The following is a 115,148-nucleotide window of genomic DNA, read 5'->3' as shown; positions in this document are numbered from 1 at the left end:
GACATGGCAGGTGGCCTATACAAAATTTCTTGATTGTGCAGCACAAGTTAATGCATCAGTGGTCTCCAATGTGTTAAAATCTGGTATGTGCCCATTTCAGTATGTCTGATCTTTTTCTTTCTGTAGCACCAATAGTATTTTTAAGAAAGTGAAAGTGACAAATGCACATGGTTTTTAAGAAATCAATTATTACAGGGGTCACTGTCCCCTTTCCAGCCATTGAATCAGCCAACCCTGAAACCCAATTCCTGTTTGGTGAGATATCTTTATTATTATTATTATTATTATTATTATTATTATTATTATTATTTTTGACTGTACCATGCAGCTTGGGGGATCTTTGTTCCCTGACCAGGGATAGAACACAGGCCCCAGCAGTGAAAGTGCTGAGTCCTAAGAAAGAGACCGCCAGGGAATTCCCTGCAAACATTTTCACTTTAGAGATATTATTTATATTACTGCATTAAGAAGCATGAGCTCCAGTGGACTTAGGCAGAAAAATGGGAATAACACCCCAAAGAAAGATTCAGAGTATGAGTAGAGCAAAACAGCAGGAGCAGCCGCTGAGAGGGATTTGAGTACATGCCCTTTATCCTTGTGGGGACTCCCAGCTACTCAGAAGCCACACATACATTTTAACATAACATTTGTGCTAATAAAATACCATTTTATCTATTTTGTATTGGATTTCCATGAAAGTTTCATTTGATGATGATTCTCTTGCTAAAATTTTGGCCACCACATTTTCATTTTCAAGAGCACGTCTCTGATTTTTTTTTCCCCTTTAAATAGCGTTCTGTTCTTGTTTCCTAGCTACAAGTTCTTCCATTTTTCTCTCTGAGGATAGTGTGGTTCTCTGCATTGAGCATTGTCTCTGTTTCCTTTGTTTTGGTCTCTGCCTTTTGTGTTAAAGGCTCTCCTTCATCTCCTTGGCTGTACAGACATACTAAGTGATAAGCCACTCTAAAGCTATTTGGAAGCTGGGGTGGGGGGAGCTATCTAATTGATAGAGCTCCACTGGAGCGTATTTGGGGCATGAGCTTGATTTCTCAAGGAGTGACTCCCAAATGTCAGGATTGAAAATAATAATTATAATCCTCAAGTCTCCTGCCTTGAGGGTTATAAACTGGGCTGCCTGCTTACTCAGAGCCAGATGAGTAAAAGCAAGCTGGTTAGGGGAGCGTGGGTCTCTGTTCCATATGCAGGCTTTTATTTAGTTTCCTCGTTTCCAGTCTGGCAACTCACTAACACCCACCCCAAGGCTGAAACTTTCTAATTCTATTCCTCCTGAAAATAAACCTCTAATATCCCATGAGAGTAAGGGGTGGGAAAGGTAGTTTCTTGGTGTGGGTAGGGTAGAGACTGGGGTGCAGTCAACTCTTCCTTATACAGCCTTCCATCAAAGTCCCCTGTTTTTAGCCCCACACCTAAACCCCACCTTTTGTGGTATGTGGTGCCTCTAATTCTTGTGATCTTCTAAGCGACCAGTTACCTACATCTAGAAGGCAGTCCCTTATGTGGGCATGGAAGTTTCTGCTTGCTCTTTATAGTAAGTTACTTAGCCTCCCGTGGTCCACCTTCCAAAAATTGTTTGACATCTCTCATCTACTGGTGCCTCCTTCCTCATTCTTTGTCCTTATCTATTTACAGCTTTCTTATTTCTTTACTGCTGTTTTAGTGAGATTTCAGGAGAGAATGAAAATAGTGCATGTGGTTAATTCAACGCACGTAACCCAAGAGTCCAGGCAGTGCTTTGACTTGCTGGCTTTGCTTTAGGGCAAACTTGCAGACAGCTGGTACTGGACTTAGGGTTTGTTCTGGTGGAGAACAGTACTCATTGTTATAGTTCTCCCCAGGCAGTCGAATCAATTTCTTTAGAGAAGAAACTTCCCCCTGCCCACACCTACTTTTTTTTTTTTCCCCTTGACCCTGGGGGCTGGAAGATGTAATCACATGGGTGTAATTGCCAGGCTGCCTGTCATTGTGCCTCTAGAGGTGGATGAGATGAGAAGGTTGACTGTTCAAGTTAAAGACCTACAGTTAAGGCCCTGGTGGGTGCCCCTCTCTCTCCCACCTCCTTTTTGGTTAGAGCCTCTGCTGTTCTGCTGGGCAGGGCCTCCTCCTCTGGCCCTCACATCAATATTCCAGGAAGCAACTCTTCTCTTTAGTCAGTATACATCTATCCACTCAAGGCTTTCCAGAAATTTCTTTAAATCTCTTGACCACTGATGGCCCCCTCCTATTCTCTTTGCTTTATTGGATTTTGCCTTTTCCCCCTCTCACTGTAATTTTAATGGTGTCCTTAGAAGGGAGAGGATATAAATGTGTGCTCAGTTTGCCATGTTGACCAAGAACTCTGCTTGCTGTCTTTTTAATAGTAGCTTTGTAGATAATTTTACATATATAATTATCTATGTGTGTATATATATATTTATGTTTATATTTAAATCAATCATTTGCTGAATCCCTGAAGCATCTCTATAGCGATGCTTGGGTTGGTCATGGTTTGAAAATCATTGGTAGAGAACAAGTAACATTTAATATTCACTTTACATCTGTATGTTTGCCATTATGTATGCTTGCTCATTAGTGTTAGAAAAACTAACACTATGTTTAGTGTTACTAATTAAAATACATCACCTACCACTGTTTCCTAAACTCCAGTCATTCATGTAAAACCGTCACAAATTTTTGCCCTATCTGGATGGGAACTACAGTATTATATATTAATTTTTTTTTACAATTGACTAAATTTCTAAACTTAAATTCCTTTAAAATGAAACTTCATGTAGAATATTTAGCTGGCGCATGGTTGATTATCCTGCTAAAAATTATATTTCCCAGAGTCCTTTGCAGCCGGTTGTGGATATGTGACTAAGTTGGGACCGATGGTATGTGAGCATAAATGATTTGTGCTACTTCTGAATGTGCTGTTAAAGGGTGGGTCCTACTTTTCCCTTCTCTTTCCCCTTCCCTGCTGGCTGGAATGAGAACGTGATGTTGTAGCTGGAGCAGCCATCTTGAGCCATGAGATAGGAGACTGTGTAAAGGGTGGCAGAGCCCAGGTAAAGAAGTCTGAGCCTCTGATGACTATGGAAGTGCTCTGCCAGCCCTGGACCACTGACCTGGACTTCCATATCTGAGAGAAATATGTTTCCCTTCTGTTTAAGACACTATCATTTTTGGTCTCTGTTAGAGCAGTCAAGTTTATATACTAACTAATGTAATTTGTAAGTCATGTTTATTCTAATGCCTTTAAAATAAATGCCTATTAAAATTAAGAAAAATGTATGTTCACCTAAAATAATCTGCCTTGTTACTAGTGGTGTATTGTAAAATGCAGATCTACAATGAGTGGTCTTTTGGACTATATTCAGGAAAAGGAAGGGAGGAAGACAGCAAGAGGTCACTGTATCCAGCTTATCCTCTGAAGTTTAAAGGTCCCTTGTAAGTATTATTTTGCAAGTCTGGCACTAATGATATACTCATGCCTGGGTTTTGGTCTAAAACTTTAATACAGTGTCAATGTATGAATAAACTAGATGGTAACATCTAGTTTGGGGCTGCAACTCTGGAAAGCTAGTTTGAGTCTGTCCTTTAGTGTGACCAACAAATATCTTTTTTTTTTTTTTAAGAAAATGACTGCATTTTAAAAAAACCTTCGGTGATTCCATTTATCATTTAAAAAAAATATTTATTTATTTGGCTGCGTTGGGTCTTAGTTGCAGCACACAGGATCTTCGTTGTGGTGTGCAGGCTTCTCTCTAGTTGTGGCGCACAGGCTCTAGAGCATGCGGGCTCAGTAGTTGCGGCACACGGGCTCTCTAGTTGTGGCGCAAGCTCAGTAGCTGCGGCGTGGACTTAGTTGCCCCATGGCATGTGGGATCTTAGTTCCCTGACCAGGGATCGAACCCACGTGTCCTGCCTTAGGAAGGCGGATTCTTAACCACTGGACCACCAGGGAAGTCCCCCATTTATCATTTTAACAATTCTAAAGTTTACACTTCAGTGGCATTAAGTACATTCACAATGTTGTGTAACCATTGGTGTCTCCATTTTGACAATTAAGAGAAGCCCAAACTCAGCCTGAAGTTCAAGGCTTTCTACAATCTGTCCTTAGTCTAAACTTCCAGTCTTCTCCAGCTATTCCTCTTCATGCTCCCTTCAACCCCAAACAAAAAGCAACTTGCTTTCCCTAGAACCAGTCTGAATTTTCCTGCAGGCATCTTTTTGCTCCCATTGCTTTTGCCACTGACGTGCTCATTTGACCCACTTTCCCTATCAAGATCATGTTTGTCTGTTAAGGCCCACTTCAAGTGCCCAAATAGCATTTTGTTTTTATCATTTATGGCTATTTTCATATTTGGTCAGTTATTTCTGCATGTGTCTTAGCTTCTCCACAAAATTGCTCTCATTCATCTGTGCCCTCCATTTCTTAGCACCTCACAGCATCTGCCTTATAGTGGGTACACAGACACCCAATTTGAAGTAGTTTAAATAGGATTACTCAAATGTGAGTACAAATGACCTTACATAGAAAACGAGACCTTAACTTCAATAGTTTGTCTTACTGAACCTCCCTGCTCTTCCCCATCCCTACCCCCTGCAGAACCTCAGACCCTTTTCTAGTAGTTGGGAGTCCCTGGGAGGGGGAAAGGCAAGTATTTACATCCTTCTCTGCTGCCGCTCATGCTGTTTTGCCCTATCCATCATCTGTTTCTTCCCTTGGGATGCTATCCCATCATTCTGCTTAAGGTCACAGGTGCCCACTCTTAATAATAATACCTCTGAAATTAGGATGCTTTCAACTTCAAGTAAGAAAAGCTCCTATTCAAATGGTTGTGACTGTGAGCAAGTTACTTAATCTTTTTAGCCTTCTGCCCTCCATCTGAAAATGGGATGGAACTTATCTCAAAGGCCTTACATGAGGAATAGATGAGAAAATCCATCTCAAGGGCTCAGTGTAGTGCCTGCCCTGTAAGGCTGTGTTAATTACTGTACTCTTAGTGATTCCAGAGCCTACACGTGGTTCTGGGTCAGTGGGCCTAACAGGAGTGCCCATCGCCTGCCGGCCACTGCCAGTAAGATCTCTGTGTAGACAGTGATTTCATGTAATCCGCATAACAGCTCTGAGTTAGAGATGAATTATCTCTACGGATGAGGAAAATAATGCAGAAAGTAATGCAGTCAGGACTTAAAGCTGGAAGTCTTAAGTGGAATAACACATGATTTCTGGAGAACATATTGTGGGAGAGAGATTTTACTTTTTTATATATTCCTTTGTATCTATTTGAATTTTTAAAAATGTCCATGTATTATTTTCAATTTTAATTACTAGTTAATAATCTCACATAAAGTACTAGCTAATAAAAATAGAAATCTTTTTTTTTTTTTTAACCACACCTGTGCAGCTTGTGGGCTCTCAGTTCCCCAACCAGGGATTGAACCTGGGCCACGGCAGCAAAATCCTGGAATCCTAACCACTAGGCCACCAGGGAACTCACCTAAAAATAGAAATCTTGTATCAGTTTTTAAAATACACATGGTCTTTAATTTTCTTAATAGGGGAGAACAAGGCTAACCATCTTCTTCCAACTTTTCACACAAAGGCCTCAAATAGCTGTAAGTTACCTGCCCAGTCACTGGGGGATTTTCCCCCATTACAAACAGCCAGTTTACATGGCTCTATGAACTGTCTTTTGTATTTTCTTCCACTTACCAGTTCTCCTACCTTCTAATCAGTACCTATATTTTACATGTTTACTTATCAATTTACTTATCAATCCTAGGCATTGAAGCATCCTGCAACTTAAAACCAGCGCCTAATTCTATCTGTTTTAGCAAGACATCTTCGGGTTATAATTCCTTTACTAGAATATAAGATTATTAAGCACAATACAAGAATATTTTCAAGCAGAAATGTAAAGCAAATTCTAATTAATAAGCTCATCTTCACTTCAAAGTCTTATGAGCAAGGGATCATCGTATGTTCAAATACTCTGGCATTTATCTCTTTTTGGTGTTTTGTTTCTTTCACTCTGGTCTGCAAACTTTTTCTTAAAGGACCAGATAGCAATTTATATAACCATTTAAGATGTAATCAATCATGTAAAAATGTAAAAGACATTCTTAGCTCACAGGTGGCTGGCCAGATTTGGCCAATGGGATTTAGTTTGCCGATACCTGGTCTATTTGCTAAATTCCCTCGCTTTCTTGCATCATTTGAAAGAACAATATAATTCCCCTTTCTCAAAAAAGTAAGGAGTGTTGTTTTCCTGTCTAATGTCATACTGTCATGACTTATTAGTTACTTGCACTAGACAAAAAATAACCCACACAGTGGCTTATGCAGAATATTTTATTTATGTATTTGATATCTGTATAGGTGTCTCTGTCCCCATCTGTCTCTGTATTCTTATTGAACCGCTAAATTCCTAAAGGATGAGACTTGTATCTGTTTAACTCAATTTGTACACTCTCAGCAGAGCACAAGCATCAAATGGACATCTGACATATTTCAGTAATGATAAACACAAGAGAAAATCAAATATAAGTCAAAGAGACATAAGAAAAAACGTAGTTGAAGACACAAAATTCCTTATTTTAGGATTATGCTATACATAACTTGTAAAATCTACTTCTATAAGTTTATATATGAGATTATATTGGTTTTATTACTTAAAGAAAAAGGGAGAAATCGCAATGAGTTACAGGAAGAAAATGCAAAGTAAAAGTAACAAATAGTGGACTAAAAAAACATAGTGATCGGTGAGGAAAAACAAGAAGTGGAATGAAATAGATTTTCATTTCACTACACTGATTTTCTCTTCATGCTAAAAAAAATATTGCCTTTTAGTCTTATTTGGATTGATTGGAAATGGGCAGTGATGATCTTTTTGGACTAGAAAACCAACAACACAGCTCATTAAAACAAAAGGAGCAAAAGAACAATAACCAAACCATACTTGTAGGGCTACTTCTAACACGGAAGCATAGGAAAAAAAAAGCTCAAAGGCCACATTCTGTCCATTGCATCCTCCTCAGTTCAGAGAGACAAGAAATGGCATGGAAAACATCTTACCCAATTAATCCAGAAACCTCTAAACTTCCATGACACTTTTGGAAAGGTTAACAGGTTTAGCCCAGTATTTAGCATAGCCATTTCATGGTTTAAAATACATACTTAATGACAAGTAGATAAACCAATGATCAGAAAAACTGAAGCGTGCCATTCCCATTACAATGTGATGTTAAAGTGCTGCCTAAAGACATTTTATAAAGTAAAAAGTGTTTGAAGTTTAATTTTACAAAACTTGACACCATTAAAACCAACACAGTTATTTGCTATGCATCCAATCACTGAGGTAACAATATTATAAAAATATGTAAAAAATATTCTAGTTTCATAATTACAGATATGCCAATTCCCATACAGCTAGTATAAATTTGATTATTAAAAAAATAGCTTTGTTTCCTTAAAAGCACTTGATTCATTTACCATTTAGTATCAGATAGATATTTGCTATCCTGAAGTACCAAAAAAATTACAAATAAAAATGGCAATGTCTATACTCTGGGTTTCTTGTTGGGTAGATCCTGAAGACTAAACTTTGGAATTTCACCAGAAGGAGCATATGGAATTCTCTTTGAAGACACCTTTTTGCCAATTGTTTCAATCTAGAGGGGAAAAAAAGATTTTAGAAAGAAAATTATTAACAATTACAATACCTAAATGTAAAAACTCTGTAATGTAGTATAATAAGGGCTAAAACCTAGATGCTTTTTTTCTTTTTCAAGGCAGAAAAAGTTTCTCAAGTCATCTGGGCTGCTATGAAAGATCTTTGGTTCCTTCCACACTGTTTATGTTTCTAGAGTCAGTCTGCACTCCCCTTTTCATATTCATAACAGGGCACACTGACTCCTGTCATTCTCGACACCAGACCCCCTCAAACAGAATAGGGAACCACCTGCCACGATTGTTTCAGTAGCACATGTGAAAGCAATAAACAGACCGGATTCCAGTTAATTCACATTCTTTCAAACTCTATTCTAATGTCTGTTTCCCTCATTCTAAAAAGCCTGCATAAGCTATAACAGCATAGCTTTTTAGAAGTTCAGGTTTCAGAGCCTGAAAGGCTCCAGCTGGAATCCCCTCTATCCAAAATAATCAATCTTATCTTTAAAGACACTGCTTCTTTAATAGTCATAAGTTTATCTCCTCTCTACACAGCACAGATAAATATACTAAACAATCTTCATGTCTTTTTAATTAAAAATTAATATTTAATGCTGACTCATACCACAAAGGGCTTCTGCTTTATATTCATCAATTGTCTTATTTAGTGGCTTATAAATTCCCTTTATTTAGTAATTCCAGTCTAATTGTTTTTCCTTACTTGGAAAAGTTAATTTTATAAGAACTCAAACTTATTTTAAATATATACACCTCTACATATCTTCTCCTTTAGATGAGTAAAACAGGAATGAGAGAAAATGTGTCTGTGCCTGCAAATAATCTTTAAAAAATAACATTGCTGAGTTTAAGTCATGACTGTGAAAAACAATCACATTACTCACTAAGGTGGGATAGGATAAAAGGGTCCCCAGGGGGACTTCCCTGGTGGCAGAGTGGTTAAGAATCCGCCTGCCAATGTAGGGAACACGGGTTCGATCCCTGGTCCAGGAAGATCCCACATGCCGTGGAGCAACTAAGCCCAAGCGCCACAGCTACTGAGCCCGCGTGCCACAACTACTGAAGCCCGGATGCCTAGAGCCCGTGCTCTGCAACAAGAGAAGCCACCCCAATGAGAAGCCTGCATACCGCAACGAAGAGTAGCCCCCGCTCGCCGCAACTAGAGAAAGCCCACGTGCAGCCATGAAGACCCAATGCAGCCATAAATAAATAAATTTATTAAAAAAAAAAAAAAAGGGTCCCCAGGGTCTTTGATGGAGTGTGAACAGACAAGGATGTCATCTGATTTTTCTTGCAAGTTAATCTCTCATGAATGAGAAATGGGCACTGAATTCTAAATAAGAAGGATCTTCAACAAGTCAGTGACAGGTTAAGAGAACCAGATGAGATATTTTGAACAGTGGATGAAGCCTCATCAGTACCTCTCCAAGACAGCTGGTGCTGAGCAGACACACACAGCCAGCTCTAAGCACTGCTGCACTCTGCCCTGCTTCGGGACTATGCTGGCAGCAATCTCCCGGCAGATTTCTTTATCCTCCCAACCTCCCCCCAAGACTCCCACTCCATTTCTGCTCTGAGGAAATGGAAAGTAGCTCCCTCTTATTAATACTTTTGGGGCCCCTGGTAGAATTGAAATGGATGCAACATAAAATGTACTGTGCAGGTTTGTGTCAGCTCTCTAAACGTTCCATAATTAACTGACAAACTCTGAACTAAAAGAGGGCCAGCACCACTGCAGCTCCCATACTTTTCATTCAGACCTCTCACAGCACCAGCACAGTGCTGAGCACCCAGAGGCATAGGATCCCATACCAACATGTGACAACTATATTGCATACTGCAGTTTTCAAAACATTCATATAGGAATAAGTGACCTGGCCTCAGAGCGGGTCAGTGTGATGCAGACAGTGCAGCAGACTAGCTTTGGAGGCTCCAGGAAAAAAAAAAATTTTTTTATGTGTATATTTTCTTACTTGATGTTTATATGAGGTAAGGCAAGGCATATCTTGGCCCCATATGATAGGCAACTGATATTATGTAAGAAAGACCAACACTGAATGACGTGTAGATCACAATTTTAAGGAGGGAGTGGAGTACTTCACAAATACCACAGAACTTCCCAGAGAATGGACTGACATGTTGCCCCAGAGTTATGCTATTGCTAAATGAAAAAATATTAAAATTCTAAAACTCAAAGCCTTTAAAAAGGAAATGACCAAACAAATGAAACAAAACCAATCCAGGATCATGCTTACCTGGAAGCCAATGGTTTGTAGTTCATTGTGGAGCCCATCCAGGACACGTCGTCCATCAAAGATAAAGGCTGGCTTCAGCATTTTTTTATGAATGCGTTCATAGTCCAGTTCCTGTAAAGACAGAACCAAAGAAACAAGTAGAGCATATATGGGAACACATACTCAACCCCAAATGGTACTAGAACACCTCTAAAATTTTCCTTAATCTCATTACTGTCACCTCACCTTAAACATGTCCCATTCAGTGCAAATCACAACAGCATGGGCACCATCACATGCTTCATAAGGGTCCTTGGAAATGGTCACGAGCCGGGCCACTATAACAACCCAACAGAAAGTTGGAATAAGAAAGGAGTGATTTGAAATTATGCATTTTAACACTAAGATTGCTGGAGGAGTTGAGGGTCTGACAGAAGTGGAATGGTCTGGTTAAAGTGTGAGTAGGGGTAACGGTGGGGGGCCTGGAGTACTCCCAATTTTGCCCCAGAAGCACTCCTTGGAATCTCCAGGACTTTTTAGAATATGTTGGAAAAATCACTAGACTAACCCACAGCTGATTACTTCAAATCAAATTTGATGAAGCAATGTCTGAGAGTTTAATTTTAGAGAAATAAGGTTGAAAAGAGGGGCCTACCAATGATATAAATGATAAATACTGAACAACCAAAGGTTTCTAGAGAACAAAGTCTGGGGGCCCAAACTCAAAGTGACACATGAGACTCAAAGCCTACTTACCTTTGTCATCCTCTGAAACTCCTGGATGAGAAAGATCCACAACTATTTGTTCCCTTGGTACTTTTGGATCATATATATGGAGGTGTGCGCCTTCATCCATCAAATATTTGCTAATATATATACTAGACGACTCTCTGAAGGAAAAAAATCAGTATTGCTGCACTTTTAAATGGCATATATTCTAAATTTTTTTTTTAATTATTTTTTTTTGGGCCATGCCGCATGGCAGGTGGGATCCTAGTTCCCCGACCAGGGATCAAACCCACAACCCCTGCATTGGCAGCACAGAATCTTAACCACTGGACCGCCAGGGAAGTCCCATAAATGGCATATATTCTAATACCTAAGGGGTTTAATATACAGGTGAGATTCTATTTCTTGTGAGGATATTGATGTCCACTTTATTTTTATTCTTTATACTATATACATACATGTATTTCACATACACAACCACTATCAAAAAATCAGGATAAGGCCTTTCTCGCCTTCTGAGATGGCCCACACTCTGTCTGTGGAGTGTTTTTCTCTCTAAATAAATCCACTTCTTACCTAAAAAAAAAAAATCTGGATAAGATGAGGAGTTAACATTCTCAAAAAGGTTGAAATATTTCAAAGAACTGGTACCTCGTATCACCGGTGTCCTTTTTGAATGCAAACCCCAAAATAGCTATCTTCTTATCAGTCACTGTATTAAACAGACTGTCTATAATCCGGGAAGCAAACCTCCTTCTCTGGTAGTCATTCATGTCTATGACCTGAAATGACAAGGACAATTATGCAAGGATCAGTTAGAAGAGGTGCAACCTGTACCATACACTGCTCACAGCTTTATGGGTGAGTACTCTTGTATGAATACAAGCCTTATAAATTAACAGGAGGCAAAGATTAACAACCTCTTTAGTATCTACAGACTGAAAAAAATAAAGAAAGAATTACCCACCCCCCACTCCTTACAGCCAGCCTGAAAATTTTCATTTTCATTTGGCTTAACTTTCCATGCATCGGGCTGGGATGGATGTTAAGGTGGGGAGCACAGCTAAATTTCAACCCCATTTGAGGTCCAGCCATGAGGCCAACCTAAAAAAGGCACATAGCCAACTTCTCCAAACCCTGTTGAAGCAATTAAACCCCAAAGTACTCCTTCATATGCTTACCCCTGACCCCTCACCAAAACTGAGTGTGAGTAGAAAGTGGACAGAGAACAGTCAAACTATGTACAGAGTTATAGCTGCCTCTGGATGAACCATAACAGCACGAACATCTGGCAAAATTTTTAACTAAATGTTACGAGTAAAAGTCTCTGATCACCTAATCTGTTACTCTCCTAAGAATTTACAAACAAGACATCATACTTGTGACCATATGGATATAAGGAAAGACTTTTTTTTAAGGCTCTAAGCTTCTAGAAGCCGTCTCAGAGCCTGAGAGCTTGGGAAATGAGCTGAAAGTTTTGGAAAATCAAGCCTTTATCTGCATTTTCCCCACAATGGACAGTAAGATAAAGCCATCATACTGGATTGAGTGAAATGAACCTAAAAGTGTACATTTCCCTAAAAACGTTAATTTCCTTCCATTCCTACTGGCTGCTGAAATCTGAAAAGCTGTAAACTTGGGGAAAAAATATTTGGGAAAGGTACATACACTGGCTGGTATCTTGAACAAATTACTTAACATTGCTAAGCCTCAGCTTCCTCATCTATATATGGGGGGATAATATTAACGATGAGGACTAAGATACTACATGTAAAGTGCTTAAAAGAGTGCCTGGCACAGAGTAAGCATGCAATAAATGTTAACTCTATTTCCAGTTTGAGAAGGGTCTCTAATTTTAGCTCTGTGAATCTCAAAGGGACAAAACAAATATCAACATATGCAAACCACTTGGAAGCATGACAATAGAGGTTCTTTTGCCTTTACTTTTATCTTACGCCTTTCAAGATAGAGAAGAATTATAATTAAAAGTAATATTTCTTGCTTTACTCAGGGAGCAAATTTAGTTATTAAAATTAGAAGGAATACTGGTTTATCATAAACTTCCATCATAGATGATTACCAAAAAAGACAAATTATAAACACAGAAGCCCAACAAATAAACCTAAAATGAACAAATTGAATATAATAATAACTGAGTTCCTGGGAAAAATTAATCCTATCAAAAACATTTGACAGAAAAGGGTGACATGTTTTAATTAGAAGTTAATCATAACCTGTTGACTATAAAGATTAATACCTGCTGCCAATAACGAGCTACTTCGGGCAAATTTAGAGCCTCACAGAGATAAACCAAATTCAGAACATCCTTTTGAAAGCAACTCCCACCAAAACCTGAAGAAAGAAAGAAAAAAAAAAAGATAATATTTTCATTTAGGAACCAAACAACTAAATCATATTACAACTTTCTTTGTCATACTAATCAGAGGGCTTATGCCTGGATTTTTAATAATAAAATTTGAATGTTGGAAAATTAATGGGTTTATAACTTGTGTGAAATTTGCAAGCAACTAATCAACTCTATAAATAATTTCCTAATAATTATAAATAATCTTAAATAATTACAAATAATTATAAATCACTTTCTAGCTTAAGTTTTATTGTGGCTATATTTTCTATTTTTTCCCCTCATTCAGCTGGTATCACTGCCCTGCATCTCTAACTCTAACATAGAGCTGGCAAACTTTTACAGGCCAGGTAAAAAATATTTTAGCATTTGTGGGCCATACAGTCTCTGGCACAACTATTCAACTCTGCCTTTGTAGCTCAAAAGCACTCATAGACAATATGTAATCAAATGGGCATAGTTATTTTCCAATAAAACTTATTTACGAAAACAAGCTGTGGGCCGCATTTTGGCCTGGGGGCTGTAGTTTGCCCACCCCTGTTCTAGTGCAATGCAGTATACAATGAGGGTTGGCGTGGGCTTTGGAGTCAGAAACACCTAGCTACTCATTAGTTTTATGACTTTGAGCAAGTTACAAAAATTCCCCCGATCCTTAATCATCTCTAGAAATACCAACACCTTTGTAAAAGGTTATCAGGATTTTTTTTTTTTTTAATTATTTTTGGCTGTGTTGGGTCTTCGTTGCTGCGCGCAGGCTTTCCCTAGTTGCGGCAAGCAGGGGCTACTCTTCGTTGCAGTGCGCGGGCTTCTTATTGCAGTGGCTTCTCTTGTTGCTGAGCACAGCGGCGCTCAGGCGTGCGGGCTTCAGTAGTTGCAGCATGCGGGTTCAGTAGTTGCGGCATGCAGGCCCTAGAGGGCGCAGGCTCAGTAGTCCTGGCGCGCAGGCACTAGCGCGTGTAGGCTTCAGTAGTTGTGGCTCACAGGCTTAGCTGCTCCATGGTGTGTGGGATCTTCCCGGACCAGGGATCGAACTCATGTCCCCTGCACTGGCAGGCGGATTCTTTTTTTTTTTTTTTTAAACATCTTTATTGGAGTATAATTGCTTTACAATGTTGTGTTAGTTTCTGCTGTATAACAAAGGCAGGTGGATTCTTAACCACTGCACCACCAGGGAAGTCCCGGTTATAAGGATTAATAATTAAGATATATCAAGTTCAGAACTTGGTGCATAATACGCCTTCAGTAAATAGGAGCTATTTTTATTAAATGGCCACTAGGAGAAAATATCAAAAAGATAGAAAAGGCCAGGGAAATCAGTACTGAGAAATGGCATAAAGCCCCAGAAATACAGGAAAGGCTGTCTATGGCCCAATCTGTAAAAGACTCTATTTACCTTTACATCAATCTTATTAACTTATATGCAAAAAAAATATTGTCAGTTCTTGTTAAACTCAGTAATTACGTTCTACAGATTTGCCACAAACGCTGAATTAGCAAATACTGAAGCACTGCTCCTAGGCGAAATACAGCATTAGGTTCCTGTGAGCTTCTGGTCACATTTTTGCCAACTGATCAACATAATCTTGTTTTATGTGTATTTCTGTTTAAAGATACCTTATTTAAAAATATTGTTGATTCATTAACATTGAACTCACAGCCAATAATAGCACTATAACTCATGCCTGAATGAATGAAGCTTATCAAACCACATGTATTTTCTCTGTAAGGCACATCATAGCTTGCTGATGCTTTGGAACACTAGACAAAACTTCAGCAATATGCTTGGGGGCCATATTTAAACAGTGAAATCACAGGGAAAAAAGCACAAAAATGCAGCACTAAATAGACCACAAAAAGAGCACATATTTGCAGTACGAGAGCTAAAACAAGAAGGTATGAGTATTGCCTTATTCAACTTCAGCTGGGAATATATGTGTTGGGTGACTCAAATTTTTTGCTGCTCTGTTCATGTCTGCAAATGACCACCTGAGTATTGATGTTGGGTTACAAATACATTTTATCAAGTAGGCTAATTCACAAATATGGAATCCACAAATAATGAGGATTGACTGTAGTTCACCAAGGTCACATTTCCATAACTGTATTAGTAGGAAAAGCAAATGATAAGGAATTTTTTTCCTATTTGCTTCAATAAGGTGTTACATGATTTCCTATGTGGTCTCCCAAACTTATTCTACCTAAATGTTCTAACAAAATACTAATATACTCCTCCTAAAACACTGAACTATGTTTATCTACCAATCAGGCAGTAATTATTAAACAATATAAGTAACAGTTGCCTCACTTAGAAAGTCCCTGATAGGCTGAAGCCTACATGTATAATGGAATCATTATTTTAAGGGCATTTAAGTTAAGCAAAGCCTTCCATAAAGTTAAAGACCTAGCTAAATGAACCTACTTTATGTACAGAAAAATTTCAACTTACCAACACTGGCTTTCAGAAACTTATTTCCAATTCTCTGGTCCATTCCAATGGCTGTTGCCACCTCTTCTATATCAGCTCCTGTTGCTTCACAGAGGGCACTTATAGAGTTAATGCTGCTGATTCTCTGGGCTAGAAAAGCATTTGCTGCCTTAAAAGAGAAAAAAAGGAAGAATACGATGAGCTCAAATAAAAATTTTATATATCGGTATTATATTTCATTGAGTTGATCCCAATTACTGAGGGAGATATAAAAGTTACTGATGGGCTCAATTTGCGGAGGCAATGGGTGGGTTGGTAAGGGAAAATGTTTTAAATTAGAGACGAAAGATGATGAAGAAAAGGGTAAAAGAAGGGAAAGAGTGATTTTTTAAATTACTATTTTAATTAATTACATTAATAGTAATGTAATTACTATTTTCTTTTACATATTCCAGAATATTTTATACCCAAATATTTGATCCCCTTGTGAATATTATTTCATAATATACAAGAATATTATCTTCAAAAGCATATCTTTTTATTAATATTAAGAAAGTACCTGTGTAGCTTATCAGGGTTAAGAGAAATAAGTCCTTGGCTTTAAATTTAATAGAGAGTTGAGTGCTGTGTACCAACCAGTTTGGAAAGTTCTGAAGACCAAGTATTAGTGGTGAGGATCTTTTCTCTGGGAACCCAGTGCTCATACACAGCACACAGTGCCTGCACAGCTCTCTGACCCTCTGGGGTTTCATCCCCTCCAATCAGTACTCTGTCTGGGTTCTTCAGGTCCTTGATGGCCGTTCCTTCTGCCAAGAACTCAGGGTTGGACAGCACCTAGACTCCCAACGCAAAGGAAAGTTTTAAGCTAGAATTAATTACGGACAACTTTAAAGCATCGATATTTACATAAGAAGAGCCAGATTCTAATGCTTCCTTTTTTTATACCTGTAAATTCAAGTTGGGTTTTGTGTTTGCATCAAATATTCGACGAATACTCTCTGCTGCCCGCACTGGGACTGTGCTTTTCTCAGTCACAATTTTGTACCCATATGAGTTTTGCACAATGCGTCTAGCACAAGCTTCAATGTACTTCAGATCTGCTGCGCGGCCTTTCCCCATTCCATAGGTTTTGGTTGGAGTGTTCACCTGACGAAAGTATACGGGATTCAGAACAGAATATGAGATATTCACTGATTTCAAGATATGTCCTGGACCATCAACTGACTAGTCAACTGGGAAGTTAACATCATTAGGAGCCCTGGTTTCACCCTCTATTAGTTCCATGGAAATAATATTTTATGAGAACTCATTCAGTACATTTCTGTTGAGGAGCTACTATATATGTGTCAGAATCAGGGCAGGCAGGTTCCAAGCTAAGCCTGCAGATATAAAGATGAAAGAGACTCCAAAAGGAGTTCACAGTCTGAAATGAAATGTAAGTTTTCTCTTTCTTCCTCTCTTGATGGTATGTAATATATTATCCTGGTCTTTAAAACTAAACTTTAAACTCCTTTTTATTCTCCTTTTTTATAGACCTATATCAATAGGTTTTTTTAAATGTCTGCAGTATCATTCACAAATGCTTTCTTGGCTCATTAGAGCTAGAAATTATCTAGCGTCTTCAGGATACAGAATACTATGTAGACAAAGACTATCATATAGAAAGAAAAATAAATCATGAGTCCAGAGTCTAGGCATTTAGTTTTGGCTTAGCTGTATCATGTAAACTTGGAGAAGTGTGGCTGCCTTTGTCTCAATGACCTCATTGGAAAATGAGAAAAACACACTCTCTAAAATCTAACACACAAGTTTTATAACACTCTCGTAAAAATGAAAGTACTCTGAAAAGTCTAAAATTCTATGTAGGAATAATTTTTGAACCAGTAAGTAGCACCAACTGTCTTCTCTTGACAAGCTTATAACTTAATGGGAGACTAAATAAAGGAATCAAGCCAAAATAAATCAAAACGTGAAGATTGGGTTGAGGTGTAAAAAGCAGGAGGAAAAAGTTGTTTATATGCATGGAACAACTTAGGAAAAGAGTTAGACGTGGAAGTAAGGGTGCAGTGGAACACAGAAGGGCAAAGATGGTTAATGGGATAATGTGAAACATGCCAGAGATGGGGATGATCAGATGGCTTCCCTGGGAAAGGAGCTCTGAAGATAACAACTGAAAACTGATTCAATAGTATAAAACTATTTCTACCTGGAATTTGCCTAAAAATAATTTGGGTAATCTGGGGTGGGAGGAAAGGGACAGAAGTAGTAAATAAATCAAGATCAGCCATGAAAACTGTTGACAATGGGGTTCACTATATTGTTGGTTTCATTTTTTGTATAAGTTTGGTGTTTTCCCCAATGAAAAGTATACCACAAGCACATTTAACAAAAAAGAAAAAACTGATGCAGAGAATAATGGGAACTAGGTAGGAGTTATACTACAATAAATTACCCTAACAGGCACACAAAGTAATAGCTTGGAAAGATTTAAGGCAGCTCAGGCTAGATCGGCAGAGAAGCAAGCGTAAAATCAGCTATCTGTGCCAGACCACACTAAGGTGAACTCTATTGCCTTAAGAATAGATACTTAAAAAAATTTTTTTTCGTATAGAAAAGTCCCCTATTCCTATTCCAGGCTATGGTTATCCAAATGTTGGACTAAGGTAACTTCTTGATTTTCTCCAAGCACCTAGCTACTCCAAAATAATTTCTCCTTTTCTATGCCTCTACCCTAACCTCCTGCAAGCTTAAGTAGAAGACTGGGTAGGTGAGTCATAGAAGTGGCACCAATTTCTCTGAAGTAATTTTTAAAAAGAGAGACTGAATTCATAACAGTTTTACCAAGGGTTTCATTACTACTTTCTTCTGGAGTTCCCATTTCTTCACAGTACTGATTTTGTCTCAATACACAATCAATTCAACATCATCTCTGCTCTATGGACCCCATGGTGTTCACCTCATGGAACCCAGTCAAAGCTCACACCACTGGCTTTCCCTTTATTCCTTAAGGCTGTACAGGTCTTGAGTCATATAACACCTTAGCTCAGCCACCAACTGGTGATAACTACACCATCACACACAGAATATTTGAGTAGATGTTTACCAGGACAGCAAGAAAAAAGTTACCTTGGTTCAAATATTGAATTATCAGAGTGTATTCCCAAGCATTCATTCTACTTTTTTCATTACAAAGGTACAACAGTTAAGCCATATTATGAGTTGAAGGTGTCTGTGGACTAGCCTAATAACCTAACAAACATATGCCAAGTTCTAAACAATTAATTTAAAATGACTTTTGGAACATAAACTCATCTAAATAGGAGATGCCTGTAAGTTTGCAGCAAACTTTACCTGATTCTTTTTATCTCACTTCCACCACGCGGTGGAAACAAGAAATGATGAAATACATATACTATCACCATATGTGCTCACACATGCTCACATGTTACCAGCACTTCCTAATTCTAGATCTCATATTAGAAACTTTCTCTGAACTTATTTGTTCAATGATCTGAAATGATCAGATGATTACAGAGTTTGGTGAAGTGTTGGATAAAGTTAGTGGTAATCAAAATTCAATTGGACAACTCTATACTAAGTAATGCTGTGGCTTAATACCAATGGCTTTACTATTAAAATACAATGAAACTTCTATATAGACAAGAATACATTAAAACTCACACAGCAAAGGAAAATACTTACAGAAATAAATACAAGATCAGCTTCTTTAATGGCATCATCAATATTGGTAGAAAAAAATAGATTTTTTCCTCGACAGGATTCTACCACTTCTTTTAGTCCTGGCTAAAAAGAAAAAAGAAAAGAAGTTGTACATACATTTTACCAGTCATATGAGATAACCCAATAGTATAGAATTACATTCATTAAGGGGAAGGTCATGTGTAATTTAAAGGTCTAGATTTGCTCTCAAATAACACCTCTGTAGAAAAATCAAAGATTATACTGGTACTGAAGGCCATCAGGTGTACATTATATAACAAATAAAGCAAACCTGAACTTGCCACAATTAAAGCAGCAGATTAATTTAATGCATGTCATTCTTTACCATGTTCCGGACTACTCCATAAGAGTTAACAATTAACTCCAAGTATCAACACAATCATCAGAAAAGTCAAAAGTCTTTGTGGTTTCAAGCAAACATTTGATTTTGCATTGTCACTAGAATACAGGTTTTTACTCCCAAGAATTCAGGCCATAGAATACAGGCCATTCAGAGTGGTTGTGAAACAGTCTTTACTCTACACATACATAAATATATATTTTTTCTAAGTCCCATTATAAGAAACACTTCTATTAAAAAATTTGTTACTTTTCCCATACAATTTAACAGGAGATATAATTAAGAATTTTGAGCTGTACAACACCACCTAACAAGTATTCTTGCCTCCACCCCCCAAAAAAATCAGGTCTAAATCTGATCAGACCAGTCCAATCAGCAAAATCTGTTTATCTACAGGATAAACAACCTGGTTTCTTCAATAAACAAACTGAAGAGAAAAACAAAGAGAGAAAAAGAGAGATTAAAATACTGTGGTCTTGGGACTTCCCTGGTGGCACAGTGGATAAGACTCCACGCTCTCAATGCAGGGGGCCTGGGTTCAAACCCCGGTCAGGGAACTAGATCCCACATGCATGCCATAACTAAAAGTTTGCATGCCGCAACTAAGGCGCCAGCGAGACACAACTAAGGAGCCCTGGAGCCACAACTAAGGAGCCGTGGAGCCACAACTATGGAGCCCACGTGCTGCAACTAAGACCCGGCACGACCAAATAAATAAATTAAACAAAAAAAAATATTGTGGTCTTAGGGAATTCCCTGGCGGTCCAGTGGATAGGACTCTGTGCTTCCACTGCAGGGGGCACAGGTTTGACCCCTGGTCGGGGAACTAAGATCCCACATGTTGTGCAGTGAGGCCAAAAAAAAAAAAAAATATATATATATATATATATGTTATATATATATAATATATATAATATATATATGTATATAGTGACCTTAAAAGACACTTAAGTGATACAGATCTATTGCAATATATGGCTCTTACTTGGATTCTGATTCAAATAAACCATGGAGGGGAAGGACATGTTTAAGAATTCTTAAAAACCAAAGCAAAACAGACCTTCTTCTCTCCTGGGAGAGAAGGTTCAAATAATATCCAAAATATTATGGATGTACAGAAAACTATATAGCAAAGTAAAAAGTCAATTCAGGGGCATAGGTCTAGAATTATATCCAGAGGTAATTCACTTTTCTTCATGGTTCTGTGGACTTTTAACATAAGCAATCAGAGAAAGTGTAAAATGTAAATTCAAAATTTCTATTAGTTTGGATAAAATGTATAACAGGACCAGCAAAATATATGAACCACTGCACCATGAATATAGCGTCACTAATTATGGCAACTGGTTCCTTAGTTATTTTGACTAGGTTCTAGAAAATAAGAGTAAAAGGTTATGGAGTTGGAATTTTACAGAGAAGATTTAATTCAATCCTATATAATCTCCTAACATTTAAATTAAAGTAACCTAAAATCAGAGCAACGCAGAATTTATACTAAGTCTTGATAAGACCTCAAAATGAACAACTACATTATTCCGTTAAAATCAATGGGATATTTGTAGATATCCAAAATGGATGCAGAAGCAGTTGATAATACAGGTTCTACCTCTTATTAGATTCATTATGTAATTTTCATAACTAGTATTTAGAATTTATATGGCACTTTTTATGGAAGAAAAATCCTTTCACAGGATAAAATTAGCTTTCATTTTACTCAGAAAAAGCAAAGCAAATTATCCATTTTGGCTTTTTAGAAGTAGTTATTACATTGTTTTTTTAATGAACAAAGTTAACAAAAAAGCAATGACTATTCAATATGGCAACACAAAACAGAATGTTTTCATTGGTTTTTTTGTTTGTTTGGTTTTTTTTGGCCACACTGTGCAGCTTGTGGGACCTTAGTTCCCCAACCAGGGATTGAACCCGTGCCCTTGGCAGTGAAAGTGCGGAGTCCTAACCACTGGACCACCAGGGAATTCCCTTCATTGTTAAATATTAAGAGTTTCTATTATGCTGTTCCCTGAGTAAAAATTTGAATATCTTATTACCATATTTCATCTGATAGTCATTACTATTTACTTCTCAGGTGGTAAAAATGACTACTTTTTTATTAACATAGTTTTGACCCATAAAATATAAGCCTATAAGACTAGAAAGAACCACAATGAACACATAAATTCATGGACCCTAAGTACATTTATCTGGGTTTTTTAAATGTAGCCTGGTAATCTTTTTACTTGTCCTCTCATTCTGAGATTACTGCTCCAACCTCCACTACATCTTCTTCAGAGTAGCTGGCCTCCCACTTTCAGACAATTGAGATGACCAACGTTTCAGTCACTTTTATTTCCTGTTCCCACCAACAAAACAGTATCTTCATCCACCCTTGTTTACTTCCCTCCAGTCTCTGAGAAAGAGGCTTTCAAGGCCAATTCCTCTTCTTGTGTTTTTGATCCCATCATCTTTGCTATTTTTCTAGACTTTATTCCATCAATTAGCCCCTTTCTTCTTATACTTTTGACCTTTCCTTCTCTATGTGATTTGTCTACCTTAGTTTATTAACATGCTTGATTCTTTATCAACCATAGGAAAAAATATAATTTTTAAAAATCACTGCTTTTGCGCTTCTCTGGTGGCGCAGTGGTTAACAATCCGCCTGCCAAAGCAGGGGACACAGGTTCGAGCCCTGGTCCGGGAAGATCCCACATGCCATGGAGCCACTATGCCCATGTGCCACAACTACTGAGCCTGCGCTCTAGAGCCACGAGCCACAACTACTGAGACTGTGCGCCTAGAGCGTGTGCTCCACAACAAGAGAAGCCACCGCAATGAGAAGCCGGCGCACCGCAACGAAGACCCAACACAACCAAAAATAAATTTTAAAAAAAAGTCACTGCTTTTACCCTGTGTCCCTCTCCGGTGACCACCCCCTTTATTTCCTTCTAATTAAACGTTTTAAAAGAAGAGTCTTACTCCTTTTCTACACTCTCTCACTTCTTCAATCTCCTACCTTTTGTAATTGTTCTTGTAAAAGTTACAATGGCCCCCATAATACCGAATTTCATGAGTATGTCTCTGTTCTTATTTCTCCTGTGTTTGGCAGAATTGACAGCTTACTCATTCATTCAGCAAATATTGATATTTGTTGAGCACTTACTAAGTACTGGTCACTGTGTTCGTCACTCATAATCAAGACATACACATCTTTATGGAGCTTGCGCTACTAAAACTCTTCTGGTTTTTGGTTCACCTTCTCTAAACTACTCTTCAGTGCTTCTCTAAGGCACTTCTTCCTCCACCCCTAATCAAACATCAGCATTTTGACCCCATGCGCTGTTCTCTCTACAGGCTCTTCTTGGGAGAGCTCAACTACTCTGATTTTAACTACTGCCTGCATAATTTATTTTTTTAACTTCCTGCATAATCTTAAGTTTACATCTTCAACCCTGAATTTCTTTTTTTTTGGCCATGCTGCACGGCTTGTGGGATCTTAGTTCCCTGACCAGGGTCTGAACCCAGGCCATGGCAGTGAAGGTGCTAAGTCATAACCACTGGACCGCCAGGGAATTCCCCAGCCCTGAATTCTTGAATATCATTCTAGATTCCTTCCTCTACTTCATCCTTCTTGAATCAACAATCAAGTCTGATCATTTTTCCTTCTAAATATTTCTCTTGGGAATTTCTTGGTCATATACCAGAAGCCGCAGGGTAAGGCCAAAAAAAAAACTTCTCCAATTAGTCTAGTGAGTTTCGGAGTGAATGGAGTGAGGGTGGAACAACTATCAAGGAGGCTGTGTACTCAAAAGAGTTCATTAAATATTATAATTACATATTAGTTATCTTTTCTTTACCAGTGACCAGGAGTTAAACATTAGTCGCCAAAAGAGACTCTCTGATATGAAAAATTGGTATTTACAATGAAAAATCAATGCCATAGATTTTTATAATATCATTGAAAACAAATATCTGCTTGGTTGTGTATTTTTTTTTAATTTTATTTATGTACGTATGTATGTATTTATTTGGCTGCATTGGGTCTTCATTGCTGCTTGCTGGCTTTCTCTAGTTGCGGCGAGCGGGGGCTACTCTTTGTTGCGGTGCTCAGGCTTCTCACTGCAGTGGCTTCTCTTGTTGTGGAGCACGGGCTCTAGGCGCACGGGCTTTAGTAGTTGTGGCGCACGGCCTTCAGTAGTTGTGGCTCACGGGCTCCACAGGCTCAGTAGTTGTGGCGCACGGGCTTAGCTGCTCCCCGGCATGTGGGATCTTCCCAGACCAGGGCTCGAACCCATGTCCCCTGCATTGGCAGGCGGATTCTTAACCACTGCGCCACCAGGGAAGTCCCTTGTTTGTGTGTTTTTTAATGCATAATAGAATACAAATTTAAGGAGAAGGTTGACTGCAAAGGTATCTAAGATTTCTCTGGAAATAAAAATATTTCTTTGCCTTGTCCAAGGTAGATCAGTATAAAATCACAAGTAGTAACAATATCTATAAGCTACTCAATAAAGGAATTCAGAAAGCAGCATGAATTCTGGTTAAACCTGCCATTTGTTTTTCTTCTTTTATAGTTCTTCCTGTTTGACACTTCACATAACATTTTACATCTCCTATATGGCCAAGGAAATGTGCAGGAATAGTTAGTTTTACAACATAAAATAAACAAAACATGGAACAAAGGCCTAACATATCTTTGAAAATGGATAATAGGGACACACAGTTCATTTCCACAAGTTTTGTTTTGTTTTGTTTTGTCTTTTTAAATACACGCTACAGAAATCATTTATTTTCTTCTGATTTATAAATTTCTTAAGCAGGTGTCTTTTAACAACTGATGTGTAAGAAAGACATATGAAAATTATAAGCCTAAAGTCATTTACTTGCCAAGAGGAAAATCATTCTACTTGTTAAGAAGATTCCTTCTAGAATTTTAAAGTAGCAGTGCCATGTTTTTAACCTCCAAAGTCAGCTGGGTTGTTTTTTTTTTTAAAGATTCCATTTCCTTTGCAGGCTACAACTAAATAGTGCAGAACTAAAATAGCTGCTTCGGTTGTCATCATCTAATTTTGTGGAGTAGACAGATTAAAAATGAGATAAAAATAAGACTTTAAAGACCAAATAATTACAACCATTAAATAAAGCCAATACAATTATGGGACATTAGAGTTCTGAGAACTCAGACGTTGCTTCTAATGAGCACAGTGCTAGCTAGACTTTCAAATCTTTTATATTCTATTTAAAGAGATTTAAAGAAGAAAAAATTTATTCATGAAATAAAACTGTGAAAGAACAAGAAATACTTTTCTTTGTTTATAAAAGCTAGGTTATTGAGAAAAAACAAGTAAGATGTGGAAAAAAATCATCTTAGATCTTAACTCTTTTAATCTAACTATATATCCCAATTGGATTCAATATCAATGTAGAACACACTATTTTTTTTTTTGGAGGAATTTAACTTTTAATTTTTAAAAAAGTAACAAGAGTATAACATGGCAAATTCAGATCATCCTCTCACTTCTTTTGTGGCTTACTGTTGTTTTTATTTGGGGTTTTTTGGTTGTTATTTATTTATTTTTATTGAAGTATAGTTGATTTACAATGTTGTGTTAGTTTCAGGTCTATAGCATAGTGACTCAGTATTTTTGCAGACTGTACTCCATTATAGGTTATTACAAGATGATGGGTAAAATTCCCTGTGCTATACAGTATATCCTTGTTGCTTATCTGTTTTATATACAGTAGTTTGTACCTGTTAACCCCTAACCCCTAATTTGTCCCTCCTCCCTTCCCTCTCCCCTTTAGTAACCACAGGTTTGTTTTCTATATCTGTAGAACACACTATTTTTATTTTTTTTTCCATTTATTTATTTATTTATGGCTGCGTTGGGTCTTTGCTGCTGCGTGCAGGCTTTCTCTAATTTCCTTGAGCGGGGGCTACTCTTCGCTGCAGTGCACGGGCTTCTTATTGTGGTGGCTTCTCTTGTTGCGGAGCGTGGGCTCTAGGCTCATGGGATTCAGTAGTTGTGGCACATGGGCTCAGTAGTTGTGGCATGCGAGCTTCAGTAGTTGTGGCTCACAGGCTCTAGAGTGCAGGCTCAGTAGTTGTGGCGCACGGGCTTAGTTGCTCCGCAGCATGTGGGATCTTCCCGGATCAGGGCTCAAACCCATGTCCCCTGCAGTGGAAGGCAGATCCTTAACCACTGTGCCACCAGGGAAGTCCAAACACACTATTTTTAATTTAAAGCACTGAAGTCTTAGGAAAAAGAGTTTCAGATTTCAAATAATAGAAATAGTACTAATAATAAGAATCTGGCCAGGGAATGTGCCTGGCCAACTAATTTTTTTGTTTTCTCCAAGAAAAACATCTAAATCCAATATATTATAGATAGTTTATACTTTTTTCTAGCTCAAGATAACCTTTTTATTTTGTTTTTATGTAAAATTTTTATTGAAGTAAAACAAAAATACAGAAAAGTGTATATATTTTAGTATAGAAAAGTGTGTATCTCTATTTTCACATGTGAATACACTTGTGTAACCATTATCCATACAAGAATTAAAAGAACATTAACAGGGAGTTCCCTGCTGGCTAGTGGTTAAAATTCTGGGCTTTCACTGCCAAGGCCTGGATTCAATCCCTGGTTGGGGAACTGAGATCCCACAAACTGCGCAGCATGGCCAAAAAAACCCCAAAAAAACATAAACAGTAAATCAGAGTCTGCAGTATGCCCTCTCCTAGTCTCTACAACCCCTCAAACTACCATCATGCTGAATACTATCACCAGAAATTAGTTTGCCTATGTTTGAACTTTATGCAAATGGGATTATACAGCATGGACTACTTTGTGTCTGAGAACACATTACTTTTGTGAGAATTTAAACATATGCTTGCATGCAGGAGTAGTTTCATGGATTTTAAATAGAGTATAGTATTTTACTGCAGGATTACACTACAATTTATGTATCCATTCTATTGCTAATTAACATCTAGGTTGTTTCTCACCTGGGGTCATTATGAATTGCACTGTTAATACCTGTCTTTTGGCACATAAATGTATGCCTCTCTGTTGGATATACACCTACAGGTGGAATTTCTGGGTCAGATATGCATATTTTCAGCTTTAGTAAATACTGCTGCACAGTTTTGCAAAATGGCTGTACCAATTTACGTTCTGACCAGCAGTGTATAAAATTCCAGTTGCCCTAAATCCTTGTCAGCACTTGGTATTATCAGTAGTGATAATTTTAGCCATTCTGGTACATTTTGTGTTTGAAAAGTAGAGTATACTGCTGGCATAATTAATTACTGAATGACTGGATATAAATATGGCTCACAAGGTTTCAGATGACTTGCAGCCCTTTTATGGATATCAGAATTATAAAACTCTTAATCAAGTTATCTTTCCAAAATGTTTTTAAAAATTCCCCAAGACCTAATATAGTAGTAATGTTATATTTATATAACAGGAAAAGAAATGCTATAACACTGAGGTATTTAAATAACTATTATGGGAAGTTAATCTGGTAGAGGAAGAAAGGGTAAAGCACAAACAGAAGCTACCACACACACAGAGGGCTTTTTTTTTTTTTTAATTCTAAGTCTGATTCAGATATTGGTAAATCTGTGATGTTTAGTGGCTACTAATCTATGGGTACTTTTTCATGGATTTCTATTCATAGGCCTATAAATAGCAGGCAGATTTATCTTACAGAGACTTCCCCTTCTAAAGATCACTTAAAGACTATGGTTGATAAGAGTCTTATAAATAATAAAACTTTTCAGAAAAAAAAAAGAAAAGAATATATTAATGTTGGAGAGAAAATGCTACCCTCAAATTTTCAAGTGCTTCTCTGTATGTCAAAAGCATAATATCATGAACTCATTTTACAGTGAAAATTTTTAAAAATGGAACCCTGCTTAATAAAATAGAGGCATATTTTCCTAACTATGAGTTCTCTAAATTCACAGAAATTTTGAAATTCCAATTTAAACAAATCTGTGATACTAAACACTGAATATGAAAGACACCATTTATTCATCCAAGGTTTACCTGATATAAATACAATCACCCAAAAATATACTACTTACATGAATTAATATTATAAACATCTACAGTTTTTAAATTTTTACAGATGTCACTTTTTAATTGTACTATTACCATATGGTAACCATACTAACAAACAAAATTAGAAAGTAGAGAAGATAAGAAAATTACCCATAATCTCACTCCACTAATATAACCATTATTAATATTCAATATACTTTTTCTATGCATTTTCCCTGGGCATATTTGACATAATTATAATTGTAATGTTCATAACATTGTGTATTTATGTTTTTTCATTTAATTTCTTATCAGTTGAAGTCATAGAATTTTATAGTAAAAGTAAATTACTTAGCAAAAAGAGTAAGAAAACAAAGAGCATAAGAACAAAGCATTGTTTAATATGGTTTACCTCATAAATAGGAAGTGTAGGAGAGTTCCATGCATTGATTCTTGATTCATTGACATCAACAACCGTTACCCTGATTTCAGGGCACATATGAGCAATGACACTACATGTGGGTCCTCCAACATAGCCTGCACCGATGCAGCAGATCTTCTTAATTTCAAACATGATTGTACTAGAAGGGAAACAGTAAGACCGTCCAACTATTGAGAACAGAAAATTTAAAGAAATCACACTGCACATTCATCACCCTTTATAAAAACTGTCAAGGTGACAGATACTGGAAAGATTTCCTACATTCACACTCATTAAGAATTATGAAAACAATGATAATAAAAAAATAACGTTCCAATTGGATGACCTAGCCTGTTCTCAGCTGTACCAGCATGAAACATGGAAAAAATTATAGTAACTGATATTACTAAAGAAGTGTCACAAAGATTATAATGACCTAATATAGAAAGTCAAGAAGTAAAATAAAACCTTACTTAATCTTCTGACACTCTAGGGTAACTTTGATTGCTGAGGGAAAATTCAAGGGCGAACACACCAGTGCAATTCTTGCTTAACTAAATGCTGGTGTACAAAGGTCAGCTTTACAACAGGTTTAGACTAAAATGACAGATATTAAGATTAGTTCCTGGGGCTTCCCTGGTGGCGCAGTGGTTGAGAATCTGCCTGCCAATGCAGGGTTCGAGCCCTGGTCTGGGAAGATCCCACATGCCGCAGAGCAGCTGGGCCCGTGAGCCACAACTACTGAGCCTGCGCGTCTGCAGCCTGTGCTCCGCAACGGGAGAGGCCGCGACAGTGAGAGGCCCGCGCACCGCGATGAAGAGTGGCCCCTGCTCGTCGCAACTAGAGAAAGCTCTCGCACAGAAACGAAGACCCAACAAAGCCTAAATAAATAAATAAATAAATAAATAAATAAATAAATAAATAAATAAATAAATAAATAAAAAAGATTAGTTCCTAAGTCCAGAATTGGCCTCTGAGATTATATTCCCTGCACAATTTGGTTTCAGCGATTCATTTTTAGGTACTGGACAATGATCTTAAACTCTATTTCAACTTTAATCAGAAACCAGGAGATGGTTAAAAGAAAGTAATTTCTGTAGTTAGCACAGCTGTTACACAGATTTTGATGGGTTTTTCAAAAACCAGTGAATTGATTCACTCGAATCAAAATGACAAGGGACTGAGTTATATGTAAGAATCTCAGTTTATTCAGTAATGATAACGAGAACTGTCAAACTGATAAGATTCTTAGAATTTTTGTCCTAGAGAGTTTAAGAATTTGTTAGTATATTCCTGCATGGATCAGAGAAGGTACTCTGGAAGGCTGATCTAATTACAATGCCCGGCAAGTACATCCCTATTATGAAAAAAGATACACAAAGCATGTAATTAAGATGATCCAATTCCCTTTGGTCTGAATCTGTATTAATCAAACAATGCTCTAATCTTCATTGGTTCTCTGGGTAGACTTCCCAACTGGAAGAGAATGAGCTGACAACCCATACAAGTATCCTGGTCTGTGTTAATAAGCAAGTAATCCGGCTTATAAATTGATCTTTAGTAGTTATGATTAGCAGATATCAACTCATAGAGTCTGATCTCTAATGACTTTTTTTTTTTTTTGGCCGCATGGCTTGTGGGATCCTAGGTCCCCGACCAGGGATCGAGATAGGAGTCGAAAACCAGCCCCTCCTCCCCACCCCACCCCCATGGGCAGCGCAATAGCGGAGTCTGAATCACTGGACCGCCAGGGAATTCCCTCTAATGACTTTTTAATAACCTAAAAGAAATGGAATTTTAGTAAACCAGTAAATATGAACAGAATTTGGAATCTAATGATTCCCCAAAAGAAAGAAATAGTCTTAGCAATATACATACAAAGAAATATTTTAAATGTATTCTTATTTTGAATAGGTAATAATTCATATGACTCAAACATTAAATCTGGGGAACTCCTTGGCGGTCCAGTGGTTAAGACTCAGCGCTTTCACTGCCATGGGCCCGGGTTCGATACCTGGTCAAGGAACTAAGATCCCACAAGCCAGGCAGTGAGGCCAAAAAAAAAAAAAAAAAAAAAAAACATTAAATCTCTATAACAAGGTAAACACTCAGAAGCCACACACCTACTCCATCCACATCTACTTTGCTACCCTCTACTTTGCTTCTACAAGCAACCTCTTTATTAGTATTCCAAGATTCACCTTAGCAAAAACACTGAGCCTAGAAAAATTTACGTTTAGCAACCATATATCTTTCTTCACCCTTCTTCTGCTTTTCAATTCTGCCCTTCACACTCTCCAGGCCTCAAGTGCCCTATACATGAGGAGAATGCATGGGGAGATAGACTGCACTGGGATTGCTAAGTGGCTAAGACTGAGCCGGATGTTCTGAAAAGCTCCCACCTGTGGGAGGGACAGCTGGCCTGGAGCAGGCTTACCAAAGATGTGTCTCCAGCATTCACTGCTGCTGTCCCCACCTCTACAGCGGACAAGTCTTGGCATCTGGTTTCAGAAAAACTGCTTCAGCTTGCTTCAGGCTTATTCCCTTCTTCTCACTCATGAAAAATTAATATTCCCAATTTAAGGATTTACTGTGTGGGCACAGCAGAGAATTTGGCCATAGAATAATATAGGTCCTGACACTCAAGTACTTAACAATTTATTCAGAGAATAATTCAATTGAAAAATGTTTATTAAAGACCCCACTATGTAACAGCCACTATTGTTCTATGTACTATAGATACAACAGTGAACATGACAGATACATCTCCTACCTTTACATTTATATTCTAGTAGGAAAGCACACAAACAAAATAATGGCAGTTGTGGTAAATTCCACATAAAGGAAATAAACATGTAGCTAAAAGAGAAAGATTTTATGTGGGGAAAGGACTATTTTAGTTAGGGTAGTTAAAGAAGGACTCTCTGAGAAGGTGACTTTTAAACTGACTTAAAAGATAAAATGGAGTTAGTTGCATCCAGGTTAACATGGTTAAATTACACAAGGCAGTATAATCAATTAAATGACAAAATGAGGGGTAAAGTCCAGAGGGGGGAAAAATCAAAATAAGAAAGTATCTATATCAAGGCAAATGTAAAATCTAAGCTTGGCCTAAAGAATGAGTAGGATTTAAAAGGAAAGATAAGTGGGGAGGGCATTCCAGTTGACAGGAAGGAAATAAATAAGGACTTATATACAGAAATGAGTCCAGGGCTTCCCTGGTGGCGCAGTGGTTAAGAATCCGCCTGCCAATGCAGGGGACACGGGTTCAAGCCCTGGTCCGGGAAGATCCCACATGCTGCAGAGCAACTAAGCCCGTGCACCACAACTACTGAGCCTGCGCTCTAGAGCCCGTGAGCCACAACTATTGAGCCCACGCGCCACAACTACTGACGCCCGCGCGCCTAGAGCCCATGCTTCGCAACAAGAGAAGCCACTGCAATGAGAAGCCTGCACGCCGCAACTAGAGAAAAGCCCGCATACAGCAACGAAGACCCAACACAGCCAAAAATAAAATAAATTAAAAAAAAAAAAAAAGAAATGAGTCCAAAGAAGTGAGATCTGCCTAGTTGCACAAAAACGTGGGTGTTAAGAAGTAGTGAGAGGTAATAATTGTCTCAGGGTGGAAATGAATTGGAAGTGGATCTTGAATGCCCCTTTCAGGAAAGCAGACCATAAAAATCCATGAGGCTATAATTTAATAACTTCAGGTAACACAGCTGAAAGTAACCATAACTATCAAGGCATTAATGTATTAGCTAAAATCTAATAAACTCCACTGAAGAAAAAAAAGGGGGAGGGGGCAAAGGGAATGATCAGCTTGGAGCCTGGAAAAGGGGCATTAAGAATAAGAATGATGGAAAAAGTCTTAAAAAAAAAAAAAAAAAAAGAATAAGAATGATGGGCTTCCCTGGTGGCGCAGTGGTTAAGAATCCACCAGCCAATGCAGGAGACACAGGTTTGAGCCCTGGTCCGGGAAGATCCCACATGCCGCGGAGCAACTAAGCCCGTGCGCCACAACTACTGAGCCTGCCTGCGCTCTAGATCCCGTGAGCCACAACTACTGAGCCCCCATGCCACAACTACTGAAGCCCACGAGCCTAGAGCCCATGATCCGCAACAAGAGAAGACACCGCAATGAGAAGCCTGCACACCGCAATGAAAGAGGAGCCCTTGCTCGCCGCAACTAGAGAAAGCCCATGCACAGCAACAAAGACCCAACGCAGCCAAAATAATTAATTAAAAAAAAAAAAAGAATATGAATAAGAATGACACAGTGTTTATTTCAGCGCTTCTAAAGAGTGACACAGAATCTGGAAGTCAGAAGTTTTCTGGTTTCAGAGAGGTGGGGCAAGAAAAAAGCTTTCGCAATGCTTGGATGGCATATTCCCCCCAAATTCTTTGTTCTGATTCCACTATGCCTTATGAGTTCAGATTGCCAGGAATCATAATACTAGAAAGGGATGGCCTGGATTTGAGACATAAGTATTCCAGACACTGGAATAAAGTTTCCCTACTGTAATAGCAAGTTTCCATTCTAGAGTATCCATCAGTCTCTTATGAGCTTAGTCATCATAAGTTACCTAAAGCCTCATTAACCCTTAGGTTTGCGGGAGGAAAAAACAAAAATCAACCTTCCAGATCTGCAAGGCTGAAGATCAAGTCCTGAACTGATGAACCTGGACTACCACTCACAGTAACCCCTTACTGGATAGGTGGCCTCTCTAATCAAAACCAGTATACCTGGAATACCTAAAAAGTGAAATCTCAAAGGATTTTTGGACCAGAGGATCTTGTGGTGTTACCACTTAATCCATAGCCAAGAGGTTATAAGGGCAGCCTACGCCCTCAGTCTCAACCAGAACATGGGTGAACCAGAACATGGGTTGAGCCCATGATGAACTCTTGGGCTCAAGAGTTTTATAAGGTACTCACAGGCTAACACTTCTCTGCTGCTGTTCACCTCAGCACCTAGAACGGTAGGCTCTCAATAAATATTAATTGAATGAGTAACTCAATAAGGGCCTATCTTTTTGAGATGAAGACTGGTATTTGAATATCTTTATCTCAGATGCTCGATCAGAGTATTTTTGCAGACTGTCCACAATCCTATCAATCTTTCTTCTTTAGGTAGAACTTCAGCACGTCTTCTCAGAGTTACTTCTTATCTACCTTGGTTGCCACGCCATATTCAGCTTGCCTTTCAGACGGCAGCTGGGGTAAACTATTGATGGCAGGTGGGTCTGTAGTATAGAACTGCATGTGTTTTAGGGTACCCCTGCGTTGCTCTTTCATATGAGGTATGAAGTATGGCTCGCAAATGACAATGGGAAAATTACTGAAGAAGCTAGATGTACAATCTGTGCAAGTCCAAATAAATTACCATTTGGAAGTTTCAACAAGATCTTCAATAAGCTTTAATATGGAGCTTGGTACAGTGTTAGTGATATACTTTGCCTGACACAGATATCTTCTGATTCTATTTTCTATTTCTACTTTATTTACCTTCTGACCCTCTACTGTGTTGTCAGGGAAATGGGAATGTTTGCTTACTGAATGAGTCAGTTTGAAATGAGTTTTTACCTCTGTATTTTGGGAAAGTCACAGCAAACCAGGCCATTCCAAAACTACTTTTCATCTAAAATTTTACAAATTCAGATCAATATTTCAACCTAAAAGATGCGGCTAACAAAGAGCGAAGCTCCTATTACAATCTAAACTGAATATAATCCCTCCACCTCCACCCCTCTTCAGTATACTCTGTATAATTACCCAGTATCTAAGGCAATGGACGTTATAGCTGGATACATCAACTTCACACATCATCTTAGACATTTCCAAAATTAAATACTAACAGATGCCTGACCCGGGAAAAATACTTAATCAGTGAGAAAGACTGTTAACCGCATATCTAAAGGGTATCATGTAAAGCTGTGGAAATAGCAAGAGAGAAGATGGATTATGCTTATTGGTTACAGGTTTTATGTTGGAGAAAGGAGTAGTACAGCAATAGAAGAAATGAGATCCTTTCAATCAGGGTTGTCTATCCCTTACCTTAAACCAGATGCTCGGCACTAACAAGCACATATCAGAGCAGACAGTAACCTCTTTCATTTCCAGAATCACCCCCCGCTCCCCGCATCTCCCAAGAAACAGACCAGACTACTGTTGTCCATTTCACAGGGGATTTGAAGAAACTCAAAGACTCACTGTGTCTTTGAGGGCAGGCAGTCAATGAACAGCTATTCCTCTGTATATCCCTGAAAAGTTCCCTACCAGTGAATCCCTCTTTTCTATATATCAGAATTCTCGACCTTACTCAATTATTTTCCTATATATAAAGAGGCATAATTTTTCAAGGTCTCACACAAACGCAATCTCCTGAAGCACCCAAGAAAGGCCTTCCCTAACATGAAATAAAGCCATTATATAGTGTGACGGCCAACAATGGATTCCAGGACAGCCCATACAGATGTTACGACAGAATGAATGTCTTAGGATTTCGCCTTCAGAAGGGCTCTCTGGTTCCTTTGCTCTTTAGTTTCTTAAGAAGGGAGACCAGCGACGTGAGGAAAGCAGCAGCCCTCCATGTGAGCAGATTCTAAACACAAACAAAAGACTATGATTTTGAGACCAAAACGGGGTCCCTGACCAGAGGACCACTTCCTCTGGTGGACGTTCGGCTTTCAGAGGCGCCAGGGAAATCTCATTTAAGTCGGAAAGTGAGGAAAAGCAGAAGCAGAAAGAAAAGCGGTTGGAAGACTCGCGAGTCTTGAATTAAAAGCCCAAGCTCTCCCTCTTCCAGGGCAGCAGATCCAAAAGACTATTCCCTCCCAGAGCCCAAAAGAGGAGACGGGGGGTCGTGACACTGGGAGCCTGGGACCGAGCGCAGGGAGCGACTGGAAGCAGCGCGCACACCCCGCCCGGCTCCTTCCACATCCCGCCGGGACCCGGGAGCATCCCCACGGGGTGGCGGAGCCAGCCCGGGAAAGGCGCTTACCCACTTCCAGGCACAGACAGCGGTAACCGCTCCAATCCCGACCGCTCGGACAGCTCCTCGCTCTGGGCCGCGCAGCCGCAGCTTCAGCACTCGCGCCCTGCTCCGTGTGCTCTCCCCTCAGCGCACACCCCTCTCGGGCTGCCAAGCACCTCACCGCGAGGCCCGGGCCCGAGCCCGTATTTAAAGGTTTCCACCCGAGAAGGCGGAGGCTTCATTCCCCGGCAGCCAAGCCCTCCCGGCCTGTGCCCTCCGCTGCATCCCTACTCCCCCTCCCGCCACTGTAGGCCGGGGCCCGCCCCTATTTCCTGCCGGGCCCAGGGGCGGTGGATGCGGGGGCGTGACTAGTCGTCGCTGGGAGGGGCGGGCCCCACCCCCCCGGCCGAGCCTGGGCGAATCCGCTCAGGCCAGCTCAGCGGCCCCGCCCCTGCCGCGAGCGGCGCTGGGCAGAGCTGCGTGCGCCGCGGGTCGGCTGAGGACTGAGGGCTAGGCGCCTGCTTACGCCTAGGTCAGGTTGTAGTTTCCCGGTAGTCCAAAGCCCGCTCTTGCCTTCTGGCCCTCGCTTCCCTCTCTGTGTCCCCATCCTGCCTCACAGCGCTGAGGTGGTGCCGCGTGCGCGCCAGGTCAGCCATACTCTGGGGCTGCGGCCCAGGGGGACCGGAAGGTCCAGGCCCCCTTTCCGGTCTCCCCAGCAGCTTAGAGGGCCTGCCTCGTCTTTCGGCCCCCTAGACCCTGTGGATCAGACGTGGCCAGCGGCTTACTCCACTCCCACGCCTTCCGGGCCCATGGGTCCGCCGCACCCTCCGGGCCCGCGGCCCAGGGTTTAGTCAGATTACCTCCGACTCGCCGCCTCTGGGAAGGAGGCGCCTTAACGTCAAAAGGATGCTGAGTCCCGTCATGAATGGACCAGTTAGTGATCCCCGTCCTGATCCCTGGGTAGAGAAGTGGGACAGCCCTCCAGGCACATTTTCCAAATACTCCTGCCAAATTCGGGATCTGAGATGTCTGTGCATGATATATAGCAGAGAGCATGCAAGATGTAAGTGCCGCCTAAGAGGAAGTGAAATTAACGTATGGAGTCTCCCACTTTTAGTGAGAGCAGTTCTGTTCCTGTTTCCCCACTCCAAGGTCATCTTAAACGTCACATTTAAAGAAAGCATAGTTATGACTTTTTATTTCCTCTCCTTAGATTAAGAATTACATCATCTAGATGGACTTACAGATTACCATGCCAAGTAAATCAGACAAATATATGATATTGCTTATATGTGGAATCTAAAACAAAAATGATACAAATGAACTTATTTACAAAACAGAAGTAGACTCACAGACATAGAAAACAAACTTACGGTTAACAAAGGGGAAAGGGGAGGGAGGGATAAATTAGGAGTTTGGGATTAACATATACACACAACTGTATATAACGTAAATAACCAACAAGGACCTACTGTATAGCACAGGGAACTATACTCAAGATCTTGTAATAACCTATAATGGAAAAGAATCTGAAAAATTATATATATATATATATATATATATGAATAACTGAATCACTTTGCTATACACCTGAAACTAACACAACATTGTAAATCAACTATACTTCAATAAAAATTTTTTTTTAAAAAAGAATTACAGGGACTTCCCTGGTGGCGCAATGGTTAAGAATCCGCCTGCCAATGCAGGGGACACAGGTTCCAGCCCTGGTCCGGGAAGATGCCACATGCCGCAGAGCAACTAAGCCCGTGCGCCACAACTACTGAGCCTGTGCTCTAGAGCCTGCGAGCCACAACTACTGAGCCCGCGTGCCACAACTACTGAATAGAGCCGGCGCTCCGCACCAAGAGAGGCCACCACAGTGAGAAGCCCGCGCACCACAACGAAGAGTAGCCCCCACTCGCCACAACTAGAGAAAGCCCGTGAGCAGCAACGAAGACCCAATGCAGACAAAAATAAATTAATTAAATAAATAAATTTAAAAAAATAAAATAATGATACATTCTGGGATTTGCCTGGTGATGCAATGGTTAAGAACCCGCCTGCCAATCCAGGGGACACGGGTTTGAGCCCTGGTCCGGGAAGATCCCACATGCCGTGGAGCAACTAAGCCCTTGCACTACAACTACTGAGCCTGAGCTCTAGAGCCCACGAGCCAAAACTACTGAAGCCCGCGCGCCTAGAGCCCGTGCTCCACAACAAGAGATGCCACCGCAATGAGAAGCCTCTGCACCGCAACAAAGAGTAGCCCCCACTCACCACAACTAGAGAAAGCCCGTGAGCAGCAATGAAGACCCAACACAGCCATAAATAAATAAATAAATAAATAAATAAATAAATAAATAATTTTTTTTTTAAAAAGGGAAAAGCTTTAAAAAAAAAGAAAAGAATGATACATTCCCTGCCTTCGTAAATTTTACTCTCTATGGGGAACATCAATCACACAGATACATGTAAAATTATAACTTTATTAAGGAGAGACACATAGTCTTGTGGGAATACACAACAAGTATCCAACATAGTAGGTCAGGGATGCTTCTTCAAGTTTTGATAATTAAGCTCCTAAAGGAAACATAGGTATTAACTAGAGGAAACAAAGAGGGTGGTTAGAGGAATAAAAAGGATGAATGTAGGGAGAGCAATTCAGAGCTAATTATAGTCATCAAGAATTAGAAGCAGCATGTCCAGGGTAGTAGTCATGGAGATTTAGAGCAAAGAACAGACTCAAGAGATGATCAGGGAATAAAAGTTATACCCCTCACCCATCCCCCCCATCTCACACCAAGGGTGACACTATCTTGGCTTGACAGTAAAGGTTAGTTTTGCCTTGCACAGATATATTTAAGGGAATCAATTTCTAGCTCAACTTCCACAGGTATTCTTTCCCAAAATTGATCTGCCCAAGAACAGTCCATTTTACAAAAGAAAGACTTTTACATTCTACTCAAACAAAACCTTAACTATGATTCATTATCCGGGGTAAATTCTGGGTGCCAAACAAAGGGATGAAGTGAATTCTGATTTGGGGGAAGTCTCTTATAGTGATTAATCAAGACACTTCAAATCTCTTTCCTCATTTTATATTTATTTTTGTTAAGGCTGAAGTTCAGAGTTAGAAACAGGACACTTTGGGCATTTTCTGAATTCCAAACAGCAGGTGCCATATAAATTTGTGACCTTGATTATTTTAAAAACAATTTAAGTATTTTGCAGGACTACGAAAATTTTCAAGAGATACTGGATAAAATTGACATGGATAAAATTTACAGGATTTATTCAGTAAAGTAGTTCAACTTAGCTATATCAAATCTTAAAATACTTTTTCCACTTGTAGGTTTCATCGTATATAATGTTTAATATTTTTATTAACAAAATTATACCCACTTATATATAAAAACATATTAAATGTCAACTTAAAATATGCTAAGCATTGACCAAAATCAGAGCCATTCTCCATAATTTCGAAGGTGTTTAATCACACTGGTTCTGGCACTAAGGACAGCAGCTGGAATTGTAGTTTTCTTAACCCTTTGAAGCTATCCATTTTTGTCTGCAAGTCTTAAAAAATCTCTTGTAGTTTTTGCATTATAATCTTGCTGTTACTAGTGGCTTTATCCAACAAGTGTATTAAAATAAATGAAGATAGTTTTGAATCTGGAGTAGAGATTCTGTTTGGTTTGCTCACAGATGGAACCAAGTAAGTTTAGGTGAAAAGGTACAAATCAAGGCTTAGACCCCCTTCTGCCTCTGTGTGTATTTTGGCCAAATAGAGAAAAAAGAATTAAATGCCATCAACAGTATGGTTATTGAAGTGGGAGGGACACATATGAACCTATGTTAAGGGAGAGCATCAAGATTGCTTTTCATTGCACTTCTAAAAGGAAAAAAAGTTTAAGATAGTATGCCATTTTTCAAAATTCTCTTAGGAATATAAAAGCAATAAAGTTAGAAATTATAGGTCTAGGATTTGCCAATGGGAGTGGATGGCTCTAGTTGTGTGGAAAACAAGATTACTAGAGGAGACATTATGGGACTGAGTATTGGAAGGGTTGTTTACTTGGATATTGATATCGGAATCACCATAGGAAGAGTGTCAAAAAGACAAGCAGAAAGTCCAGTGCTAAAATCTTCAAGGAATGAGGAGTAATCCAGAGGTCTATAAATGACTATGAAAGATAGGTTATCAAGTGGAATACTCTGACAACATGAGCTTCAAAAGAGTTGGTGAGTTTTAGGGAGGGGAGAGCGATAACCTGTCAGCCAAAACGAGGAACTGGGAAGAAGTGCACTCTACATCTACATTCTTTGGTTATATAGTCTGGAAAAGAAAATAGTTCCCATTTGAGAGGGCAATGGGAGAGTCAATGCCCTTAGGAGATGCCATGTTTTGGTGAAGGGAATGTTCAGAGAAAAGGTTGAAGATATGGAGCTTTTGCTGATGATGACCCTTGAGTTTAGGAGTTTTGGGGCATGAGGAAGGGTATGAGATTGAATCAGCTGAGGGGGAATGGCTGAGTGACGGCCTGGGAGTCTTGGACTTATGGATGCCAATACAAACAGGGGTATAGGACATGATAGGATTAATCAAGATGGTCTCTAAGGCAGATTATCACAGCCAGGCCATGAGTACAGGGAGAGAGTAGGAAGGTAAGCTTGAGGGAGCCTTGGCAAAAACATGTAGATCTCAGTGGGTCTTCCTGTCAGACATGATGATATTGGTGCTGAGGCCAATAAAGGGGTGATATCACTGTGGAGGGGGCTCTGTGGGTATTCCCTGACAACTCTGCTTACACTCTTATCTTCCATCTTAAAACAACAATAAAAACCTCTCCCTCTCTCCCTAGACCCTTACCCCATTCAAGTCACTACCGCATTTCTCTGTTCCCATTCATTGTAAACCCCCTCCAAAGAGTTGCTTATACTTTGTCTCTCCTTCTTTACTCCCATTTCTTTCCTCAACTACTCCAGCTGGGTTTCCATCATCATCACTCCAACAAAACATCTTTTATCAAGTTCACCATGAATCCTTTCTGTCAAAATGTTCAATTCTCCATCCCATGCTTTTTCTCAGTAGAATTTGACACCATTGAGCCCTCCACCCTCTAGAAATTTACTTTCTTTTCAGGCTTCCAAGACATTACACTCACAGGGTTTTCTTCTTCTTTCACTGGGTGCTCCTTCTCAGTCTACTTTGCCAGATCCTCTTTCTCGACCAGAGCTCTAAATATTGCAGTACCACAAGTCCCAGTCCTGGGATTTCTTCTCTTCTCTTTCCTTTTTTCTTTTTTAATTGAAATATAGTTGACATAAAACATGATGTTAGTTTCAGGTGTACTACGTAATGATTTGACGTTTACATACATTATGAAATGATCACACGTCTAGTAACCATCTGTTCCCATACAAAGTTATTACAATACTATTGACCATAGTCCTTATGCTGTATATTACGTCCCTGTGGCTTATTTATAACTGGAGATCTGTGCCTCTTAATCTCCTTCACTTATTTTGCTCCCCCTGCTTCCCCTCCCTGCTCCCACCCTGCTCCCTCCTTTCTGGCAACCACCCATTTGTTCTGTGTATCTGTAAGTCTATTTTCATTTTGTTTTGTTTTGTTATTTATATTTCACATATCAGTGAGGTCATAGGTATTTGTCTCTCTGACTCATTCATTTCACTTAGCATAATATCCTCTAGATTCATCCATGTCACAAATGGCAAGATTCCCTTTTGTTTCTTTTAATGACTGAGTAAAATTCTGTTGTATGTATACTACGTCTTCTTTATCCATTCATCTATCAATGGACACTTAGGTTGCTTGCATATCTTGACTACTGAAAATAATGCTACAATGAACATTAGTGTGCGTATATCTTTTCAAATTAGTGTTTTGTTTTCTTCGGGTAAATACCTAGAAGTGAAATTGCTAGATCATATGGCAGTTCTAATTTTTTTGAGGAACCTCCATACTGTTTTCCATAGTGGCTGCACCAATCTACAATCCCACCAACAGTGCATGAGGATTCCCTTTTCTCCACATCCTTGCCAACACTTGTTATTTCTTGCCTTTTGGTGATAGTAATTCTGACGGGTATGAGGTGGTATCTCATTGTGGTTTTGAATTGCACTTCCCTGATGTCTAGTAATACTGAGCATCTTCATGTGCCTGTTGGCCATCTGTATGTCTTTGGAAAAATATCTATTCGGGTCCTCTGTCCATTTTTTAATCGGGTTGTTCGTTTTTTTGATATTGACTTGTATGAATTCTTTGTATAATTTGGATATTAATCCCTTATCATATATATATTTTGCAAATACCTTCTCCCATTCAGCAGGCTGCCCTTTTGGTAGTTTCCTAATTTTCCAAAAGCTTGGAAAATTTGATGTAGTCCAATTTATTCTTGCTTTTGTTTCCCTTGTCTGAGGAAACAGATCCAAAAAAATTTTGCTAAGACCAGTGTCGAAGATCATACTGCCTATGTTTTCTCCTAGGAGTTTTATAGTTTCAGATCTTACATTTAAGTCTTTAATCCATTTTGAGTTAATTTTTGTATATGGTGTGAGAAAGAAATTCAGTTTGATTCTTTTGCATTTAGCTATCCAGTTTTCCCAACACCATTTTTTGAAGAGGTTTTTCACCATTGCGTATTCTTGCCTCCTTTGCTGTAGATTAATTGACCATATAAGCATGGGTTTATTTCTGGCCTTTCTACCCTGTTCCATTGATCCATTTTTCTCGTCTCTTGTCTTTATTGTCTCTTTACGTGATTTTATCCAGTCCCAAAGACTCAAATACTATCTGTATATCGTTGGCTTTTAATGTATCTCCCTTTATCATGGAACCTTAGCTCCACACATCTCTATCCAACTACCTACTCAAGATCTCCACTTGAATGTCTAGCACTCAAAATCGTCATAGCCAACATTGAAGCATTGTTTTTCCTCTGTGGCAGTGACTGCCATCTGACCCCAATAGCCACACTTTTCTTATTTAGTAATAGAATTCCCAAATTTTAGCTAGGCAGTTATTTCCCATAATGAAGACTACGTTGTCTAGCCTGTTTTGGGTATGGTCATATGATGAAGTTCTGGCTAAGGGGATATGAGCAGAAGGGATATGTACAACTTTCAGGACAAACCCTAAAATAGGCAGGCCCTCCATATTTCCTCCCCCTCCTTCCCTCTGGCTGGAGCACTGACCCGATGGTTGTTGTTGTGGAACTATCTTCGACCATGCAGAGAAGGACAACATTGGGTGGACTACAGACCAGGAGTTTGAGAAGCTCCACTGCTCTAGAGGTCAGTGGACCAACAAGATAGAGTCTGAGTTCTGAATACCTGAAGCAAATACATCAGCCCTACACTGCTTATATCTTTGAGCTGTTACATGAAAGGCAACTTAAGTCTATCTGGTTTAAGCCACTGGAGTCTCTTTATTCCAGCAAGTTAACCTGTATCCAAACTAATATTTGCTTCCAATCTGTTCCTTCTCACCCTTCATTTCCCTTACCATAAACCTTTCTCATCTCAATCTGTTAACATCAATCACCGAGTTGCTCAAGCCCCCAAACTAGATGCCATTCTTGTTTTCTCTCTTCCCTCCCATTCCTTGCTGGCCATCACTGTGACCTACGGGCTCTGCCTCCAAAATATATCCCAGATCTGATCTTTTCTTATAATCGCACTGCCACACCCTTACTCAAAGCCACTAGCATCTCTTATCTGGACTCCAGTGGCTTCCTGCCTCATTCTTGATGCACAGTTCATCTTCCACACAGCAGCCAGAGTGAGATTATAAGTCATAAATCATATCATTTATCCCCCACCCCCTGCCCTAATGGCTTTTATACTCATAATAAAATCCAAAGTCTTCAGTTTGTTTTGGGTTTTTTTTTTTTGGGCCGCATCACACGGCTTGTGCAATCCCAGTTCCTCACTCAGGGACTGTACCCAGCCCCCGGTAGTGAAAGCATGGAGTCCTAACCACTGGACTGCCAGGGAATTCCCCGAAGTTTTGGATTCCAAGATCCTAGAAGATGTAGACCTTACTTCTGATCTCATGCTGTACCAGTCATTTGACCTTATTCTGGTCCCTTGAAAATGTCACGTCTGTTTCAGTCTCAGGGCCTTTGTATTTGTTGTTTCTCTTGGAAGACTGCCCAGATCTTTGCATAGCTGCATCATTCAGTTCTCAACTCAAATATCATCTCTTCAGAAAGCTCTTTTACCTTGATTGTATTTTAACTTCTCTTTAGCAATTAGCAGTCCTTGAAATAATATTGTTAGCTTTTGTATTTGTCTGCCCCCTATAAATAGAGTATAAACTTCTTGATGACAGGGACTAAAAACAAATGATCTTACCACCATGAGAATTCGTTTTTTCTGAAGATCATAAATTCTAGTTATGTGAAGAATGAATTATTTACCCTATTAACATAATTTTGACCCAACTCCTTACAAAGTAATAATCTTACCTTTATTCCTTTTTATGACAGTGGTGTTTTTGTTTCATGGCTTTTTTAAAACAAAAAAACACAGAATCTTCACATTAACTGAACAGGCCTCTGTTACAGCCATCCCTGAAGGATGACATCTCCCTTCCTCACACCCATGAAAAAAAATATTGGCAAAATAAAAAAGCGTTATTTTTAGGCATCAGGAAAAACTGTTAAATATCACTATAAAATACAATTCTACTGCAGTGGAATTCAAGGTTTCAGTGAATTCCCTGCCCATACATAGAAATCAATTAGAATGAAGGAAATTATCAATTTTCACTTTTGTTTCTATTTTGTTTTTCATCTCTAGAACTAAGCACAAGGTTTAACATTCTTTATGGTCAGTGGTTGTCACCCTTAGCTGCCATTGGAATCACCTGTAGATGCTTAGGCCAAACTTCATACCAATTAACCCCATTCTAGAATCTCTGAGGTCAAGGCGTCAGTGGTTTTTAACGCTCTCTAGGTGAATGCAGTGTGCAGCCAAAGTTGAGAACCACTGCTCTAATAGTTTGCTCTTCAGCTTTTCTTGCAATGGATTTGTTCACTTATTAGTCAAAATTTGCTTTCCAGTTTACCTTCCAAGGATTTAAAACTATTGATTGGAAACTGTGATATTATATTTAATATTTACTGTTTTTCACATTCCATATTCCTAAAGGTGCCATTGTTTAGTCCTAGTAGGGTGAATTCCTTCCAATGGAAATTCAGTGGAAGTGTCTGAAATCCATAGTTTCCATACAAATGTTTTGAAAAGGAAGAGTTGTGTGTATGTGTGTGTGTTGGGATGGTGAAGGCCCTTACATAACAATATTTAAGGCTTTACAAAGCATTTTTACACACATTTCATTTCTCACTTCACTTTGGTGTAAAGTAGTATTATATCTGATAAATAAATGAGGAAAGTGATGTTCCAAATTAAGTAGGCTGCCCAAGGGTCACATAGCTTGTATTCCTTAGTCAAGGCGTAGGCTGCTTAAAATGCCATTAGTCTTTTAGTTACTGAAAGCTAACATATATAGTTTCATAAGAAGGGAACTTATTGCAACAGATTGAATGCAGAAGTAGAAATGATAACCCAGCTTTCTTCTATTAAGCCAGCCATTAAAGAGATTTGCAAAATTGTAAAACAGTGCCACTCTTTTCATTAAATTTTCATTGTAGAAAATGGTTATTTTCATTGACAATATTTTAACATGTATTGGGTGTATTGTTGCTTTAAAATACTTAATACTTTTAAGTGTTCTCCGTTTTAATTATAGACATAGTATGTATTGACAGATATAACCCATATAAACAAAACCTCCTTGGGGTCCCCAAACCAGAAAGTTTGAGAATCTCTACAAGCTATCACTATATACTTTGGCTTCTGGCATATTTTTTTTTAGTTGTGAGAAAAACTAAAAGTCTGAATAAATTGTTTACCATGCCCGGTTCACACAAAGCTATCTTATTTAGCATTTTTCCCCAAGTCTAAACACTATCAACAATACTATTTTTATTGTACATGAGAAGATTGCTACAATGAAAATAGAAGTTTGAGAACTGGATGCAAACGTGATAAAGATGATCAGTGTAGGACTTCCCTGGTGGCACAGTGGTTAAGAATCCGCCTGCCAATGCAGAGGACGCGGGTTCAATCCCTGGTCCGAGAAGATCCCACATGCCGCAGAGCAACTAAGCCCGTGCGCCACAATTACTGAGCCTGTGCTCTAGAGCCCGTTCTCCGCAACAAGAGAAGCCACTGCAATGAGAAGCCCGCGCACTGCAACGAAGAGTATCTTAGCCCCCGCTCGCCGCAACTAGAGAAAGCCTGAGCTTAGCAATGAAGACCCAACGCAACCAACGATAAATAAATAAATAAAATTGATTCTTCAAAAACAAAAAGAAAGAAAGAAGATCAAAGTCAGGTATCTTTCTTCAACAGAAATACGCTTTGAATATCTTTGATGCTTTCAGAGATTGGCATCAGGAACTATTAATACAAGAGGGCACAAGTTATTCAAACTTAGTTGTTGCCAATTTACGTCCATCTATGTGACTCTGAGTTCTGAAACTATTGTGACACAATGAAAAAATTCCTTAGATGTTGTGGTGGGAGAAAATTATAAGCCCCATTCATCCTTTACTGGAGAAACTATAATTTTCAATATTACTTTATTTAGCCCAAGATTTCCTTAAGCCTTCTATTTTCTGATTTAGTTCTGGTTAGCAGAATCATGTTTGAAGCCTGACACTGCCAACTTTCAACAGGCATTTGTTAGTGAAATTCTGGGAAGGTAAGAGGATGTTGTCAAAGCAGCAGTGTGAGATAAAACAGGGTGAAATCTAGTCTTTAAAAAAGGTTGTTGGATAAACATGAAGGCTAAGAACATTTGGAAGGATAGAAATCTTAATCCATTTGTTAGGGTGGCTCTGGTGTCCTGGTGTCAAGATTCACATCTGTTCTGCATGGTTTTTTCGGTTTTCTTTTTTTTAAGATTTTTTGATGTGGACCATTTTTTAAAAGTCTTTATTGAATTTGTTACATTGCTTCTGTTTTATGTTTTGGTTTTTTGGCCCCCAAGGCATGTGGGACCCTAGCTCCCCAACCAGGGATAGAACCCACACCCCCTGCATTGGAAGGCGAAGTCTTAACCACTGGACCACCAGAGAAGTCCCCATCCTGTATGTTTTAACCACAAAATTGTACTTGCTGGATTGTAAGGAATCCCCTTTATGATATCCAGACTTCCAAAGTTTAATGTTTACATACTAATTAGTTGTCAGGGAAAGCTGCATTCAGTCTAGGGTAATGCCTTTTGTATGTATTATAAAAGCATCTCTTCCTTTGGCACTGAATTAATGAGTGACTATATAACAGATACACTTCTTTAAACACAACACAGATTTTTCCACAATGCTGAATCTGCTATGTGGTACTTATGTTCTTTAATTCTGCTCAGTTTTTCAAAGTGAATAGAAACAATGCAATTTAAATCCTTTCATTATCAAGACATAGCCTGAGTTTAGCTTATGAGCAGTGTAGGGTGTAGGACCATATATTTAAGAGGTCAGACCTCTGGCATCACAAGGATTGTAAATAACTTTTTTCTCTTTCCTAAATTTTCTAGAAATAAGCAGAGTTTTGTATAAGGGAATAATAAGTCTTACTTGATATGAAAGTTGCTTGATTCTTAAAACTACACGTATTGTTCTGCACCCCTACATTTTCCCTGCGTCCAGACATCTCCCTCCTCCCTATCAACAGACATCTCAATTTAGCGTCTGACGGCTTAAAATGGTTTCTATAATCTAGGCCTGAATAATACCCATTTTAAAGCATAAACAGTTAAGCAATAAACACTTGTTGAAATGTTTATTGAACAAACGTAATCAATTTGTTTGAGAAAAGATATGCAGGGTTAAGTTCCTTGTGAGGAAAAATCACATTGATAACTCCAGTTTTTAAAGAACCTAAACATGGGAGATAATCATGCTTGGTGTTTACAGAACATTTTGGGGGGTGGGGGAGAACCAATTTTATAAATTGAGATTCTGAGTCGAGAAAACTATCAGATGAAATGGCAGGGATCAAAAACTTATTTTATTAGAATTCCATTTTCTGGGTGGAAAACTAGTATTGCAGAGCCATTTAATGAAAACAGTTTTGCTGGGGATTCAGATATGCACTGACATACAGTGACAAAGTTTAGATTGAAACTTTGTCACTATCTCCAGAAAGTTATATATTTCACAAATTTTGCTATTTTAACACTTAAGTATCATACCAGAAAAACTATACTATTTTTATGTGTATGGGTATTAATGATCTTTTTTTTTTAATATTTATTTCTTTATTTATTTTGGCTGCGCTGGGTCTTAGTTGCGGCATGTGGGATCTTCGTTGCGGCATGTTTAGTTGTGGCATGTGGGTTCTTTGGTTGCGGCATGAGTGTGGGATCTAGTTCCCCGACCAGGGATAGAACCCGGGCCCCCTGCACTGGGAGTGCAGAGTCTCACCCACTGGACTACCAGGTAAGTCCCTGATCTTTAGTATCTAGATGCATTCCAGGTCATAGAGCAAATGCAAACTTTCAGTTTTGTGTGTTTTCAGTACAGTTACATGTCTAGCTCCTTTTGAGTAACATATGTCCACTCAAATAATTAACACGATTGGATATTATACCCTCAAAGCAAATGTCTATTGAACCTGTATTCTAGGAAGAAATAAAAAATAACAAAAGAAATGTAATTGCAACCTAATTTCCTAGAGATTCTTAGAATCCTTACTTCTGAATACTGGCCCCATACTGTTATTACATAAATATTCTTCTTGTAACTCAAAGTTCATCTTAGGAATTTTTAGTTAGGGGTAAAAAATCTTACAAAGAAACTGTTTAATAATGGATGTTAACATGTTACTAAGCAAGAGATGCTCACTTCTCTTCCCACAAAAGCCAAACAGAAAACAGTGGGTGTTACTAATGTTTTCTATTTATTCATTAATAAAAAGTGCATAGTACAAGCCCTTTATCCCAATCCAAGTACTCAGTAAAAGATTACAATAAACCCTGGATGGCACAGACATGATTTGTTTGGCATGATTTAAACATTTAAAAAACAGCAATTAACATTTGGTACATCACATGACCACCTTTGCTTTTAACAAAGTAATCATCAGACATGGTAACAAATACATGTGACTTTTCATTTAGAAATATTATAATGTTAAGACTAAACCTACTATTGCAACAACAAAAATTTAACCCATTAACTTAAACTCTCTCCATTTCTCCTTCAAGTTGCTGTTCTGTGTCTTAAGCTGAGCTGGTCAAATTTTAGCACGTATTCATTTAGAGTGACAGACTTTGATTCAGGGTGAGAGACTTCTGAGGTTCCTTTGAAGATGTAAGATATAGATAATTCTATAAACACTGTAATATCGCATACCACAAAGACACTAAAAGTAACCATGGAAGAGCTGTATTTAATAGTTACTTCTGAAACTTTCTCCAAGTAGTTTAAAATATGACCTGCTGACCATGGGATAGTGTTTGGATAAATACATGATAAAATCTTTTACTATACACAGTTCCAATGTTAACTTTTTCCACGTGGAAAGCAAAAAAACATTATTTTGCATAAAAGAACATTAAATAACCTAAAACAAAATAAACTCTTAATGGCATTTGTGGAATGTTTAAGAGCCAAAAGTGATTAAAATGTGAAGCTTTATCTTTCTTTTTTCCAGATTATTTAAAAATGACTGTAGCCACAGTGCAGGTGAATGTTTACAAGCCAAGTAATGAATAAGAGTGCTCAATAAAAAGGCCACATGTAGAAGCTTTAGGAATTAAAGAGAATAATATGAATTACTAGTTAGGTTAATAGAAATACTTTATGTGCTATTGCACACTGTCTTTGTCAGGAGTGCAGAGAAATTTTACAAGCAAAAAAACCAAGACTAAATACTTCACTAAAAAACTTTCGTTACTAATTAAATAGATGGTCCATATAGGAAAAGGTTAATATTCTAATGTAATGTCAATTAAGTATATGTGACAGAAATGAAGAACTAGGAACAAGAACCCAGATTTCCAGGTCTCTAGCTAACACTAGACATTCTGTTTCCATGTCATAGCCACTTCTTCAACCAAAGTCAATTCTTAATTATTTGTGAGCCACAGATTCAGTGAACACATCAGTATCTCATCCAGAGACTAGCCTTCTAGCAGCTTAGAGAGCAGATTGTTAGGAGATATGTGCTAGCCTTCAAAGTTCAGGGGCAAGGACAGAAAAAGGAATGCTTATAGGGATTTAGCTCCATCTTAAGCCATTCCTGCCTCTCTGCTTTAAATGCTTTAAGAGCTGTAGAGCTGGGAAGGCTTCCAATAGGCCATATTGAGAGAAAAAAACCTTAAGTCTATGGTGTTCATTTATCCAGGATTTGACTTACCTGTGTTACAATACCCCTCAATTAACACAAGTAATTAAGAGTAGGTTATATCATTTCAAGAAGTTGAGGACAAAGCCAAGATGCACAGGAGGAATGCAAGCAGTCAGTAATGGATTATATAATGAAATGAAGCCCTTACAGTGTTTATAGCCTAGAATATAATCATAATAAAGGGGAAAAATACCCTATGAGCATCACATAATTGTATCAGAGACTCTATTAAACAGTACAATGATATAGAGAAGTTTATTCAATTCATACAAGTAATTTCTCAGATCTATACAGTGAAAAGCTAAACTGACCTAGTGGGGGAAAATCCTTACATTGATAGCAAAATATCTTTTAGCCCCCATAAATCATCTGCAATCACTTGCTAGGAAAAAATTCCATAACCACACAGGTCATGCAGAATTTTTTTATGCCCTTTGTATTCATTTTCTATCAAACTGAAAAAAAAAAAATGCAACCTTTTACATTTTTACACATTTCAAATTTTTACTTATATTAATGCTCCTCCCCACCCCAATCCATCCTATTACCAAACAAGAATGAGACAGAGGTTGAGAAAAAAAAAGATCCTTGATTGTTTCTCATTTTCCTCCTTTTCCCTTGGAGTAAACCAAGAATTCATTAAATATTGTTTAAAGTCAGAAAGATAACAAGATTCAAAATTTTTTCTTCAAAGAAAACAATAGAGTAAATAAGTAAAAAACAGCATTCAAATATCAGTAACCAAACAGGCCCCCAATACAGCTTTAAGATAGTTTCATTTAACAGGGAAGTTTTACAACAGAAAAGCAGCTTCCTGAGAGGCACCCACTTCAAAAATAAATTATAGCTTAAATTATTACTGTATAGATTACACCTGGCAAATGCAGAAAGAATTAAATTTTTTCCTCCTTTCATGAACTGTGTAAGGCTAGTATACAGTGGCTTACAAATTTCATATAATGGACTGTAAATCATCCACCATATTTAAATCATGTTTAAGTTTTCTTATATTAGACATTTTTATGGGAATAAAAACTTAGTAAACAATTACTTCATTTCTTCTTTCCTCCTTTGCTTTGCCACGTAAGCCAGTTGTAGTGGATGATATAGATTTCAGCTGTAACTTGTAAAATATTCCAACGGCTGTCACAGTCCCAAGAACTAGAGAAAACTGCCATCCACAAATAAACTACCAAGGTTAAGTGTAAATACAATGTGGTTCTAATTTTCTTTCATACAATCTCAGATAACCCCAAATAACTTTATAAATACCTTATTAAAAAAAATCTTTAAACCCATCAAAACTATTTAAAATATTTAAATGTAGAGATCTCAAATTTCCTTCAATCAGGCCAGAAATTATCACAAAAATTATGATCACAGTTACAAACAGAATGAATGGAATGTTTAAGTTTAGGATAACCAAAAAAGCCCCATGTAACTTTTTAATGTATCATTTACTCAAATACAGGAAAGGTGATAACACAGGAAGCAAAAATAAGCTTGCAAGTGAAATTTCTAGAAGCTCATGAAAACAATACCATCCCATATGGCAGATGCAAAAGAAAAAACAGTTCTAATGGGGTTAAGAGTACTCTGGTCATCTTCGTTCATTTGGTCGTGCAAGGTGTTAACTATTTTTACTTCCCATATCCACAAAGTTAGTCCACAGGAGGGGCTGGGGGATCCTGTCCCTGGCATTAAAGAGAGAGAAATTATGAAATTGACTTCTTAAATCTCCCAGTGCAACCAGTCTAACATTAACATATACAGTAAGAATTGAGCAGCAATGCCCCTCACCTTCCCATCCCAAATCATATACTTATTTGGACCTCTTGTACGTTTTTGCACAAGCGAGCACTAGATTAACACTGTGATTCACCGATGTTTGTCTCTTTCTTCCTTGTAGCATGGAAGAAAGGAAAATTTTGTAACAGTGATATTGACTTAGGTAAAAGTGCTCTCCCTGACAGCTCCAGAGGTGATATGTAAACCAATCAAGGTAGTCTCATCCCTCTTGCTAAGGTGACTGAGTACAGTACAATCAAAGTGAAGCTAAAGACTTGTATTTCTCACTACAGAATGTCAGTCAGTGAGGAAGTATGTGGCACCAGTTGCAACTGGCAGCCGCCCTATAGGGACCAGAAAGGGAGCCCACCTTGGAATAAAGCTAATGGTCTGAGGAAAGAACCCAGGTCTCTGATGACGCTGTTAAACTTTCTAAACAGTAATCCTACCTCTGGATTTTTTAATGTGTAAACCAATGAAGCCAATTACTTAAACCAGGCTGAACAGATTTTTGTTACTTGTTATAGAAAGCTTCTGAACTGTAAAGGAAAGAGCAGACCTTTTAGGAATCTTCAGGAAGATCCCATTTATTTACTCTGACATGCTATATGAGGCCCTAGTTGAGGATAATGAATTTTTCTACTTGCAATTAGTCAATATGTTCTCTTGCTTATTCCTAGAGCTGTGGGACTATTATTTTTAGAACTGCTGGTCTACAATGAACTAATAAGGTTCAGGGGACTGTCACTTTTGAATGGCTTCTAATTGAGTTGGGTTTCTTTAGTTCCAAACATTAAGGATGCTGCTCTTTGATATGAAAGTATTAAAACTGCGCACAGAAAGTAAGAAAAACGGCTTAGGAGAAAGCACTTTATCAAGACAATATACAAGCTGTTTTATGGATACCCTCCTCTCCAAGAAAATCCTAAAATAAATTTAAGGCATTTTACATAGTGTTAATGATGCCTTCTTTCTTAACTAAAGTCAGCATGCTACATATATAAATGTTTTAATCCTAAAAAAACCCAAAGCACTGACCAGTTAATACTGCACATTTGCTTTCTCCTGTATAAGCAATTGGTCTAACCAAACTTCTTTTTAATAGTAACAACGAAGGACTGGGGAAAAGAAGCAATTATTTTAGGTTGGAGAAGGGAATTAGTGGGATAATTTGGTGTTCAACAAGTGAATCCATCATGGAAATACTTTTAGAGGTAATATCCAAATCAAATGGGAAAGAAAAAAATATAAACACTGGTTCTGAAAATGATTAAAGGAATCCTTTAATGGAGGCTCTGTCAAAAACTCCTTGTTGGGTCACTGTATCATACTTTCAGTTAGGTTCTAAAAATGGCTGTAATCATGACTATCAAGATTTATCAACATGAATGATTCCTACCTCTCCTTTTCCCAGCTCAGTTGACCTATTGTGATGCAGAACTGGAAGAATGAAGTTGAGAGAAATAGGATGGGAAAACAGGTTTAGCCAGATAGGCTCAGTGTCTCTGTTGTATTTAATAGTGAGGACAGAAGGGGAGAAAATGAAGAATGTGTGTGTAGAAACATTTGAACTGTAGCTAGTAAGAGAATTTGGGGAGCTGGAAGCATACGAGGCAAGGGATCAACTGTGAGGTGGATAGAACTGGGTAGTGGAAGACTGAGATTTGAGAAGTACTGCTGTGGATTATTACGAACTGGATCATTTTTTAGGTTTCTCACGTGAGTAAAGATTGGAATTCATCTTAAAATGATTTGGGGGCTACTGGTCTGTACTTCTCTCTAAGTGCGACTCCACGAAGACTAAGCCATTTGGGGTTTCAAGATTTACTAGGACTACATAGGAAGAACTTACTCCGTGAGCTAAATCTTCCTCTTGCTAATTCAGATATTTCCGTCAAAACAAACTCCTCCCCTTTCCCAGGCCACACCCATCCCCCCACCCCAAAACATTTCTAATCCACAACACTTACATTATGAGGACTGGTTGGTTTTCCAGTTAGGTTGGATCCTCTTAGATTAGGAGGTCTCAGTAGAAACAAGATCACTGCAATAACCATCCAGGCCATCAAGATCATGGTAATACTGATGCCATTATCACTAGGGGGTCCTGGTACTAAAGACAAACAGAAAATGTATTTGCAACAAAAACTGTAGAAAAATTATAATATTGTTAGATAAATGTAAAAACAAATCCTAATGTTTAAATAGCAACTTCAAAAATTATATTATTTAAAAAAATGCATTAGTAATTTTAAGAATTATTAAATATTACAGCTTCAATTTCCCTTTCCTCCTGTGAGAAAATCTAAATGGTAAATGGTGTAAAATACTCATAAGCCAGAGACTATTAAATAAAGATTTTTAATAGTATAATAGTTCTTAGTATTTTGGGGCAATAGAATCCTTTGAGAATTTGATAAAAAAGGACTCTCTTTCCACTATAAGAATCCATGTATACACATTCAACAATTTTGCATATAATTGCAGAAGATTCATGGACCCACAAAGCCACCAATCCATAGATATACTGAGATCTACAGAACTCAGGTTAAGACCACATGATACACAGTTAAGACACTCTAGGGGTGAGGGGACTATGCATTTTAATTACAGAAGTAGCATGAAAAAATAAGAGCTTAAGGAAAAGGGGACATCTACGTTGTATAATACATGAATTAATATCCCTTTATGACATGCTCAAACAAATAGATATTAATTTGGCATTCTTTTTTGCAAAAAGAATTTGGATTCAGATCTAGATATTATAGTCTATGCCTTTATCAAGAGAAAAAAGTCAGGTTTCTGTGCAGGTATCAGTCTTTCCAGCTCCTTAAAGCAGCCATATCTTAAATATTTATTTCTGAATAACAAGTACCTAGCACAGTGCCTAGTTCATGGTATGAACTTAACAAATTTCTAATAAATGAAATGTATATTAGAGAACTCAAAGTATCAAAAATGAAAATTCTAGAAGATTAGATTTAAATAGCCTGTCAAGACTATGTATAAATGTTTGGTTTTGGTCTCACTGCCTCAGGAAAAAGTAAAAGAAATCCAGACAAGATTCTGAAACTAAGCAGATGCATTATGCATTACATTGAGGTCCACGGGCCCAGGGCCGAGGTGGCACTGCTGAGGCCAAAGGGGACAAAGTCAAGCAAAGAGCTGAGCTATTCCAAGAGCAGACTGGAGAGGAACCTAGTCTCTGTTCCAACCCAATCACTTCTCCAGAAACAAGTAACACAGTACTCAGGGGTCATCAATTTGCAATGCTTATCACACAATGAATCAGCATGTCCCTCCTCTATATCCATATTCATTCCTTTCCTTGTTCCCTCCTATTATATGTGCCTCCCTTCATAACTAAAAACCAATTTCTCCACTTAAGTTTTGGATCCCATCACTCTTGCAGAAATTTATCCATTATCCTCTGTCTTGTGAATTCAACACCCTCTTCTCCATTGCAGCCACCCCATAATCACCTAAACATGATAAAGTTTCTCCCATATTTAAAAAATATATATATCTCTCCCTCAACCTCCTCTGTCCAGCTATCAAAGCTAACCTCTCGAGAGTGGTCTATATTTACATCTCACTTCACTACCTCCCACTCACTCCTTAGGTTGGCATCTACCTCCATCAATGTTCAAACAACTCTTTGAAAGGTCACCTATGACACCTGCAGGCTGCTAAGCCTAATGGGTAGTTTCAGTCCTCATTTTCCATGACCATGCTCTCCTTAAAACACTTTCTTCCTTTGTATTCTGTGCCATTACCATTGCCAGATTTTCTTTCTAACACTTAGCCACTCCTTTACATGCTCATTTCCCTCTTCCTGGCTTTTACATTTTGGAATTCCTCATGGTCAGTTTTAGGTTCCCTTGTCTTCTTTCTCTGCATACTATCATCCTCACCTGTGGCTTCACTTACCTTCTGTATGCAGACCACACCTAAATTTATATTCAGCCCCAACTTCCCTGAACTTCAAACCCAGTATCCAATTATCTATCTACATCAGTAGTTCTCTATTTTTTTTTTTAAATCTTCATATAAACAGTTCCTAAACTGTGGTGTACTGTAGAGCCAATGCTTCTTAAAAATGTACCTGAATCCCACCTCGCACTTAACATACTCAATATCCCAAACTAAAATCACGAGCATCTCCCCTGCCCCATCCTCCATGCCCTACCAAATTGGATTTCTATCCAGCCAACTGCCTAGGCCAGAAACCTATGAAAACACCTTTTATTCCCTCAGTGACCCTCTATTTAACCCATCATGAAGTTTCTGTCGAGTGATATTTAGGAAGTAAATATTTACTTCCTAAATATCACTCAAGTCTGTCCACTTTTAGCTCCGTGCCCACACTTGCTCAAGCTACCATCACTTCTTGTCCGGTCTCTTAACTGATCTCCCCATACTTACTCTTGCCTCCTCTAATTCTGTCCTTTAAGCTGCTCCAAGAATGGTATTTTTAAAAAAATCAAATACTATTATTTTTATTACTAAATAATAGCTAAAAGTTGAGTGGTTACTTTGATCCAGGCATTCTCTCTTAATCCCTTTTAACAATTTTTATTTTTTTGCCACGCCTGGAGGCTTGCGGGATCTTAGTTCCCTAACCAGGGATTGAACCCCAGACACTGCAGTGAAAGCGCCGAGTCCTAACCACTGGACCGCCAGGGAGTTCCTCAACAATCTTACTTTATGGTCGGTACTATCATATCTTCATTTTATAAATGAGGAAAGTGAGGAATAGTGGGAGTTAAATCCCAATGTCATACAGTTGGCATGTCACAAAGCTGGGATTTAAATACAGTGGTCTCATTCCATAGACTGTGCTCTTAACCTCTTTGCTATGTCATAATCTCTGACAGTATCACATTAGAAGACAGATCCCTGAAAATTACTACTCCTATGGGTAGTAAAAATGGAAAATACAGGGACTTCCCTGGTGGCACAGTGGTTAAGAATCCGTCTGCCAATGCAGGGGACAAGGGTTCGAACCCTGGTCCGGGAAGATCCCACATGCCGCGGAGCAACTAAGCCCATGCACCACAACTGCTGAGCTTGCGCTCTAGAGCCCGTGAGCCACAACTACTGAGCCCGAGTGCCACAACTACTGAAGCCCACATGCTCTAGGGCTCACGTGCCACAACTACTGAGCCCATGCACCTAGAGCCCGTGCTCCGCAACAAGAGAAGCCACTGCAATGAGAAGCCCACGCACCGCAACTAGAGAAAGCCCACGAGCAGCAACGAAGACCCAACGCAGCCAAAAACTAAAATTAAATTAAAAAAATAAAAATTGGAAAATACAGATTTTAAAAGGATTTTGATAAATAAACTTATAACTAGCTGTTAGGTAAAACTAGATTATTTAAAGGTAGTCAAAGAAAGATAACTGTGCCTTCTATACATGATCACTTCTTATAGTGTCCTTTCAGAAGTAAAATGCTAGATTAATTGTACAGACCAGAAGTGTAAGCCCAACGCCAATTCTTATGTTATTCAATTTGGAAAATGGGTCCCTTACTTTTTGATACTCTTCAGAGGTAAAAGATTGTGAAACTTCAGAGAGTTAAATCTCAGATCACAAATTTACTAATGCCTACTTCTAGACAAAGCAACCCTGACAAAATGCCCACGCCATTTTAAGACTCTCATAGTGATAATACGACTCCTAGTTCCCCATAACTGTCTCCTAGCTTGGTTCCTATTGCAGCCTTTCCTTCCTGCATACTGCTGCCAAAAAAGTCTGCTCAAAAAACACTGCTCTTAACACATCTCTGCCGGCTAATCCAGTGACTCACGTCCCACTGCTACTGCTTCAACTCCGAACTCTTCAGCCTGGCCTTTCCTCATCAGATGTGGCCCTACTCATCAATATTACCTCTTACCATTTCTCAGAAAAAGCATTCCCTGCTCTAATCAACCCCATTCCTTCTTCCTTCTTTAGCCAGTGGTTCCCTGGCCTGCCTGCCCATCAGAATAGCCTGTGATGATACCAATGCCACAGTTTCCAAGGCCCTGCCTCACATCATCTAATTCAGGAGCAGCTCAGGGGTGGGGTCAGGAATCAACAATATTTTTAAAGCTTTCCAAACAAATCTGATGCAATAGTTCAATGCTAGTTTGGCTAACAGCACTTGCCAACTTTGCAAACTCAGTCCTTCTGGGGACTGATTATTTTTCCCCATCTGGCATGATATTACAACTAATCTCATTTAACTACAACCCTCTCTCGTCTGTAAAAAAATCTCCATTTTCTCTGCCCACCCTTTCCTTTCTTCTCTAGACTAGTGTAGCACTTCTAGTTTGAAGGAATGGTTTCCCACTTCTCCTAATTAGGTCATTAACTTTTTAAGAACTGAGACCATCTCATAGCTGTTTGACTCCACCACCTCTTAGATACATAATCTCTGTGCCTCGATTTCCTTATCTGTGAAATGGAAATATTACAATCGCCTCATAGGGTAGTTAGAAAGATAGAAGAGAAATGGTCAGTACATGGAAAGCAGCACAGTGCCTGGTACACAGTAGGTATTCAATAAACATCAGCCATTATCAATCTGTGCTCTAGTTAAAATCAGTATTAGGATCAACTAGAGCACAGAAAAGACTGAGTGCAGAAAATTCCTTGTGTGAATAGCTAGGCTGGATAAGATGGTGAAGTGAGAATGAAAAAGGGTCAGACACAAATGGTAACAGGATGAAAGAAGCACAACACTTGGCGACTGCCTGGACTGGTTACGGTAGGAGGAGGAAGAAAAAGTAAGGGTGCCTCTAAAATTTCTGCAGGGCGGTAGCATGCAGAAGAACTCTCCACTTAAAAGGCCAAATGGATGCAGGTTTGACCTGACCTCCCAGGTTTGACCTGACCTCCCAGGTTTGATAAGAGCATTTCTCTTATTCTCTAATAACTTAAGGCCCGTCTCAGAATAAAGGACAATAGCTGAACCAATTACAGTTGAACCTCTTGATCACAGTCAATGTTTTTCTGTTTACAGTAGTAGCACAAACTTAAGATTGGCTCTAGAATGTACTTTCACACGGACATACTGTGCAAGGTTATTAACAAAAAACTGGAAACAGATCTAAACGTCTGCCAAGAGTATCTGATTAAGAAATTATGGTATATCTCTCTCCTGTGTTTTCTCATCCTGAGTCTCCTCAGGGTGCACTATGGGGGGGCTGGTGGTGGCTGCAGTGTCTGATGGCAGGCATCCTATTTCTATGCTGAGTTCCCTCAGTGCTCACCCTCAGGCAGCTGTAATGTGATGGCTTGATGGCTGCAACATCCTTTGTTTACTGAATTGGCAGGCAACATTTTTTTTCATTCATAAGGTACGTATGTATTCAAGGAATGATTTAAATGAACTGAGACTCTTGCATCTTCCCGTACAAAGAAAAGCGCTGACTTCATTAACTTGAGATGTCTGTTTTTCTTTTTTTTTCTTTCTTTCTTTCTTTTTTTTTTTTTTTGCTGCGCCACACAGCATGCGGGATCTTGGTTCCCCAACCATGGATTGAACCCACACCCCCTGCAGTGGAAGCCTGGAGTCTTCACCACTGGACCACCAGGGAAGTCCCTGTTTTTCTTTAATTAACAATAATCTTTTGATGTTCCTACTACCTGGTTTCTTACAAAAACTCCTATATATCCTGGCTCCTCCCTTACCTCTTCAGAGCAGTCCCTCAGAGTCATCTGAGAGGCTGTCTTCCAGGCTTAAGTCCTCAGCAAGTCTATCAAATAAAACGTAATTCTCAAAAAAAAAAAAAAATATGGTATATTTGTCAAATGGAATACTATGAAGCTATAAAACAATGTTGAGGGAAGTCTCCATGAGATATGCTATTTTTTGACAGAGGAAAAAAAGCAGGTGAAAAACAGTGTGTACTAAGAAAGGGGGGCAAATAATATATATTTTGCCTGTACATGCATAAAGAAATTCTGGAAAGCTACATAGAAGGCCAATAATACCTAGAGATAGGACGTGGTTAGATGGGAGAATATGAGTAGGAAGACACCTTTTCACTATACACTAATTAACTTCTTGATTTTTGAACCATATATAAAAACATTAAATTGAATGAAGCAAAAACAGTAAACCTAAAATGTCTTGGGATTGGAGACACTGAGTAGCTGAACTGACTTAGACTTCTTGAAATATCCAGGAATAGAGATGAATGGAGTCACTATAGGCTTTCTGTGATTATATGCAGTCCCTGATGACAAGATCTGCTTCTTCGTGAAGTCTCAGAACAGGCATGCTACTCAAACTCCCCGACACAGCATGCGGCTAATACAAACAAATATCAGGAGCAGCTATTTTAAAGTCAACACAGAGAGCTGAAAGGGCCTTTGAGTGAGCTGGCCACTATGGTTTTTATTGTGACAACTGTTTGGCACTAAATATTCTAAATGTTAATATAGTGCCAAGTAATCTAGATATTAAGAAGCACAATCACATGCGGGATATAAAGTCTGTTCCCCTCACTGCCTAGGAATTAATTGCCTTAAGAGGGTAAATACTTTTTACTCTATGGTCTAGAAAAATGTCAAATCATAAAAATGTAAAAGGACTTTGTACACCAAAATACAGGGTTCCATTTTGCTCAAGGGTTAAGTCTTTGGTTACAAGAAAAATTATTACAAATAAGATGTCAAATGGAATATTCACAATGAAGCTATTAACTTAGCTGGACACCAGGAAGATGAAAGAGAGGGAGGCTCTAAGAGCTGGCAGATCCTGAGGGATTATTTCTATAAACGTATATAGGTCTCCAGTGGGAAAAGCAGAAACAGAACAGCAGTGAAAGTGGACAGTGCACCAGCAGGCTTTAACCCTGTGATTTTGGAGTTGTATACAGTAATTACAATATCCTCAGAACATCTACCCATCTTTTGATTTACTCCAAAATTAAATTAGCAATAGAGCTGGTTTCCATACAACTCTTTATCTGAAAGACAGTCTTTCAGAAGAGTGGGCAGACTCATTCTATGCAGCTCTAGAGAACAAAACCGTGGGTAAATATCACGATGAAGTGGAACGTAGCTCAACATAAAGAATCATGCAGCAACTAGATATGCTCACAGATGGCAACTAGATTCTGCTACCACATGAAGTAATGAACTTCATATTCTATTAAATCATCTCAAATACATGCAGCACATCATGGTAGGCACAATGGATACTGTGATATCATGATATAATAAGAAATACATATTTGGTCTTCATTCTGGTTCCTGTCAGAAAGCTGCTAAAATCCTTGGAATTTCCTGAGTGATACGGGTGAGAGGAACGTCTTTTCTTATTCATAATAAACCCCTTTCAACCATACCTGAGTTGACATTAATGAGGTGACTCTTAGTGGGCCCCCAGAAAGCTTCAGGATGGGGACTCACTGGGAGTCTGACCAAGTGATTAGAGGGTTGGAACTTCCAGCTTCCGAGTTATTCACCAATGGCCAATGATTTACTCATTCATGCCTATGGAATGGAACCTCCATAAAAACCCTAAACAACGGGGTTCACAGAGCTTCCCGGTTGGTGAACACATGGAGGAGCTGGGAGGGTGGTGCACCCAGAGAAGACAGGGAAGCTCTGTACCCCTTCTCCTCATACCTTGCCCAAGGCATCTCTTCCATTTGGCTGTTCCCGAGTTGCATCCTTTGTAATAAACTGGTAATAGTAATTAAACTGTTTTCCTGCCTTCTGTAAGCCATTCTCACAAATTATTGAAACAGAAGAAGGGGTTAATTGGACAGGTACATGTAAAAGTATGAAATTAGAACACTCCCTGACACCATACACAAAAATAAACTCAAAATGGATTAAAGACCTAAGTGTAAGGCCAGACACTATCAAACTCTTAGAGGAAAACACAGGCAGAACACTCTATGACATAAATCACAGCAAGATCCTTTCTGACCCAGCTCCTAGAGAAATGGAAATAAAAACAAAAATAAACAAATGGGACCTAATGAAACTTAAAAGCTTTTGCACGGCAAAGGAAACCATAAACAAGACCAAAAGACAACCCTCAGAATGGGAGAAAATATTTGCAAATGAAGCAACTGACAAAGGATTAATCTCCAAGATTTACAAGCAGCTCATGCAGCTCAATAACAAAAAAACAAACAACCCAATCCAAAAATGGGCAGAAGACCTAAACAGACATTTCTCCAAAGAAGATACACAGACTGCCAACAGACACATGAAAGAATGCTCAACATCATTAATCATTAGAGAAATGCAAATCAAAACTACAATGAGATATCATCTCACACCGGTCAGAATGGCCATCATCAAAAAATCTAGAAACAATAAATGCTGGAGAGGGTGTGGAGAAAAGGGAACACTCCCTGCACTGTTGGTGGGAATGTAAATTGATACAGCCACTATGGAGAACAGTATGGAGGTTCCTTAAAAAACTAAAAATAGAACTACCATATGACCCAGCAATCCCACTACTGGGCATACACCCTGAGAAAACCATAATTCAAAAAGAGTCATGTACCAAAATGTTCATTGCAGCTCTATTTACAATAGCCAGGACATGGAAGCAACCTAAGTGTCCATCATCGGATGAATGGATAAAGAAGATGTGGCACATATATACAATGGAATATTACTCAGCCATAAAAAGAAATGAAATGGAGGTATTTGTAGTGAGGTGGATGGAGTTAGAGTCTGTCATACAGAGTGAAGTAAGTCAGAAAGAGAAAAACAAATACCATATGCTAACACATATATATGGAATCTAAGGGGAAAAAAAAGGTCATGAAGAACCTAGTGGCAAGACGGGAATAAAGACACAGACCTACTAGAGAATGGACTTGAGGATATGGGGAGGGGGAGGGGTAAGATGTGACAGGGTGAGAGAGTGGCATGGACAAATATACACTACCAAATGTAAAATAGATAGCTAGTGGGAAGCAGCCGCATAGCACAGGGAGATCAGCTCAGTGCTTTGTGACCACCTAGAGGGGTGGGATAGGGAGGGTGGGAGGGAGGGAGATGCAAGAGGGAAGAGATATGGGAACATATGTATATGTATAACTGATTCACTTTGTTATAAAGCAGAAATTAACACACCATTGTAAAGCAATTATACTCCAATAAAGATGTTTAAAAAAAAAAAAAAAGAAGAAGGGGTTGCGGGGACCCCTTAATATATTGCGGGGACCCCTTATATATCCGATTAATATATATTTTACGAAAACAGCATAAGCTCATTCGTGAAAATTTAGAATACACAGAAAAGTAAATATATCGCTCAGAGGAAACAACTGCTTAAACCATTTAAAGACATGGCTGTTAGAAAGGATTTCCACCAAATGCTAAAAGAACTGGGGCGGGGTGGAACAACTGGCAAAGATAACTGAATTAATACTCTAGCTCTAGAGTTGTGCCTTTATACTTGGATTAAAGAAGTGAAATTTCACCCACAGAAATAAGAGTATACTTGGTTTACAGGTGGGACTGGCTCAAGGGTCACAAATACCACAAATATAATAAACACTTGTTTTCCCATAAGGAGTTCAATAAGATTATTTTCAACTAGAAGAACACGTTTTAGCTTTACTGCTGAGGCAAAAATTTATGATGCTTATCAGAGGGCACACTGCAGATTAATGAACACTACTGAAGAGACAACATAAAGAAATCTGGAGTTGGGGAACCACCACCCATCATCCCCAAAACCTAAGGCAAGTCTGCCCATTACTTTCTTGCCCAGAGGTATATAATTATTACCCTGCTGCACCAAAGGACTACATTCTGACAAAGTTTCTACTTTGGGCCAGGCACTTTACTAGCTCCTGTTTCTCTAAGTTGTTACATTTACAGAATTTGATGGGATATCCAGTTCACACAGTAATACCAGTAATTAATAATGTACTAACAAGTTCCTTTATAATGATATCTTACTGTGTTTTGTTTTAGTTTCACATACATAATTAAAGTGGGGCTCAGCTTCAGAGATGTGAAGTATAAGCAACTAGCCTATTAATAAATGCAATTTGGCAATATGTCAAAAGCCTTAAAATGTGCAAAAGGATGTTTGTTCAAGCATTATTTATAACAGCAAAAATATATTAGCAACCTAAGATTCCAACAAAAGGGAATTATTTGTTCACACTGGTGCATCCCCATAATGAATTATTATTTAGTCAGTAAATATTTTTAAGGTAAATACATGCTGATATACTCACAATACAGTAGTGAAAAACAACACATACAAATTGATCCCATATTTCTAAGTATATATGAAATCGAATTGTGCCAGGCTTCACCATCCTGTAAACATCATACTTCCATTCTTACAGTCAAATTATTATGGTGTAAGACTGGATTGGCTATTATTTCCCCTCAAAGTATCCCTCAAATTACTTCTGTCCTGAAAAAAAGATGCCTCATATTATAAGTCTGTCAGCTACATTCACCATGCGGGATCCATCTTCCTGCACTGATTCTCACGCTACCATCACCACTGCCCATAAAGCCATGGAGAAACCTCCCTACTGCCCTTACCGTCTTGAGAATGCTAATGTCAGAGCCAAAGGAATGACTCCAATGTCTCCCAAAGCTTCCAAACCTTGGGAAAAAATGGTCTCCCCTTCCTTCACTCACAAATTCTCAAAGTGAGGGGTTTGTGCTAGCAGCCTCGGTGTTCAGTTCAACGAGCCAGAAGTGCCCTGTTCCACGTGTATTTGCCCAAAAGAAGGGTCTTGGAAGAGTTTACACCAACTTGTTAACAGTGGTCATCTTTTATTATTATGGAAGTTTTTCCTTCTCTTTTTTTTCTTATCTGTGATTTTATAATTTTATTCAACGAACAGGTTTTGTTTTTGTGGCAGGACCAAAAAACACAATTTTTTAAGTTAAAAAATTAAATATTTAAGTAGGAAATACATTACTAAGAACCATTTCCTTAAACGGCAAACTGCAAGAATAATTTCTGGCAAAAAATTCAGTCTTATTCTGGTCTCTAATTCTGCCCCCAATGCCAAGCCTCCTCCTGTCCCATCATTACTTACATTCCTGAAGACATTCTGTGTCTGTGCAGTAGGACTGGGACTGCCTCAACTACAATGAATAAGAAGAAAGGAAAGTTAGCCACTGGACTTAACCAAAAATGGATACTATTTATTAGAAAGATCATGTTTTGCTTTTTAATGAATGCTACTACAGTATATATCATACCTTCAAAATCAGATAAAAACATAGAATATATTGAGGGGCTGTTCAGTTCGGGGGGATTTTTTTCTCCTCAACATAATATTCAAATATACTGTGATCTAGTGCAATTCACCTATTTAAATTAGGAATTTTTAAAAGTCACCTGTGGATGGGTGGTGGTGGTGGGATGAATTGGGAGATTGGGATTGACATATATACACTAATATGTATAAAATAGATAACTAATAAGAACCTGCTGTATAAAAAATAAATAAATAAAATTTAAAATTCAGGAAAAAAAATAAAAAGTCACCTGTGACAGAAACTCCTGCTGCCGTATGTTATTAGACTTCCCAAAGGAAAAGCACTTAACCGTAGAGGAGAGCTACTAGAAAAAGAGTAAACTTCGTTAATAAGGTTTTTTTCTCCCTGAAAATGAGAAGCCTCTGCTTCTAATAGAAAAAATAGGTTCTCTTTGTAGAAAATGCACCTCTGAAAGGAAGGAATTTTTTTTTTTTTCCTTTTTGCTTACATCTGCATAAACAGTGGTTAGACAAGGAAGAAACTAATAAAAATGATATACCACAGGAGTTGGGGGTGGGATGGAGGAATGGAGTAGGCTCTGATGAGATGGGATCTGAAGTTTTCAATGTCCACCTTTACATCTAATTTAATTTTGGAACCATATGATTATGAATTTTAAAAAGATAAGTGAAAAGTAGAAACCCATCTATCAATAAACATATGTCATCCTTTTATGAACGTTCACCCTATGCTGAGGGCTTTTAGGATGTTTAGAAATGATAATCTCATAAATCTTAAAAGAGATGATACACAGTAAACTGAATGAACATGCAACTTTTCAGTTCAGCCTCATTACTTTATAATGACACCCCCTCTCCATTAAAGCAGTTAACACATAGCCTGCAATTGTTTGGGGAAGCAACTACAGAGCAGTCGTGCTTAGCTGGTTAAGCATGGGCTCTGCAAAAAGGCAGATCTTGATTTAAAGTCAGGCTCCGCAACTTTCTAGAGTTTCAAGACCTTGGGTGAATTCTTTAACACCTCTAAGCTATAGTTTCCTCATCTGGGAAAATGGGGATGATATTACCTATATCTGAGTACAAGTGAGAATTAAAATACACAGTGCATATGAAATGTCGTAACAACCCAAGAAAGAAGAAACGTTAGCAATTATTATTACTGTGCCAAACAAATTATGACCTCATCTAAAACAACTACTGGAATTAACAGAACAAATCATCTTGTAAGTTGTTCGCTAAGATGATCAGCCTTGCTTTGGTGTATACCACTAAAAGTGTTCTATTTGTTTTTTGGTTTTTGTTTTTTAAATATTTATTTATTTATTTGGCTGTGCCAGGTCTTAGTTGTGGCATGCAAGGTCTTTAGTTGCGGCATGCAAACTCTTAGTTGCAGCACGTGGGATCTAGTTCCCTGACCAGGGATCGAACCCGGGCCCCCTGCATTGGAAGCGTGGAATCTTGGCCACTGGACTACCAGGGAAGTCCCCAAAGTAGTTCTATTTGAATTAGAATGGGAAAACAGATCTTAATTAATGTAAAAATATGCTGGGTACCTTAAACCTTCCTAAATATGAAAAGAATCAATCCAAAACCTCTTTAAAAATTTATGCATTCTATGGCTATTATCAAAAAGACAATAAATAACAAGTGTTGGTAAGGACGTGGGAAAAAGGGAACCTTTGTGCACTGTTGGTGGGAATACAAATTGGTCGCAGCCACTATGGAAAACAGTATGGAGGTTCCTCAAAAGATTAAAAATAGCGTTACCATATGATCCAGCAATTCCACTTCTGGGTATTTATCCAAAGAAAAGAAAAACACTAATTCGAAAAGATAAATGCAGCCCCATGTTTTCTGTAGCATTATTTACAATAGCCAAGACATGGAAATAACCTAAGTGTCCACTGATGGATGAATGGATAAACACATACACAAACACACACACACACACAGAGAGGAGCATTATTCAGCCATAAAAAAGAATGAAATCTTGCCATCTGCGACAACATGGATGGACCCCAAGGGCATTATGCTAAGTGAAACAAGTCAGACAGAAAAAGATAAATACTGTATGATCCACTTATATGTGGAATCTAAAAACAAAGATCTCATGGATATAGAGAAGAGATTGGTGGTAGCCTGAGGCAGGGGGAGGAGGGTGGGCAAAATGGGTGAAGGGGGGTCAAAAGGTACAAATTTCCAGTTAAAAAATGAATAAGTTATAAGAATGTAATGTACAGCATGGTGACTACAGCTAATAATATTGTAAAAAATTACACATTCTAAAGAAATTGAAAAAAAGATTACTAGACCCTTGGGTCACAAATCAGACCTAATGAACTTCCTACTTTACATATACTTTAAGTTTTACTAATTTTTTCCCAATAAGTAATACGTATACACAGTACAAAACTCAAAAGTACAAAAGGATACTCTATGCAAGGTAAATCTCTTGCTCTCTTCTGTCTTTCAGCCTCCACAGCACCCAGGTTTTTTTGTGAATCTCTCCAGAGATGTCCCTACATTTTTATAAGCATATATATCTTTTCCCATTACTCCTCCACCTCTAAGTAGCACTGTAGCGAATGTAAAACAAAAAGAGATCTATTAGGTCCTTGGATTGAACAAGTACTATCTAATTACTTAAGATATCAAATAAGGAGTAAAAATAACTTTCTTGGGTTTAGTATTTAGCAATCACATAGCATATCCCAAAATCTACAGCTGTGATCGAAATGACCAATGAATTATCAGTTCATTGTACATTATGTAACTCAAGTGCCAGCCCTGGCTTTTGGCTATACCTCTACTTGAACTGATGCCTTTGTCTTCAGGTCTGACTTGCTGGCTGTCTGTAGCTCAATGATATCTACAAATGACATGATTTCCATGTGAAAAGCCTCCAAGTCTTTATATATCCATTTCCTCACAAATCTACTTCCACGGAGGGGCACACCACCAGCTCTAGGCTTCTTCTTCATGCTTCCATCAGTCTCATCCTCCTTTTTCAATGTGGGTCTACCAGATAAGATGCTCACTGTGTTCGTCTTTGACCTCCCTGCGACGCTGGCAGGTCTGGGTTTCACCCCACGCCCTGGCAGTGGGTTTGTAGTCTATAGCCAGGGTCACCAAACTAAAACCTGTAGGCTGGAGGCCTATTTTTATAAATAGTTTTACTGAAACATACCCACACCCATTTGTTTACATATTGTCTATGGCTGCTTTCACTACTACAGCTGAGTTTAGTAGTTGCCATAGAGACTCCAAGCCTAAAATACTTACTATCTGGCCCTTAAATTACTCAACACTACGGATAATGACAACCAGCTAAAGACACCTAGGAAATACCCATGAAATACAAGAAAAAACAAGTATTTTTGTGTAGCTATATAAAAATGTTCATTTAGAAATGTGAGGTGCTCATTAATTATGTCTAGTTATAATGCAACAATCATTTATTTACTTATTCATTCAAAATGTTTACTGAATGCCTACTACATGCCAAGTACAGTTCCAGGTACTGAGGATATGGTGTGAAAAGGACAAAGTTTCTAGTCTTATGGATCATACAGTCTTGTGGGGGAAATCAGACAATTAACAAGTATATTATAAAAATGTCAGAGAGCCACACAGAGAATGAAAGTAGGATGGCATACAGTGGCAGTCCAGGAGCCACTTTAAATTAGGCAGACAGAGGCAGTAACACTTAAGGGACTATCTACACAATAATAGCAGTAAAATATCAAGGAGATGAGCATTCAGGAATTCCAGGCAGAGTAAACAACTAGGAAAGGCCCCTAGATGAAAAGGTGCCTGCGCGCTGGTGTTGAGGAACCACAAGGCCACTGTGGCTGGGGCATGTAAGCAGTATTACTTAGCTGCTGTATTTAGTCAACCTCAGAACCAAATGCTCTCTAGATATGCACAAATCAGCACACTTTTCTGTTAATGGCATTAGTCTGACTGCCTCCAATTCTAAGACATATAACAGATACCTATATGTTTTATCAATGTGGAATAGGGGTACCTTCTTATTATCACATTAGAAATACATTTAAATACAATTATATTTTAATGATAAATTTATAAATTATATTACTTTAAATTATAATTTAAATAATTTATTATTTATATTACATTGTAATAAAAATAACATTACAGAATACTTAGAAATTAATGTGGATTAATTCACTTAGTACAATTATCATTATTATGTTTTCTAGCATTAAAATATGCACACTTTCATATAATTACAATCATTATAATAACAAATATTTACTGGGAACTTTTATGTGGTAGGGACTATACTAAGAACTTTAGGGCTTCCCTGGTGGCGCAGTGGTTGGGAGTCTGCCTGCCAATGCAGGGGACACGGGTTCGATCCCTGGTCTGGGAAGATCCCACATGCTGCGGAGCAGCTGGGCCCGTGAGCCACAATTACTGAGCCCGTGCATCTGGAGCCTGTGCTCCGCAACAAGAGAGGCCGCGATAGTGAGAGGCCCGCGCACCGCAATGAAGAGTGGCCCCCGCTTGCCACAACTGGAGAAAGCCCTAGCACAGAAACGAAGACCCAACACAGCCATAAATAAATAAATAAATAAATTTTAAAAAAAAAGAACTTTAATTTATTTAATCCTCACATTCAATGGCAGGAGGCAGGTGCTGTAACTCCTACTTTATGGATGAAGAAACGTGTTTGGGAGAGGTTGGCTAACATATCCAGTACTAACTCCAGAGTCTAAATTTTTTTTTTTTAATTAATTAATTTATTTATTTACTTATTTTTGGCTGTGTTGGGTCTTCGTTTCTGTGCGAGGGCTTTCTCTAGTTGCGGCAAGTGGGGGCCACTCTTCACCACGGTGCGCGGGCCTCTCACTATCGCGGCCTCTCTTGTTGTGGAGCTCAGGCTCCAGACGCGCAGGCTCAGTAGTTGTGGCTCACGGGCCTAGTTGCTCCGCGGCATGTGGGATCTTCCCAGACCAGGGCTCGAACCCGTGTCCCCTGCACTGGCAGGCAGATTCTCAACCACTACGCCACCAGGGAAGCCCCAGAGTCTAAATTTTTAATCTCAATTCCGTTCGACTTTACAACATACAAAATTTTGTATCATAATTTTAGTTAACATATCATTAGCATGAAACATTGTGTAACCAACCACAATTTTGAATGGTTACAGAATACTCCAGTGAGTTGATATACAACTGATATAAAACTGAACTGAAGCAAATTCAGAGTAAAGTGAAAATGACCATAGATGTAATTACCTAACAGCCTCTAAGATTAACACAGCCAATGTTTTCTTTCAGCACTAAAAGAGATCTCTTTTCCTTTAGGTGTCACCAGAAGGAATAGGCTTCCCTTTGGGACTATGATAAAAAACGGTAATGTACAATTTGTCCTGCTATACAAGTTTCTAGAAAACTAATTCACTCACATACAATTGGTAAATATAGAAATGATGTCAGCTTTATGTGGTAGCTGTGTTGGTTCATAAATGATTTTTTCTAGGCAAGGGGAACCACAGAGTGGGAGGTCAAATTATGACTTTCAGCAGGTCAAATCATAACTCATGCCATGCAGGCAGAAGCCCTTTCAGCTTTAAAATTTTTAAAAAAGTGCCTTCACACATGCATACACACACATGCATACGCACACACACACAAGACCAAGAATGAGAAGAAATTATTCACTGGGAGCCTGGCTGACTGAAGCACTCCATCTCTAGCCCAAGCTGCAGTGAATCTTTGGGACATTCCACCAAGAGCTGGAGTTGGATCCTGCTCTTCTGGCTGATCTCCTATGGGTTCCTGGCTACACTCTACATGTTCACAAGCAGATGATGCTGCAGGCTCTGAATAATGAGGTGCCAAAGTATCATGACCACATTTCTAGTCCAGGACTTAGTGTTTTTCCCAAACCAGCATGTTGGAATATATATTCAGTATGTCAGATTCAAACACTTATGATGGGTAAATTATAGTCTTTAAAGAATTGAAAAAACACATTTAGTAAAACGAGAGAATCTTTTGATGGAACTCTTTAAACACAGAGACCTAACTTACAGTGCATCTCAGTTTTCTCTTGACTTATTTGAAGAATACAGTGCGACTATTGATGCTGATTTTGGCTACTCCAAAAGGAAACCATTTATGAAAGCAAACATAACCGAAAGAAAACCAATAAACAAGGTCCTACTATTTTCAAAATCCTGTAATCAACCATAATGGAAAAGAACATGAAAAAGAATGTGTGTGTGTGTGTGTGTGTGTATATATATATGTATATATATGTATATACATATATATATATATATATATAACTGAATCACTCTGCTATACAGCAGAAATTAACAGTACACTGTAAATTAACTATACTTCAATTAAAAAAAAAAAAAGAAAACCAAGGATAATAAATGAAGGAAACAGGCATGGCAGTATCTACAGGATGGAGCCATAAACTTCAAGTATTTTCCGTATTACAGTGGAGTGGCGGGAACCACATGTGGACTATCTACAGCCAATGGTTGCTGCCTAGGTAAACCTTCATGCTAACACTGATCCCAGGATCCCAGGGAAGATCTGGGAACTTCCACACCTAGCCAGGAAGGCCATGTAAAGTTCCTTAGATGAGCTAGCTTCAAAATCAAAGAGACAACATAGCTATGATTAGAAGAAATGTTTTTCTTCCTTGGGGAAAAAGGCAGAAAACAGAGATTTAAAGAATACAAGAGTCTTGGCACAGAGATTTCCTGTTAGGGAAAATGTAGAACCTAAAATAGTCTCTTAGGATATCCAGGAAGCCTCATATAGAACCGTGGCTGTCAGAGGCTGATGGAAAAAACATAGATCAAAAAGAAGATTCTAATGACAAAAAGCAGATAAATGGAACTTCTATGAGGAATCTTACCTTGGAGAAATTCTTTGAAGAAAATTACAAAAAACAGAAAGTCTCTCTTTGGAGTTATCAAAAGGTACCCGCTATGGATGTTCACATTTCCCCCACCACTCCAATTTCATATGTTGAAGCCCTAATCCCCAAAGTGATGGAATTTGGGGGTGGGGGCCTTTGGGAGGTGATTAGGTTTAGATGAGGTCATGAGAGTGGAGCCACCATGATGGAATTAGTGCCCATATAGGAAGAGGGTGAGACCAGAGCTGTCATTCTCTCTGTGCCATGTGAGGGTACAGCAAGGTAGCTGTCTGAAAACCAAGAAAAGAGCCAAATCACCCTGGCAAATCTGGCAGCATCTTGATCTTGGACTTCCCAGTGCCTCCAGAACTGTGCGAAATAATTATTTGTTGTCTAAGCTGCCCAGTCTGTGGAATTTTTCCAGAGCAGCCCAAGCGAACTAAGACAGTACCTAAACAAGAACTTATCTGCTGTTTTTCTATGTCTGCTCAAGAACCTCATGTATATTGGAGGTGCTCTTCTTTCCCATGCACCGGGTCTACCTGTGGACTGGTAAACAGTGTGGTACAGAACAGTGGTTCAAAAGGGAAGCTTTAAAGTCAGTGGTATCTGGTTTCAAATTTTGTGTCTGTTACTTTCTTAGGCAGAGTTTCAAACTATAGAAGAGATAAATACAATCTGTTATCAACCCTAATGTCATTGTGAGGATTAAATGACATAATTAAATATTATATAAAATTAAATATAAAATGTATATAAAAACTCAGGTCATGGCCCACAGAATGCTTTTGGATTATAACAATATGCAGGAAAGGGCTGCCTGTTTGTACAAATAAGCCTACTCATATTTATCACTACTATTTTTTCAAAAAGTGAAACTCCAAAACCAACAACAAAAAAGTACTTTCAAATCAGGGGTTAAACAGTTGGTCAATGTCCTCTGACCAGACCTCACACAGCTTACAGTAACAGGTTAGCCTGAAATAACCTTAGACTGCCAAACCCAGCTCCCCCTAATTTTTAATACTGCACAGCATTCCATTAAATTGCATCATTTCCAAATTTGTATATGAAAAACAATGTTGTGGTGAATGTTCGTATAAATACATTCTTACACACTTGATAAATCTCTTTAGAATATGGAGTAGAGTTGATATAATGAAGGTATGTACACTTTAAGTTTTGATATACATTGCCAAATTACAGGAGGGGAATTTTAAAGAAATGACAAAATACAAAGTACATTCAATTCAATTATTCCTGCATAATCACACCACTGAGGAAGCCCAGTGTTTCAACTGGGAGACAGCTAAAACCTAACTATATCTGATCACATTTAGTTCTTTTTTTTTAAATTTATGTTACTGAAGTATAGCTGATTTACAATGTTGTGTTAATTTCTACTGTACAGCAAAGTGATTCAGTTATACATATATATATATATACATTCTTTTCCACATTCTTTTCCATTATGGTTTATCACAGGATATTGAATATAGTTCCCTGTGCTATACAGTAGGACCTTGTTGTTTATCCATTCAATACACAATAGTTTGCATCTGCTAATCCCAAACTCCCAATCCTTTCTTCCCCTATCCCTTCCTCCCCCTTGGCAACCACAGGTCTGTTCTCTATGCCTGTGAGCCTGTTTCTGTTTCGTAGGTAAGTTCATTTGTGTCATATTTTAGATTCCACATATAAGTGGTATCATATGGTATCCTTCTCTTTCTGACTTACTTCACTTAGTATGATAATCTCTAGATCCATCCATGCTGCTGCAAATGGCAGTATTTCATTCTTTTTATGGTTGGATAGTATTCCATTGTATATATGTACCACATCTTCTTCATCCATTCATCTGTCGATGGACATTTAGGTTGTTTCCATGTCTTGGCTATTGTAAACAGTGCTGCAATGAACACTGGGGTGCATGTATCTTTTCCAATTATAGTTTTGTCTGGATATATGCCCAGGAGTGGGATTGTAAGATCATATGGCAACTCTATTTTTAGTTTTTTTGAGGAACCTCCATACTGTGTGTTTTCCATAGTGGCTGCACCAATTTACATTCCTACCAACAGTGTAGGAGGGTTCCCTTTTCTCCAACCCCTCCCCCAGCATTTGTTATTTGAAGGCTTTTTATTTTTTCTTCTTATTTATTTATTTATTTGGCCATGCCACGTGGCTTGTGGGATCTTAGTTCCCCAACCTGGGATCGAACCCAGGCCCTCTGTGAAAGCTCGGAGTCTCAAACACTGAACCACCAGGGAATTCCCTGAAGGCTTTTTAATGATGGCCATTCTGACCGGTGTGAGGTGGTACCTCATTGTAGTTTTGATTTGCATTTCTCTAATAATTAGCAATGTTGAGCATCTTTTCATGTGCCTTTTGGCCATCTGTGTGTCTTCTTTGGAGAAATGTCTATTTAGGTCTTCTGCCCATTTTTCGATTGGGTTGTTTGATCACATTTAGTTCTTAATGACTAAGTAGCATCTCTACATATTTTCCTACAATATTAACAAAAATATTCAATAAGTTGGAAGGACCACAATAATCCATGTACATTTAAGCCTGAAGACTTCAAATAATCAGGTTAAAGGCAAGTCTGAGTATTCTGAAAATAGTTTTTGAATGTCTAACACTAATAGGTTGCCCAAATGATATGCATATACTTTCCCAAATCCTACAAAAATACCTTCTAAATTTTAGTTTAATTAATTTATTGAACCAAAAGTCATCACGTAATTTATGGCCACTGATAAGACAACAACATAACTTTTATGCTATACCTTTATGGTACAGTCTATTTTGATTATATATAAAGATATAGATATAGATACATGACTGTCCACAAACTCAATGCAACCTCTGGCCAAGAGAGCAATAAATGTCATGAAATGGGATACGTGAGTGGGGGGCAAGAGGAAGGGGGACTCTGACATTTTGCTCTGTATTTCTACATTATTTCAAGTGCCCGTAATTTAGATATTCACATATTACAAGTATATTAAAAGGAAAGACAAAATTCCAATACCATGATACTTGAAAACGAGGACGACTCTGATTTGCTGTTATGGACTGAATGTTTGAGTCTCCTCAAAATTCATATTTTGAAATCCTAATCCCCAATGTGATGGTATTAGGAGGTGGGGCCTTTCAGAGGTGATTAGGTTACGAGGGTGGAGCCCACATGAGTGGGATTAGTGTTCTGATAAAAGAGACCCCAGAATGCTTTCTTGCCCTCTCTTCACCATATAAGGATACAAGATCTGCAACCTGGATGACGGGCTCTCACCAGAACCCAACCATGCTAGCACCCTAATCTTGGACGTCCAGCTTCCAGAACTGTGAGAAATAAATTTCTGTTGTTTATAAGCCACCCAGTCTACAGTATTCTGTAACAGAAACCCAAACTAAGAAATTTGCTAATATGAAAAGATAAATGAAGTGAAAAAAAAACAAGTTGCAGAAACGTAAATATACTATGATTCCTTCTATGTGAAAACAAATTTCTAAAAAGAGATATATAGCAGACTGTATTTTCTAAAAACGGTCATAGCAGTATTTCTAACCACACATGCTCTTCCAGAATCTTGCCACTCCCCATCAAGAGGTGGAGTCTCCTAACTCAAAACTGGCTTAAAATTAACTCAAAATATATTAAAGACCTGAATGTAACACCTGAAACCATAAAAATCCCAGAAGAAAACATAGGTGGTAAGCTCCCTGACATCAGTCTTGGTGATAAGTTTTTGGATCTGACTCCAAAAGCAAAGGAAACAAATGCTAAAACAAATAAGTGAGACTACGTCAAACTAAAAAGCTGTTGCATAGCAAAGGAAACCATCATCAAAATGAAAAGGCAACTTATTGAATGGGAGGAGATATTTGCACACCATGTATCAGATAAGGGGTTAAATATCCAAAATATATAAAGAACTCATATAATTCAATAGCCAAATAAACAAACAATCTGATTAAAAAATAGGCAGAGGATCTCAATAGACATTTTCCCAAAAAAAGACATAAAGTTGGCCAACAGGTACATGAAGAGATGCTCAATATCACTAATCATCAGGGAAATGCAAATCAAAACCACAATGCGGTATCACCTCACATATATCCATCATGTATATATATCAATATAATGGAATTATTATTCAGCCTTAAAAAGGAACAAAATCTTGCCTTTTGCGACGACATGGATGGACCTTGAGGGAATTATGCTAAGTGAAATAAGTCAGAGAAAGACAAATACCATATGATCTCACTTATATGAGGAATTTAAAACAACAACAAAAGATCAAGCTCAAAGATATAGAGAACAGATTGGCGGTTGCCAGAGGTGGGGGGGTTGGGAGGTGAGTGAAATAGGTGAAGGGGGTCAAAACGTACAAACTTCCAGTAACAAAATAATTTAAGTTATGGGGATGTAATGTACAGCATAGTGACTATAGTTGGTAATACCATATTGCATATTTGAAAGTTGCTAAGAGAGTAGATCCTAATAGTTCTCATCACAAGAAAAAAAATTGTAACCGTGTATGGTAACAAGTGTTAACTAGACTTACTGCGACAATCATTTCCTAATATATACAAGTTGCACACCTGAAACTAACGTTATTTGTCAGTTATACCTCAATTAAAAAAGAGGTAAAGTCTATTCCCCCTCCTCTTGAAGCTGAGCAGGCTCAGGACTGCTACAACCAGAAGTATAGTAGAAGTGTTGTATGTGACTTCTTAGGCTAGGTTATAAAAAGTATCCAGGCTGCATGGTTCTTTCCCTCCCCCATCCTCTCGTGGGATGGATGCTTGCCCTTGGAACCAAGCCACTGTGCTGTGAGGAAGCCAAGCAGCCACATGAAAAGGCCGTATGTAGGTGTTCTGGCTGACAGTACTAGGTAGGGTTTCAGCCACCAGCCAGCATCAACTGCCAGACAGTGAGTGAGCAAGCCTCCAGATGCTCTTCCTGCTCCCAGCCTCTCAGTCGTCCAGCTAAGAACCCAGACATTATGCAGCAGACAAGCCGTCTCCACTGTGCTCTGTATGAACTCCAGACACACAGTTTGTTAATTAAAAGGTTTTTCTTATGCCAGAGTTTTAGGGTAATTTGTTATACAGCCATAATAACGGGAATATAAGAGAAACTGTAAATAGCTTAAAATCAGTAAAGTGGCAATGAGAGGCTGGGGAACATAGGGAGATTTTTACTTGTCCATTTCTACACTTAGTACTGCTTGAATTTTGTGCCATGAGGACATGCACTAGCTATTTTATCTTTTAAATAAAACATAACCTCACTTCTGTGAAGGAGGCCAGAAGGGGGTCCCCTCACACAGTACAACCTGATGTCAATTACAAGAAGAATTGCCAATTACAGACCTCAACAGAAGATCATCAATCACAGGCCCCAACAGGAAAAGATGTACACTGCATCTCCTACAAGAAACTGACTACCCCAGCAACTCAGCCAATGAGAAGCCATCATCACCCTGAGCTCTCACTTTTCTCCAATGGGCTTTAGTTCAAAACAACCCCTCCCAACTTACTCCTTTTTCTCTATAAAATAATGTCCCTCTCCTCTGTTCCTTGGACTTGCTAAATAATATTAAATTGGGGATAAAATATATATACCATAGTATCTAAATGTTTATTTGTGAGAAAGATCCGGGAAGGTGCATATCAAATTCATCTAGGGAAGTAGGAACATGCCAGATATAGAGAAGTGAGTGAGAAGTTTGGTCTTACTTTTAATGTATTGATTTTGTGAAAGAACATTAGTATATTATTCATATTAAAAAACATTTTACAAAAATATAAATTAATAGGAAAAGATACTAGCAGTAGATATATTTGCTGGGTAGAGAAGTTTCTCAAGAAACTTTTCAGGCATACATCTTCCAGGAAAAGGCCAATGATAGGTCTTACTCAACGTGACTTATTTAAGTACAGTGGACATGAGTCACAATTTACAAGGCCTTCAGGCTTGTAAGGGGAATCTGACCAATGATCTCCCAGATCACATGCTTACAGTACTTTAATACGGAAACAAATGTAAGTAAATTAAGAGATGCAGAAGTTTCAGTTACACGGTTTAGATCAGAGCTGAAATACAGAGCTCAACAAACAAACAAAAGGGGGATTATCTGCATTCCAAACCTTAGGTTACAACAGAAAGGAGGAAAAACACAAAGCATAACCTAAATTCACATTTCTAAATCCATCTGTTCTCTTTCTGGAACGCCTATCATGAATAGAAGCAACTGTATACCAAGAGACAGCCAGTCAAGGAGAACAGGAGAAGGAGGTGGCAAGAGAGCAGAAGAGGATAGAAACAGAATAATTCTGCAAATGGGGAACTGAAAAAGTCTCTCGCCAGGCCATCTTTATGATTGTAAGGAAATATAAGTGATTTTTAAAAAACCCAAACAACTAGATATATCAGTTATAAGGAAATACCTCCTTAAAAACAAAACTAACCTCAGAGGAGACACACACCAAAAAACCTACAACTTAAAAGAATGATTTATAATTAGACTATGATTTTGTGTTGGCATCTTTCTACATATCCAGTAGTATTCTACTACTACATCAATAAAAACCCGTATTTATCAATAGGCATATTCCCATGTTAACAAGTAATGAAACACAGAACTGTATGTAACATGATAAAGATATCTGATTTTAATTGAAAGGGACTCACTCTATATTCTTATCCACCTCTTTAAGTCTACTTAGCCAGTATTTAATGAGTAAAACATTAAAGTTCTAATTAGAGTATTAGATTAGGATAGAAAAATGCCTGTAATGTCAGATAATGCCTCCATTTTTTAATGTTTCTGAACATTCCTGAGACAAACAGAACCTGGCAAACAAATCCTGGCAAAACACTTACCTGGCAAAATACAACTACATTAAAAACAGTCTAATACCTGTGTAACCCAAGGGTGTAATTAAATCATAGGAAGGAAACATGCCAATAGAATAAGTAAAGCTTTACTTGTCATGAGCACCCCAAAATGGGCATTCTTTGTACTGCAGTCTTACCAACCTTAACTGAAACACTGTTTATAATGTATCATTTAAAACACTCCTGTAAGAATACAGTGATACAGTCATTTGCTTTAAAAGTCCATATTGCAGCTATATTGGGTTGGCCAAAAACTTCGTTCGTTCTTTTCCGTTAAGGTGGCTCTAGTAGCACTTAGTTGTCTTTAACTTCATTCGAAACAATTTTTTTAGATTGTATGTGACAGCTCTCATATCAGCGTGCATTTAAAAAAAGACTTACCAAAACTGGTGAACTTCTGTGTAGCCATTTTAATATTGAAGATGGAAGAAAAAAGCAACATTTTCGGCATATTATGCTTTATTATTTCAAGAAAGGTAAAAACGACTGAAATGCAAAAAAAGATTTTGTGCAGTGTATGGAGAAGGTGCTGTGACTGATCAAACATGTCAAAAGTGGTTTGTGAAGTTTTTCGTGCTGGAGATTTCTCACTGGACGATGCTCCACGGTCGGGTAGACCAGTTGAAGTTGACAGCGATCAAATCGAGACATTCATTGAGAACAGTCAACGTTATACCACGCGGGAGATAGCCAACATACTCAAAATATCCAAATCAAGCACTGAAAATCATCTGCACCAGCTTGGTTATGTTAATCGCTTTGATGTTTGGGTTCCACATAAATCAAGCAGAAAAAAACCTTCTTGACCGTATTTTTGCATTTGGAACGTAATGAAAACGTTCTGTTTTTAAAACAAATTGTGACGGGTGAGGAAAAGTGGATAATGTACAATAATGTGAAACGGAAGAGATGGTGGGGCAAGTGAAATGGACCACCACCAACCACACCAAAGGCCGGTTATCATCCAAAGAAGGTCGGATTGTGTATATGGTGGGATTGCAAGGGAGTCCTCTATTATAAGCTCCTTCCGGAAAACCAAACAATTAATTCCAACAACTACTGCTCCAAATTAGACCAACTGAAAGCAGCACTTGATGAAAAGCATCCAGAATTAGTCAACAGAAAATGCATAATATTCTATCAGGATAACACAAGACCACGTTTCTTTGATGACCAGGCAAAAATTGTTACAGCTTGGCTGGGAAGTTCTGATTAATCTGCCGTATTCACCAGACATTGAACTTTCGAATTTCCATTTATTTCAGTCTTTACAAAATTCTCTTAATAGAAAAAAATTTCCATTCCCTGGAAGACCATAAAAGGCACCTGGAACAGTTCTTTGCTCAAAAAGATAACAAGTTTTGGGAAGGACTTCCCTGGTGGCGCAGTAGTTAAGAATCCGCCTGCCAATGCAGGGGACGTGGGTTCGAGCCCTGGTCCAGGAAGATTCCACGTGCCACAGAGCAACTAAGCCTGTGAGCCACAACTACTGAGCCCAAGCGCCACAGAGACTGAAACCCACACACCTAGAGCCCGTGCTCCGCAACAGGAGAAGCCACCGCAATGAGAAGCCTGTGCACTGCAATGAAGAGTAACCCCCACTCGCTGTAACTAGAGAAAGCCTGCGCACAGCAATGAAGACCCAACGCAGCCAAAAATAAATAAATAAATAAATAAATAAATAAATCTATTTTTTAAAAAAAGTTTTTGGAAGATGGAAGTATGAAGTTGCCTGAAAAATGACAGAAGGTAGTGGAACAAAAGGGTGAATACATTGTTCAATAAAGTTCTTGGTGAAAATGAAAAACGTGTCTCTTATTTTTACTTAAAAACCAAAGGCACTTTTTGGTCAACCCAATATAATAAAATGCATGAAAATCAGATTTATATTCTTTGTACTGGTACAGCTTAGCAGTTAAATAATCAAAACGTACATGGAACTGGTGAGGCAATAGTAAAGTGTTTGAATTGCTGTTTATGTCCATTTAGCCTTAGAAGACATACAAGTTTTTTCTATTTTTATATATATTTTTAACATGAGAAAAAATTGTACCAATTCAGAAATCAACAAAGGTAAGATGAGAATACAGTCTTATTAAAATTATTAAAAAGCTAAACATGGTAGAATATATTTTCTTTGCAAATCACATTAACAGTGCATTCAAAAATTTTATTCTTCAGTGGAAAAAGTCTGTGATTACTAGTTTTTCTATAGAACTGTCCTGCTTATAATACCTCTGAAGATGCTTACAAAGTTTTATTTTTAAGTTAATATTTGAATAGGTAATGTACTCTCATAGTTTTAAAAGGTAAAAATACAGTGAAGAGTCTCTCTTCCACAGTTTTCTCCTATTCCTCTACCGCCTCCTTGACTGCAAATATAGTGCGTTTCTTTAAGGTACCTGAAGGAAACCGACAGGAAGCAGAGCAGATCATCGTACCAAAGAAACAGCACAGGGCCTGGAGCTAATGCCAAGCTCGAATGTGCCTCTGCCACTCTCTGGTCGGCTCCAATACTTGGGAAAACCTCAGGGTCCTCATTTGAAAAGGGAGGATCAACATCAGAGGATTTCTGTGGGTTTAAAATAGTGCCTACATTCCCTTCAAACTCTCCCCAATATAACCATCGTTATGAATCTGAGATATATTCCTTGGAACCTCTTCTATGCATTTACAAACATTAACCTGACCTACACATACTCTCATACTCTAACCTTAACCTGCAAAGGCATCTCTATGGCTTTCACTAACATTTCTCAGATACTTCTAAAATATGTTTCTTCTTTTATTTCTAATTGTTTTTGCATTCTCTGTTGTTTGGGACATAAACAGCTTGTCCCAGACGTGATGGATTCTCTCTTTTGTCAGTATTACTCCTGTGTTCAACTGTTTTGGCTTTGAATTAATTTTGTCTGAGATTAAGAGTATCACATTCTTTTGGGACAGCTTCCCCTACACCCCCGCTCCTTTCATCACTTATCTATGAGATTTTGTTTTCAGTGTCTGTCTCCCTTGATAAACAACAGCATTTAAAAACTCCAACCTGTCTCTATTAATAAGTATAATCCACTCACACATAACATTTTACTTTATGCTTTCTATTAACTATGCTTCTCTTGTTTCTTCCTGCCTGCCTTCAGCTTACTTGGGTTTGCTTTTTCCTTTTTTTTTTTTTTTTTGTTTTAAATAAACCCTAATTCTCCCCCCTATTCAAAGTTCTCAAATGTGTCAGTACTAGGGCATCCGGATATCTGAGAGGCAGTTCTTTGGTTGTTGTGACTGGCTTGCATCCCCCCTAACTTTCAAAGGTCCTGCCACACATTCACTAAGTGAAAACTTGAGCCTATAATATAATCTAAGTCCATTTCAAAGAAAAACACGAAGTACTTTTTGGATGGTTATACTCGACACAGAATTATCAAGGAATTTAACTGGACTTTCACATTTAAATCAAGGGAAGACTATACTTAGTTTTGTTTATGACTCTACCAAGAATCTGGTGACTTTGAAACTTTACCATTTCAAAAAATCATGTTGCTGGTGGTACTTAAGGCCAGCATAACATACTTGTATGGGTCTGCATTTATAGCTATACATTCATAATGACTTTTCATATTAGAAGGATCTAACTATTTCATCTTGTCTTCTAATGTAGCTGTACCTGCGACCACACTGTAGTCCTTTTATTTTCTTCAACTCTTTGCTTGTTTTTCTGTTCATATTTATTAATGAAGGACTAGGCTGGGTGAGCAGTTAGGGTATACAAACAGCTTCCCTTATCAAGAAAGCATGCAGGTAGCTATAACCCTGGAATGTCCCTTCACCATTATCCTGGGATCTCCATTCACCATCACTCTGGAAATTACTTTTGCCTCTCTCATATGTTGGATCTCCTGCTTTCTACACTCGAAATCTCTTCATTCTTGGTTTATGCCTACATCTTGGTGAAAAACAGTTCATCCTCTAGTAACCAGCTAAGAAAAGGTACATGACGTAAAATTTTTGAAGACTCTCCTCCTATTTGATAGTTTGGTTGGATATAGAATGATGGATTGGTAATAATTTCCCTTCAGAATTTAAAGTCACTGTGCTAATGCCTTCCAATTTTGCTGTTGAAAAGTCTAAAAGTCATTTAGACACTTGATCCTTTGTATGTGACCTGTATTTTCAGGAATGGCAAGGCAGCCAGAAACGGTAGAACAAAGTGAGCAAACGGGAACCAGTGGAGTGAAGGGGGACAGATTACACATTGCCACATAAATTTTGTTTCTTTTCACTATGAGGGTCATGGGGAACTACTGCAGAATTTTGAGGGAAGGAGGAATATAACCTGACTTATCGGAAATAGATCATTTCAACTCCTGTAGTGAGACTAAAGTTGAATAAAATGGAGATGGCAAGAGGGTAGAAGCAAAGAGACCAACAAGGAGGCTAATTTCAATAATCTAGGCAAGAGATGATGGCAGGTTAGACCAGGGTGTTTCACTGGAGGTGTGAGAAATGGCTGGATTCTGGATATATATTTTTAAGGTTGAGCCAAAGGGATTTGGTTCTGCATTAGCCATGGGGTTGAAAGAACAGAGTAAAAGATGACACAAAAGCTGTTGCCTGAGCAACCAGAATAATGGAGTGAATAGAGAAGACAGGGAATTCCCTGGTGGTCCAGTGATTAGGACTCGGTGCTTTCACTGCCGTGGCCCGGGTTCAATCCCTGGTCAGGGAACTAAGCCTCATGGCGTGGCCAAAAGAAAAAGAAAAAAAAAAAAAAATAGAGAAGACAGAAGTATAAGGTTGGGGGCAAGAAAAGTTCAGTTATGCACACATCAAGTACAAAATGTCTACTATTTGTCCAAATGGAGATGTTGCATCAACAGCTGGATACACAAAAGTCTGGAATTCAGGAGCAGCAGCTTTTTGGCTGGGCTATTTTGGAGCATGGGCTCATTTTGGCATTTACATTCCCTTTGATCCTATTCATTTTCCATGCCAGGTTATCCAATGTGAGCCACATAATATTTTTTTAATACGTCCTTTTCTGCTTAAATCATCTAAAACTTCTATTACTTACAATGAAGAACCTTAACTGAAATCATTACTAAATCAGGAAAATAAATTAGTTTTAAATTGTGAATGAACAGAACTTTATTAAAATGGAAAGGAACTAACGGTAAAATCTTAACTGCTTCTAAGCTGAATATATCCCTTGGCAAAGCCCATCTATTTTCACAGAATAGGCAAAACAAAAACTGCAACCCAACATACAACTAATGAGCTAACCATAAAAAAATCATTAAAATCCTCAAGTTTCCCCAAATGAGTTTCTCTTCCCTCTGGAATCTTCAATACTGCTATCAGCATGTTATACATAAGGGGATCATCCATCAGTAACTGATATTGTGTGAAAATATCCATCATACACAAGAAAATCCAATTTTATTACATAAGGTCAAAAATAATAAAAATCCCAAATTAGAACGTGAAATTAATGAGATGGTACGCCATTACAAAGATGAATTAGATGTCCATTTTAAAAAAAATGAGACTAAATCTCTGCACTGTTATCATACTATAACACAGTATTATTGTATCTACGAGCTTCCTAAGCATGCAGACATCTAAATTCTAGTAGTTATAACTAATATAGAAAAAATATACCCTCAGATAAATTGCTTTTAAAACATAGGCTGGGGCTTCCCAGCTGGTGCAGTGGTTAAGAATCCGCCTGCCAATGCAGGGGACACAGGTTCGAGCCCTGGTCCAGGAAGATCCCACATGCCGCGGAGCAACTAAGCCCGTGTGCCGCAACTACTGAGCCTGTGCTCTAGAGCCCGTGAGCCACAACTACTGAGCCTGCATGCTACAACTACTGAAGCCTGTGCACCTAGAGCCCGTGCTCCACAACTAGAGAAGCCACCATAATGAGAAGCCCGCGCACCGCAACGAAGAGTAGCCCCCGCTCACTGTGACTAGAGAAAGCCTGCGCGCAGCAACAAAGACCCAATGCAGCCAAAAATAAATAAATAAAATAAATAATTTATATAAATAAATAAATAAATAAATAAATAAATTAAATTAAATTAAATTAAATATAGGCTGTAGAGTTAGAGTTCCACAGGGTAATAAGATAACAGATACTGGGGAAAAAAGGTCCTATAAAGTATGAGTAGAAGATAATGGATGCATGAGAGGTAGAAAAGTCTAGTATTGATATATTACAAAAGAATACAATGACGTTTAAATGAAAATATTGATAGTTTTTGCTAGATAACCTTTTTCTGATTATAAGATTTATTATCACAGAAAATACAAGAAAGTATAAAAGAGAAGTCTCAGCCCATATTACACAATCCAGAGATAACCACTTTTAACATTTCGGTGTATTCTCTTCTAGTCTTTCTTCCTATGCACACATGTGTATGAAATGAGTGGGTGTGTGGGTGTATGTGTATGTGTACACAAAAGCAAGATCTACTAAACGCCATTTGTACATCTTTTTTTTTTTTCATTTCATATAACACACACATCTCCCTTGTTTTTAAATATTTTTCAAAGACAACTATTTTAAACAAGATTTTACCATATGAATTTCCATGATATAACCACTGTCCTCCTAGTCAACATTAAGGTTGCTTATAACTTTTTATTACTATAAATAATGTTACAATAAATAGTATTATTCATAAATCTTTGAATTTCTGAATTTAGAGACCATATTTCTAACAATACTTCTTAGGAAAAATGTTTAGAAAGCACTTAAATATCAACAATGTAGATATGATCCAAAAATGCTGCTTGATTCTGAATTTAAATAAAAGAAGAAGAAATACACATGAAATAAAAATTAAAAAGCACAGTTCAATTCAAACAAACATCTATCAAACCTTGCCAGCAAGTTTCCTTAATGAATCAAATGAGTTTCTCCTCCCTCTGGAATCTTCAATACTGCTATCAGCGTGTTATACATAAGAGGGTCATCCATCAGTAATTTACATTGTGTGAAAATATCCATCATACACTAAAAAATGTGGACTTTTAAAAGATCTGTAAAAATCTAAAATCTATTTTCACATAATTAGGAAGTATTTCAAACCAAGAATGCTATAAGTAACGCCATCAAGCATGAATTAATGTGCCCATTAAAAAAGAAAAAAAAAGCTAAACATGGCTTCCTTGACAATCTACTAAAGTTAAGTGTACAGGGAACCCTAAAAAAGTAGGGCTTAGTTTTAGTCATCTCTTAAAAAGCAGCAGAGCTAATAGAACAAAGCATGTTAAAAATAAAAAATACTATACTAGGAAATAAAAAGAGGTAGTAGCCCTTATTAAAAACTAATCTCCTGGGAAATTTTACCACAATTAAATTACAAGTCTATTTTTTGTTCCTAGTATCAGAGTAATTTGAAAAAAATTTGCCTTATGTTTGATTGAATTAAGACATTAAAAACTACCAGCTCAAACTTCATAAATAAACAGGAGAAAATATTTTTTAAACTCTTCTCAGATTAATCTATTTTTACATCAATTATCAGAGATATGACATTGCCATTTTATTTCTATACTCACAAGAGTCTGATTTAATTTATAAGTTCTTAGTTTATTTCTATCCCTCTAAGGCACTCTTAAGGATCATAAGTCCTAGTATATGCTAATTCTCAAAGGAACATCATTCACAATCAATGCACTTCTGATCACTGTACATAGACAATGAGTGAGCAGAAAACTTGCTTATTCAAGTATTCCAGCAAATGTTTGTACCTGCCTTTATTAACTGGCCTATAATAATATACCCCGGTACAAGAGTATTTTAAAACAGCAAAATGTTGTTATAATGTATAACATAATAATAATATACAGTTGACCCTTGAACAACGAAGGGGTTAGGGACGCTAACCCGCCATACAGTTGAAAATCCACATGTAACTTATAGTCAGCCCTCAGTATACGCAATTCCTCCAAATATGCAGTTCTACATCCTTGGATTCAACCAACTGTGGATGGTGTAGTACTGCAGTATTTACTATTGAAAAAAAAATCCACATGTAAGTGGACCCTCAGAGTTCAAACCTACGCTATTCAAGGATCAATTGTACTTTATTGTTAATAATGGTCAAATTTTTCCTTTGTATATAAAAAGTATAAAGTATAGTACATAAACAGCCCTGTATTTAAGCTTTAAAAGTCTCTAAAAACCTACAGTTGAAATCCCACTACACTCAAAGCCTGTTGTTCAGAAATCTGCCTCTGTCAAGTAATTGATTTGGATCTGGAAATAAAACTATATAGAGATTTTTATTGTCATGCCATTTGTTGGAGTAGGATTTGAACTATATCATAAGAGGAAGTGTGACTTCATAGCAGTTTATCAGGTAAACAAGCTCCGTATAGCCAAAAATTATATGCATTAATACAGAACAGAGGACTTCCCTGGTGGTCCAGTGGTTAAGACTCCGCGCTTCAATGCAGGGAGCGTCGGTTCGATCCCTGGTCAGGGAACTAAGATCCCACATGCCACATGGTGTGGCCAAAAAAAAAAATACAGAACAGAAAAGTCTCTACACATGTGTGTTTCCCACCCATGATGGTGAATTTCGCCAACAAAAATCTACCATAAATAAAGACAGCAATCTGTTTTTATATCTAATAAAAGAACAGCTGGCAAGCATTTTAACCATTATGACTTAAACCACTGTGGAATTTCAATTATGAAATAATTTTTAGTGCCCATCAGATGAAAATCTTCCAATAAACAACATGCTCCCAAAAACAAGACAGAGCGGTACAGTTCAGTTCTGAATAGGACTGTCCTGTTCATCTCACCAGATTGATCAGCCTTCTCATCGCATGTTCATGAGAGCAAACACATTCACAGGGATCGAATCCACCTTCTGCCATGATTACCCAGCTTGATTTATCTTGACTGTTTAAATCTAGAAGGAAGGAAAAAATATCATAAGACTACTTTTCAGAGTTACTCTTTCTCTTGAACTATGAAGAATTCATGTATGTATAGATTCATAATAGTTATCTTAAACTAAGTATAGTTCATATTTATTGACTTAAATCTATGAATTTATTACTAATCTTATATGAATTATGAATCTATACAAATGATTGGCTACCACTTTACCATCAGACTGATTTCCTGTAAATGCAAATGTATTCAGATACTCTATACTGGCCCCATCTGTGAAGCTGATGATACTAGAGCCCTACTCTGCTTAATTACCAAATCCTTTAACTTTGTTAGCCCCAGTACTGCTATGGACTGAATATGTCCCTGCTAAAATTCATATGTTGAAGCCTTAATCCCCAAGGGGGATGGTATTTGGAGGCAGGGCCTTTGGGAGGTAATGAGGTCATGAGAGTGGAGCCCTGATAAATGTGATTAGTGCCCTTAAAGAAGAGACTGATATCTCTCTCTCTTCAACATGTGAAGATACAGCAAGAAGGCATCCATCTACAAAGTAGGAAGAGATTCCTCACCAGACACTGAATCTGCCAACACCTTGATCACGGGCCTCCCAGAATCCAGAACTGTGAGAAATAAATATTTGTTGTTTAAGCCAGAGGTCCCCAACCCCCCGGGGCTGCAGACGGCTATTGGTCCACGGCCTGTTAGGAACCAGGCCGCCTGGCAGGAGGTGAGTGGCCGGTGAGTGAGCTAAGCTTCATCTGCCGCTCCCCATGGCTCACATCACCGCCTGAACCATCCCTCCCCACCCCCCGTGGAAAAATTATCTTCCGTGAAATTGGTCCCTGGTGCAAAAAGGTTGGGGACCGCTGGTTTAGGCCACACAGTCTGTGCTATTTTACTATAACAGCCTAAGCTGACTATGGCAACTTTGCAGCCTTTATCCTACCAAGAAAGCCCTCTAAAAGAAAAAAATGAGTTATCTAAAATGATACCAATGTGAGGGGCAGGAGGGGCATGAATTAACATGAATGAACATGATAAAAGCCAGGAAATAGCTGGGAAGATTTTGAAAAATAAGAGTAACAAGATGGAGTACTATAGATATTTAAGATGGAATAGGCAATCAATGGAACTCGTAATTTAACTTAAAAGACCTTCATTCACTCAAAAAATATTTAGCACCTGTGCTAGGCATTAGCAATATAAAAGTGAGCAAAAACTGATACAGTCCTTACCCTAAGGGTGTTCACATTCTAATAGTGGAGACAGATATTAATCTAAATATTTTAAAAATTATAAATGCAAGCTTGTAAATGTTATAAAAGATAAACGGACCAAAAGACTGGAAAAAACAACACACAGAATGAGAGAAAATATTTGCAAATCATGTATCTGACAATGACTTAATGTCCAGACTACATAAAGAACCCCCTAACTCAATAACAAAAGCAACTCAATTTAAAAGTGGACAAAGGGGGCTTCCCTGGTGGTGCAGTGGTTGAGAATCCGCCTGCCAATGCAGGGGACACGGGTTTGAGCCCCGGTCCAGGAAGATCCCACATGCCACGGAGCAAGTAAGCCCGTGTGCTACAACTACTGAGCCTGTGAGCTCACAGTAAGCCTGTGAGCCACAACTACTGAGCCCGTGTAACACAACTACTGAAGCCCGCGCACCTAGAGCCCGTGATCCACAACAAGAAGCCACCACAATAAGAAGCCTACGCACTGCATCGAAGAGTAGCCCCTGCTCGCCAAAACTAAAGAAAGCCCACGCGCAGCAACGAAGACACAATGCAGGGCTTCCCTGGTAGCACAGTGGTTAAGAATCCGCCTGCCGGGCTTCCCTGGTGGCGCAGTGGTTGAGAGTCTGCCTGCCAATGCAGGGGACACGGGTTCGAGCCCTGGTCTGGGAAGATCCCACATGCCACAGAGCGGCTAGGCTCGTGAGCCACGACTACTGAGCCTGCGCGTCTGGAGCCCGGGCTCCGCAACAAGAGAGGCCGCGACAGTGAGAGGCCCGCGCACCGCGATGAAGAGTGGACCCCGCTCGCTGTAACTGGAGAAAGCCCTCGCACAGAAACGAAGACCCAACACACCCAAAAATAAATAAATAAATAAATTAAAAAAAAAAAAAAAACCTTTCTAAAAAAAAAAAGAATCCGCCTGCCAATGCAGGGGACACGGGTTCAAGCCCTGTTCCAGGAAGATTCCACATGCCGTGGAGCAACTAAGCCCTTGCGCCACAACTACTGAGCCTGCACTTTAGAGCCCGTGAGCCACAACTACTGAGCTCATGCACCACAACTACTGAAGCCCGCACACCTAGAGCCCGTGCTCTGCAACAAGAGAAGCCACTGCAATGAGAAGCCCACACACTGCAACAAACAGTAGTAGCCCCCACTCGCCGCAACTAGAGAAAGCCCGCGCGCAGCCTACGAAGACCCAACACAGCCATAAATAATTTAAAACAAAACAAAACAAAACACAATGAGATACCGCTTCACACCTATTAGGGTGACTTTAATTTTAAAAAAAGGAAATAAATAATGTGGAGAAATTAGACACCTCCTAAATGGCCTTTCTGGAGAACAGTTTGATGGGTCCTGAAGTTAAGCGTAAGAATTATCAATGACCCAACAATTCCACTTCTAGGTATTTATCTCCAAAGATTTGAAAAGAGGGGCTCAAACAGATACTTGTATGCTAAGTGTTCATAACAGCATTATTCACAATAGCCAAAAAGTAGAAACAACTCACATGTCCATTAACTGATGAATGGATAAACAAAATGCAGTATATACATACACTGGAATATTATTCAGTCATAAAAATTAATGAAGTTCTGATACACAGATGAGCCTTGAAAACATTATGCTAAGTGAAATAAGCAGACACAAAAGGACTCATATGATCCCACTTATATGAAATATCTAGAATAGGCAAATTCATATAGACAAAGTAGAACTGTGGTTGCCAGGACCTGGAGGAGAGCAGAATGGGGAGCTATTGCTTAATAAGTAATAACTTAAGAGTTTGGTGTGATAAAGTTTTAGAAACAGATAGTGGAGATAGTTGTACAATGCTGTGAATGTAATGCCACTAAATTACAGACTTTAAAAAATGATTAAAATGGTGAAATTTATGTATGTTTTATCACAATAAAAAAAAAATCATTGTGGTTGTCCAGGACTGAGGGGCTTGAGGAGAAATGGGGAGTGACTGCTAATTGGTACAGGCTTTCTTCTCTAGTGAAGAAAGTGTTCTAAAATTGATTATGGTGATGGTCACACAACGCCATGAATGTACTAAAAACCACTGTACACTTTAAACGGTGCACTGTGTGGTATGTGAATATCTCAATAAAGCTGTTACTTTAAAAAAAAAAAAAGATAAAAGGTGCCTGTAGAGTATATACAGGTTCTAAACTTATCTAGCGAGTTAGGAAGATTTTACTAAAGAAGTTAATGCTGAGTTGAAAGTGGAAGGATGCACTGGAATACAATAGGGTAAGGTGGAAGCGGAAGGTATGGGGATCTAGGGCTGGAGGCATTCTAGACACAAAGTAAAGAGCAGTGCAAGACCCTGTAGTGAGTAAGAGTATAACCTGAAGGAACTGAAAGAAAGCCCCGCCCGACGTGCTGGAATTCAGACAGCAATCCAGACAACAAGAGTGGTCTGAAATGAGACCAGAGAGGTCAATGGGCCAGGCCACACAGAGCTTTCCAGGCGATGTTCAAGATTAGGGCTTCATCCAAAGATCAATGTGAAGTCCATAAGGGTTTAATGCCTGTGTGTTTTTAAAAGATCACCTTAGTTGCACTATGGAAAACTGACAGTAAAGAAGCTAAAGTCAACGTAGGGAGCCTAGTCAAAATGCTCCTTCAATAGGTCAGTGATGATGACGTCCATTATAGAAATTTATAGGTTGAGGACAGCACATCAAATCACTGGGGGGGGAAGACAAGTTATTCCATAAATGGTACTGGGGAAAGCTAACTCCTTACTCTCATTCCTTATACCAAAACAAATTCTAGATGTATGAGTGATTTTTTTAAATGAGGCCACACACAGAAATAGTCAACTAGAGCAATGGATCAGAAAAGAATGCTGACAAACTGACCCCATGATTTTACCAGAATGTAGAATGTGTAAAGGTGCTGTTTTATTTTAGTTATTTATTTTTAGAATATTTACAAAAGTTATTCTTCAAATATTTACTATTGTTATATCTATATACATATGTCTTACTTAGATTTATTTTTTATAACAACTTCTTTGAGATAAATCACATACTATACAGTTCAGACACTGAAAGTGTACTATTCAATATTTAGTATATTCACAGAACTGTGCAACCATCACCACAATTTTAGAACATTTCATCACTCCAAAACAAGACCTATACCCATTAACAATCACTCCTCACTTCCCTCTCTTCCTCCCAGCCCTGGTTAACCACTAACCAACCTGCTTTCCATCTCCATGAATTTGCCTATTACAAACAATTCATATAAATGGAATCATACAATATATGTTCCTTTGTTATTTGAATCTTTTAAGCAAGAATTACTTATTTGTTATTTATGGACAAGAAAATTAAAGTCATTTATTCCAGAAAACATGAACTTCAAAGGACTACTGTGTTGTACATATGGCACAGGTGTAATAATCTGAAATATAGTTTTCTGTGAGAGATTACATATCCAAAGGTTTGATTTTATACATATTGTCACTCTGAAAAATTTCCTAGTTTACTGTCTGAAATTTCTTAGTAAAAATCAGAGCCAAAATCTTCAGCTGTGTTTCTAAAATGGTGCTATTTTAAACCATGGACTATTTAGAATTTAGAATATGATAAAGGTGCCATCTTAAACCATGAACTATTCAGAAATGGTGGAATAGTTGTCTATTTTTTAAAATTAAAGTATGATGCATACAAAAGGACTGGAAGAAAATACATCAAACTTAATGAGTGGTTAGCTCTGGGGGAGAGAATATAATTTGGGGGACAGCCATTCATTTTGTCAATTTTTAAACATTTTTTATAACGACTATGTACTTATATATTAAAACTTTTAAAATATGGAAAAAATTTAACTAAAAAAGTCACAAATGTATAACTACAAGAAGGCCACTGGGATACATGTAGAAGAACATAAATCCAAGAACCTATAAAGGATCAATAATTTTGACAGCCAAAAATGATATCCAGTTTCTACAAGCCAAAAATATACTGTAAAATAAGACAAAGAACTTTAAAAAAAAAAACTTCAACACATATCAGCGTTAATTTCCTTAATTTACAGATAACTGAAAAATCAATTGAGAATGGCAATCTAACAGAAAAAAAGGAGCAAAGAGCATGTTCACAGGAAAACAGAGCCAATAAGCAAATACAAAATGGAAGAAGTGCAAATCTAAACATCACTTTTATCAGAAAATTGGAAAATTTATGTAGAAAACTTAGATATCCATATCAAAATAAGCATGCAAAATTTCTGTATAAGAATGGTCACTGCAACACTTTTTATAAGAGCAAAAAATGGTAATTCTAAGTGTTTATTTATGTAGCTCTAATTAAATAAATAATAGTATGAGTACCTGAAATCCTATACAGCTGTTGAAAAGAATGAGTCAAATTTCTATGTGATGATTTGGGGAAACAGCCAAGATACACTGAGGTGAAATCTAGTTGCAGAATAGTCAGGGAAATCCTACTTCCCATCTAATATCTTCTTGCCTGACTTAAGGGCAGGTGGGATTGGAAGGGGAAGGAAGTGGAGTTGCAGGTAACCTAAGCTGGAGAGTTTTACACTCCAGAAGGTAGGAAATACCAAACGCAAACTCTGACTACTTCACAGTTTTGTCTGAGGCCACTCTGTGTCCACACTTTTTTTTTTTTTAATTGATTAGCCTTCATGTTAGACAACTGACTGTACCTATCCAACACAGAAAACCCTGAAAAAATATATAATCTACCCTTATATGTAGATAAAGTTCACCCCTGAAAGTCTTTCTCAATTGTTTTTTCAAACTGTCCATAAGGAAACAAGGGCTCAGACCGTGCTGGGTGTGGACATATGCAAGTGTCCACTTACAAATACTGGTCCTTCCTCCCTCTCAATGCCTTGCCAGTCCAATAAAATGTTGGTTGAAATTAAAAGATACAGTCCTAAGTTTTTTTAAAATAAAATTCAAGTACTAAAATGCCCAATGTCTATCCAGTTCTATAGCCCCTGAACACAGAAATACAAAGTACTAGCAAACCGACTTTTATAAAGGGAGACTTGTTTTTATCACCCATAAAAATCGTAAAACAGCTATTTTAAGTCTCTTTTTAATCCATTTGACTTACAAAATTAGATTCCACCACCACCACCACCACTCCCACCCAAAAAAACACAGCTTGGGGGCAGGAACCTATTTTAGTCATCACTCTGTCTCTAAACACCTCCCTCATTGCTTAAGCCATAGCAATGAATAAATATTTTTGAATATTGGACAATGTTTATTTTCTCTGTATCTATATATGCCAGGGACATGTATATCAGCTAGAATTTAAAGTATCTGTTGGTCTTAATTAACCTCCAGTAAAATGAGAAAACGCATTTATAAACAGGACATTGCTCAATAGTGCTATGCTTCTGTGGAACTTTCTGCATGTAAACTTGAGCTCTTTTAAGTACTATACAGTTTTCAGTTAATAGTTTCCACTTTAAAATTACTTTTTAAAAAAACAGAATGGAAACAGTCCTCTTTTGGCTAGGACCTCAGAGCAAGTGTCAATGCACACCACCAGCTAAGCACTAGAGCAAAAAACTCACCCAATCCCACCCCACATTTAAATCTCTTGGTGTCCAAAGACATTAAGAAGCTGCTCTATCCTGAGTAAGACAAAACTGGGTTACTGAGTCAGAATTCTGGTAAATCAGCCTAGAAGAGGCATTTGATAGAAAGTAACTTAAAACAAAGCTTTTGCTTTTCATGTTTCAGAGGAGTTATTCACCTCCTCGATATATATCCCTAATGTGAGAACAATGCTAAATAATGTCAAAGACATGGGTCTGACCCTCGACAACAACCAGCTTTACTCCAATTGGTCACAAAAGGCCTAAGTCATAAAAATAATAATAGTGCACTGAAAAAGTTCAAAATAATCCTGGAGAGGAGAGAGGGAAGTAAATATCGGCACAGAAGAAATAAAACTGGTCATGAGTTGATAATTATTGACGTTGAGTGATAGGTACCGGAGAGCTTTTATACATTTCTACTTTTTTCTATTTTAAGATTTTCCATAATAAGTATTTAACTTATCAGTATTTTCCCAGTATAATGAATATTTGTGATAGCAATCTGACTCTGGGCGTAGATTAAGCAACAGTTTATAGATGACTTTCTATGCAGCATAAAGGACAAAATACATCTAAAGCTCTCAAACCATTCACTCCTAAACAACTCTTAGCACAGGAAAGCAGTAAAATAATCCACTCTGTATCTTGGGAGGGCAAATGCAATTAATTCCCCATATCCCTCAGATCCAGGTCATTTCTTCCTTCAACTACAACTAACAAACCTTTCCTGGTAGAGTTCAGCTGTAATTAGTCAGTTGAGTCATCCTGTTTCTGTATATGCTGAAGGAATTTTCCAGTGCCGTTAACCAATTTATTATCTGCCGGTAGAACCTTAAACTCTCCAGCTCATGCTGGGTGGGTTTAACCTACCTTATTTCATCTTTGGGGAGTCAAACTTAACTGCCTGTTTATAACTTTGGAAAAGGTGGAAAAGTAGATACTGTAGTTCTACTACTGTGTTTTCTAGGATTATGCCATGGAACTGCATGCTTATTATATACAGGATTGATTCCTTGGGAAATAAACTTCTCAAAAGTGGTTCTTGATTAGGCCAAATGCTCTTAGTAGCAAATATTTGTAAAACAGCAACATTACCAGTGTTACATATTTAGTATCAGTGGTATCCCTAGAAGCACAGAGAGTAAAATGACGAATGCCAACCTCCCCATTCCTCTCTCCCCAATTCTACTCCCTTTCCCAAGAGGTACCATAGTTAACAGCCCAGTGCGAATACTTTCAGGTCTTTTTATATGTATTTATACCCATCATTTTGGTAGGTTTTATGAGATCATACTACACATGTTCTGCAACTTGCTTTTTTATAACATAAAAAGTCTTGGAGACCTTCCAATATATAAAGTTCTACTTCATTCTTTTTAATGGTTACATAATACTCCAAAACACAAACATACAATTTCAGCATTCCTTTAGTAGAGATAACTTAGGGCCTTTCCAACATTTTTGTTAACATAATGTTGCAACAAACATCTTTGTGCCCATATTTTTGTAGGACTAAGTACAAAAAAATGAAATCTCTAGGTCTAAGGGCATTCACAAAAAGCCTTTACCAATTTTAATTCTACCAACAGCACATAGTACATATCACTAATTGCATAGCATAGTAATTACAAACATTATTACTATCACTAATAGTATAAAAATATATGGCTATAACGTTAAAAAAAATTTTTGCCAGAATGTCAGAGCCCCAAAATATGTCTCATTGCTTTTATTTTCTATCTAATGAGGCTGCACATCTTTTCAAGTTTATTGGCATCTGTATTTCTTCTTTTTCAAACTCTTTTTGTCTAGTTGATTTTAGGAGCTCTTTATATTATTGAGTATTAGTCCATTATGTCATAGCAAGATTGAGAACTTGTTATACATTATTTGCTTCCCTTTCTTCTCGATGGCTCCAAAGCCAGATTTATAAGGGTCTATTTTGACAAATTTTTCTATTTAAATATCTAGCAGACTATTAGCTAAAAAGTTAACAGAACTGCAAATCACAGAAAAATAGATCTAAAATCACAAGAGAGCAATTGGAAATAACATCCAATGACAATGTGAAATATTAATTGGAGAGTATTTTCATTTTCTTTAATGCTTTAACTTACCAACTTCTTCAAAGGACAAGCTAGAAGAACTGAAGGATAAACATAAACCCTGGATTTTTTTTTTTTTTTTTGACAATTTTACTTCAGCTCTTTTATCTTAGAGCTATTTGTTGTTGCCATAGGTGTTAAGGACTAACATGAAGTTTAAAAAAAGTCTTCCAGCCATTAAAGATTTAGGGGGGAAAGCATTAATACATTTGTATGTGTGTGTGCAAGTTTATCTTGGTTCCTCTTACAGAAGTAAATATTTGGTTTGGGATATATCTTTGTAAGAAGCTGTTATCTCCTAAGTTTCTTTTTTAAAATAAATTATGCTTTTTTAAAAGAAAGTATTTTACAAATACCTAGGGGTAACAAAAATTCCCAAAATATAATAAAATGTCAACATAGGTTTCAAGATTATACAAGTAATTTTCAAATGGGTTGAAATGGGTTTTTTGTAACACACTGCAAAATAGTAAATATTTTAAAAGTACTTTTAACATAAAATGCTTGGGAGAATCAGTCATGAATTTTTAAAGCAAATAATCCTAGATTATTGCTAGATTATGCTAGATTAACCCACAATAGTTCGCACATTAATTTGGAATGGAACTACCATTACATGACTTTTACCTAAAATAGCCTTACTTGTTTACTTCTTGCTTTACCAACAGCTAACAAATTTCCTTATCATATACGTAGGTAAATGTAACAGAAGGAGGAAAAAATTTTAAAAGAATACAACAGGACTATGAATGATGTGGTCATGAGATGTGAATAAAAGACAAAACCCTGAAGATGATTCAAAATGAAGGGCCAACAATTGCTGAGCCTGCGCGTCTGGAGCCTGTGCTCCGCAACGAGGCCGCGACAGTGAGAGGCCTGCGCACCGCGATGAAGGGTGGCCCCCACTTGCCGCAACTAGAGGAGGCCCTTGCCCAGAAACGAAGACCCAACACAGCCATAAATAAATAAATAAATAAAATTTTAAAAAAAAAAAAAATGAAGGGCCAGTAAGCAAAATGGTAAATAAACCTCTTAAGTCTAAGAGACAAAAGAGTTAAAAGAGCCAAGAAAGTCTCTAAAAAATATTTAAAATAGGTAAAGACCAACGGAAAAGATAATTCCCAAAAGAGGTGCTACAGCTAATTAACAAACATTTTAAAAGGTCACCCTAAGTAAATAAAATAAATGCAAATTAAAATGTAAACTTGTGGGACTTTCCTGGTGGTCCAGTCCAGTGGTTAAGATTCCATGCTCCCCATGCAAGGGGCCCAGGTTCGATCCCTGGTCAGGGAACTAAGATCCCATACCGCAACTAAGCCCACGAGCCACAACTACTATGCCCGTGTACTCCAGAGCCTGCGTGCCACAACTAGAGAAGCCTGCTCGCCACAACAAAGAGCCTGTGCGCCACAGTGAAGACCCAGAGAAGCCAAAAATGAATAAATTTTTTAAAAAATTCACTTCTAAAAAAAAATGTAAACTTTCACCTAAAAGAAAAACACCAAAAAAGTACCATGAAAATTCAGTCATACATTGCTAGTCCTACAGTTAACATCTACAACCCTTCAGGGATTTGGCAATATGTATCAAGAACTATAAAAACGTTCTTATTAATGATGTGTGTTATCTGTGGTCTGCTTTAAAATACTCCCACAGAGGGAGGGGAAAGTAGAAGGAGGGAAAGGGACAAATCTTCCTTATAGAATTCCAATTAATATTAGTAGATTTATCACCCTCTAGTAGGTGAATCTTAACCCTCACTCACCCTTGAACGTGGACTGGACTTAGTGACTCACTTCTAAAGAATAGAATTCAGAAGGAGAAGGTAACTTTATAGTAAAGAAACCTAGCAAACCCTATCTTAACCAAAAGATCAAGGTAAACATCATGTTGATATGTCATGTTGATATCACATACCCTTTGACATGATGTGATGAGAAGGGCATTTCACCTCTGTGGTATTCTTCCCCAAAACCATAATACCAAATCTCATCATGAGAAAAATCAAACCCAAATTGAGGGGAATTCTACCAAATATCTAGCCAATACTCCTCAAAACTGTCAAGGACATTAAAAAACCAAAACAACAACAAAAAACAAGGAAAGCCTACAATACAGAGGAGACAAAGCAGACTACCACTACTTCCAGGTGATCCTAGGAAAGTCCTTATAAATGATAAAAAGAAATAGATTAGGACTTCCCTGGTGGTCCAGTGGTTAAGAGTCTGCGCTTCCAATGCAGGGGGCACCAGTTTGGGGAACTAAGATCCCACATGCAGCACAGCCCGCCAAAAAAAAAAAAAAAAAAAAAGATCAGCACTGACATTTTACTTAAGTTAGTAATACTGGGTAATGTACTATTTTTGTTTTTTTGTGTTTTGTTTTAGCCATGCCGCATGGGATGCAGGATCGTAGTTCCCCGACCAGGGATTGAACCTGCGCCCTCTGCAGTGGAAGCGTGGAGTCTTAACCACCGGACCACCAAGTCCTGGGTAATGTACTATTAATTCCACAAACATTCATTGTTCTCCAGAAACTTTAGGGGATCGCCCTCGAAGAAATTCTACCAAGAAGTTTATAAATTAATTTTGATTAGAGGCAGAGTACTGTGTATTAGGCATTTGTTTTTCCACGCAAGCATTCAAAACAATAAAATGTCAGCTTATCGTCTACACATCTCAGATCCAATCCTCCCTAAAAAAAAAAAAAAAAAAAAAAAAAATCAAAAAGAGAAGAGCAATCAGTTCTAAGAACCCAGAAATACTGCAGCTTGATTTTTCCTTTATTTTTCTCAAGGTTGAATTATAAAAATATGTACCCTTATTTAACCTCCCTACTCTTGCCAACCTCTCATTTCCCCTTGTCTCCAATAAGGGTTAGTTCCCTGCTCCAGCTTCCAAGAGCAATATAACTAAGGAATTCATATCCCTCATAAGAAATGAGTCAGAAACCCAGTATGCTCAACGTGAAATTCTTGTAGTTACGGGAAAAAAAGTATGTAAAATTACTATGTGTCTAGAATTTAAACCTAGGGAAGAAGTATTCTATATTAAATTGATTATACTTGGTTCTGTTAAGGTTATCAGATGTTTTTTCTTCTTGTTTTCCTAATTTTCTATACTATATTTCACTTTTTAAATCAAATCACATATTTACATATGGGTACATAAATCTGTACGTACATGTAAACATTTACGTACACATGTAAACAAAAGATTCTATCCAAAAGAAATACAAAAGGTTGATGCCGAACTTCCTTGCATTAATAACTCACAGATAAATTTTCTTCTATGGATGCTTGCAAATGGTTTAAAACCATAAGAATTTAGTATTAAAAAATAATTATATAACTGGTTGCCTCTCGAAGAGGGCCTAAGCATTTAGGGGACAGAAGTAGTAAAGAAACTTTTCACTGTATACTGCTTTGTGTCTTCTGAATTACTCAAAAAATACTAACTTTTAAAAAGAATAACCTTAGAGTAAGCGTCTTGTTCTTCCTGTACCAGAACCATTAGCTCTAGGGACAAATAATTACATTTCAATTTTTCTCTTGAACTGAACTTGCTAAATTATCTTAACCCTCTATCTGACCTTCCATCATCACTGAATTTCTTGGTTAGAATTAATATATAAAAAACGGTATTCTAAACTCTGTAAGCGAATGTATTACAAAATAAACCAAATCCCACTATCAGTGAGAAATGACCAAGTATATAAATAGACCATACAATGGATACTTCTAAAGTCAACCTTTGCCATAAATCTGAGGTAATAATTCTTTGTAAAATCAGTTTTCAATGTTTTACCTTTCCCTTCCTCTACTCATTCTCTGGTGGAAGCTTTAACAATTAAGAGAATCAAAATACTGAGACAACAGAGTATATATCACAAACTACTAATGTTGGTATAATGTTTTGGTAATGTTTGGTAAATTGAGTTTAAAATAAAAGCAAATGGGAATTCATTTTTAAATTCATTTTAAAGATACACATAAAACAAGGAAAATAAAAGAAAACAGATGAAGATGAGACTAGTTTTCTTTCAGGTTTTTTCCCAAGGCACATTCAGAATCAAAGATGTCTGGATACACACTATAGCTGGAAGGCAGAAAAAAGAGGGTGGAGGGAGGAGAGAGAGAAGAGGTAATATTACAACCCAGTAAATAGGAAATCAATTCTGTTTTCTAGAATTTTCTGAACATACCAACCATATATATATTTATATATCAAAACTTGAATTACAAATAAATGAGGACGGGATCAACATTTTAATAAATGGTCCCTAGGAAAATCTGCCAGCAATTAAGAAGGAAAAAACAGCCATCAGCAATTCCAGAAGACAATTTAGGTGAATATTTATTTGAACTCTAGTGGAAGAATTTCCTAAAGATACACACAATGAAAAATATCAACAAACTTACAACATAAAAATGTGTGCATAAAAAAATTCTCAAATACAATTAAAAGAGCCAAAGAATTTTTAAAAAAACACACACATTCCATTAATACGACAAGCAAAGACATCTTAATAACATGGAGCATATACAAACAGATCCTTAAAGTGGAGACTGCATTTGAGATCACAAGCTATAACTTTTATGGCAATATGAATCCAGAAGTCAAAAAATGTTCATGTCCTGTGAATAATTCCACTTCTAAGGTTCTATCATTTAAAAAAAATCTGAGGGACTTCTCTGGCAGTCCAGTGGTTAAGACTCACACTTCCACTGTAGCGGGTGCGGGTTCAATCCCTGGTCAGGGAACTAAGATCCTGCATGCTGTGCGGCACGACCAAAAAATCAAAAAAATTTTAAAATCTGAAATACAAAGATTTATGTACTAACATGGTTATCATAGCTTTATCATAGTGAAAAATTGGGACAATCTAAATTTCTGGCTAAAAGGAAATATTTAAATTATGATATATACTGTGAAGTATTATGCAGCCAAATGTTTCATTTTCTTTCATAATGACATGGGGAAATAAACACAACACAAAAGTATATTAAATAGGATATAAAAATAAGCAAAGCACATGCACATATTTAAAACACACAAAAAAAAACCACACTCAAAAAAGTTGAAAGAAAACATACCAAAACTATCATTGGGTATCTCTGCATGACAGGATTTTAGTTTTCATTTTGTATATTTTATCTTTCAGTATCATATAATGATTATATATTAACTCTTGTAAATCAGGAAGAATGTTGGATGCAGCAAAACTAAGGAAAACTAACTCAGATTTTTCAATAACTAAGTGGTAAAAAGTAAATAAACAAAACTTTTAAGAGATGGCAGGGATACGCTTACAGTTGAAGAAATTTAAGAGATTAACAATCAAATGCCACGTAGAGACCTTGTCTGAACCCTGATTCAAACTAACCTAGCAAAAGGACAATTATGAAACAACCAGGAACTTTGAACACTGACTGGATTAAATGTCATTTAGGAATTACTAATTTTTTTTTTAACATAACTACAAAGTCAATTGACACATCTGAAAAGAGTCATTATCTCTGAGAGATCTCACTACGTATTTCCAGTTAAAAGAGATTTTATGCCTGGAATCCAGTTGAACATAATCGTCCAAAGGAGGAGATATGGATGAAATAAAACAGCCATAAGCTGAATAATTGTTGAAGCCAGTTGATGGGTAAATACGGATGCATGATACTATTCTACCTTTTAGTACCAAAAATTTCAAACATACCTAAGTTTTTTAGAAATACATTTTTATAGACAAACAAAACAAAAACTCTTCTTCCTCCCCACGCAAACACAGGGCTCTTCTTGAGAAAGCAGGGATAACCAAACTTGACTCAAGGTCAGAGGATGAAAACTATCTTTCTACCGTAATTTTAAGAAGGTGATTTATGATAAAATCACTCTTCCAAGTAGCCAAATCTTTACAGTGATCAAGAACAGTATCAAAACTCTTCCCATTTAAAAATTAAAAACAGGGACTTCCCTGGTGATGCAGCGGTTAGGACTTCGCCTTCCAGTGCAGGGGGCGGTGCGGGTTGGATCCCTGGTCGGGGAGCTACAATCCCACATGCCTCACAGGCAAAAAACCAAAACATCAAACAGAAGCAATATTGTAACAAAATTTAATGAAGACTTTAAAAATGGTCCACATCAAAGACAAAAATCTTAAAAAATAATAAAAAATAAAAACCCAGAGCAAGGGCAAAATACAGAGTAATAATTTAGAATGCATGCAATTTGTTTTTGTAAGACAGAAAATAGAGATGCTAGTCAGTGAAATGGGGAACTCAGAAGAAGCATTCTATGCATTTTTATCTAAAAAGCATCAATGCTATTGATTAAAGCTCCAAAGTTATAAAACCAAGAAAGTGAAACATACGTGCCAGAAACTGCTGGAACTGCCCCCCAGACATTCAGGGAGACTACACTTGAGTTTGCTGTCTATTTTTAACCTTATTCCCAATTATATCAAAGGGGTAATTACTCACCTCTAAAAAATATATTTTTTCTATAAATAGCTTTCTGATCCCAAGTTTTTACCCAGTAGCCAATTAGAAAACGGATTAACCAAATGAGCAGAGCTATCCCAAAACTCTGGCTACCTTTCATATTAAACAGGGAGAACAAAATATTTGCCTATCAATTTCAGTAATACTATCATTACTGTACTATGTACTAATATGCTATAATTAGTTGTTGGGATTACTTTTATCAAATGACTCAACATCTCAATGCAATAAGGTGTTCAAATTCACTCATATACAATACTTTTTTGTAACATATTCATTTGCTTTATTCTTTTTATCAGAAATGGATCTCAATCAAACACAGCCATACCTAATAATAGTTTATATTTGCCTGTAGCTTTCTAACTACTTTCATATCTTGACAACAGCCCTTCCAACAAAGTCAAAGCAGGAAAATTATCCATTTTAAAATGAGGAAAATAGGTTCAGATAAGCTAGCAATTTTACCATGATCACACATCCATCCAGTATGAGCCAGATCTTGGGCAGGAAGTCGCAATGTAAATTCCTGACAAAGACTCATTCCGCATCTGTCAGATATGACCAATCATGCTAGTTATACTTGTTTCACTCTTTTAAACACAACTTTAGAGCAGTACAGAAATGAGATAACCATCAACTAACTTCCTAATACTTCTTACTAGTGACATACTTTTCTCTTAAACTACATTTGCATCTCTGTCTGATTCTCTGATGGGAAGAGGGCAAGGAAAGGATGCAGACTCAAGTTCAAATCAGTCAACTGTTATTTGTTAAAAACCGCTAAAGCTATGCCTGGGAAGTTAAAGTCATTTTAAAATTTTAAATGTTGAAATAAACCCCATTATGTACCTTAAATACCATAATTCTCTATGCTTAGGAGTTAAGACTTCCTGAATTCTATCATGACAAACTTTTATTTTTATTTATTTTTTAAATTTTTATTTATTTTTTTAGCTGCTTTGGGTCTTTGTTGCTGCATGCAGGCTTTCTCTAGCTGCAGCAAACGGGCTACTCTTCGTTGCAGTGCGCGCGCTTCTCAGTGCGGTGGCTTCTCTTGCTGTGGAGCACAGGCTCTAGGCACGCGGGCTTCAGTAGCTGCGGCGCGTGGGCTCAGTAGTTGTGGCTTGCGGGCTCTAGAGCGCAGGCTCAGTGGTTGTGGCGCACGGGCTTAGTTGCTCCGTGGCATGTGGGATCTTCCCGGACCAGGGCTCGAACCCGTGTCCCCTGCATTGGCAGGCGGATTCTTAACCACTGCGCCACCAGGGAAGTCCCTATCATGACAAATTTTTAAAATTCACATTAATAGCCAAGCAATTACAGTTACAAATTCCTTATAATACTCCCAAATTGATCCAATAGGGTGACCCTATATTGTTTGTAAACAAAGAATGTTGCCTACCATTCCAGTTAAATAAGGATCAAATCATTAGCCACAACCATTGCTGACCTATCAGTACACACTGAAAGAATTTAGGATGAAGCATTCTGTGTTTTGGATTTATGGGCCCCTAGATAGTCAAAAATGCATATCTAAGGAAGAATTCCAATGACCCCAGATTCTTGCATCTTCCCATGCACAGAAAAGCACTAAAATTGAGATATCTGATCCTTGCGACTAGCAGTAACCTTTCACCTGACTGCATATATATATATATATACATATATATATATATATATATATATGTATGTATATATATATATATATAAACACACACACACACCAGCTCCTCCCTTACCTCGTTGGAACGGCTTCTCAGAGCTACCTGAGAGGCTGTCTCCCATGCTATAGTCCTCAGTAAGACACTGAATAAACTCAACTCACAGCTCTTACGTTGTACATTTTTTTCAAGTCAACAGGCCCATCTAGAATTAGCTAGTTACAAGAGAAAACTACAATAAAAACCACCTCTGAAAATCTTACCATAAAACATTTTTACAGGATAACAAAAAGCTTAAAGATACTCTTTCAGGGGGCATACTATTCCAAAGGAAGAGACTAGAGCAGGCTAGAAAGAAGGACAACAAAATGTTCATTTTTCATAGAATGGAATGGGAATGTACAGAAGAAACAAGGTCAGTATGACCAGGAGGCCTGTGTAAGACATCACTGTATAGATAAGGTACAGAATAGAGGATGCTAAGTCTTTATTTATATTCAACAAACCAAAACTTTACAAGTGTTACTCTTAAAACTCTGGGGATGCACCAGTTCTCATCCACTCATTTAAAGAGGAAAGAACTGAGGCCCAGAGAGTGTCAGTGACTCACCCAAAGTCACGCAGTAGAGGTGGGCTTCAAACCCATGTCTTCTCTCATTTCTCCTTTCCTGAAAAGGATATATCTAACAAGTCCCCAGGGGACTAGGTAACTAGCAGAAGAGTTCAGAGGAGGATACAGAAGAAATAAAAGGCATGCCCCACCTCCAAGAGCTTGCAATCAAGTTGATTATTAATTATAATTCATTCATATAATAATATAATCACATACCAGTACATAATTAATGGACAAAATAAATGTCACAGACAAATGACTTCTGTGATAATCTCTCTGGAGAAAGATCAAAAGGAAAACTACTTAACTAACTTAACTTCTATCCCATTTTTATTAAAAGCTGAACTCTTCAAGATTATTTAGAATTTCCTGACCTCCTTAATTCCTTGATGTCTCTGCAGAACAGGACTCTGTTAAAGGTCCACCCCAGGGCTGCCACCACTTTTCTGGAAATTCCCCATTAATGTGACCCTATTTTCCTACATCTTAGACATTACCTTTACTTTCCTCTGCGACCCTTTTTTCCCTTACCTGTATTTGATTGTATTCTAGGAATCACCTTAGGCAACACTTGTTAAAAACAGCATGGGATAGCAGAAAGAATATATCTCAGATAAATGACTTAAGTTATGGCACTACTGAGAAATGGATAAATTAGCCTCTCTGTGACTTCAGATTATCTATAAAACAAGAGTGATAATTGAAACTATTCATTTTAAAGGGTTGTTCATCAAGTGAGAATTTGTAAGAGTGCTTTATAAACTGTAAAATGCTCTGAGCCAATAACTCTTAAGCCCTTAGATTTGAAATGTATCTTCAACCTTCAGCCCAAGTTCTCTGTATACTGCTTTGGGGTGTTTGTATTCTCCTGGGGCTCAGCTATCACTCTTCTGCATAAAAGCAAAAGGGAAGAAAGAAGTCTTCTGTTCTGAACATTTGTCCCTCACCTACAAATTTCCTGTCCTTCCCTAGCTGTTCTTTGCTCTTAAACAATCTCATAGATTCTCTCAAGATCCAGGGGTAAAATTTATTATAAATGATCAAACAAAGGAAAACTTTCCAACTGAATCATTTTTGTTTATATTCAATATCTTAACCAAAGTTTCATATTCTAAAAGTTTTTCTGAAATTTCTACTCTAGTACTACTTAGTCATATTCTGAATAAAAATATTTAAACTCAGGAAAAAAGGCTGTGTTTCATAAGTTAGAAACAGAAAAATTCAACAGATGATATAAAAATTCCATATTCTGTGACCCCAAGTCATAGTGGATATAAATTACTTACAAATGTTAAAAAACCAACTTTAAATAGCTGTATTACAAAATACTAGTATGTTCTGAAATTCTGAGGTATATCACAAGTGATGTTACAAATCTGTGAACGATTTACACCATTCAAATAAGCTAGAGCAGAATCAAGACTTTTTCTCACTATCACTCCCATTCACTTCCTTGCCTATATGATTTTTGGAAGCAGAAAGGAGTTATGGCTACTGCTCTCCCAACTCAGGTAACTCACAGCTTCTCTCACCCATGCTATAGCCTAGATGACATATCTGCACGTAGATGCACGTCAATGCCATTCATGATGACAGGAAAAACGCTTAGAACCTCTGTGATAAAGAAAGCAATGTTATTTAAAAAAATGAAACTTGAGTAAGCACCACAGAAAAAAAAGTCTTCTAAATTTCAAGCAAGTCAGTTTCTTCTACATTACCTTTGCCCAGAGTACAAACCAACGAAATACATAGTATATGAAAAAATTAGTCTGTGTTTTAAAAGTATAAGCTAAAACAAGATAGCAACCAGAACACTGTCCTCCAAGTGTTCGTTTATGAAGAAGATGCTTACTATATCCCTAACTTGATTTGAAGCATCTTTATTAGCTGTTAAAATTTGAAAGTGCTGCACCTGTAATACTTGTCAATGAGTGCAGTCGAGCAAAACCCAGCTTTATTCTGTATTTTTACAAAACTGAGACTCACATCTGTTCTTTAACCTAAATTTAAAAAAGGAAATGAAAAGTCAATATGAAAATAAGCAACAAGGTAACTTTCTTCAAAACAAAAGCAATGAAGTTTAAAATGTTATAAACAAAATATAAGCCCTACTACACACCTAAAAATTGGTTTTAGTATAGAAAAATATACGCTTTTCCAAGGAGTTAAACTTTTTTTTTTAATTTTGAAAGCAACCATATTTAATTTTAAAATTCAAATAGAGAAAGTTGAAAAAAAAAAAAGCAAAAGTAAAAGGTACTCTCTTCTCCTCAGAGGCAACCTCTATTAAAAACTCTCATGTAAATTTTCTCGGACTGCAAGTATATGTATGCTATATATACTTGCTGAACTATGATTGAATCACATTTCAAATCATTTAAATATCATAATTATGACTTTTTAAATAATTAGACTGGTTGGTTGACTATTTAAAGCCATGGTTCACCACCACATTATTTATAAAGGTGAAAACTGGAAACTACATTCATGTCCAACATAAAATGAAAACTTCGAGTAAACCAGTTTATTCAAAATATCTTATAAAATGCAGCCAGTTAAAATCAAGTTTAGAAATTTTCTAAGGTCACAGTAAAGAGCTCACTATGTTAACCCCCTCCACGACCCCCGAAAAAGAATACAAGCTTATGTGAGTATTACATCTCATTTGTACCAAAGATGAATTTAAAAAGACTGGAAGGAAATACATGTACAGAGATGACTTCTGAATGACAGGATTATAGCTTTTGTTGTTGGCTTTATATATTACCATCCTTTGCAGCTTTTCAGTAACAAGCATGTCTTGTGTTTAAAAAAAAAGAGGGACTACTAGAAATGCATATCCAATTTAGGTTTAAATAGAACAAAACAATTCATGATTGCAGTTCTATTAGCATATTCTGACAGCCAGAACAAGTAGGTTTACTTGTTATAACTTCCATGATTCTGTAAGACAAAAAGACTGGTCAACACTGTTGTAATATAAAGTATATGAATTTTAGGTCAAAGAAAATTGGGTTTGAATCCCAACACTTCCAGTGGCTTTTCCTTGGGCAACTTACCTAACCAGAGCCTGTTTCCTCCAGTGTAAATTAGGGGTAAAAATATCTGACTTGGAAGGCCGATGTGTAAGCTAAACATAAAGTATGTAAAGAAAGTAGAGGCTGGCATATATACTCCATGAATAGTAAATGCCATTGTTATTGATATTCAGACAGGTAACTTTTTTAAATTTCAGACTCAAATAATTTTCAGCCCTCTTTTAAAATGCCTTTGAAGTGCCCAAGCTTTTCTTTACCTACATTAGGATCTACTGACATATGCCCAACCATTTCAGATGATTAGCACTTTTTGTATGGGCCAAAATATGAATATGCACATAAACACACACCAAAAGAATACCTTTACTCACAAACCTGTAGTAGTATTTGTCTAAGAAGTTTTACAATCTTAAAAAAATCCTAATACAAGCCACAATGTAACAGTCGGGAGTCTTTAATTTTCTTCAAAGTCTTTACAACTCGTATACTAATATATCACTATTAATTATCAATTTAGACAATTTAGTGTCTTTTATTGAAGTTTTTGTTCTAAGTCTTATTACATTATATGGGAAAAGATTATTACAAATACTGTACTTCCTTTTAGCATTGTACTGCTTTTTACAGATACAGGTAAAGTTGCGATTTTTCTTCATTTATTTATTCCATCAGCAAGCCTACTGATTGCTTAATTGGTTCTCCCTGACCTCATGGGCCTCCCAATCGAATAGGCCAGAGAGCCACAGACAATTTACTGATAATATGGAAGGTGAAGTGATGGGAGCCACAAAGGGCTCTTTACAGAATCCTGAGGTGGATTAGGATAGAGCTCTGCTAATGGTCATGTATGACCTGAGCTTCGACAGATAAACATAGTTAGTCAGGCTTCAAGACTAGGAAGAGAGTAAAGACAACTGGTATTTCTCTGGATTAACTGCCCCAAATTAATGCATCAATCAATTCAATTTTTTTTTTTTTTTTTTTACTCATTTGGAAAGAGGTCTTGCAGTGAGAAATCTATTCAGTTTATGATGATCCAATGGCTGTCCAAATATTAAAACACCCAAATCAATTTAAAAAATGTAGGAAGAATTCAAATGACTATACCAGCAGGTAAAAAGTGATAGATGGATTTCTGGTGTGTGGAATGCAAGGTAATGCATATGAAGGAGAAAATACTCCAAATTTACTTTAAACCTGGTAGGCTCTGAAAATTCAATACAACAAAGCAAGAAGACCTTTGCCGAATGTTTCTTGAGGTCATCTACCAGCTATGCAACCTCAGGCAAAAAGACCAACAGAACAATGGACTTCATTAAGGACACGACTGGAAACGGGACAGAAAACGTTACTTTGGCCTTAACAAAAACATGGCCTATCAAAACCAAAGTACTGTGTACAGTTCTAAACACTGTAGTTCAGAGGCAGTAGGGTACAGTGATTAAGAAAACAGATGTGGGATCAAATCCAACTTTCTGCTACTTACTATGTCTCAGTTCTTTCATTTGTAAAGTGGGAGCTGGAATGCCTACATCTGAATTGCTCTACAGTTAAATGAAAAACACGCTAAGAGTTTTTAGCATAGTACCTGACACAGAGTGTTCCCCAAAATGACAGCTATCATTACTACTATAAAGCAAGAAGAAATCTCCCAGAGAAAAGCCATTAAAATATTAACACATTCTCAAACTTTGACAAGCATTCAAATCACCTAAAGGGCTTGTTGAAAATTCAGATACCTGGGACCAATTCCTCACAGGGATTAATTCTATAGGTCTAAAGTAGAATGTGACTGTTCTCTGGCCCAAACATCAAGAACTATTGAAGTTGGAGAATCAAGGCACAGCCCTACAAAAAGAAGCTGAAAATTAGGGGTTTTCCATAGAAAGAACTGGTTTAAAATAGACAGTATGTTCAAGAGTGATGCAGATGTGTTCAGGTTTATTCATTCAACCAACATGCGTTGAGCACCTACTTTGCAGTGAAAAGGACAGACAAGGTCCCCATCTTCCCAGAGTTTAACTTCTAGTATAGGAGACAGAATACAAAAAATAAGGAAATTCCAGTGATGGAATAAAGAAAATAAGAGAGAACGGTGAGATAATTGTGGGGGCAATCTCCGTGAAGGGACAACAGCTGAACTGAGACCTGAATGACACGATGGAATCAGCCATGGAAAGATCTGGGAAAAGATCGGAAGCCACAGGGTACAGCAAGTGCAAATGCCCTGAGGTAAGAACAAGCCTGGCAAGTTCCTGGGACAATGCTAGTGCCGCTGGAATGCAGGAAGAAACTGACGTGACCAGGCTCCTGGGTACTAATCTAGGCATTTGGATACAAGATAAGAGAGGAAGGCAGTGCCAAAACATGTACTGCCTGGCAAACCTTGGTAAAGAGTTTGGATTTCATTCCGAACGTGATGAGAGGCTTTTCAACAAAGGCGTGACACAATCTGATTTACATTTTAAAGGATCCCTTAGGCTGTGGTAAGGGGAAAGCAAAAGTGGAAGCAGGGAGACCAGGAGGTTGCTGCAGTAGGCCAGGTGAGAGATGGTTAGCTGGCAAAGGTGGTAGCAGTAGGGATGGGAAGAAGTGGACAAATCTAGAATATATATTGAACACTATAATTTAAGGCAAATTTAGCTAAGTTTATGACTAACAGACCCCAATACGTTATTAGCATGTTTAGGATACTTTGTAGTATGTACTTATCCTTTGAAGTTGAGGTGAAGGAGAAACTTTCTTCTCTTTTGGCACCACTGATAAAGCACTGGACTAATGGGCACACATCCAAGACTCAATGTTAATAAAGAACATTAAGTGTGTAAAGTAAAGTAAAATCTTTTAGGATCTTACTCCCAGAAGCCTGGACAGCGGGTCAGTATTTGGAGTATATAGCAGCTATGGAATAGAACTAAACCTTTACCTGAATCAGATCACTAAATGAACAACAACGTTTTAAACTTCCATATTGTCATCTCAGGCTATTCTGTGCCTGCTCTCTCAAGAGTTAAACAAGCAAAGCCTTGTCACACAGTGCATATTAATTTCGTAAATCTTACAATATCATCATAAGAGATTTGAAAGGAAATCTTTTAGAACCACGATTTTAATCACTATGGTGTGGCAAACATACAGTGAATATTCCCTAAAAGTTAAGGTCTACAAGTCCCTATCTGCAAAAATTTAAACTTTGTTACTCAAAAATGAAGTACTACTATGTGGAAAAGCAGGTTACAGAAAAGCATATGCAGTATGATACCATTTTTGTACAAAATACATAAATGCAAAAAAGTCTGGAAGGATATAAAACCACTGCTGACATTCTGGTGATCTCTGGATGGCAAGAATATTGATGACTTATTTTCTTCTTTTTTTTGCTTATCTGCTTTAATCAACATTTTCTCCAATTATCACAAATTATTTCATATAAACAAAAATATTCAGTTATAGGTTAGCATAAAAGGTAAAAAAAAAAAAAAAAAGAACTTCAAGAAAACATAATTTCGTTTGTGTGTAAATCAGCAGGATTCCAACTGTGGTGTTAAGAAAAAAAGATCCCGGTTCCACACACGGAAGGAAGAAATTCGTTAGGAAGAGGTCCATGTTATGCCACACAAGGACATACCCTTCAAGGGAGTAGTCTAAATTCCTAAGACCTGGATTTGATAAGTGACAATCAATTTAGCACATAGCTCTGTTTTTCTTTCCTGCCGTTTGCTAAAGAAACACCTCAATTAATGAGTTCTCTGCGGAAAAAAATTCTTTTTTAAAACTAAGTTAGGACAAAAGGGAGGTTTGGTCTTCCGGTCTCGTTCGTGCGGTGGAAAAGTGCGGAGAGCGGCAGGGCTCCAAGCAGGCTACACTAGAGGAATCTGCATGGCCGGTCATCTAAAGTGGAAGGGAACACAAGCCTTCTGCAAGCTCCACAGACGGGGCAGCGAGAACGCCTCCTAAGGGTCTCGAGACTACGTCTGAAAGGTCTTAACGCCATCCAAGTTATTCTACGTACAGCTGCCAATGGTTTCTGACAATAACACAAAAACTGGAAGATCTCTTTAAACACAGGTATTACGTGCAGGAAGCTCATCCGACTTTATGCAAAGCCAAGACATTCTCTTTAGGCCACATCTTCGATTTTGCAAACTAGGACAACTGAAAACATCCTACTGATTCTCTACGGCTAACAAACATCATCTTGGCTAAAAAACACACAGAAACAGCCACTTTGGAAAACTGGCTTTAAATGGCAACATGACACTTCAGGTACTCTGATAACCAGTTTATCGCACTTTATCTGTTCCAATAAAGGGTGCTACCTCTTTACTGTCGGCTCTGGTTCCACTTACTGAACAAACAGAAAAATGGAATCCTTCAAATTCACAACACAGTAAGAGCTAAAAGCTCCCGCTTTCTGGACGGCAGCTTTCTAGTCTCATTAATCACAACAAAGGACGTATCCTAGTGACTTCATCAAACCCGGCAAAGGCAGAGGAACAGAGATAAATGATATAGTGTGAATTTCAAGGTTTGTGGGGTTTTCCTTCCAGCTACGACTCTCTCTTCCTTTTACTCCATTATATGCCTCCACCCGAGTTTACTGCTTGCCCTAAAAATAAAACCATCCGTGGCTACCGTCCACTTCCCTGCCAAGTCCCGACTCTGGTTTCCTGCAGAGAAAGCCAAATTTCAGGCTCTCCGCCTCGCTCTTCGCCGGGGGACGCGGGCTCGGCAGCAGCGGGCTTCTCCAGGTGCAGAGTCGCCAGCCCGGCCGGGGACTCTCCGAGCCCGAGAAGAAGCCCCGCTCTGCCACAGCCGCCGCAGTCCGCCAGAGCCTGAGGAGCCACCAGGAAAAACCGGGGTGAGGGGAAGGAGGGCCGGCAAACGGCGGTGGGAGAAGGGGCAGACACTCACCCGCCCAGACAACAACCGATAGGGCGGGGAAGATGGGGGCCGTGACCAAGCCTCGGCAGAAAGACCGCCTGAAGCTTCCGGAACGCTGCAGCTGCTCCGGTCGTCGCTGCCGCCGCCGCTCTTGCCCGCTGCTTCCTCCCCTCCTCTGTTTTGATTCGACTGACCACGTCACTCTTAGCCACAAGACCCGGATCTGCCGGCTTCCGCGGGCGGCGGCGCAACAGATTGCAGCGGCCCGAGACCCCCAGCAGCCGGCCGGCCGAGCATGCGCGCGCCCTGCGCCTGCCCAGTAGGTCCGGGTAGGCGGGGCGGGCGCGAGCGTCATGCGGTTCGTGCGGGCGTGGAGCGCGGGGGTTGTAGTTCCTGGTGGGAGGGGTGGAGCCGAGCGCTCCGCTGTGGAGAGGGAAGGCTACGCGTCTGTTGAAGTGGCCAGTGTGTCCTCTGTGTCGTCTGTCGTGGACAACGTCCTCTGCAGTGTGTCTCCCTTTGCCTAAGCTGATGGCTTTCCTCGGCCGGAGTCTTTAGAATAGCGGGGGTAGCGGTAGACGTGGACGCAAGTTGATGTCTTTTGAGACACGTAGAGATTGTTTTCGATCACTCAGGCCCAGGTGAAAATTGGGGATCGGCATTTAGTCTTATATGTACAACAGTACGTCAGACGTAGCAGTTATTCCCCTGTACCCTCCCTAACAGTGCATCCAGAAAGCTGACTAAAAATCAGTTCAAGAGGAGTATTAAAGGCTGATCCAGAGATAGTGGGGAACTGGGAGGCAGTCAGCTCAAACCTTTGTTGCTTTGACCTTAGGGATTGAAATAAGGATAATACTTGTGTAAGAGCCTCATTTCTTTGTAAACTAAGTTGGTGCTTTCTACTCTCCCATTCTAACCTTCTTAGTTTCCCCGCTAAACAACTGGGACCCAAGAGATTTCCCAATTTGGGAAAACTTAGGGCTACTCTGTTGTTTTCTTGGGTCCACGAATTGACAGACTTTAAAGAGGGACTAGTGGTAAGATGAAAGTGTGAGTTCCAAACAAAGATTTCACGAAGGTGCCTATTTGCCTATCCTGCAGGAGAGGTGAAGGTTAGCTGTAAGAAACTGTCTTCCTTACTCTGAGTTGACCTTTTCACCTAACCTGGACTTCTACCTCAGTATTTGGTTAATCACCTCAACTAGCTGAATCACCTTCAGCAAATTAGTATCATCTGCAAGAGCTTTTTTTAAAAATGTTAATAGTACACTTTATTTAAGCTAATTATCCAAAATATTAGTTTCAACATATAATCAATATAAAAATTATTAATGAGATACTAATGTTTACCTCATTCTAAATCTTCAAAATTGGGTGTGTATTTTACACTTAGGGCAAGGCTCAATTCAGACTTTCAATATTGCAAGTGCTGGGTGTGGCTAGTGGCCACCGTATGAGACAAAACAGCTCTAGAGCATATGAGCTAACAGGCATCCAGGAGGGGACCTGGGACTAAGCTGGAGGCAAGACCCGAGGACAATCTTTTGGGGATGCCTGGCTGCTTATTTTGCCAAGTCTCCTTGTGCCCTGAGTTCTTTTAGAATAACCTACGTGGGAATAATGGCTGTGCCTTTAAAATAAAATATTCATAAAATGCCACATGGACTTAGAAAATCCTGTTCTAGATAAAGGTAGGTAAACAAAGAGAAGAGCTTTTTAATTAAAGCAGGTAAAATTTTCTAGAAAATGAAAATTTCTGGTAAGACTCAAAGTGTTTCCTAGTTAATTAACAGATTACAAGTAGATAGAAGTCCAGCTACTTGGCTGTTACTCTGCACTCTTGAACAATGTTTACTCAAATTCAGAGTTTGAAGTGGAATCTAGTGCCCAGTGAAGTTCATAGGCTGACCCTGTAACAGAGGGTCTTTAATCTGTGGAACCTTAATTGTGGAACAGAAAGTCTCAAATACTTGGGTGCACCCATGCGCACATATGTGTTTGAAAACACAGCTGTGTATAAAAGAACAGTATGCTGCAAAATTGGACTGGTACACAATATTGGAAAATTATCAGTATTTGCTTTATAAAGTAAATTACAGGAAAATCAAGATGTTAGGATCTTTGGTAGCTAGCTTCCAAGATAACCCCCAATGATTCTCCACTCTGGAAATATATACTCCTCCAGCCCTTTGAATGAAGGCTACTCTGACCTGTAGAATACAGCTGAAGGTGTGTGACTTCTGAGGCTAGGTCATAAAGGCACTGATTGCAGCTTTCCACCTCATTCTCTTGGATTGCTTGCTCTGGAGGAAGCTAGGCTCCACGAAACTCCACTCAAGCAGACC

The 115,148-nt window shown here is 38.1% G+C and overlaps 2 protein-coding genes across 3 annotated transcripts; both read right to left on the bottom strand.

The window, feature by feature from the left end:
- Positions 1-6,344: 6,344 nt before the first annotated feature.
- Positions 6,345-35,259, bottom strand: UGDH (UDP-glucose 6-dehydrogenase). The gene is made up of 12 exons (XM_068543084.1): positions 34,991-35,259; positions 27,982-28,150; positions 19,149-19,250; positions 16,392-16,592; positions 16,083-16,280; positions 15,468-15,615; positions 12,914-13,008; positions 11,308-11,438; positions 10,684-10,817; positions 10,174-10,265; positions 9,949-10,059; positions 6,345-7,677 (listed from the first exon to the last, which is right to left on the bottom strand). Exons 2-12 carry the CDS (start codon positions 28,141-28,143, stop codon positions 7,567-7,569), a joined length of 1,485 nt encoding a protein of 494 aa, XP_068399185.1. The 5' UTR covers positions 28,144-28,150; positions 34,991-35,259; the 3' UTR covers positions 6,345-7,566.
- Positions 35,260-47,937: 12,678 nt separating this feature from the next.
- On the bottom strand, positions 47,938-113,077 carry SMIM14 (small integral membrane protein 14). Of its 2 annotated transcripts, XM_068543082.1 has the most exons (6): positions 112,834-113,077; positions 87,062-87,171; positions 64,695-64,766; positions 64,240-64,288; positions 53,167-53,309; positions 47,938-51,102 (listed from the first exon to the last, which is right to left on the bottom strand). In XM_068543082.1, the coding sequence occupies exons 2-6, from the start codon at positions 87,134-87,136 to the stop codon at positions 51,070-51,072; spliced, it is 372 nt and encodes a 123-aa protein (XP_068399183.1). In that variant the 5' UTR covers positions 87,137-87,171; positions 112,834-113,077; the 3' UTR covers positions 47,938-51,069. The 2 variants fall into 2 exon arrangements, with proteins under 2 accessions (XP_068399183.1, XP_068399184.1); XM_068543083.1 differs by lacking the exon at positions 64,695-64,766 and having other exon boundaries at positions 112,834-113,066.
- Positions 113,078-115,148: the final 2,071 nt, after the last annotated feature.

The sequence above is a fragment of the Eschrichtius robustus genome, chromosome 4 (assembly GCF_028021215.1).
Source record: "Eschrichtius robustus isolate mEscRob2 chromosome 4, mEscRob2.pri, whole genome shotgun sequence".
Classification (NCBI taxonomy): domain Eukaryota; kingdom Metazoa; phylum Chordata; class Mammalia; order Artiodactyla; family Eschrichtiidae; genus Eschrichtius; species Eschrichtius robustus.
This window is presented reverse-complemented; position numbering and strand designations above follow the sequence as displayed.

Coding starts and splice junctions, on each gene's coding strand:
- UGDH (XM_068543084.1), bottom strand. CDS start 28,143: ATGTTTGAAATTAAGAAGATCTGCTGCATCGGTGCAGGCTATGTTGGA. Junction 10,266..10,683: donor AGTTTCAGAGGATGACAAAG/GTAAGTAGGCTT, acceptor GGGTTGTTATAG/TGGCCCGGCTCGTGACCATT. Junction 10,060..10,173: donor CTGAATGGGACATGTTTAAG/GTGAGGTGACAG, acceptor CTGTCTTTACAG/GAACTGGACTATGAACGCAT.
- SMIM14 (XM_068543082.1), bottom strand. CDS start 87,136: ATGGCAGAAGGTGGATTCGATCCCTGTGAATGTGTTTGCTCTCATGAA. Junction 64,289..64,694: donor AGCAGGAGTTTCTGTCACAG/GTGACTTTTTAT, acceptor TATTCATTGTAG/TTGAGGCAGTCCCAGTCCTA. Junction 51,103..53,166: donor AACCAACCAGTCCTCATAAT/GTAAGTGTTGTG, acceptor CTTTAATGCCAG/GGACAGGATCCCCCAGCCCC.